Source organism: Scatophagus argus, chromosome 21, assembly GCF_020382885.2.
Source record: "Scatophagus argus isolate fScaArg1 chromosome 21, fScaArg1.pri, whole genome shotgun sequence".
NCBI classification, from domain to species: Eukaryota; Metazoa; Chordata; class Actinopteri; family Scatophagidae; genus Scatophagus; species Scatophagus argus.
In genome coordinates, this window is record NC_058513.1 from 7,105,298 (window position 1) to 7,227,193 (window position 121,896).

The window sequence follows — 121,896 nt, forward strand, 5'->3', positions numbered from 1 at the left end:
AGGTACACCTGTCAATAAGCAGCTGCAGCTCTAGTGGTCATTGGGCTAATTGAGTAGTGTTAAAACTTCATTTAACACAATCTGCATAGTCTGAAATTTCTGCATATTTCGGCCCGTCTTAATTAACACGGGTGGACAGCATTAAGTTCCTGGGCATCCACATCTCCTCTGACCTCTCCTGGTCAGTGAACACCTCACACCTGGTGAAAAAGGCCCAACAGCGGCTTTTCTTTCTCAGGAAGTTGAAACGGACTGGACTGTCTACTCAGCTGCTCGTGAACTTTTACAGAGCCACAATAGAAAGCATCCTGTGTCTCAGTGTGACTGTGTGGTATGGCAGTTGCACAGCGCAGGACAGGAAAGATTTAGCCCGGGTAGTGAGGACAGCACAGGGGATTGTGGGCTGCAGTCTACCAGATCTGGACTCAGTTTACACTGCCCGAGTCCAGAAGAAGGCAAGACGCATTGCCACAGACCCCACCCACCCGGGCAACAAACTGTTTGTACCGCTTCCATCAGGAAAGCGGTACAGGAACATTAAAACCAGCACCAACAGACTCAGGGACAGCTTCTTCCCCAGAGCTGTTAAAGCAATAACCCCCCTACAGTGAAACACTCACGTCCCACCCCCATACAGGACTTCACACATACACCCTCCCCCGTCTATCTGCATACACACACACAGCATACACATAGTCTGGCACTAAGTGCACTTTGTTTTTATCTACCTCATTTTGTATTATCTACCTCATTTTGTATTTTGTATTTTATATTTTTATATATATATATTTTTTTTTTCTTAAGTGTGCAATTTTAATTTTCTCCTATTTATAAGTGTGTTTTTAAGCTGAGAATCTGCACACAATTTCGTTATGCTTGCATAATGACAATAAAGACTCTTGAATCTACAGCTGGGCCATGGAGAGAGTCTGAGCTCCTGTTGGCTACTGAAACAACTAACATTCTTAATTAATGTAAGACAACAAACAAATACAGTGCATGTTCATATGAAGTAGGACTCTGCACGTGCAGCAGTGAAAACAGGCAGGCAGGGCGGACTGAGCACTTAAATTGCTTAACTGTGGAGCTCAGACTTCTGTAGAGGAACAGATGTGATCTGGAGGGATGAGACCGCCATCTAGAGGTCAAACTAAGGAGCATCAACTACTCTAAGGAAACTTCATCACTGTCATGACCAATGGTGGAAAACAAAGTTAGGTCCTCATACTAGTCAAAATAACTTTATCACACTGTACAAACACTTGGTTAACAGTTTCTTGCTATCACATTATTGTGACTTCAGTGCACAGAACATACGGCTACATGTACCTTCTGGAATATTATGTATTAAGAATTACATTGATATGTATGTTGAATAAGGTATTCTAGGACTGTAATATTTTCGTAAAGGAGTATTTGCAGAGGTGTGGTAATGTCACTGTGTCACAGGCAGGTCAAAGATTCTTCAGTGGACAGGGCGTCCCTCTCAGGCTTTTTTCCTGTCCACGTCACCCACTGAGCCGACCTGTTCACGGGTCCCGGGCTGAGCCGCAGATACAGCAGCAGGACTGAGGAGTCATATCTCACTCATTACTGTTTGTCCTTCCCTACAACAGAAAGAAAAAACAAACAAACTTAAAGTCACCCTGCAAGGATGTCAAGTCAGAACTAGAAATACTGCCTTAAGGTTGTAAACCTCCGCCAACCTCAAGTTGCAATTTACATCCATGTCTGCTGTCTGTCTTCAAATTAGTCACACTTATGTACTTCAAATCCTGAATCATGAATGCTTCACATACATCTTTACATACTTCTGGATCAAAATACACTATATCGTCAAAAATATTGGGACATGCTTCTTTATTACTGAATTCAAGTGTATTATGCACAAATGTCCAAAATCTTGTGGAAAGCCTTCCCAGACTTCCCAGAAGAGTGAAAACTGTTATAGCTGCAAAGCTGTCTATGTATTTATAATGTTATTAAAGTCCCTGTTGGTGTCTCAGTACTCCATATAGCATACTGCCCAATCAAAACTGTCCTCAGTAATCACCTCCCCATGCTTCACTCACATCTGTGGTAATCTTACCTTTAGCGGGGACAAACTTAAGTGAGTGGCTGAAAATTCAAAACCGTGAGACTCCTTCTTCTGGGCCGTCGTTTACAAACTCATGGCCCAACCCATTGCCACACTTGCCACAAAGAACCTGTACACATGAGACACAATCACATCAGCTTCCTGTGTCACATCCTGAGAGGACAGATGTTTGAACTGTGCGAAAGATGCAGCAGCAGTAAAACAAATGAGGCTCTGGACCTTGTAGGCAGTGAGAGTCTCCATCATCTTGGTGACACTGTCTTCTCTGATGGTGTCAGTGAAAGCAGGCCAAGGGGATGAGTTGGGGAACTTGGACCGACTGGAGAAGAGTGGATGGTTACACTGGGAGCACACATAAATACCTGCAGGGGGACAGCTACTTTTAAAAATATTGCTTTACTTCGTACCTAGGCTAGCACAAGCATTTTTCAATATGAAACAAAACTGTTATTATTATTTCCTGCTCCCGTGTGAAGTGATCCTGGAGGTTTAAGCAGGAGCTCCGCCCACTGCTGTTATCGGTCTCAACACTAGATGTCAGTGTTTGCCAACAGGACAACTTATATTGGACCAAAGTTCAGGCAAATATTCAGCGGAAAGCTGACCCTAAAACAGATTTATATTGTGTTATGCCTAGGATTTTGGATTTTAAAATTAATATATACTGTTTGGGACATAACTTCATTCACGTTAATTTCACAAAAACCCAAAGTGAGATGAGAGTTGATGTGAAAATTCAAATATCTCTAAAAAACTCTAAAAAAGTACCTGTGTGACCCCAACAGATCCTGGACTGCTGCATGCAAACACCTAAAACCACAGAGATGCTGTAGTCTGATGTGATGCCAGCTTGTATCTAGTGATACAATCTGATTTACTTGTTACGTGATACAGAAGACATACAATAGACACGGTTCACTGCAGCTCATAAAAATGAAACAGTAGTGTTTGATTTTAGTCTCAGCTTCAAAGTAGTATGCAAAACAAGATAGGTATACTCTTATATAGTATGCATAAAAACATAAAAAAGTCTCTTTTTATCAAGATATAAGGTACACCTGTCAATAAGCAGCTGCAGCTCTAGTGGTCATTGGGCTAATTGAGTAGTGTTAAAACTTCATTTAACACAATCTGCATAGTCTGAAATTTCTGCATATTTCGGCCCGTCTTAATTAACACTGTATAATTACTATGTGAGGCTTTCTCAGTGAGGATTTAGAACACTATTGTATATAACATTAACAACACATAAAATGTCAAAATTGCAGATCCGTATACTGTGCAGACATACAAACATATCCCCAACAGGTAATCATCCAAGAGCAACAGATTATAAAATGAGTAAACTGTACACACACTGGACATTAATAATAAGGCCTATCTGTTCATTCAGGCAGTGATGGATGGGAGTTATTATCTCTCACCCCAAATGAAGCCTGCACACAACTCTTCCCCGTTCTTCATAATGTCAGTTCTAGGGCTTCGAGTGTGTTTTATGTAGGCCAACATGGAGGGTAAATTCTTGCATCTTTCTTTCTTTCTTGTGACAGAATATATTTAGATAGCTAATTTGAAAAATATCCTGCATGTCATAATAATATTTTTACTTATTTATCTATCTGGACATTAATGAAGACAGTGTGAAAAAGCGCCAAAGACCAATTAGTAACAATTTGGATTCTTCTGCACTCGATTATAACGTGACTACTTCAGTTTTGCATGTATGCTCACCGGAATGGAAAGTAACGCTGTTAAACCCTCGGGCTCAACTTTAGCTTTTTCACTGTGTTTTGTGCAATTAGACAATATTTACACGGAGTTGTGTGGGTGAGTTTGTGTGTGCATCTGTTGGGGCTGCAGGACTCTTAATCTGGATTATCATGCAGCGCGCGGCCATGCTTTTCATAATCAGTTTGGTGAGCTGTGATTCCCGGCAGCGCATGACACATCTGGATACAGGCAGTCGTTTAAGGGGAGGTGTGTGTGTGTGTGTGTGTGTGTGTGACTGCGTGTGAGAGAGAGAGAGAGAGAGAGAGAGGGAGAGGGAGAGAGGGAGAGAGAGACGACGCTGAGACTCCGCGGTCCTTGCGCTCATCAGTGGAGAGGTAACTAGCAGAAGATTAATACTGAGCGGCGGGTATAGACACATTTCCATGCACAGAACTATTTTGGGGGTAAGTATAGATTCTTCATCTCCATTTATGTTGCGAAATTCTCTTTCTTTAAAGCATAGCCATCGCTGAATACATTTGCAAAAGTAAGAGGGGGAGTCTGCAAGAAGATCACAGGTCTGGTGCGCATAAAAGACATTTTATCTCTCAGGGCGCAGCGACAGCGGTTTGCCACATTTTCTCAGTCACGTTAACTCCTGCTTCATGTCTGCATGCCACACTTGTCTCGTGGATATGATTCGTCCTGCAGCAGAAGGAGTTCAGCTCTGACTGGAGGTGTTGCACTGAATTTCGTGAACTGACATTTTTTATTATTATTTGTTTTGCACACAAGTTGGGCCCCACATGTTGTGGCCTACTGTGTGTATTTCTGTTTTATAATATGACCTTATTGTGTTGGGCTTGGGCTACATATTTTGTAGTCATTTAGTTGTGACGGCAGAAATTTGTTATTTTATTTAAAAGGGAAGCTCTTAGCAGTTACTATTTATAATCATCATATATGAGGATAAAGGCTCCTGCACGCTGTGATTTACAGTAGCGCCATCATTTCTGTCCAAAGGTATCAGGTATTTTCATCAGATCATATTAATATACAGTAAAGTATAGGAGCTCATTCACATTAGTAACATAAGTGTCACTGCCTCACTTGGTCTGGTGTGACCAATAAATCTTTCGATGGCTAATGCGAGATAACATAAGTCACATGCTAGTATACTTTTATTACACTTTTTCTACTGGTCTTTGTGTTTCAGTATTGACCATCAAACAGTATATATGCATATATAGTATGCATAAAAACATAAAGAAGTAGGTGAAGGTGTTTTACTCTCATATCCACAGCAGTTATAATGACGACTGAAGCTGCGTCTGTTCCTCTGCTAACGTACTGCCAAGCTACGCACAAGCGTCAGTAGTACTTTCATCATGGCGTGACATGATTATAAGATTATGCTAAGTATGAGCTCGTCACGGTCGGCACGGTGGTGCAGTGGTTAGCGCTGTCGCCTCATAGCAACAGGGTTGCACGTTCGAATCTGGACTTTAGCTTTTTCACTGTGAAGACTGTACTGGAATAAGAAATGTCTGCAGACTGCATACTCAGTACTTTAAAATAGGGCTGAACAAGGGACTGAATTATTTTACAGCCCACATGCCAAGTGATTACTGTGAGAAATCAAAATCTGCTCTCAAACTCAAGCATCTAAATTTGTGTCCTCGCTTATTTATTCGGATTTTAAAGGGACACTTAAGGACTGTGACGTTACTAATAACTACAATCAACACTAGGTCACGGAGATGAGCTAGCTTGGAAACACACCCCACCAAATGTTACTTTAGCCCATAATCCAGCTGTGTGATTTGTCAGATTTCACAGTAAAACCCTGCATTAATGTTAATCTGAGATTGTTACTGTCCGTGAATGATCAGAGGGTGGCACACAAACACACACACACCCCTACACACACAGTCAGAGTCACAGACATGCTGTCAGGCTTATCTGTCAGATTGATCGACACATTGCAGTGCACACACAGCAGATGTGTGCTGTGTTTCGTGCTACAGCTGTCACATGATCACTCTGTATGTCACACACAACCTTATGGAACAGTTAACAACTCCTTACATTTCTTTTATAGGAGTTTATCACTTAGCATCACTCTTGTTAGGGACCTCAAATGTATGGCTGGCCCCATTACAACAAGCAAATACAGATTAAAAAATATTTATATGTAGCATATTAACAGGATTATTCTCCTTGGTTTTCTTCAGCCGTTCATGTTTGTTCAGCTTTGTGTGATCTCTGGGGTTGTCACCCCTAAGTTCTTCCAGCACCACAGCTAAACCAAAACCCAAAGGGTGGTGTTTGGGAGAGTGAACAGAGATCACACAAACACTTTGCCATAATCTGTGGATTTTTGGAGGCGATATCTTTAATATGATATTTCTCTTAAGAAAACACTTTTTAAAAAGGACTATTAATTTCTTCATACCAGCACAGACCTGATATATGACTACTTTATCTCATATCATATTTTTAACATTGCTAGCAATGTGGCTCATAACAATATTGCTCTGTTGATCACTTTCCATGAAATTTGCCATACTCATTCATGAATTAACATTATGTTTTAGAAATTTGCTGATTAACATATAGGGAACCCAAAGTGCTGCAGAACCTGAGCACAATCTCACAGAGATGCAAGTATCACCATAGAGTCTTAGTTTTATTTGATTATGTGTAGCCAGACCAGCATAATTTCATTTTAATTCCTCTTCACAATTTTTCTCCCAAGGTCAACAGATGAACCTTGACTTGTTGATTTGATCCCATCACTTTCAAAACACGCTGCGCTGATTTGAGTTTCAACACTGGTCTGTCCTGTTAATAGAGTGAAAAAAAAAAAAAAACATTGTTAGCTTAACGGTAGTTTAGTCTGCCTAATATGAGTGTATATGTGTGTGTGTTTTCTGGCACCATGCAGGTTCTGGTCCCTCATCTCATCCTGTGAAAAGCTATGAGGAAGGTCTAATGTCGCCCGCCTGCATGTGTGTCTGTGAGGTTTATCTCCCCACCATCCATTTTGGGTTAGAGCAGATTAGTCAGAATCCACTAGCTGCTGTGGAATTGGTTGAAATTTTGCCACACAGCGCTGTAATACAGTTATATAAATCCAGTCAGAGGTAGGGTTTAACTTGCATAAAGAGCAGGGCACTTGACCTAGAGAGGCAGCAAATGAAAGGTTCCCCACTGGGCCTTTGTACTTTTACCCGCTTGTGTCCAGTGATGCAGAGCTGCTCTTTTCTCACACAAAATGACAGATGATAATACACATTGCCACTCTGTTCTGTGCCGGGTTTTGTGAGAGTCATTTTGACAAGTCAGTAAGTCAGTAGGTGGTGACTGTATAATGTGTTATGTGGAAAACATGTTCTACGAACACACTACCCACATGGAGGAAATGACAGAGAGCATCTTTGAACTGCCCCTCACTATTTATCTTAAGATTACATAACTAACTCTTTAAACAGCTCTAGAAGACTTCAGAGGAAGGGTTGCTACACTGGGTTTTTATGGCTGACAGTTAAGTCTTTAGGGGATGAGACTTTAAGACACTGTAGTTGTTTTCTCGCTGGAATGACTTCAGAATGTTACTTCAGAGAAGTGAATTTGCAGATTGCAATTTTGGCAAAGCCAAAAATCCTCTCTCTGTTTTGTACTGAAAGGCAACATCTATACTCAAATTATATTTTTCCATTACAGGTTCGTGCACAGAAAGTCCCTGCACATAATTTAAATGAATTCCTTATAGATATTCAATCAGAACTAAAAGACATCAGATGCAAGCCTGAACTGCCCTAGTTTGTGCAATATTTGGGGGAGACAGACTGTCTTGTCTATTTTTGCATGCCTCAATAACTCAGTCAGTATGTGGAACAACAGCTTTGGGAGAGGTGCATACTTGATCTGATTCGGCCTCCCTAGTCTTCATAATGTGGATTTCCAAAACTCTTCACAGCTAAACTACATGACGTCCACACACTAATGCATAGTTGGTGCTGGTGAGCAGTTTTTGTCGAAATGCATGAGTATGGAAAAGATGCCTTTCTTCTCTCTCTGTGGCTCATTCCCTGACTTCTTTTATTTATTCTGCCTCCAAGGCTTAATAATGCAGCTGACCATGTTCTTCACTCATTCTGTTTGACTGACTTTTAGGTGCCTTGGCTATGCAATGTAAAGTCAAGAAATGGCAGACAGTGGAACAAATGGGGAAAGAACAAGCGGGGATAAAGGAAGTGGCAGGCCTCTCCAGCAGTCCCACAGTCCAGCTTTTGGCATGTCCCCAGTCAGCACCCCATCCCTTGGGACCAAGAGGCATCTCCCTCGAGGGATTGTGATCCAGCTGACTGGTACAGAGGGAGAGTGGGACAGTCTGGATGACACTGAGCTCATCTTCTCTCTTGACCACGATGAAGACTGCCCCTCTATATCCCTCTCCAAGGAGAGGCAGCTTTCTGTTGAGGATGACAAGTGTTTGCAGTCCCAAGCTTTCCATGTTCCTCTTTCTCCCTCGTCTCCTGGCTCTCTGGGAAACTGCTCTATTGTTGGGCCCAGCTTCCTCTCCCCAGGCCCTTCCTCACCTACCCATCGACCCCTTGCAAGCCTGGTCAAGTCTCTCTCCACTGAGCTGGAGCTCAAGGAAGGTTCCTCCCTCAGACCTAAGCCCCTTCTCAGCCTTGTAAAGTCAATCTCCACAGAGATCTCCCGCTCAGAGCCTGAAGTGTCGCAGTCAAAATCAGACTCTCGCCTCAACCTCCACCTATGGAAGCAGCTTACCCAATCAAAAACCCGCAGCAATGGGGACTCTCGCACTGCACCCCCTTCTCCTAGCTCACTCTCTCCTAGTGGGGAGGGTCTGAAAGGGGGTTTCTTCAAAATGGAGTTGGAAGACACCAAGAGGAAGCTCTCAGAGGCTGTACATGAGCCTTTGAGCAGCATGTTCAGCAAAATCATGAGAGAGGAGACAGCAGGCAGCCCCAAGCACCATAATAAGACCCAGTGGGGTCATCAGGTCAGCTCCAGAGGTTGTGAAGGTAGCACAGACACGGTTCTTTCAGAGTCTCCTGTGAGGAACACTAAGAAAATAGATGCTGATGTTTTACCTGTGTTTGACTGGCCTTCTGTTAGATATCTGAGAAGAAGCCACCGTAGTCCCTGCCCTGTGCATCACCAAAAACAGTACAGAGATGAGGAGCTGGAAGTGTGTACAGATGGTGACTTGATGCAAGTATTAGCAATTGAAAATCACGGGTCATTGAGGAGATCACCTGCTGGTCCCCAGGCCCTTGCACCAGCCTTGGTTAGGACTTCTCCTCCTTCTCGGCCCCCTCATCCTCTACCGTGCATGAGTTTATTCTGTGTGGCAGTGTTGTCCTATGGCTATTTCATCCTACCTCTCAGTCCGTACTTCTCTGGCCTGGCTCTGGGGTTGGCATTGGGCTTCTTACTAGGATTGTTGCTCATCAGGATGGGTTCCTCGAGGTCGCGCTGCTCAGATATGCCATACAGACCACCACAGACTCTGCTGGGAGCGGGGATTCTGACAGGTATCACTGTCACCACTGAGCCTGACACCCTCAAGGTAAATGGTTGAGTCATAAAGGAGGAAATTTTATTTTCTATTTTCAGCCGCCTCAGTCTCACTCTAATACTCCCACATTTCTCAACATGTCTTCGAATTACTTCTTTTTCCGCTCAACCCTTGTCTCCTAAGAAAAACCTTGCCATTTTGGGAATTATGCGTGGGGTTCTTGCAGACAGATCAATATTACTCAGGCTTCTGTCAGTGAAATAGGTCAGCAACACGTGGTGTTCACACCTTTTGGTGGGTGCTTAAGCATCAGAGCATCCATGTGATTGGCACCTATGGTTGCATAGTTACACTATGTTGCCAAAAGTATTCACTCACCCATCCAAATAATTGAATTCAGAAGTTCCAATCACTTCCATGGCCACAGATGTACAAAATCAAGCACCTAGGCATGTAGACTGCTTCTACAAACATTTGTGAAATTTCCTTGTTACAAAATATTCCACAGTCAGCTGTCAGTGGTATTATAACAGTGGAAGTGAAGCGATTGGGAATGACAGCAACTCAGCCAAGAAGTGACAGTCCATGTAAAATGATAAAGCGGGGTCAGCAGATGCTGAGGTGCATAGTGTGGAGAGGTCGCCAACTTTCTTCAGAGACAATTGCTACAGACCTCTAAATTTCATGCTTTCAGATTAGTTCAAGAATAGTGCATAGAGAGCTTCATTGAATGGGTTTCCATGGCCAAGCAGCTGCATCCAAGCCATACATCACCAATTGCAATGCAAAGCGTCAGATGCAGTGGTGTAAAGCACGTCACCACTGGACTCTAGTGCAGTGGAAACGCGTTCTCTGGAGTGATGAATCACACCTCTCCATCTGGCAATCTGATGGATGAATCTGGGTTTGCCAGGAGAACGGTACTTGTCTGACTGCATTGTGCCAAGTGTGAAGTTTGGTGGAGGAGAGAATATGGTGTGGTGTTGTTTTTCAGGAGCTGGGTTTGGCCCCTTAGTTCCAGTGAAAGGAACTCGGAATACTTCAGCATAACAAAACATTTTGGACCATTCTATCCTCTCAACTTTGTGGGAACAGTTTGGGGTTGGCCCCTTCCTGTTCCAACATGACTGCGCACCAGTGCACAAAGCAAGGTCTGTAAAGACATGGATGAGAGGTGTTGGTGTGGAAGAACTTGACTGGACAGAGTGCTGATTTCAACCCAATAGAACACGTTTGGGATGAATTAGAGCGAAGACTGCGAGCCAGGCCTTCTCGTCCAACATCAGTGTCTGACCTCACAAATGCGCTTCTGGAAGAATGGTCAAAAAATCCCTAAACCTCACTGCTAAACCTTGTGGAAAGCCTTCCCAGAAGAGCTTAAGCTGTTATAGCTGCAAAGGGTGGGCTAACTTCATATTAAACCCTATGGATTAAGAATGGGATGTCATTTAAGTTCATATGCATGTAAAGGCAGATGAGCAAATACTTTAGACAATATAGTGTATATGGTCATTGTAAAAAAAGTGGTCATTGTTGGATTCTGCAAATAACAACTTCTGTGTGAATACCCTTTAGCAACAGCTTTTCTCCATTTCAGTGATGCTTAAACTGAAATTTAATATCTTTCTGACAGTCTCATCATATCACAACTGTAGACTATAGGTACTCCTCAGAAAATCCTTACTCTGTGAAAGTGATTGATTTCTGAGCAAACTTTCAAAAGCATGTTTAAAAGCTACTTCAAACACATTAACAAGAGTACCTCTAATTAGTTTTCAGTCATGCTAACTGAACAACTAGAGCAGCGTCAAGTCGGTGAGTCATTTCAGCATGTCTAATGATTATTTCCTTCACAGATTAAACCTTCTGAAAGTGGCATGGAACTACACAAGGCGTCCAGAATGCAATTACTGTAAAGCCTTCGATAAGGAAAACTGCCTGAGCTGCAGTGGTAATTAATGTTATCCTCCTGGCTGAGTTTGACACAGAGCACCTGGAGAGGACAGCTACCATCCAGACACTGTCAGTTTCAGAGGCAATTAGTGGTAGATACAGGCAGGGGAAAGCTGCAATTTGTCAGGACATGAGGCAGAAGAGTAGTGGTGATGGTGATGGTTGGAAATAAGTGGGTTTGCCATCTTAGTGTTGAGGTAATTCCCTTGTTTGGTCATTAGCTGCTCAGTTCCAGTCTGAGAGCTGCTACAATGCCATAGTCAGAGAAGCAAGTTTTGTGAGGTCAAAGGTCTTTGAGTAGTACAAAACGCTCTCTCTCTTGAAGAGAAGATGCTCACACTGCCATTAGAGCCAGAAGACAGTTAGCTTAGCATACTGCTAAGTATTGAAACAGGAATAAGATGTAACACATTATATCTTGTATTCTTTGGAAAAAATGAGTCTTGTCAGTGGAGACGCCATGCAGTCATTGCCCAAAAAAGTTGGTTTCCAAAAATGGTAAGCAGTGGCCATTACAGTGACCCTGAATGTATGATGTATATGAGATGCCATGGTTGATTGCCCTGACTTAATTTTACTTGGATTGATTTACTCTAATCCCAACCCTGCGTCTTACTCTAACCATCTATAACCTAAAGCCTCTGATTAGTATTGTTTGTTGACAGTAGTATGAAGCTAGGAATGACATACCTGGAAAGCCAAATCCAAGGCACAATGTCCCTTAAACTAAAAGCTGTTTTTGTTATATTCAGTGCATATCTTCTAGTACATTACATTATTATGAGAGAGTACTCCTCTAAATCCTCAGCTCATAGACTTGTTTTCTGTACTGTATTTGCGTATGTGTTAAAACTTACTTATGTTCAAACCTACTGAGGTGAATATATCTTGTTAGTTGAGACTAACTTCCCCAAAGATATAATTATATTTACTTTTGCTGTACGCTTCATTTTTAGGCTGATTACAAACATGGCAATCTGAATTCTAGATTGTTTGTGAATCACTTAAACTATGCAGTGTTGATTGAAATTAACACTCACTTTCTACCTTTTCAGGGCTGGATGAATGAGATACATGATTACGACCCAGAAACCTACCATCCAGCTCTGACTCACTCTGTGTTTGCCACCCTGGAGGGCTCCTGCCTTCGTCTGGACTCCCCTCGTAACAACATTAGTCGGAGAGCCACATATGATGAGAGAGTCCTTGAGGCCACCTTTGTCAAGTCACGCTCCTTTCAGCTTGCAAGGAGCAAAGTATGATGATTGCCTAAGAGACTTTGTTAACAGGATTTTTGTTCTATGCTAGAGACTTGTATATATACATATATATATACATACTTATATATATTTATACAAAGGAACATCCAGACCTAATAGTTGCCTCTTTTGTTGCTTTGACATAACAAAACTCTACTGTTCCCCAAAGGTATTCCTGCTGCCATCTGTGTTGGCTCGGAAGAGAATGTGGAACCCAAAGTATCCCATCTGCATCCAACTGGCGGTGGGAGCAAACTCCCAAGGGGATGATAGAGGAAGGTCAGAAGATAGTTGGGGAGAGGAGCCAGGAGAAGAAACAAAACAAGCAGAAAGTCCACAACAGAGGTCCTCCAAAGACGTCCATGACCATCTCACCACGCTCTACCTCTTCGGCCGCACAGGACGAGAGAAAGAAGAGTGGTTTCGTCACTTCCTGTTTGCATCCATGGATACAGAGAGGGAAAAAGAGGGAGAAAAACAGAGGCCTGGCAGATGTGCTTCCAGATTGGGTATGAGAAATGGTAATAATGCATTAGAGAGGCAAAGGCTTTCAGATAAGGCATCTATACAAAAGCTATATGTGTGGATTATGGATTACATGCTCCACTTCTTTGCATTTCAAAGCCAATCCCTTTCAAGGGATCACACAGATCTCACAGTTGACAGGGCAAAGACATTTACTAGAGGCACCGGCTTTGTTTTTGAGAAAATTACAATATGTTTGCTCTTTGCAAATATCTGTCATAGTTCCCTTTTCTCAAGAAAGCCACCATTGCTCTACTAACCAGGCAAGTGTTTCCTGTTTCTGCCAGGTGATGCAGCAGTGGTACAAAGCATTAGCCCCTCAGGCAATGCACCAAGCAGCAGAGTCTCCAGCACACTGGGGAGCATTGACGATGACGCCCCTTCCATACCTCACCCCTGCATCTCTCATGCAGCTCATGTCAGCAAGGCCTCCAGTAGCAGCAGGGGCCTTTCCATATTAGACTACCCACACTACATGGCTCGTCTCCTGGCCACCGAGGAATTGACCCCCCTCTCCAGTCCTGGAGCCAGCAGCACAGACACAAGCCCCACTATCAAAGGAAATGTGAGTCATGCTTGCAGATAAAATTAAGTGATGCAAAAGAGGTGAGGGTGTAGAAACAGTCAAGAGCAAGACTTCTTACATGTCATATAGCAGAGAGTAAAGTGACCTCCTGGTAAAGGTAAAGTAAGTGAATACATTAGAGTAAACTGATAAAAAGATATTCTTTCCTCTTTTTTTAAGAAAAAGTGGAATTTCACTGTATTAATGAAATTATTCTACACCTCTTCCACTGTTTTTAGCTCTGAATTGTGCTAAACCTGCATGTTTCTCGCTCAGCCCTTAATCTGTTGTCTATTTTTACAGTGTACCTGTGATTTAGCATATCACCCTGAGACAAGCCAAACTGCATGGGCTAATGCTCTGATTGGTCGAATCTTCTGGGACTTCCTGAGAGAGAAGCACTGGGCCAACATGGTTTCCCACAAGATCCAGAAGAAGCTCAGCAAAATCAGAGTGCGAGCGGTTTTATTAAAAGTTAATTTAAACACACAGAAAAGGTCAACTACTACTAAGGTGTGATACATTTTGTATTATATTCCTTGCAGCTGCCTTACTTTATGAATGAGCTGACTCTGACTGAGTTGGACATGGGCTGCTCTATGCCTCAAATCACCACTACCTCCAGACCTGAAGTCAACCCCAGAGGTGAGTACAGACTGGATATCAAACACTCCAAAACACATACACACACAGTAACACATGAGTGAGAAGATGACCTGTTGCACATGTGATCACAGTTGAGTACCATGGAGCATCAGATCAGATGCTATTATCCTCTTGTAATCTCACAGAGCAGAAGACCCATTGTGCCTGGCCTAAAACCTTTAAAGAATATTGGCTTGTGTGTGTTTATGTGTGTGTGTGTTGTAAAATCAGGGAGTCTGGCGGACAACACTCCTAATGATAAAGTGGTATTTAAGTGTGTCAGTGTGTGTGATCTCTTCATGTTTTTTTCCCTAACTCCACCCGCTTAGCTGTTACACAACTTCCTGTTAATAAATGATCCTGTTTTCAGCTTTTATCTCTTTTTCCTGCTCCACATGTCCACATGTGTCAGCTCTTAATCTGTTGTAATTTATTATAAATTTAATTTCAAGGCTCGATAATCACAGCAAAAGCTGTTTAATCTGCCCACCACGCAGTGTGTGTCCAGATTAGACTATGTGTATGAGCTTTGTCTTAATTTTGGTGCTCTGGCATTGATCTGCTGTCCCCTTCAGGCCTATGGGTGGAGCTGCAGCTGGCCTACACCGGTGCCCTGCAGATGACCCTGCAGACCAAGTTCAATCTGTCCAAGCTGGGGAAAGAGGGGGGTCAGGATACAGACTGTCCAGCTGAAACTCGCAACCCACGGTCAGTACTACACACAGGGGTATACACACTCAACTGACGACTATCGTGCGCTTTTCTGAATGGTTTAAATAAGCACTTGTAGCATTTTGTTGGCCTAACTCTTAAGAGTGTTTTTTAAAAATCTGTGGATAAAAAATAAGATGAATGTAACACTAGTGTTTGTAGCAACAGTCACTACTAGTACCAGTATCAATGGTTTTCTTTCACCACCAATAAGGATAAGCTATGTAATTTCATATTGATACATACTGTAATATTTACTGAAACTGAAAGGTGGTTAATGGGTAGAAGTAAAATATTTGCTGGATTAGCTGAATTCATGATTTAGTGTTTCACTTCCATAAAGCCATGGGATTTCATGAAGGTGAGAGAGAATTTTAAAAAATATATTTTTTATATTTTTCGACAGTGAAAATCGAAGCAGCACAGGCAGATAAAACCATGCGTACAATCCCCATAATGCAATATAGTTTAATTAGATCTTCCCCGCCTGAAAGTATGCTCAGCTTTATTTTCTGTGTTTATAGGCTGAGTAGTAACCCCAGTGATGAACAGTATGCTGTATGTATGTATGTATGTATGTTGTCTTTAGGTATATTTCACCATATTACCAAGGTTTTGTAGCAGGAATGACAGCCCAAATAACAGTAAACCCTGTATTTTCATCTGTATCATTTCTATTGCAGGCACACACAAACATACACCTACACATCTCTCCTTCTATGCTCTGATCCCTCTAGTCTTTGATCCGCAGAGCAGAGCTTAACATTACATCGATTGGACCTGCTTGTCACAGGCCCACCGTGGTATGGATAACAATCCAGGCGAAGATTAAGCTGCCAAAAAAATTAGTCCAACAACGGGAGAGTACTTTTAAAGGTGTTGTCCAAATGCTCCTGGAGCTGAAAATTGCTCCATCCATATGTTCATTTTGCCATCTATCTTCCTATTCCTGAAGGCCCATCTTCAGTGTGCTGGCAGACAGCGATGAGGAGTCCTCCAGTGCTGGTTCATCTGATGAGGAAGAGCTGCTAGTGTCTGAGCCTCAGGGTCCAGTGGGAGAGAAGGGATCTACACCAGCTACTGATGGGTAAATCTGAGACATAAAAGACAGATAAATCATATGATGTTGGGAAAAAAAAAAAAAAAAAGACTGTTTACTGTTTTAAAGTAGGTTATGTTCATTTATGGAATTACAAAGGAAAACTGCCACTTTTGTAAGATAATTAAGCCGAAAAATTTTTGCAGAAAGTTACTTAAAAGGCGAGAAAGTGTAACCAACACTATGAAGTGTTACTTTTACCCTTCTGGGTGGGTGGGGAATGCTCAATTTCTGAAAGCAGAAAATAAACTGCACTGGCATCACACTCCAGATGGCTGTTGCTTTCATTTCATTTACATCTCAGGCTCTCATCTCTTCTCAGAGTTTGACTTCAGCATCGGAATACTAAATCTGCTCACGTCGTGCTGGGGAATTTCTCCTCCCCTCTAATCCTCTCTTACAGGACAGGAGGTGGAAAGACTGGGAGGAAGATTTTGAGATTTGTGGACAAAATCACTAAATCCAAGTATTTCCAGAAGGCGGCAGAGAACGAGTTCATTAAGAAGAAGTTTGAGGAGATGTCCAATACACCCCTTCTTCTCACTGTTGAGGTTCAAGAGCTATCAGGGACTCTGGTTGTCAACATCCCACCACCTCCTACAGACAGGATATGGTAGTTTACTTCCCTATTTCAGACTATCTGCATTTTTCTAAGTTACTGCATGTCATAAAAAAGCTGCAGCTTCAAACACATTGCTGAGTTCACAATGTTCAGCTGCAGCATGTTGTGTTTGTGACTTTCTGTGGTGTGACTCACTCTTCATGCTTCGCCTCCTGCCAAAAGAACATTTATTTATTTAATTGTTTTAGTTGAATACATTGACAAAGTATGAGACTGAAGCGAGGCTTAAAAAAGAAATAAAAACAATTTGACAAAGATGTGAAAGATTTGATCTCCTCTGCAGGTACAGCTTCTGTGTGCCCCCCAAGCTGGATCTTCATGTTCGTCCCAAACTCGGGGAGAGGGAGGTGACTTTTTGTCACGTGACCGAGTGGATTGAAAAGAAACTGCAGGATGAGTTCCAGGTTAAAACAAACAAACAAACAAACAACTACTATATATAATACTTACATCTTCTCAGCTTTGCTCCCTTCTCTCACAATCATGTTTTTTTCTTTCTGCAGAAAGTGTTTGTACTGCCAAACATGGATGACATCTATTTACCCCTGATGCACTCTGGGGTGGACAGTCCTGAAGCATCGCAGCATCTGTCCTCTCAGTCTCAACGGTCCCAAAGCTCCTCTACAGAGTCCATAGAGAGGATCCCACCAGAGATTTCTGGGGCAGAGTCTGACTAGTGCCTCGCTGTTGATGATCAAATAGAGCTGAACCTTCAAAACTGATTCAGTACATTGTATATTCACAGAGGGAGAAGGGGAAAAAGAATGAGAACCGAACCAAACAGAACATCAAATTACTTTTGCCTCTATAGACTTCAGTAGCTCTTAGACAGACTTACTAACCCTCGTGTTTACATCTGAACCAGGAGTTTCTAAGGGTCTGATGTTTAGCGCTGTAGATGTTGTGGAGAGTCTGGGGTTTGTTTGCACCATCTAAAAGAGAATAACTAAAAGAATAACTGTACAAACAACAGCAAGTGATACCTTTTGCAAATGTTTACATGCAAATGATCCCTATGAGATTATAGACATATATATATGTTTATTTGCTGCTTTTATGTTTACAGCTCAGTGTCACTTTGGATATAAAATGGGCATAAAATAAAAGCTTGAAAGCATAACTGGCATACCTGGCAGTTTGGCAGTTTCCTCCACATGACAGAATAACAAGACACAAATAACACATTCATTCCAGAAATCTTACATTTCCCTATGAGCTCAGCATGTTTGTGAGTCTTTTCTTGCACACACTCAAATCATTCTGTGTGTGGAAATTCGATTGACCTCCCTCTCAATATCAGTGTCTCAAAAAGTGGATTAAACACATTATTACTGTGTATTAATACTTAATTCATACCTAAGATGTCTGAAACCTATAGCTTTTTTAATAAAACATCAAATTTGCATATAATTACCTGAGTCAATTACAGGAGTTCAGTGTAGACTTATCATTACACATTTCCTGTAATGATTTTCTGTCATACTGAGTCAGTGTGCATAAATTGAATAACTTCTGTAATTTATTATACTAGACTAGACTAGACTTTAATAATTGAATAATCAGTGTGCAAAGGGTATTTAATTTATTTGCATTTACTTAGCCTGACAGAGCAGGTTCAGTTTAAATTTGTCCCCTTTACATTCACCTTATGCACAAAATGTTTTTGAAATTTTACATGAAATGAAAATATCTTAAATGTTTTTCTGTTTTGAGTAAACAAGCATATTGTTGTTTGCTCATTTTCTATCTGATCCCAAAGTCAACAATCTGTGTCTCTTTGTTCATTAGTCATTAATTCTTATTAAAATTATCCCACTAAAAATAGCCTTATGAAATTATATAAGAAGTAACTTTATAGCTGACAACATTACATTTATTAAAAACAAAAGGGCAATAGAGAATTCTTGAAAACAAATCAGCCATTAATTTATTTCACTATATGTTTTGCAGATGAAAAAATTAATCTGCATCCACTTTCTTTGCAAAGTTTTAAAGTAAGGAAAGCATAGGATGGTGCTAATGTTCTTTGATGACATCATCCCATAGCTTCATTTAACAGGAGTAATGAAATGAATTGCAAGTCGGGTGAAAATGTACCACTTTGTGCTTGAAAAAAACTCTTTCATGGCCCAGTGGTCTAATGTAAGTGGCTCTATCCAAATACAAGAGTCTGAATTTAAAATCTATGAAAAGAGGATACATTTTGTAGCTGCCTGAGCTTGTCTTGAAAATGGATCAATTTTTGCATGGACTCAAACACAGGAACAAATTGATGAAAAAACAGTAGCAGAAAACAAAGGTAGCAAATGCTCTTTGACTTGTTGAGAACAATAAATAAATAAATGACATACAAGTCAAGATGGAAAGCCAAGATGTGGAAAAGCAGCCTGCACAAAATTCACAGCCACAGAAAAAAATCCTGATGCATAAAATGAAATCACACGGGAAAGAAGTGTGATTAATGTGTGGGAGGGCGAGTGCATGTGTGTGTGTGTGTGTGTGTGTGTGTGTGTGTGTGTGTGAGGCTGTGTGCACATGTCACTGTGTGGGGTACTGTTGAGTTATTTGTTGTATGGTTCATTAGACAAGCCCCAGGACTGAAACTGAAACTCATGAGATGCAAATTCGTTGCTGCAGTGAATGTAATTATTCCACGGTGGATATGTGTTACAAAGTCATTAATTTTACATCTTTCTAACATCTTTCTCTTGCTAGTTAGACAAGCCAACTTCAAGTTCTACATGTCGTGAGTGCCTGAATTTGAAAATGAAGAAAAACCTTGATTAATCTTTCTTCCCTCCGTCTTAAGATTTTTTTCCCCCCAGGTTTTTTTGGTCTTTACACAAACATGAATACTGCTAAACCTGAATGTTTCAAAATGCAGTGTGTGTGTGTGTGTGTGTGTGTGTGTGTGTGTGTGTGTGTACAGATCACTTACAATCAACCCTCTGGGGTGAAATATGGTAGGATGCCTTGCATTTAAAGTGATTTTCAATCCAGTTTTGTTGATTGGGCTGTGATGAAAACCTAAACTGGCTGGGCTTTGCTTCAGAATAATGCTGTATGAATAAAGTTACGGAAGACTTTACAGAATCGTCCTTCAAGTTGCATAACATAAAATTGTTGAAAATGTGCTCTGATCATACACCATGTAGGATCTACAGGCAGGCAACAGGGGGCAGCATCTGTTCGCCATTTAGCAGTCAGCGTTCCTCCTATCTGGCAGCAGACTTACCATCTCACTCTCATCCTCAAAGGAAATGTTATTTTTTTCCTCTCCCCATCCATGACTCTCATCCATACATGTACACTAAAAGCATCATTGTTCACTGTCATTTTTCCTTGCCTTAAAGAAATTTTAAAGAAAGTGACAGGAAAAATGGAATCCAAATGTCAGCTGAAGCAATCTAAGTTAGACAAATCAATTATCAAACAATCAATTATCTTCTTTTTCTTAAGTTTCACTCTTTTTAGGAGTGAATTCCTGCTTTGTGTTGTACTATCCCTTTCCTAGAGAAATGCAGTCATTAGGAGCAAAAATAGTGAATTTCAGAACAAATGGACTGACATTGGGAGTCCTGCTTGAAGTGTCATATTACATTTAGTTGAACTTCAGAACGGATTTTTCACAAAAAAATCTTTAGGATGGGACCTGTTATATGCAGGAAGAAAAATCATAGTGACAAATCACCCTTTTAACGTACATATTAGCATGTAAGTATAATTTTAAGAAAATAATTAAGATTTAATACCTGTAGTTCAATAATTTACTAGTTGTTTCTGTTTGTGGCAGTTTCTACTGTATGTACACAATGCATCCTTGTGCATTATGAATGTGGTCTGAGCAATATGTTCTTATCATTATCAAGATATCAGCTCAGTGTTGAATGTGAGTTCAGTCTCACTATATGCCTTCACATATTTCATTCATGAGCTTGATGACAAAATAATTTTAATAACTGTGTATTTATTAGCCTTATCTAACCTGCTGAGGCTGTTTAAAAAAAATATAGCAAAATGTGGACAAAGTTGTTGCCTTATTTGCCTTTGTCTCTCCATCTTAGAGCACTCCGCACTTTATTTTGTTGCTTCAGTTTCAGGGTCCTGGTATTGTGCGTGCTGGCTCACTGCAATGCTGTCATGGATTGTGTACCACTAAGCAATTGTGCAAATTGAACTCTAAAATTGTTGTATCAGTATTCCAGTTATAAATAGGTTGAATATTGTTTGTTGCCCAGAAGAGCCCTTTTCCTGTTAAAAAAAAATAATAATGTTGTTCCTTTAAGGAAGCACGTCTTATATTTTCCCAGTAAATCCTTATCAGGTAACTAGCAAATAAATGGTTGACTACTTGTGTTGCAGGGATCTTACGTGTTTTCAGCTCTTTTATATCCTTTTCTTTTTTGGGGGGGCTTATTGGAAGAATTACATAAACTAAATATTTTGTGAATGTGGATATTATCTGCTTCTATTTCCATTAGATGTTGTTTTAACAAAGAAGTACCAGTTTCACTATAGATATAAATAGCAGGAAAGTTTCTACTCCTCCTCACATCTTCCTTTAACATGACTGACTCACCAATAGAGCATATTGTGACACTTCCTGAAGTTTCTTGTAAATAACACACACACACACACACACACACACACATACAGTAATAACATTATAAAACTGGTTTGGTGATTGTAAAGTGTGTGCCAGTAGTTTGACCAGAGGGCTTCTTTTCCCATCAGCAGCACTTTTCTGACTAATTATTAACTTCAAGTTTCCTTGTCTCTGTCTGTAAACACAATAGCTACCTTACTGACTGAATTTCCCTTTACTATGTGTCAAACAAATGATGACAGAAGTGTCACATTTGTTACATTTTATTTTTATCTTTTACTGAGCAAACAGATTACAATATAATGGAGAGTTTGTCTGACTAAATCATCAGTCAAGTTAAAATGTAAAACGGATTTCATACTGCAGTGATACATCACCCAGTTTGGTTTAAGGTCATTTGGTTGGTGACAGTTTGTGACAATTTATCACTTTTACAGAGACACTTTTGATAAGCACTCAAACAAGCCCTCGATATGGTGGCTGGTGTGTGTGTTTGATCACTGCTTATCACTGAACAAAGAAACCCCAAAACATTGAATGTCAGACTGAAATGTTTTCTTTTTGTCAAATATAATCAGATGTCCCCGAGACTACACTTTATGTTTACTGACTAATTATGACCCAGGTTTCATTTACACATTAAGTATTCATGTGCTGGGTGTGTATGTGTCTGTTGTTACTTAATCTTCCATCATTGCACAAGTTTAAAAACAACTGAACAGGAAACGGCTCACCTTTCAGCTGAGGTTTTATTGTTTGACTTTTGAAATCACAAAAATGCCTTTAATGTCATTGCATTTCCAGGAAATGTTGTGAATTCTGCCTTTGAATAATGTGTTTGTGTTGAATATTTAAAAAAAAGGGATAGAAGGTTGTACTCGGGTACATTTACATCGCTAATATGCTGTTGAGGTTTAGCAGGTATAATGTTTTTAATTTAGCATCTGCGCATGCTCACATTTTTCAATTAGCTCTAACCACAAAGCAGACAGGTGGACAGATTGTAATTGTTTTGCTCATTTTTGGTAATAAAGCATAGTGTTGTATTCATTTACAACACTGCAATTAATCCTGTGGGAGTCTATGTAATGGTTACTTTTCTCAAAAGCAGTTTATATGTATATTACAATCCAGTAGTCCAGTAGTTGCTGAGATATTTCAGTTTCAGTGTGAACAAAAGAGGTGGACAAACCGGTAGACCAGTGGACTCATGCTGTCATCCTTTGACCCAAAAAATAAAAAAACAATTTGAACAAAAGCTCCACTCACAAATCTCACACAAAAGCTTGACTCATGAAAATACACACTCATATTTTTGACTTTTTTGAGAGTGTGTGTGTGTGTGTGTGTGTGCTGTCAAATGGCACAAGGATATGCTGCCCAGAACCCTCCAAAACGCTTCTGATGGTAATTCACAAAGACGCAGCAACATTATGGATGCATGAAGAACCACTATACTTGCCCATCAGCCCTGATTGATGCGAATGCTTTGTGAAAGTAGAGCATGGCTCCAGCTCAGTCACAAAACTTCAGCCTCCCAGCAACAAAGTGCAACGAGAATTTAAAAATTTACTTAGTGTGTTTTTTTTCCTGATGATTACACCAGCAATGGAGAATGTGGAGTTCTTTCAAGTTCACTGGTTTTTCAGGGTAGGAAGTCAAATGTAAAGTGAGCAGGCAGATCACTGACCTCTCCCAAGGAATTTCAGACAGAGTTCAGTGAAGCATCAAGTACATACAGTATGTCCAGCTTGTAAATATCTTGTTGCTATTGTACTGTATGTTGATTTCAAATAATAACGTATTATTAATTATTATTATTGAAGTTAATGGTTTAAAAGCCCACAGATGTATTATTTAGGAACTGTATGAAAATGATTGGGGTGGGGGGCTCCCCAGTGTCATCAATAATTTTCTTAGTCTTTGCCTTTGATTTATTGCAACACTGTCCTCCAATATCTTAAATTTATATAACAGAAATGAGTTGGTACAATTTGTTTCATTATAAATAACCTAAAATGCAAAGTATACACATGTATGGTTATGTCGCCATGCTTAGTTTAATATTCACATTGATATTCTAACAGAAAGGAATTTGAATTAGTTCTGATGATGCGTAGGCCTGTACAGCATCAGATTAGATAACTGTCGGCCATATCTAAACTGATTGCAAGATGAACTTGTAAAGAGAAGGCCAGTATCATCATTTCCCATTCCTTGAGAATGACACAGAAGCATTTTCTGATCTGAAGGTGGGTGTGTGTGCACGTACAAATGCAGTACGCATATCAAAATGACAATGCTAGGTCAAAACATTTTCACATTTAGACATACCAATAGAATTTGATCAATGATCAGCATCAGCTTATACCTACGGATTCTCTCTAGAGATGAACGGACAAGCCCATTACAGTTTCATAAGTCATCACCTTAGAGTCTGGTCTGACATGAATAGGGAGTCTTATGTCATTAGTTTTATATAATGGCCATGAGAACATAGTGCCAGTTCCTGCCTGTAATTCTTTCCACTTGTTTCCTTCTTAGCTCCTCTCTGCTGCTGTTGTCCTTTGTGTAACTCAATTATACCGCATTGCTGCACACGTGTGATCGCTTGACACATTCACACACAACATATTACATGTGGGTGTGTGCACATACAAATGCAGTACGCATATCAAAATGACGATGCTATGTCAAAACATTTTCACATTTAGACTTTAAAATAGGGGCGGCATAGTGGTGCAGTGGTTAGCACTGTCCTCTTAGCAAGAGGGTTCCAGGTTCGAATCCCGGTCTGGGCCCTTCTATGTGGAGTTTGCATGTTCTCCTTGTGCCTGCGTGGGTTTTCTCCGGGTACTCCGGCTTCCTCCCACAATACCAAAAACATGCACATTAGGTTAATTGGCTACTCTACATTGCCCCTAGGTGTGAGTGTGAGAGTGTGTGGTTGTCTGTCTTTGTGTGTTGGCCCTGCGATTGACTGGTGACCAGTCCAGGGTGTACCCCGCCTCTCGCCCGTAGTCAGCTGGGATAGGCCCCAGTTCCCCCGCGACCCTGACGGATAAGTGGTATAGAAAATGGATGGATGGACTTTCCAATAGAATTTGATCAATGATCAGCATCAGCTTATACCTATGTCCTGATGGGAACTCCAATAAAAGAAAAGGTCATTTATTTTGACCCGTAAACCCTAATTGAAAATAGTAACACCATGTTAAGCTTAGTGATTCTCTCTAGAGATGAACGGACAAGCCCATTACAGTTTCATAAGTCATCACCTTAGAGTCTGGTCTGACATGAATAGGGAGTCTTATGTCATTAGTTTTATATAATGGCCATGAGAACATAGTGCCAGTTCCTGCCTGTAATTCTTTCCACTTGTTTCCTTCTTAGCTCCTCTCTGCTGCTGTTGTCCTTTGTGTAACTCAATTATACCACATTGCTGCACACATGTGATCGCTTGACACATTCACACACAACATATTACATGTGGGTGTGTGCACATACAAATGCAGTACGCATATCAAAATGACGACGCTATGTCAAAACATTTTCACATTTAGACTTTCCAGCAGAGCATGCCAGAACTTTGTGTCTTTGCTTTGATTCTTATCCTTATTATCTCAGTACATTTGGTTCCATAAACACACAAAAAATGAAATGTCATGCCAGAGGTGCAGAAAACACCAACTGTAACTGTGGTGTCAGCATCTTTTAGGGTGCATTTCACTGTTACTCTAAGGGTCTCTTAAAACTGTTTTGGTCTTTCTGTCTGGCAACCATTTGAAGCAGAAATACCTGAAAAGATATATCCAAATATCTGCTCTTCAGTATTCATTACACACTTATGAATCTTGCTACTTGCTCAAATTTGGGCTCTTTTCTGTCTTCACTGATGCTGAATGGATAGTTAGCCTGACATTCTCTGCTGGTTGCCAGGTTCAGAGTGGAGGATGCAGCCTGTCAGTGGATTGTTGTGTGATTTCAAGAAGGGGATATAACCTTGCTTGTCATTCACTTAACTTGCCAATGAACTTCCTAACTGGTAGATGTTGTTGCTATTATTCTAATTAGTTTGTTTGTTTATTATTGAGTTTTATTGAAAAGCGCTCTGTAACTTTAGTGAGAGGTGCAGATATTCGGGAAACATTCTGTTTCTACTATCTCTACTAATGAATGAGGGAATATTGCTGCAAATTAGATTTTATTAACCTGTTTGTTTGAAACTTACAATGAACTTGCACGAATGTGCATGTGATTTAGAATAAGATAAGAATTCAGTACATATTGTACATAAAGCTGCAAGCACATATTCATACCATGAGCAGCAATACAAAAATAGAAGGTAGTCAACTCTTCAGGTGTGCTGACAGTTTGTTAACCACACCCGTCAGATTTCAAAAGATCATTGGAAAGTCGTTTAAGAGGCTGTCATGCAGGCATTCACCGTGTTCACTGGTGTATACTCTGCTGTTGTTAGGCTGACCTGTTGGAAGCCATATATTAACTTTCATTAGAAGAAACTATGTGTTAACTGTGTTAAAAACTGTGATAAGAGAAAAGAGGGATACATAATATAAAATTAAAATATTAAACTCTTCAATTGCAACCATCTATCTGTTTCATGAAACATATACGTTGTCTCATGTGTGTATCATGGACAGTACATGTATTTCACAATCAGATTTCGCCATCATTTAGAACCATGTAATCTTCAATATTATGAAACACAAATATTAAAAATAGCTCAGACATGGTTTTCCTGTTTGACAGGGGAAATTACCTGGAAAAAAAATGCCACACATACACTGTCAATCATACCAGGGCTATTTTTTCTGTTTGCGATGTCTTCTAGGATTCTATTCACCTGTGTTTAAGTATATTTATGTGCAGTACATAAGATAGGCCAAAATTCTCTTTTAAGATGACCTAACATTATGTTCAGAATGTGAATGTGAAGAAATAACAGTAGTGAAGTTATGCCAAAGAAGTATTGTAGACCCCCCTCCTGCTCACACAGTGCACCCATGACTGTACTCCTGGACACAAAGAGAACTCTGCATGCAGACGACACCACCATCCCTGGCCAGATTACAAACAACAATAAGAGTTCATATCAAGAGGACGTCCACAATCCTGAGGAGTGGTGCACAGACACCAGCCTGCTGCTCAACTTCAATAAGAGCCCAGAAGAGCCCAGACCAGGATTCAAACCTGGAACCCTCTTGCTGTGAGGCAACAGTGCTAACCACTGCACTTATCTCAAAATCCATTTTGTTTATGTATGAAGTGAATTAGCTAGCTAGAAACATTCAGAGATAAATCCTGCACTTCTTTCTTATTGATGGCAAATTATTATACTATATTCCTCATATTTCATTTTTATAACTTATGTTTTAGGTTTTATTTAGTTTTATCATTTAGTTTTATTGTAAAGCACTTTGTTACTCGAACTGAATTAAAAAAAAAAAAAAGACAAAAAGGAAAAAAGAAATGTAGCCAGAGGTGCAGACACTTGTAAAAACATGGTGCTTTTGCCTCTGTACTAATGAATGAGGGACATTTCACTACTTTGTCACAAATCTGATTTTATTAACCTGTGCATGTGAAACCCACACAAAGGCTTGCACACCTTGCTCTTACATGTTAAAATTCAGTACATAGCATGCATAAGGCTGCAACCACATATTCATATAATAAGCGGTTGTCAAGGTAAGGTTGTCATTAAATACAATCATGCTGCAGAATAAGCCATTCCTTTCTGTCTGCTGTTAGCTTGTTTACCACATCCCTCAGATTTCACTGTGCTGATTTGAAAGTCAGTTAAGACGCCTTCGCACAGGCATGAGTCTGTGTATGCTTTTCAACTTCAGAAAGAAAGAAATTAGTTGAATACAATATACAAGCAGGTAAAATAGTAAGAAGTTAAATAAATGGCGCATATTAATTAAGTGATATGTTTTTCTTCTGTCATCATTCAACAGGTTGAAGTTACAGCTGTGCCCTGATCTCTATGAGGATACATTTGAGGAAAGAGGAATACGTAAAATACAATGTAAATATTTAACCTCTTCAACTCCAACAATCCAACACTCCAACACCTTAAGTGGCTTTAAAACTAGAAAAAAAACCCATTGTTTTACCACTGCATGAAAATGTCACCTATACATTTTCTTCTACCTGCTCCCTTGAATGCTTCACTGAAGCTACAGTCTTACGCTGAGTGAAATATTCGTACCTAGGACGCTTTGTTCCATTTGATCAACTGCAATAGTTCTAGACATTTTTTCAGACATAGACATTTTATGGAATTCATTGTACAGTTTTCTTTTATGCACAGTGCTGCACAAGCCTCATTTGACTGACCCATAGACCCATGAAAAGATCTGTGAAGTTGAATAGTTTAAACTTACATGAGTTCATAATAAATCAAAAACATTGTAGTAAACAAGAGAGTATGATTAAGAATTTATTTTCAAAGCCATTCCCTAGCGACTGTGGACTGACTCTGGCTGAATCTGAAGCCGGGTCTTAGTGGACAGGGCTGCCTTGCGAGTCATGGTGGTGCAGCGGGTCAGGATCTCCTCAGTTTTGGGTCTGGGTGGCACTCTGGGAGTGACTGAGGCCGTCTCACTGCTGTCAGAGGTGAAAGATTCAGAGCCCTCGGAATTTGTACTGGAGGTGCGGCTACAGAGACTGGGATCAGGGCTTCTGCGCCCACTCTTGTTGACACTGGGCTGGCGACGCAGTTGCTGCGCTTCCTCTTTGAAATTTGAGGATGAGTCACTGTTTGAGGAGAGGCCAGAGAAGCTGGACTCTCTGCTTGTGTTGATCATGCTGTGTGCATGGCTGTCTGAAGTTGAGGCACCCCTCTCCATCTGCGTTCGCAACCAGCCGTCAGAGAGAACATCCAGAGATTGGGCCTTGTGGAGACGCCCTGGCGCAGGTCTGGGCTGATCTGCAGAATCCAGTTGCAGGTTTATTTCTTCATTGATGTTGGATTGATAAGAAGCCTGAGGTTCTCTGGTGGTTGCCAGGTTCAGAGTGGAGCTATGCAGGTTTCTCTGCAGGCTGTAAAAGCCTGTCCGTGGGTTATTGTATGGCTGCAGGTACATAGAGGGGATGTAACCTGTCTTTCCATTGAATCTGAAGAGAGGATTGCAAAAAAGAAAGGATTTTATTTCAACCTGTGAATCATAATTCAACATGGTAACAGAAATGACATTTCATTATGTGTGGGGAAATCTGATGCTGTCTGATGTGGTCTATACCTCAACTTTTATTTTGACTACCTTAACTATCTTTCAAATTCTAGATAGGCACTGATAAGTGTGTGATATGTTTGCATTAAAGATACTGAAAGGTCACTGATGATGAATGTCACTACAACCTTTTTTGTGTTCATGTTCCCTATAATCTCTATTGTTTGGAGTGTAGATAGTAAATATTGGGATACCTGATGAGCCACCAGCCATTGTCAGACTTTCTCAGCACCTCAACCACAGAGCCAATGGGCACAGAAACCTCGTCATCCTTGTTAGTCAAGTAATTCTTCACGGCACAGTACAGGGTACCTAAAGATAGCAAGAAAATAAGCTCAAGCAAAGAAGCAGGTACTGCTGTACAGCTAAAATCTGTTTTGAAATGTGGTAAAATGAGGACACAGATTGTTTTTCTAAAAATTTCAGTTTTGGTCAAAGGGAAAGGTCAGTGGTTAAATAGTGCTCCCTAGTGGTGGTAGTTTCTTTCTAGGATACAAGTGTGTCCTGCGACTACAAAGAAGTATCACACCTCCTAGCTGGAATCCAGAGTCATCATCTCCTTCTGCATCCCATAACTCCAGGTAAGGAGCAGGAAACCAAGCCAAGCACTTATTCTCGTTTTCCACCAGCCACCACCCTGGAAAGGAAATAAAACATTTCAGCATAACAGAAATGAGTCAGGTAGACAGGGAGGTCAGGGTTCAGAGACGGTGGTTTGTCACATTAAGATCAAATGCTATATGAGAACTACAGCACTGACCTGCAGGGTCTTTGATCAGGACATCCAGTTTCTCATCCACAGCCACCTTGAATGGACGATTCTTGGTGTCTTTTGTCTCATAAGGAGCCACACAGCGGTAAGTCCTGGTGACAAAAGGGTGGGTGACGCTGCTTGCATGCTGACGAGCCGCACCACCTCCTCCTCCTCCACTGCCATCGGGCAGATCATCAGACAGCAGGATCACGATGCTGTGTGAGAGAGAGAGGCTACATTGAAAACAGAGCTCCTATCAAACCTCCAGCGTAATCCGAGCTAAACGCTGATGACAAACCCACCTGTTCTTGGTGAAGTCTGACTGCAGGTCATGGTCTTTGGGCATGAAGAACTGTGTGACCTCTGAGCTCTGAGTCACAGTTATGTCGCATTTCAGCAGTTTGTCGCAATAGTTTTCCAGGAACTTCATGCGTTGGACAGATCGCTTGGATCCTTTCTGCTGGAGGCTGTTCTTCCTGGCCTTCCCTGGACAGAGGAGAGGATATGGTTCTGAGATTAATACTGCATTCACTGAGAAAGCGAGGAGCAGATGAACACTAAATGCTCCAATGCCCCATTTTTTTTTTCACAAAATGCATGATGTATTTACAACACCAATACAACAAAAAGATGTATTAAGGATACGACCTATTTCATCTTTAGACATCCTCAAGGTGGAATGAGGCAGGCTAAATGAACCAGGTTTATTTTATTTTGCCCTTCCTTGCATTACTGGCTGCTTATACCGCGATGTGTCACGGCTGGGAGAGAGTTTAAATAGACTGTAATCAATGAGATGTAACAAACAGATGAAATAATCTTACCTCTAAATTTGGGGATCACTCTGTCATTTCTCCGGAAAGGGTTCATATGAGGGAATCTCTTTTTCAGCTGGCTCTGTTTAAGAAAAAAAATATGTTGTTTTTTAAACATTATTACTACAACGTAAATAGCACACTGAATACATTAAAAGCATTTTTTTTTTTACTTACATGAAATTTCCTGAAATTCTGAAAGGACCTGTAGATAATCACCTCAGTCTGGTCAGACCACAACACAGATATCATGAACATCTGGAGAGAGAGAGAGAGAAAAGGGATCAGACACAGAGACATCATCGAATACAGTAGTGTTATTTAACAGCAATAACAATAATAAAAAAATAAAAAGTAAGCCTCAGGTCTTAAATCACCTTGAGTTTTGGTGTGTCCCTGAGAACGGCTCCAATGATGCGAACACTGATTACAAAGCGCTGTTCCCCGACCATGGTTACGCTTCTCTGTGCTCCTGCTCGCTGGATGAAAAGCTGCTGCGTTGACTTCAGTCTCAGGATGAGCTCCTACTGCCGCTCTGCCGCGGTCATGCTGCAGCTCATTTAAATACAGGTATCGCAGTACAGGGAGGGAGGGAGAGGGAGGGAGGGAGGGGCGCCGGAGTTGTGAGTGAAGCCATCTGAAGGCTGAAAAGGATGCACGTATCCAAAGGTGTGGCCAGCAGCAGCAGTCACTCAGGTGAGGCTGGATATTCCATCACACTGGTTAGCGTCACAGAAATTATTCAGGGGAATGCAGACGAACTGGATGCAATTAATTTCAGGAAAACATAGCCTACAGACATGTGTCCATAGAAAAAAATGTCCAAAAAAATGCTTTTAGCATGAAGAACTCACTTTCTGTTGGCGTGCTTGTTAATCAGTGTAGACTTTTACGACAATAGATAAGAATAATGTTTTCACCATGTATAATAATTTCTATGTTGAGGGGCCAGACGCATTGCCACAGATCCCACCCACCCGGGCAACGAACTGTTTGTACCGCTTCCATCAGGAAAGCGTTTCAGGAACATTAAAACCAGCACCAACAGACTCAGGGACAGCTTCTGTAAAAGCAACAGCCCACCTGCAGTGAAACACTCACATTCCACCCCCTACAGGAATTTCACACATGTACCCCCCACCCAGCCACACTCACAGCATACCATAGACTGGCACCTTAGTGCACCTTATCTTTTCTTGCCTGGAGTTTTACATCTTCATATTTTTCTTAAATGTTCATTTTAAATATTTTGTGCTATTTATTTAAATCGAGAATCACTCCAAATTTTCGTTATGCTCGCATAATGACAATAAAGGCTCTTGAATCTTGAATCTTGTTGGAAAACCTAGGGCTTTATTAGATTTATTTTATTGCCTTAAACCCATTAAGAGCAAATAATCAGTACATTTAAAGAAATTAGTATGTAGGGCCAGTGGTAGTACCTTTAAAGTGATGATAGCCATAGAGTACTTGTAGAGTACTCGTACTCTACTGGTGTCTACATACTCTACTGGTATTTGATACCTTTTTTGCACTTGGTTTGTGTCCATGGTGTGAATGGAAGCATTCTGGAAAATGGCTGCACTAAACTGTCAACTCAAATACACCAATCTCAACTTCACTCCACCACAGACTCTATGGATTATAGCTGCTGTGGACGTGGCCCAGTCACGGTATTGTATTGCACGTGTGTCTTAAATTTCAGGAATTACTCCATAGCCCTTATCATAATTAAAGGAGCTGGAATAAGGATATTGACTTTGTCGTGGTATTTCCTCGCTCTGACCGGACTCTGTTTATTTTTGTCAAGATTTCATTGCATATCAGCTGCTCCGCTCCTGTTTTCCTCATTCGCTTCCCAGCATCTCCTGCATACTCAACTCCTGTAATTAAAACCATGTGGCACGTGCAGTCACTTGACACTCGTCATCTGGCAGCAATATACCTTATCAGGAGAAGCTGTGGAGAGCTGTGTGTGAATGTGTGTCACTGAACCTGCCTGAACAGGTAAGAACGTGCATGTGTGTGTTTGGGGGAAGGGAGCAGGTGTTTCTTCAAAGTGAGGATTGCATGAGAGGGCAGGAGTTAGACGGGGTTATCCTGACCATTTATTAGATGGACGGGGGTGTGGAGTCCCTGTCTGAAGTGATGCCAGCATTCTATCACACACACACACACACCTTTTGTATGTGAAAGGTCAGGACTGTCCAGCTTTGCACACAACCTGAGAAGATGTCAACACCTGAGAGTAAGAAAGAGCAGGCAAAGGCACAGAGTGTGTGCAGAAATGTGTACAAATAAAAAAAAAACACACATAACACACACTCATGCACGCAGTGGCACAAGGGGGAAATGAAATGTAAAAAATACATGAACTCTTTGGCGTGAGTTGTACACATTCCTGGCAGGATGTTTTAGCCTTTGATGTCTGTGACTATACCCAAGTGGTAGATCATGTCTCAGAATGTGAGTTCAGACTAGTGCAGCAATGTCAGTCTTATGCACACCAACTAACTGCTATCTTTTGATATGCTCCATTATTAACTGGTGCTGGAACTAGTGTTAGCAGGCAATTTGATTGCAGGATTTGGCTGCAAAAGTGTGCATTTTGGGAATTAACTGTTGGGTTTTCTGCACTACCAGTAAATTGTCTATGATTTGCCAGTTTCAAACAATTCTTTGCACAAGGTGAGGCACCAAACAGTAACCACAACAGAGGTGTGTCCACTCAGCAACTTTCAGTTCAGTTTATTTACATAGCACCAAGTCACAACAAAAGTTTTCTAATGACACTTTCCAATTAGAGCAGGTATAGACGAAACTCTGTAATTAAATTTTGTGATACAGAGAGCCCAACATTTCCCCCATGAGCAAGCACTTGGCAACAGTGGGAGGAAAAATTGCCTGTAAGTGTAATTTAAACATGCAATTTATTAATCAGACTATATAATTTTAAATCATATCACAATAGACTACCACATAATTAGTAAATAAACCAAAGTCTAAAGTCTAGTTTATCATGACAAACTTAACTCATCATCAATAACAAGTGGCAGAAAATCTAATCATTCTCTTTATTAGTTCATGGGGACATAATTTAAACGCATAACGACTATTAATTTAATTATATGATCTTTTAAAACACATAGGTCTACTTTTATGGACTGTGGAAAAGATTGATTTTGGGGTGTGATGGGCAGTGATTCATTGGTAAAGCCACAAGGTCATGACAACAATGTTTCCTCAGAACAATGAACAATAGTGGATAGTTTAGTTGATGTTGAAACAGACATTTCTTTCTTCTTAAACTCCCATAACACAATGCATCCATGGTACTTGTGCCTGTCACGTCATTTTATTTTTGTTGATTTGAAACATCTAACTGATCAATTCCTTTAAATAAGCATGAGCATATTATTTCTCCAAAACTGTCCCACGACGGCTGAGAGCCCCATTCACGAAAACATTCATACGACTGTAAAAAATCATTTTCTTTTACTTTGACTGTCAAGATGTTTTTTGTCTTCTGTCTTCTGTATTTTGTACATGTGCATTCTTCAGGGCACTTCCAGAGAAGACGCATGTGGGCTCATAGATTATCTGTGCCAGTAATTATACAGTTGAGCTTAATAACTTCTTCCTACCTTAAAAATTACAAACATCTGAGCCAGGATTTTCCACATAGCACTACACAGCAGCATTATGTTTGCTTTACAGGGACTTCACAATCGCTTCTTTGTTTGAGTTGACAATGGAAATGTCAAAGAAATTGTCCAGGTGCATGGCTCATTCATTTCCCTCTATCTTGACTGAACATTTCTGGGAATATGACTGTTAACTTCTTGTAAAATCCTTTGAATGAAAAAGAAAAAATGAAAATGAAAACAAACTTTAAACATCTGCCCTGACGGACTTCACATATTCATGAGTGTGAACAGATAGTCAAATGTTACAGATTAAGTGTCCTGACCTTTGTTCTTTTAAGCTTGAACGAGATTCTAATTGCAAACAACTAGTCGTCCCTGTCGCTTTGTGATGATTAAGGAAGTCATTTGTGTTGTGCACGTTGTTTACAGTAGGGAAAAGAAAACCCACAAAACACACAGGTGAGGACGTGACAGAAAGCACAGTTTACTGCTTCTGGCACAGCCTCCGACAAAACACCACCACTTCTTGTGAAGGTAAGACTTTTTTTAACAGGCCAAGTAAATATTGATCAGATAAGATGTATGTATATCCAGATCACGGCTATCTGCTGTGATAAGTGTTACTGATTAATAGAAAGTCCTGAACTTGAACTTGACAGTTGTTAACTGATGCCAAGTATTTGGTAAATAAACATTTTTATGGTCCATTTTTTTTGTTAATAGCGAGACTTCTTTAGCTACGACCTTATTGGTAATGTGGCTGAAGGTTGTCCACAGGTTTTCACAGAAGTAGGGGGAGTCAGTGATAAAAGGGTGAGCAGCCACTGAGCAGTTTATGAACCTCTCACAAAGAGACGGAAGCTGTGCCGCCTTAAACAAACCACCAGTTGTAATTCCCCGGTCACTGATGGTAAATATTGTGTTTAGTTGGTGCAATCACACGTGCACAACAACACCCAAGGCAAAATTTACCTGAAATCTGTTGCACCCCTGATGAGCATGAGTCACCCAAAATATAAAAGGCAGTGCTAGAATTACATGTGTGATTCACAATTCCTGAAAATGGTGAAAAAAAGTCAGAATTTCTGTGTTATTCTATTAAGTCCTGGTTTTACTGTTGGCATATTTCCATCCTCTGGTATGTTTCCTCAGGTGTGACAGCCTTGAGATTCTGACTTGTTGTGATCAGTTTTTGGCCTTTTAGCCTTCATTTCAGATAGGACAGCTTAGAGAGAGAAAGAGAACAAAAAGAAGGGACAGGAAACTGAGAAGTGAAAAGACTGATGACATGCAGCAAAATAAGAAAGCAACCCACCCCCCTACAGGACTTCACACATACACCCTCCCCCGTCTAGCCGCATACACACAAACAGCATACCCTAGACTGGCACTAAGTGCACTTTATTTACCTCACGTGTATTTTGTGCTTGTATTTTTATATTGTTTTTTCTTAAGTGTGCAATTTTAATTTTCTGCTGCTATTTATAGGTGTGCTTTTAAGCCGAGAATCTGCACAAAATTTCGTTATGCTTGCATAATGACAATAAAGACTCTTGAATCTTGAATCTTGAATCTTGAAGAGACTTGAAATCAAGCCCAGGCCGCTTGAGTGCTCTGCTTCTGTACTGGAGCCGCACTATGTATTAGATGAGCTATATTTTCTTCATTACACATCTGAACATTTTCTTTGTGCATGTATGTGCTGTGTAACCTGTTACTCGTCTTCTTTCTTTTGTGCAGGACATTATGGCCATTTAAAATAATAAGCTCCTCTGTAATGACTACATATTATGTACATTATCCATCACTGACTACACCTTAATTCAATTTAGCAGAGCGTCAGGAGTAGCTCTAATCTGTTCGTTCTGACAAACTTTCCATCTCTGCAGGTGTTATTGTGACCTTTCATTTTTGCTGCCACTTCTTAGGCCTTCAGTTTGTTTTGACAAATCTGTTTAAACAGATGAGGCTTCTCACAATACGAACATGTGACATTTTCCCTCTCTGAGGCGATGTGCAAAATAAAATGAATCATTGCTTATGTTGTGTTGCATAGTAACATAAATTCACCATGAAACAAGGAAGACAATGGTGTTTGACAAACTGACTCTCAAATGTACTTCCTTCCGATAAGTGGGTTTTACCCACTCTTGAGACACTTAAAGGGAAATCCATCCATCCATTTTCTATACCACTTATCCGTCAGGGTCGCGGGGGAGCTGGAGCCTATCACAGCTGACTGGACTGGTCGCCAGTCAATCGCAGGGCCAACACACAAAGACAGACAACCACACACTCTCACACTCACACCTAGGAGCAATTTAGAGTAGTCAATTAACCTAATGTGCATGTTTTTGGTATTGTGGGAGGAGAGGGAGGGAGAAAACCCACGCAGGCACAGGGAGAACATGCAAACTCCACATAGAAGGGCCCAGACCGGGATTCGAACCTGGAACCCTCTTGCTATGAGGCGACAGCGCTAACCACTGCACCACCGTGCCGCCCTTAAAGGGACATTTCAACCCAAAATCAAAAATACATATTTTCTCTCTTACCTGTAGTGCTATTCATCCATCTGGATTGTTTCAGTGTGAGTTGCCAAGTTTTGAAGTTATTGGCTGTAGAGAACAAATGTAATGGAAGTCGATGGCACTTCACAAAGGGCTGAATAAGACCAAATGGGGAGCATGCATTACAAAAAGTAGTGGTTCTACTTTCTTACCTTTTTCTTTCTTAGTTGACCAAAAACATTTGGTGATGCTTCTCTCAGGTTCCGAACAGCTGGAGCAGCCTTCCAGAGAACCTGATTGAAGCTTAAAATATTGATATTTTTAAATGTAAACTGAAATCTATTCAGTCTGGATTTTATGTTTAATAATTTTATGGCCTTGATATTTATACTTGTTTTTACCTATGTCAAAATTTTGCTGGTAGACAGTACTATTTATTTGATATTATTTCAATTTTTACACACAGTTAATTCATTACACATATCACATCTAATATTCATATGTTAGGCTGCTATCTTTTTATTCTCCCAACCACTCATCTTTTATTATTGTTTTTGTCTCTAAATGCTTTTTATCTTCTTCTAATATTTGACTTCCTGACAATAAAAACCTTGACTGACAAGATATAAATTAATAAATTTGGATTGGTTGGTTGATTAATATTTCAGTGTGGAGCAAATTAATCAATGACTTGTACTCTGTGACCCACAAAAGCCAAATACTAGTTGTCTGAGGCATTGTGCTCCAGCATTTCAGGCATACTTTTCTAACTAGAAGACATCTTCCTTCATCTTTGTCTATTGTTAATGACACTTGTTGAGGCAAGGAAGACGCAGCACACATGCCAAGATCAGCACTATGAAATAAAGCTGGTTTATGAGCTGACATGACTCTGGTTGTGCAAGATGCATTTTTTTCATTCTCACAGGAAGCTAAGGATCATCCACTGTACTGTAACCACAAAGTGGCGCATGCACAAAGTGCACAGTGTCACTTGTGGTTGTCATTGTCAGTTGTCATTGTACGGGAGCTAAATATATTGCTAGATACATGACCTGTTAATTGTGCAGGTATTGGGTAATACACCTGGTGCACTCTTTCATCATAGATAATTTTACCTCTTTAAGCTTAGCTGCCACTCTTAATCTCAGTCACTTAAAATAAGTGCAGTGGCAAGATAAGCCCCTGAACAAATCCCGTGTTTTGTGTATTAATACTAGCTGATGACACCGATACCATTCCAAAATGTGTGCTTTATGTCACTGTCATCTGTGTATTGTATTACTAAGCCACTGCAAGTCAGCTTATATTTACAACTCCAGCAACACTGTTGCCAGGTGTACCTGCTTTTCACCACTTCCTCTTGCCTACTGTGGTATTTATCCATTTAGCCTGTTTTGTGAGTTGAGGCTGTAGAGATGTCTGCCTTCTGGAACCAGATGGCGTTTGTGGCAATCAAAGTGGCAGTAAAATTATTATACATTTATAAATCTCTACAGTTGATACTTGGCAACTCACAACAAAACAGTCTAAATGGATAAATATCAGTAACAGGAATATCGGGTAAGAGGAAAAATATGTATTTTTGGTTTGGGGGTGAACTATCTAACCTGTACTTGAAAGGGAAAATTAAGAAACTAACAACACAGCATTTCTCTGCTGCCACCCTTGGGAATACTGTGTAGTTGACAATGTGATAACAACAAACTACTTCTCACCCAGCCGGTCTTTCTCGCTGGATTCTCAACCAAATCGTCTTCTGCACAGTTATTACAAGCTGTAACTAACCCCATTCCAGTTTCACTTGTCTGACTCTTGTTGCAACATACCAGGTCTGCAGGTAATGTAATACACAATACAAACACACACACACACACAAATGTATTAGTACATTTACTTCAAGAAAGGATCTGCATACTTCTTCTACTACTGTGTTTTACCTTTGTGTTTAAACTCCTGTTCCTTTTGGAGTGTTCAGTAATTGCGCAGGTTTTGGCTAATGCACCTAATGATTCATCACATTATTCCCAGGTGGACCGGTTTTTCACAGTGGTCTGACTAAGCCAAACCCACAAAGTCAAGTCAAACAATATAGATAAGTTTAGTCTGTAATCTCCTGGCCACTGTACTCTACAAAGGATATACCTCTGCTACAGTTACAGACTCTGCCATCCAGCAATTTGATTGCGAACCTATTAAAAATTTATTTTTATGAATCCTGTAAGCTATCTAAACATCCACTAGAAGGGCTGGCACAAAATTACTCTACCTCTAGTGCCACCATGAGGTTTGGAATGTCACTGTAGCAGAAACACAGTGACGCTACATGCTTTATTTGCCTAAGCATAATTGCTGTAAAGATTTAATAATGTAGGAAATCTAGTTAATTTCTGTAATACACAGCACCTTTATGAGGTTTTAGTGTATGCTTCTATGCATATCCCATTTGCAGCAGACCCATAATCTAATGCTAAAAAACCACAACACTGTATTATGAGTTTGAACACAGCAGAGGGCAGTGCAGGCTAAGAAGTGATTATTCAAACATTCAACCAGTAGGCACATTATAATTTCTATAATTTCTCCTTAAAGCAACATTTGGGGAAGTATTTTATCAGTGTTGACAAAGATTTCAAATGGAGGCGTATACAATTCACTTTGTTTTAGTTGTAAAAATAAGACGTTGACTTGTAAGGTGTGCTATGGAAATACTGAAAACACAACACGTTATATTGGTCAAAGAAGCAAGACACAGTAAAAGATGTTTTGATATGATTTTTAAAATGCCATTCTTTACAGTCACACCATCAATCAAACCCAGGCTTATTCTCAAACACACTTCTGATCTCTTATAATACAACTCTGATTAGCTTTAGAGACATGGCACCATCACACAGAAAGGGAACATGATTAGGAAGTGTTTTCAAAGACAATTTAACAAAAATATTTCCTTTACTGAAGATAGATTCTTTTCTTCCCATATACTAAGGATAGAATAAAATTCTGTCTCTGAAAACCAAAGGTTTTATGTTTGGAGAGTGCTATGTTGAAAGTGTTGCATAGTCGAGGAGACATAAATGTAGGGATGTTAGGGGTGTCTTAATTTAAAATGACATGAGGGAGTAAAAAGCTCTAATGCAGAATGCAGGGTGAAAATACTCTCTTTTTGAATACTTTAATGTGATTGGTTTGACTCTAAACCTCCCACACAGTCAGACCCTTGAAAACAAGTCAAAAAGCTTGACCCGCCACCTTGATGCGGGCGTGTTAGGGTGTGTGAGCATTAAATCCTGACTGCAAGCATTAGTAACATAAAGTCCATCTTTGTGCAAAATGTAACTCAACGGAACAAGATCCACAGCAATCACATGTGATAATAATCTCCAAAGCATTTGTATGAACACAGGGTAAAAGCTCGTTTTGTGTCGCTCACATTTCAACCTTTAAAAGTGCCACTCTGTGTCCATCATTTAGACTAAAATAACAAAATATCCTCTTGACAGGCAAACCAGCTTAGCTTTTAAAAAAATACAGTCATTCTAGCTTATGGGCTGATTAAAGCTCCAATCAATCATGAACCCAAACTTCACTCTTGCTTTTTCTTCCACACAGACTTGGCAATTTTCTTCTTTAGAAACTGTGTTTATAAGAGTAGACTCCTTGGAGGAATCCTTGTCCAAGACACAGCGAAATGTGTTTGTATTTTGTTCACTCTGCATCGGCTGGATGAAAGCTGGAAAGGTTTCTAGTCGCAAGACAAGAAGGGGAATTCCCATCTCTGCTTATAAAAAGTGTCTGGAGATGCTGTGCCAAGCGTTTTTAAAAACCAGAAGTTAACACAAATGAATAAAGGGGTACACTATGCGAGCCACACCCAGTCTCTGCTGCTGGTTCTAACTTTACAAGCTCCAGCTCGACTGCACTTTCTGCTCATCTCGTCCATACATACATTCATTTGTCCTATATACTGGTCAATCAGCTGTCTGTCCACTTATCGGGAGCACATAAGAGTTTGCTCTTCTCCAAAGCCCGAATTCTCATCCCTAGTCGTTCACTTTTTCCTTCTCAGTAGCATCCGCAGACCTCCGCTTTGCTTTAAGTCTCTGTCCATCCACAAAAAAAAAGATCCACGATGCTGGCTGATGTCACCGAAACTCATAGATGGCTGCGCTGTGCTCGGGAACGTGGGTGAGGTTTAGAGACTGGTACCTGCAGTGTAACAACACAGTATATGTTAGAATACATATATGTTGGAAGTACATAACTTATGTTAGAAAGAATACAGGTGTACAGGGCAACCTTGTCATAAAGTCATTGTGTTTAATCAGACGAAATATTAATCCAAAACAACATAAACATTCATGTATAGGCATGTTTGCTTATTCATCTATCCTGATAAGCCATGCTTCAACTTCTCATGTGCTAAAATAAACCTGATTTCAGATAATCCCATGTGTTTTTAAGTGGCTTAAGATTTTTAATGAAATCATATCATTTAACTTTAACTTTTTTTGTTTTGTTTTGTTTTTGTTTGTTTGTTCTCCAGCCAGTAAAGGAATGCTTAAGCCATTGGTTTATCTGAAAAATACAATTACAAAAAGGAGATACATGATTTAGGTGAATTATATAAAATCCAGTTTGTCATAAACAACCCCAAAATGAAAGGATTTATGAGAATAAAAAAGATGGATGTTGACATCTGAAAGCCAACAGTTAAATATACTTGAGGAACATTTGAGTAGAAACCGCAGTCTGGAGTGATACTCATTTTCTGTTTGTGTGGTCAGGGTTCACACCAGAGGTGGTAAAAGGCAGCCAAGAGAGTCGATCCTATAAATATCCTACTTGTAAATTCATAACAACAATTGTGAAGCTGATTCTGTTATTGTTTTTTCACAATAACCCTAAATGCCAACTTCACAGTACGTATGACAGAACCGCTGGATGTTACTCATTTTCCACTTTTGAAAAATGGCACAAGGCTGAGATTTTCTGTGATCGGAGAGGAAAACAAAACTGTTTCCAAGAGAAGGGAGCACTGAATGGAATGAAATCAGAGGGCGTTTGTAACAATAGTTAAAACATTGTGTGCAGAGGGGGCTGGCAGAAAGAAATGCCAAAGAATGTCAAATAAAAATGAAAACACTAAAGATAGATAACACACAGGCCTTGGCTTGGCTTGACAGGCATTACTACCATGTTAATCAAATACAAATAAACTGTGGAATTGATTGTTGTGCTCCATAAAAGATTACACAGCCTGAGCTGACCATAAAAAAAAAGAACACAATAAAAGACACATTCGTGTGCTAATAATGTGAGCTGCTCCAATGGAGAAATTAAGGACGAAAAGCACTTTGAAAGAAGCTGCAGAAAGCTGGAAATGTTCTCTCTTATTGCCTTTCCTACCCAGTACTTCAGACTGGTCTGGGATTTGATCCAGTAACCTTTCACTGACAAGTCTGCTGAAATGACTCAACTTCCGCTCACATAGAAAGTAGAGTTGTGCTGCATTACCATTCAGAGCTCCTGTGGTAGTAGTAGCCCTCGATTGTTGCTGTGGATTTCTGGAAGCAGATGTAGTAGAATCCAGCAAAGGATGCACCGCTGATGTCTTTGATTGTGTGGTCAGGAACCAGAAACTGCTCCTGAGGGGGGTGGACATGGTGGGTGAGAAACAACAGCAGCTGCAGTTCAGAGGTGACTTACTACAACATGTGGTCAGGCTCAATTTAGGAAGGACCTCACCTTCCACCTCATGAAAATATAGTCAGAATTCTTCAGATCCTCATAGTCAAAATCATCGGAGTTGAATGTCTTTGCGTACTGATAGAAGGCCTGGAACTTGCCCTTGACACAAAAAGCAAAAGGATTATGTCACGGTAAAGCATACCGCAGTAGAGCACCCACATAGATTACGAATGAAAAAGCTTACCCAGTGCTTACGATCCACATCTTCATCTGCGTCCCACTTCCGAGTGAGAAATGGCCGCTTCCTGCTGATGATCTCTCCAGCGAAGAACGTGGTCAGAGTTGGGTATTCCTGCAAGAGTGAACGCAACAGAGAAACAGTGATATTTTGTTTGTTCCGCAGCCTACGTGATACATGCTGCTTTCTGATATTGTAACTACTAATACTGATATTCACAGCTTATTTTTAATCACTGTAGTCACATTGTGGGAAACTGTAAATTATGGTATAGAGGTTTTGTCCTGTTGGAATACATGTACACAACAATGTATTCCCCACTGAGTTACTTCTGAAATAACTGAGAATACCAACAGTTTGACTTTGAAATCTACCCCGCAGTCTAATGTAATTTTATCTAATCTCATATCAGGCACATTTTTATGTTACGATGTATGATCTGATCTCATATGATACATGATAAGTTACTGCCTGATACTGAGTCAGATGCACACTTACTTTATAACTACACATCTATAACTTGATTTTTGTTTTCAGTCAGTTTTAAGTACTCACCTCAGTTAGTCCTTTTATCTTCAGGTAGCCGCACAAGTAGGAATCCTCCATGGTGACATGCTTTAAAAAAAACAAAACAAAACACACGTTTCTTCTATATTCAAGTGATAATAAGTGTGAATGTTGTGATATGCTTCTATGAAATGAATACCTAATAGTGTCACACAAAACAATATTAAACGCGCAGGCAACATTAAATAAAATCTGTCTTTATAATTGAAATGGGTGCTAGTAAACAGTCTCAGGCACTGCTACATCCACAGCTAGCTATTCGAGTTACTGAGCGACAGGCCAGGGCTCATTGATTTTCCAGCTGTCAATCATCACACCGCCCGTTTGACAGATCACCAAGCTGCCCCTGACAGCTCGCCTGAATGGTGAAATATCCGCTTCATAGTCCCACCTGCAAAACAACTTCCACGTCGTAAGAGTTTCCTTTGCTCTTCTGGTGGCCCCTGAACTTGGAACCGCTGTACAGCAGCGAGGTGACAACACCAGGCTGTTGGGTGTTTATCGGAGGCGGTGGGATAAGCGAGGCCGAGGATACGAAGGCCGCGGCAGGGGAGTCGCTGAGGTATCCAGCGGGGACAGGCATGGCTCCCACTTCGCTGGCAGAGCACCAACTGCGGGCCACTGCCGTCTGGGCGCTGGACTCTGTCGGCTTATACGAAGAGATGGGAGAGGACTGGAGAGGTCCACCAACATTCAGCCCCCCCCGATTCCTCCACGATTTAGTTTACCGGGCACCAAGCAAGCTCTCAGAAAAGTAAGTGCACTTCGACGCGGCGCAGTAGGCAGTAGAATCCGCCCTTCTCATTGGTCAATTGCGTTTACATCGCTAAGATCTTCAACGCTCATTGGCTGTACTTGCGGAAGGCTTTATTGAAACAGTTGGGTGTAGTTTCTTCCTGTTGTGTAAAGCTGCGTAGAAGCACTTACAGAACTACATTTCCCTACTATTAAAGTCTTTGCGAGGCTATCTGTTTAGCACAGAAGGTCACACGCGTGATTTTGAATGCAGAAGCTGCCATATGAAAGCCACAGCTGAAGAAGGAATATGATATAATTAGTTCGTACAGTATAAACGAGACTTAATGCAGATACGAATGATAATACCAGATTCTATAGAAATTATACACTGAATTAAGTAATGAACCGAGGCAAACAGGTAGCCTAGCTGAAACAAGTAGCTAGCTTTTCGGCTAGGTTTTCTTCCCAATAATACGTCCTCTCATAGCTGGCGGTATGTTTCGAAGCATTGTGAGACTTCAGAGTCTCTTTGGAAATGCCTTTGCACTCACAAAAGTGTGCCCAAGAAGCCAGCGCTTTCAGTGTACTTTGTACTCCACAGCCGCAGCAGGTAAGATGATAAATGTGGATAAAAATCGTGTAGTGCAGCAATACACTGGTATGACTTGACATTGCAAGTGTGGACTGACGTGGTGTTTTCTGCTGTTTTCAGAAAGAAAAAAATTTTATCAAGATGTTAGTATATCCCAAGGTGAAGGTAAGTGTCAAATATCATTTGTATTATGCCCGGATGTGGCAGTTATGTGACTGAGGATGATGAGTTAATTTTAAGGGTAATACAGCTCCCCAATATGGAAAGTGTCCCTCCTAGCTGTCTTTGTTGGTAGCAATTGCACATTTGAGTTTTTGATGTAGAGATAATGGCTTAACTAGCTTCTTCCTCTCCATATTTGTATGATTTTTATAACAATAATATTTCCCAATGTTTATATAGGTGGCTTATATGAGATAAACCTAGACAGAAGGAAGCTGAAAACTCCTGCAGGAAAGCTCTTCACAGTACCAAACGAAGCACTTGCCATCGCCGTGGCCACCGAGTGGGATGCTCAGAAGGACACACTCAAGTTCTACACGATGCACATGGTATGGTCTTTGACAGGGATTTGGGGGGGGCAGTTAAATTTCTTATCCTTTTGCTTGATATGTGAAATACCGATATAATTTGAAAATAATCATTTAATTTAAAAAAAATGTGAAACACTCTCCATACTATAAAAAATACGTTTTCATTTCAGCATGCATGATGTTAACTGAAATGATTATTTGTATTTGTGAGACAGAAATATATATAAGTTATGCTATTTAAAATTGTGAACTGAAGTATTGCTAGTAATATTTTTTGCAATGAAGCCCTTGTCATGTTTTTATTCTACAAATTCCATTAGTAAAGGAGAGCTGATTAAAAATATGAAAAGGTAACTGACTGACTGACTGAGTTTGACAGTATGGACACACTCTTCTTGCAGACTACGCTCTGCTACACAGCTCTGGACAATCCCACCCAACGCAACAAGGACCAAATGATCAAGGCTGCCCTGAAGTTCCTCGAGACTGATACTGTTTGGTATAATACTTATATACTCATTGACTTCAACCTGTTTTTAAATTACCCATTTTGAAACATGACTTTGTTCTTGCTGTGAATAATGGCAATGACTTATTCACTGTTCTGGACATCCATATACAGCCTGATCAGTACACCTTTACATCAGTGTAACAGTTGTATTATAGATCAGTGCAGTTAATGATAGAGCTCAACACAGTAAGACAATGACAGTATAGATATTAAATGTCCATTTTCTCAGTTTAAAAAGTGTTGAAGTTAAATATTTGTTAATGATAAAGACACTCAACATAATAGGATGTATTTAACAGATTATTTGTAACATAATTTTATTCTCAGCTTGATTGCTGCAGAAAAAAGTCCTGTCAACTCTTGTAGAAGCGTGTTGACTTTGATGTTGGTTATTTGCATGGATATTTGGGTATTTTTTTCACATTGCTGAAAGAAAACTCACTTGTGGCTTTAAATGTTTATGTTTTTTGTAGTTACAGAGTAGATGAGCCTTATGGCTTGGTTGAGCTGCAGAAGAATGAATGGGACCCTGTGCTGCATTGGATTGAAAACAGGTAATTACAGCATTAGCTTTTGTCGTCGTCATGCCACATTAGCTGACATTAAAGCCCTCCAAATGATGAAACAGCCCATGTAATTTAACCTACTGTATTAAGCTCTTTCTTCATTGTATTAATCTCCCACAACTCAAATCCAGATATAATGTCACTATTGGCTCCTCGTCAAGCATTTTGGGTCCAGAGATTCCAGAAGCAACCAAAGACACTTTTCGGCAACACCTGAATTCTTACAGCTTCTGGTCCCTGACAGGTAAAACATCTTCAGACTGATCCAAGATAAGCAGTCCTAACAGTTACGTGAGGCAGAGCTCTACATTAATGTGGTTGTATCCTATACAGGGCTTGAATATGTGATTACACAGCTTAAGTCTGTTGTGCTGTCATTGGGGATGATTGACAGACATCTGAGTGTGGAACAGGCTGTGCTGCTGTCCAGGCTGGAGGAGGAATACCAGGTAAGGGAGTAGCACAATGCTTTTTCATCACTCTTTTTAGTTGGTGTCATGTAACATATTTATTTTTTATAACCATCAACAAATAAGATGCTTGGTGGCCTTATTATTATTGTATGCTTGTATTTCTTTTAAGCACATTTCCCAGAAATCCTGGTACTTCTCTTGCAGTGGATCTCTTCTTCAGTCAAATGTTTTAACTGAGTATAAAACATATTGGAAACTTTTTGTTTTGTTTTTTTTTTTTTTCCTCTCACTGTGCCTCCCATCTGCAAGTGTTTCAAAATCAAAACAATTGCATCATTTATGCTGGAACAACAGCACCCTCTCCTGTTTTTAGTATATTTCCCATGGAACCTGACTCGATAGCACACAATGTACAATTGAGTGTATTGGCTGACTTTGCTCTTCTGAGTTTTACTGGTTCACAGAAATTCAACAAAAGATCTCTTTGCAACTGCCCCAGCCAGGGGCTTTATGTTTTCAGATTGTCCATAAATCCCACTCTTGTAAATGCAAGAAATGTTTTATGGGGATTTCATCAAATTTAGCACAAACATTCAATTGGACCCAAGGATGAACTCATTAGATTTTGGTGGACAAAAGTCACTGTGACCTCCCCAAAAACACGTTTTCAACCATAACTCAAGAATTCATGAACTAATTATGACAAAATGTCTCCCAAATCTCTAATAGGATCAAATTAAACGATTACAGTTTCTGATTAAAAGTTCAAAGGTCAACTTCAGTGTGACGTTATGTTCAGCAAAAACATTTTGCTGTCCAACACCATAACATTTGATCCAGTACTGAAAAAAGTGACACTAATCTTGGGTGTCCATCTTGAAAATTTGCTGACTATAGTGATCTTCTTTTCAGCAACATCCATATTTGAACCTTCATAGTCCACCACAAGCGCACTGGTTTGATGATATTGAGCTTCAGGTGATTATTGTTGCACCGTGTGACAAAGTTCCTATCAGTAACTACATTTATTATATGAGTCTGGCCAGACAGATGCACAGAGACATACAACCATGAAGAAGTAATTTTAGCTTAGATCTTGAACTACAGCCTGTAGTGTTATGAGTGCACCAACTGGGAATCACAATGGTTGACCTGCTACTCTTCTGCAGACTTCTTCTTATTCTCTGTTTATTCCTTGTATATGTTTTTTTTCCTCCTGCACAGATTCAGCGCTGGGGAAATGTGGAGTGGGCCCATGACTACGACATGTATGAGCTGAGGGCACGAACTGCTGCTGGAGCTCTTTTTGTTCACCTCTCATCTGAGAGTTCAAATGTGAAACACAAACTTTTACAGGACTGAGAAGCATAAGCTCGGACATAAAACTCTCAGTGAGCACATAGCAAATTTGCCCCCAAACTGAGATGCACCTCAAGCACCTCTCTTTATCCATGTTTTGACATCATGCAGACAAACACAACACATATGTTCTACTTGGCAGTGTCAGCTGCTGGGTCTGTGATCTGTTATTGAGTCCGCTCACTCTAATAAAACATTGGCTGCGTTTTTGCTGTGTTTATATGTGTCAGCTGCCAAGTGTGACACCCTCCACCGAGTTTCCAGGCAGTTCTCAGTCATCCGTGACATTTTGGACACTGTGTGTGGTTTCAGGCCAATGGTGACTAATGTTGTTGTCCTTTTCGTGGTAGAATGTTGTTAATTCTGCTCCTACTTTGTCTGTGTGCAGTATTCTAATACTGAAAATCACATATGCTACACAAACAACATTGCTTATATTCATTGTGATGTGTGTAGTGTTGGACTTTTGTCAAGTGCATATGCAAAATATTAATCAGCAATAGTTGAACCTACTGCATTCAAATTATTTCCTGTGGTAATGAGGTAACATTGAATGCTAAACTCAGAAAGCCTATTTATCAGTATCATCTCTGCTCCACAGTTCTGTTTCTACAAAAAGTTAAATTTTAGATGAAAAGTTGACTTCATCCTTATCCAGTAGTAATTTCCATACTGCAAGTTTAAGTTTTATTGCTTTTACAATTGAAATGAATCAGAATAATTAAAATAATGGAATTCATGTTTGTCTGTTCTCTTTCCATCTGATGTAAGCATTATAAGCTATGAAAGCTTATTATGAATGAAAACCCAAAGAAGCTTAACCTTTTTATGTTATAATTAATTAAAATATGCACGTAGTGTTTTTCTGCACCAGCAGACATTAGATTACCAGAGCCATTTGAGTTTTATCGATGCAACCTTTGGTGTCTTTTATTTACGATCGCCCAACTCCCATGACGGATGTTCTAGTTGTCCAATCACACTAAAGGTCAGGATTTCTTGACCAATTACGTTGCTCTGTGAGCGGGACTTGGTGGACGTTTCCTCATGTATCATCATCATCCCATGGACTGACTTGTTTGTTATCCAGCAAGATGGAGTTCCTTTTGGGAAATCCTTACAGTACCCCGGTGGGGCATTGCATTGGTACGTAACCAGCATTTTAGGAAACTGCATCGAGTGAAGAGACATGTATTTGTCGTGAAAATGTATCTATTTTGTACGATAGTCATTTACAGGCTTGCTACCTTTAGCATGCTAGCGTCTCTGAATGAGTTCTCTACAGCTGGAAAGCCAACCTTAGCCACCTAGCTAACTATTAACGGTAAACATCTGTTGTCATTGTCGTAGCAATATTGTTAACAAACTGAAGTTATGTCTTTGGTCATTGTCAGTGTCTTAGGTTAGTGCTAAAACGTTAAAGAATACAGTTTCTCTATCTTTAAGGATGACTAATAGCCAAGTCAGCTAACAGTCAGCTAGCCACCAGTCGTCGTCATGTAATTGGTCTGTTTTTTTCTGAGAGTTTCTTTAAGTTATTTACTTAACTAACCACTTGTTTTCCAGAGAGAGCCACTGATGGCTCTCTACAAAGTGAAGACTGGACCCTCAACATGGAAATATGTGACATCATCAATGAAACAGAGGATGGGTGAGTACCCAAGGAAAATCAATTAACATCCATATGTATTATTTATTCTCTGTGTTAAATACATTGGTTTATTTCTGTTATCCTTGTTCCTGTGCTGATTACACAATGCTTTGCCGCACCCAAGGATATGCTGTTATGATCAGTCTTATTTCTCCTTTCTTTATCTGTGTCATACTAAGAAAAGAAGCCTAGCCCTGGTTGTTTGAGGTGGATTTATGCAAGGCCTCGTTGCTTATCTCATCCCTCCATTAACCTTGTAGTGTATGTTTACGCTGGTGTGTGAAGTCCAGGTCTTGTTTGATTAGTAAGTTGTAAACTAGCTCAGACGGGTCTGACCTAGTGTACTGTATATCTGCAATCTATAAAAGGAGTTCTGACTCTGATTTTCGCTTCTCTCTTGGGAGTGAAAGGGGTGTCGGGCAACCACTGCTGTGAGGCTGAATTCATTTGTTAGTAGTGGTCAAAGAATTCAGATGTTAATTATTAATACACTAGAGTTACATTGTCAATACAGAGATTGTGAAAAGTCAGAAAATCATTGACATGTGCCTGCAACCGGTAGTCCCAATTTTTGCAGTTGTGTCCATCAACCTGTCAGTGTCATTCTAAAAGTCCCTTGTCTTTAAGTTTTTGGTTACTGTATTGTTTCTGTTCGGAGTGACCTACCTGTCCATCTAAGACCCATTGCATACTGTACTGTGCTGTCCTTTTTGTTTAATGTGTGTTTTTACTTGTGTGTTTATGTGGGCACAGGCCTAAGGATGCCATTAGAGCAGTGAAGAAGAGGCTGAATGGCAACAGGAACTACAGAGAAGTGATGTTGGCTTTAACGGTGAGTTAAAACGAGGCAAGAATAGGGCAACTACACTGCATTTGTTATAATATTAAAATCATTCATGTAGTCTTATTCTCATTTTTCCCCTTACATAATATTATGCAGAATAACTCTCTTGAGGCCACTTGATTTTGCAGAGAATTTGAAATTTTCTATTTAACTTTAGCATGTCTTTGTATAGGATTTGATTTACTGTTTGCCAGACATTGTTTCTTCTCTGTATCCATCAGGTTCTGGAGACATGTGTCAAAAACTGTGGCCATCGTTTTCATGCTTTGGTCACCAGCAGGGACTTTGTTGATGGCGTGCTTGTTAAAATCATCTCCCCTAAAAACAACCCGCCTACAATCGTTCAAGATAAAGTACTCGCCCTGATTCAGGTGAGATGGCAATAAAATTTCTTGTACTTTGTGTGATAGAGAACTGGTGTTTCTAATTGAGTTAGTTGAGTTAGTTAGCAAGTTTTGCAGCATAGGTGTTTATGGGTTAGTATTAGTATTATAGTTTTTGTGACTGTGCAGCAGTTCAGAAGGTGTCCTGACATCCCCAGGCAGAGCTACAGTGACTCCAGGGCTTCAGCCAGGAGCAGCTCTAGTTACCTGTCGCAGCTCGGGTAACCTAGTTAGGCTCATGTGGGCTCCTCTTATTTCCTTGAGGGAAACCATGTGACCATAGTTTACAGCACGGGTCCAGGAGGGGAACATACATCAGCAGTGAGGGAGAGAGGAGAATATAATTGCCTCTCATTTGTCTAGTCATTAGCCAAACAAGTTTGTGAGAGGAGGGTGAGCTGGGAACACTGTGGGAAATGTACCGTACAGCACTCCTTTACAGAACAGCAGGAGTATTGTTGACATTTCATTTAGTAAGATGGGTAAAACACATTTGGGCAACAGACTGATTTTTGATTTGACCAGTTTTTTTGGTTTTAGGCTTTATGTTGTTTTTAGGCACCCTTCAACCAAAGTAAGGAAATTGTCTTGGAAATTTAAATTGTAAGCGCACAGTTCAAAGTGTATAATGCTTCTGGATAAAGAACTCCATCAAACACCTTTGTTCACTTGTTTTCTAAAAGTGTGTCATGAGCTGTTGTAATGGCCCAGTTTAGCTTTAGCTGTTCTATCACTGAGAAAGAGAGAAGCCAGGAGCTTTGTGGTTTGCTGACTGAATGTATTCAAGGCGGACTAACAGAAATGATCAGAGAGCAGGCCTCTCTTAGTATTCTGACATCCTTTGCTTTGTTTGCTGTGTCAGCCATCCCTTTACCCATTGTTCTTTTGTTCAGTCTGTCTCTCTCTATTTTAACTCTTTTCTCACTCTTACATTTCCAGGCATGGGCTGATGCATTCAGGAGCAGTCCAGACCTAACGGGCGTGGTCCAAATCTATGAGGAGCTAAAGAGGAAAGGCATCGAGTTCCCCGTGTCGGACCTGGAGACCCTTTCACCTATACACACACCTCAGCGGGTAGGAGGCACCATAGTAAACAACTTAAATATGTGAAGAAGTTTCTGTGACCAAGACAGAGCATAGTGTGATTGTCTTCCTACGTAATTTGTTGTATTCTGTTATGTGTTTTATCCCTTTGTCTGTTGCTTCTAGGCAGCATCAGCCCCAGAGGGCGACTCCACCCTACACAAATATGCCACCACCACAGCTCAGCCCACACCACAAGCTGTTCCACCCGCCTACACCACCCCTCAGGTCCCTAACATTCATGCTTCTGGATCCATCAATCCTACACCTGAACAGGTACAGTGTTTCTCCAATACTAAAACTGAACAGTTGGTTCATGGCATGAACTCACCCCGTTTCAACCTGCAGTTCCCTCAAGACAGACTCCTACATTTTCAGGTTTCAATTTTAATGACTTGCTGGTCAAGTCTGCATCTTTCTAAACAAATCCAACATGAGGGAGCACTCCAGAGTTCGAATGCACTGCTGCAAACATGCTTGGTGTGACAGTGTCCTAAGACAGTGGGACCCAATCCCAGTTTTATCACACGTACCTCTACAGCCATTGGTACCCTGTCAAGTACCCCTTTACTGACATTACTTGTTCCAAATATGTTCTTTTGAATGAATGAGAAACAGATGCTATGTAAAGCAGTTCATTATATAGAAGTTTATACTGTTGTTTATGTGTTGTTTTTTTTCACACAGTTGAATCGAATTGCATTGATTTTTATACAACTATTTATTCATTACTTTTACTTAACTAGTTCAACTTCTGTGGGGATTTTACTGTACTTGCTGTACTGTAAATTTTAGGGCTTTCACTAACAATGATTTTCATTATCGATTAATCAGTTTTCATTATTCAATATATATCATAACCCTTCAGTATGTTGTCAAAAAGCTGAGAAAAATTCTTATCACAATTTCCCAGAGAAGCACTTATACTTCTTCAGAGTGCTTCTTTTGTCACACCAACGGTCCAAAAGCCAAGGACTCTTTATTTGCTATGATAAATGACAAAGAAAAGCAGCAAATCTTTACATTTTTGATGCTGGAGCTAACAAGTGGTCAACATTTTTGCTTGAGTTGAATTATTAGCTGAACTTTCCAGTGTGCCTCCCAACAAAGTACCACTGGTTCCTGAGGTTTCTTGGTCCTCAGCAGTAATGTTGGCTGCAAATTTGATCATCACCACATTTTTAATGTTGAACTAAGTGTATATTAATTTAAGTCTATGACGTACAGATTTGCCGGCTGCGCAGTGAGCTGGACATTGTTCGTGGAAACACTAAAGTTATGTCAGAGATGTTGACTGAGATGGTCCCCGGACAGGAGGATGCTTCAGACTATGAGTTGCTACAGGCAAGGAACCACATCTGTGTGTGTGTGTCTGTGTTTTTGTTTGTCTGTCTTCACTTTCTGAAACATTTGTGAATTAAAAAAAAATAAAAGAAGTATTTTTAGTTAAAAAAACAGTAATGTGACGCATCATGCATGCATTTGTGTGAATTTGTACTGCGTACGTGTTTAGGAGCTGAACAGGACTTGTAGAGCCATGCAGCAGAGGGTAGTGGAGCTCATCTCCTGTGTTTCCAATGAGGCAGTGACTGAGGAGCTGCTGCATGTCAACGATGATCTCAATAACATTTTCTTGCGCTACGAAAGGTTAGAAACACACATTCAACTGCAGGAGCAAACTTATCTTTTGGAGGAAAAAAGGAATCCAAGTTCATCTGTACCCCAACGTCACTGTATGTTTTTACAAATGTGTTCAAAAAAGTCTTCAGATACGTTTGAAGACTTTTTTTTTGTCTTTGCTTTCATGTTCTTCTTTGTTTGCCTCAGGTATGAGAGATTTAGGTCTGGGAGATCCTCAGCTCAGAGTGTCAACAATGGGGTGAGTCAACATTTAGTACCTCGGGTGGTGAAACGCTCAGTATTTCCATTATCACTCATGGTTTATCATTCTTTGTTGTCGGCACCTTTCAGTGTCAGTAATGTGGGTTTGCATGTACAGTCAGTCAGGCTTTACAGTGTCTTTCAAGTGCTATTATCTGTCAATTACCTATCAGTGATTTACCTGATGTACATGCCTAATTAAATGGAAACCCAACAAAGACACACATGCATTTTCTTTCATCATGAAATGCAAAGCAGATCTAATTTATTTACATTTTATTAATTGTGAATATTTTGTTTGTCATTGTCTTTCACCTTCGGTGATATTACAAACAGAAATGCCCTGTTGCATTTAAATCCTGTCCAGTAGGGGGAAACATTGACTGTGACGATATGTAATCTATGCAAAGCAAAGTCGTTGCAGCTTGCAAAGTGCTGGAATTGAAATTCTCTAAGATTCATCTGCTTTTGCAGCATTGTCAAAAGCTTAGTTTCAGCGTCACATAGAAGTTGCTGATTATGTATTCATACATGCTAAGTTTTTACTGTTATTCAGAATATGACAGTATTCACAATGTAATGAATGCTACTGCAATGTGGGACATGCAGAATCTTTCTCTTAATGCTCTGTCACTGAATTCTGTAAGGACCACTATTTTCCTACCAGTCGTTACTATGTACTGCCTACTGCATGAGTCGTATGAGTCAGAGCCTGTTCATTTGCATAGTCTTAGAACAGCTTGAAGGAAACTGTTTTGTAAAACTGAACAGAAGTGTTACACTGAGGATACACCTCAGTAGTAGCATGACTGCAATTTTGACAAGTGGGAAATGCCTTCAAAGGGCTTACGTCATTACATTAATCAGACTTGGTACGTGTAAATTGGAACATTCGTGGAATATTCGTTTTTCATAAGCCATGTAAGCAGGTTGGTAGGAGTACTGACTTTCAGAATATCTTGTGTTTGAAAATGTAGTCACTGTCATTCTTTACCTCTGTTTATCTGTTATCTAACACATGGGAGTCTCACTGGTTTCAGATGAGCTTCCATTTGTCCTGCTTAATCAAAGCTGTGCTTAACTACGTTTTTGTTTTGCGCTGTTTCGAATCTGTTGGCCAAAAAACAAAAAGCTACAAATATCCAAATGTAGACTGAGAGCAGTTTTTAACAGGCTGATGCACTGTACAACACACACCTACAGCTTTGTGCAGTAGAGGCCTTTTTTCACTTCATGCCTTTTGTCAGTTTCCAGTTGTCTCCACCTCATCTCAGTATTAACTGATTCACATTTTTTTAGTTACAAACCAAAATCTAAATGGACCAAAAACATTATCAGGAATCTGATGAAAAGCATGTGGCATACAGTATACTCTGTTGATGCAGTGGGCTTCTTCAGTGGGCTTCCTTTTTTATTTAGGCATGGTATATCTTCCATAGTTATCATTCCATTACATTGTGTCCCTGCACAGGCATGCTAATGGTATTCACTGTCTCTTCCTTTCTGTTCTTTTCTGTTCTTCTGTTTCTGTGGCTAGCTGAGACAGGCAAGTATGAAAATATTGTCAACCTCCCCAAAAGTTCAGTGTCACCCCACAGCGATTGTTGAAACATTGTTGAATAATATGGGCCCTGTCACCCCATATAGCATGTTTTGTCTATGCAGCCCCCAGCAGCCCATGATACTGTACAATCAACGTAGAGGTAGACTGACAGTGACGCAAGGTGCTAAAATGAATCGCTGTCGTGTTGGGTTTGCATTATCTCAAACAGTCAGGGTTTGGGATTTGCAAAATATAAACTTCAGAACCCAAAGATTCAATCTCCTCTCCTCCCTCCCTGCTGTACTTCTGCCTTCTTAAGGGGATTTCTTTTGTTTACAGTTACTATAAATGACAACACTCAAGAAATGATGGCAAGGTCATTTAACCTTTTCCTTCATATTTGTCGAACTAAAATTTGTCTCTAATATTGATCAGTATTCTTTGGACCCCCTTAAGAAACATCTTTTTGGAAAATTACTTAATTTTCTTTTCCTCAGTTCAAGACATTTTCATGCTCTCCTCAAGCTAACCAACACACACAGTGCACCACACCTTCTTTTTTATTTCAACCACAGAATTTTTTGTATTCCATATTTTTCAGAAACAGTCAAAGAACTATAGACTGTTATAACCGTTCCTTTCCTTAGCCTCCCTGAAATGGGTTTGTGTTGCTGCTCATCAGCCAGAAACCCTAAGTCCACTTCTTAGCTCCTACATGAAACAGGAGTTTCAGTGCATCTCATTGGTTCTTTTTCTCACCAGGTCCTGAGTGAGGCTACAGAAGACAACCTCATAGACCTCGGCCCAGGCTCCCCAGCGGTGGTCAGCAACATGCCGAGCGCAGCCCCTACCAGCTTGCCCGGCACCATCACAGTCCCTGCAGGAAGGCCCTCCTCCCCAGCCACCCTGGCCTCCCGCCTGGCTGGTCTTGGTACGCTTATCCCGCCTCAGGCGTGACATTCTTCTGCTGATGCAACATACTGCAACTGCCTATAATTACAGCTATCTAAAATTCGTTCTATTTATGCATGTATAACTGACAGTGGTTGTTAAGAGTTGAATTTCTGAACATATGAAAAACTTTGCAGATTGCACAAGCATGAGTGGCTTTGCTAAATTAGCCTCCAGGTTAGTTAGCTTATTGTTAATGAAGCCAAACTGTTTTGGAATAGAGACTACGGCTAAAGTCATGACATCTCAGGGGTTAGGTTTATGTCAGTTTGGCATCTTGGGAAATACACCTGTTTTCAGCTGGTGTTAGTTGGCTTAGCTTAGCATAAAGACTGGACAAAAGCGCAAATGGATACCCTGGGGCTGTCAAAAGTTCAGAACTGTGCTTTGTCCTGTTGTAACTGTGAGGTTGCTGTGCTTCCAGTCTTTACTCTTAGCAGTTAATTAACTCCTGGCTCTAGCTGCATGGTTAATGCACACCAAAGCAAATATGAAATTCCCCCAAAGTTGAACTATTGCTTTAACTGCTGCACCTGCAAACAACAGACTGCATGCTACTGATTTTTGCACCAACACTGTCTACTAGAGGACTTTAGACATGATTGTAAAGCCTCTGTTTAAAAAAAAAAAAAAAAGAAAAAAGAAAAGAAACAGGATGTTAAAAATAGACACCGTTCAGTTCAGTGTATGCAGTAGAATTCTGTTTTACTGTATAGGTTCACATGTATTTTTTTCCCCCTCCAGACATGGGTGCAGACAGTGTGAGCAGTACCTTGAGCTCCCTGTCTAGCTGTAAGCCTCCTTCTACCCAGGATGACTTTGATGTGTTTGCTCAAACCAGGACTGGAGCTCTGCCTGCACAACCACACAAGATGTAAGGAGAACTGTATTGTTGAGTCTACTACTCCATGTTCATGTTTTGGACATCAAAATGTACTGCTGTTTTAGATGCATTTCCGATCCCAGAGTCTTTTATTTTCAGTTTAGAAAAATTAGGCAAAACACGTTTCCAATGGTGTTTCTGTGTTAAAGCTCATTTTTATAAATGTTGTCCCAGCTCTACAGCAGAAGACAGAAATGCCACTAGCAGCCTTCCCCCCACTCTGGATGTCCTACAACCAGCAGCAGGAGCGGTGAGTCTCAGTGACACAGCCTTTTGTCCAGTGTGGACTATAGTTTTCATATCCATTCAAGGACCATTTTGGAGTCTGTCTTTGTATGTGTGCCGTGCACAAGCTGTAACACGGTGAAGCAGACATTTGCTCCCATGCTTTAGTCCTTGCGCTTTGTCCTGGTGGTACTAATTGCTCAATTAGTTAACAAACAAACAAAAATGGTTTAAACTTTGCTGGAAGAGTTTCTTTTGGTCTGTCTTCATGCATTCATGCATTACTAACTAGCCTGACTCATATTTTGTCTTAGTTGTTGTGTGTGTGTGGAGCTTTGTTGTTCTCTCACATAACGCTGCTGAACTGTCAAGCAGGAAAGGGAAGAGACACCTATCAGCTGTTACTATTAGCTTGTGACCAGAGTGTAACACCAAAGAGTCTTAAAACTAGATCCGTAACAAACCTGATGTGAATGTGCTCTGTGGGCTGTTGAATGGTCAGTTGAAATGACTGTGGTCACTGACTGAAGCGAACCCGCTGCACTGTCAGATATGACGTCACTTGCTGCATTAATGTTCAAAGGCTTGTGCGATGTGCTCTGTGTTCTCCTGCACCTTGACAATGACTCCTTGCCATTTTCTTAAGACGTCCATTTCTTTATTTTTTTTTCTTTCTCACAAAATACTTTATGTTGCTTTTGAGTTAACACAGAAGTTAATTTAAGTCATTTTTTTTTGTTTTTGTTGTTGTGTTTTGGGGCGTTTTTTTTTTCCCTTTTGTTTCTGTTGTCATTGCTGCCCCTCCCTCCGGCCACCTGTGGCGGTGTTGGTGCTGCCCCGTAGGGTGTCGGAGGCCAGTCCTCTGTCATGGATGACATAGAGGAGTGGCTGTGTACTGATGTGGTGAGCTCATTGTGATTTTTATTTCTGCCTGTGGTCCTTTCTCCCTTTCTCTTTACGTTTTCGCTCTGTTTTATCCCTTTGCCTAATTAAAAAAAACATTTAAAGCTGGAAAGTAACACATTCCTTTCTCATTTCCTCACTTCTCGATCAATCACATATTAATAGTTCACTTAAAGTCATTAAGGGTGTGTTGTGTGTGCAAGCTAATATGTGCTAACTTAAATAATTTTGTCATGGGTTATTATGCCAAAATTATGAAAAATGAGCATGAGGTTTTGAATGCTAGTACTATGATCAGGTTGGAGTCTGGACCTGAATCATCACAATGGATTTTCTGGGTTGTGAATCCCTCCTCTCAGCTTTGACAACCAGCGATGAAGTTCATTTTATTGATATTTTAGTCATAGCTGTCTTCTTGTATGATGTATCCTGACTTTGAGGAATTTGTTTTTGTTGCCTAAACCAAATCTTAACCAAAGCGTGTAACTTACCAAATCCTGTTAATCAGTTAAAAGCAAAATATGCTTCAATTGTCGGATGCTGTTTGACAAATTTTGTGTGAATTCGGCTGAAGTGCAAGCTTCATCCTTTTTACCTCTCTGCCCTGTGTGTGTGTGTGTGTGTGTATGTGTATAGTTCATACACACACAGACCTGCAGCTCACACAAACAGAGCGGAGGAGTGAGAGATAGCAGCGTAACCTGGGCGCTATGTTTTTATAATCGTGACTTTGTGCTGTTTTTGGCTGCAGGTTACACACCAAAGCCCACAGGCTGACACCCAGAAATGGCCCCAACACAGCAAAATATTTTTAAAAAATTAAGACAGAGGGCATAGTCTCTGTAGATACACACCACCCTTTACCCTGCATGTTATTCTATTAACTTTTAATGGGATGAAAGAGGAAATCAGTGTGTAATTTTGCAATAAAGCATTGCAAGATTTTATGCTCATTTTACACAAACTGCTGAGATTGGGTTGCATTATTAAGTGCTGATGTCCAGATGTTTTGGATGGGAGAACAATTGGTGGATTTATTTTGACATTCAGAAAATTTGTTGATAAAACCTAACTTGGTGAGTGAGTGTGTGACGGGTGTTGTGGGTGGATTCGTTTTAATGAGCGGTTCTAGGGCACATGCACTTGGTTTGTGATGCTTTGCACTGGATTGAATTTTGCAGCATCAATTCCCAGGTGTGACAGTGTTCTCTTTGGTTTTTCAACAGAAAGGAGATGAGGGTGAGGAAGGCGTGACAAGTGAAGGTAGGACAATTTTAAATTTCCTTTTGTATTTTCCAGCTACATTTAGATCACATATCCTCTCAAATTCACATTCTGCCTTAATTTGATCCAATGCTTTCAGAGTTTGATAAGTTCCTGGAGGAGAGAGCCAAAGCTGCAGAGATGGTGCCCAGCCTATCGTCACTCCCCAGTGGTGAACCGGGCGCAGCGCAGGGGACCCCAAGCCGCAAAAAGCCAGACAGGCCGGAGGACGCTTTGCTCGCCATGTAGACCTCTCACCTTTGCCCTTCAAACTCCCAGCCTAAGACCGGACCAGCTGAGCACCATCACCCAAGGACAGACTGACCCGACACTAAAATACACTCACTTCTGTTCTGATTCTTCACAACACTAATCAGTTTCGCACTACAGAGATTTGTACAAGCTCTCCTTGTAAAAAAAGGAATTATTCACGTTCTCCATTAATTTCTCACAAGAAATGGAAAACCAAACAAATGTCTCCTTATGATAAGGCTATCAGACGATGGATCTCACCCACATGATGTGTGTGAGGGACTGTGAGGCAGCCTGCTTTTACCTCCTCCGTTATGCTGAAGAATCTCCCTCCAACTGCTGTGGACTGCAAAGCTTCATGTTGCAGCTAATCCTAAAAAAAAAAATACCATGTAGAGTTTTGTAACAGAGCTATCCTGCCGTTCTTGTTATTAGAAGGAAATCAGTTCTTCCCCAAGCCCTTAAAGCATGCTTTAACACCACCAAACTTGGTCATTTAAGTTTTTGCAATTTAAAGAAATTAACCAACAGAAAAGATTAGGATTGTTATTGCAGAAATGCCCATTGTGGGCAGAAGAGCATACCTGCCAGGATATTGTTTTGGTGTTTATATCAGTCCCTTTGCAAGTCAGTCTGAGTTGAACTGTAAATCTGTAAATGACAAATGTCAAGTTTATTAGTCGTGTGTATATTTAAGCTACATATATATATGAAAGAGATATTGATTCAGTGTAGATTTTTGAAAAGGGTTTTATCTTCCAGCTGCTCTGACGATAGGGATGTACCTCACTGGGGGTTTCTAGCAAGAAAAGGGAATAGATATACATCTGATTATTCAGAAAAACAAAACTCATTTAAAGAGAATAAGAAGGGAGTTCAGTTTTTGTGACTGGCGTAATTGTGCACCGCACCAACAAATGTGTTCTCAGACCTCCACATGTTGGAGGTTTCTCTTTGACAGATCTAACAGAATCCCAGTCAGATCTCCGAGACGGTCTCACTGGTAGCTGAAGAGATTCATGCTGTCATTTGGTGAGTTTTTACTCACCAATTGTAGGTTTTATTTTTAATTTCATGTGATCTTGTTTTTTGATTTGATTGTGCCGTGTGATTCCTGTTCTGAAATTGAGTTCAGAGGACCAAATTCGCTCTTTCTTCTGGATGATTGGCTTGCTCACATGTAGTCCGGTCCTCCGCAATCTGCTGGGATGTAATGAGAATTCGATATCGCACCACAGAAGCTGTTTGCGCGTTATCGCCGTGTGTTTCTCCATTTATTTCTTTGTGCTGACATCTTAAAAGGCCTGACCTTTCAACGTGACATTTGTTTTCAGAAATGAGTCGGCCGCAGACGTACTGCTGCAAATGAGACATTTTACTCTTTTGACAATAACAAATGCAACGTCTTACACAATCACAACAAGCTTAAAACAAGCGCGCACTTCGACAGTCGTATTACCTTTCAACTTGTACTGTAAATCACTAAACACTTAACCTGATGTAATTAATTAACTGTTAGGGAAATATTTGAATATAGAAATAATTTATTCAGCACTATTTTTTTTTCGGAACAGTATTTTAAATCATTTAATTGTATGAAATGAAAATGGGAAATGAACTATGTTTAGGGACAACTGGTGAAATTGTCATAGTGGTTTGTCCTTTTAGTGTTAATGGCTTTTGTTTGTGGAGTATAGATTTTCTTTTTATGCATTGCTGCTGGCTAATGTATTCTGTTTGTCATGGTTATCTGGATATTCTCGTCAGCTGAACGTCCATACAGTAAAAATATGGACATAGTTTCTAATAACAGACCATCACTGATTCATATCTGTAAGAGAATCACACCAGTTCTCATGAAGGATAGATATTTTTAATAGATTCACCCACATTTAATTTTACACATTAACACATGGCAAAAGCAAACAGAATTAACTTGCTTTGGATACATTTGACAAAGCGTCAGTGTTGCACATTTTGAAAGGGAAAGCTCCTTCTTCTTTTGTTTTTTTTTTGTTAAGTGTTCAACTTGTGTGTGTGTGTGTCAGCTGTTCTGTAACTCAGAAACATTTTATCGCAGTTTATTGGAGGAGGAGGGACAAAACATGAAGCCTTCAAATGTGTGTTTAATTGAATCCATGTTGTTACTATCCTGTTTGATACCGCCCAGGATCAACCTGGTTTATATCGATGTGAGCTCCGTCAGTGATTGTAGAGTCATCTCAGACCTGTGTTTTCAGAAGAACAATACGTTTCTTTGTGCGTCTCCGGATGACATGAAAAGAGATTCTGATAAGGGAGACTGTGATGTGTGACTGCTGCTTTCCCACTTTCCTCATCTCTGGTTTTTCTTTGTGTTGTTTGACTTGTGCATGGACTCTAATAAAACATAAGCGGTGTGTCTGCATCCTTGTTTTTTTTTTGTCTTTATTATTTGTTTGTTTTTTTTCTGCAAAGCTGCCACCAGTCCAGTCCTCTCTTTGGCATACAGTTCTTTGCCCAGATCTCTCTTCAGATGGTAATAACTGAAGCTGACCTGTAGTAAACCCTTTCCATTTACCTTATGCCCCCCCTCCTCTCTGGAGGCCCGTGGGCCCCAAACCAGGGGCTTCCCCATTGGTCGTCAGGAATCGCCTCATCCCACAACATGGCCCCTCACATTCTGCCTCAGTCACTGGAGCGTTTTTCCCGGTCAAAAATAAAGAGGGGTGTGTCTGTCGGACAGTAGACTGGAATGGACCGGCACACAGGAACCCTGTTTGACTCAACGTGCTGTTTTTAAATGAGCAAACCTACCTCATAATCTCTCTAAAGTCATGTTGTGCACCAAAAGAGCTGGTGGATTACTTTACAAGGTAAACGCTTTATGTTTTCCAGTTCACCACTGAGGAAAATTTTAATTCAAACCAAATTATCCTTTTTGAGAAATGTCTTGTGTTTATTCAGTATGTATTTTGGAAAAGAAAGAAATAAAAATTGGTGTTAGTCAAGGAAAACATGTTTAACGGCAGCTGAGGTACCATAAGCTGCATCTTGTGTAATATTAACATTTGTATAAAAATGTGCAACTTCAGCTGATACCATAAGGTTTGATAGTGAGGCAGTGATGTAGACGATACATTTAACACCGAACCCTTCGAGTAAGAATAGAGACAAGTCATAATTTGGAAAACATCACACTAGCCCTAACTGTGGAGAATTTCCAATGCTAACATCTGTTGCAGAAGGTGGAGCGTATGGAGATGTTCGACTATGGAGAACTGATTCGCTCAGGGGAAGAAATACTGACTGACGCCCCACTCTGCCGGTGTCTTTGATTCCCCTCTACACAAGCAGTTAGTTAGCACACCCTGCTGGTTGGACTGCAGAACCTGATGGCTCTAATGTCAGAGGTCAAACTGAGTGGAAAAGGATCATCCAATCATCAACTTGGAGCATCAATAAAAATGAACTTCTCACCTAATAAAAAGCATAAAACTGCAGTCAAAAAAAACCCCACAGGGCTCTCCACTTCTGGATTAACCAGCTCCCAGAGGAGAGAGGACATGCTGCCCAGAGCTGTGGTGCATTGTAGTTGCATTGCATGTTATGCTAAAACAGTGCAGTGGATCTGCTTTGCAAAACAGAACTTGGTCATATAACAACTCACTACTGTCAATTGATATAAAAATTATATTTATATAATTATATATAAAAATTATTGTTGTAATTTGAGGGAATATTTACACATGTAAACAGCTGCGGTCAGAACACATTAGATTTTATCTACTGTAAGGAAATACAAGAGCATGTTTTTGTATTTGTTGTTTATTCTTTGCTCCGTTTACTGTACATCTAGTATACTGTATATCAGTGGTGGAAAGTAAGGAAGTTCGTTTCCTCAAGCACTACATATTAGTACAGTTTTGAGGTACTTACACTTTATTTCAGTATTTATTTTCTTTTTACTTCACTACATTTATTTGACAACTTCAGTCACCTGCTATTTTGCCGATTCAGTTCAATGATTCAAAGTGTAATATGATGTATTGTTATATTATTAATCAAATTTCATGGGCAAATTCACAAGCTATCCAACAGTATATAAAGTAACCAACACCTTTACTGACTATAACATTCAAGTAGTGTACACAATAATGCATCAACAATGATAACAATGTAATGATGCTAACAATAATGTGATATATTGTTTTAAAATCAGCCATTCTGCATGATTAGTTATTTTGCTTACTTTACAGAGCACTTTTACGCTGTTACTTCAGGAAAAAGACTGTGGTACTTTTTCCACCACTGTCATTTTGAAGATTGAAATATTTTATTGGGACTTTGTCAATTTTGTTCAGTGTGGCAATACTTCAGCTGATTTTATTCCGGTTTCAGCTACAGCTGATATCAAACTGTCAAGGGTCAAAGGGTCAAACTGTGACCCTCTGGTATAAGAAATGCTTAATACTTTTCCTGACATGTTACCACAGGTGAAGCGTTTATCAAAGGAGATCTGACAACTCCAAACAGATTTCTGAGTTGTATTTTCATTTGAATGTCAAGCCCTTTCCTTTATTAAATTGCCTATTTTCCATTTTCTTATTTTCTTTCTAGAAAAAAAACCCTTCTGGTCACCTCCAGTCAACCACTTCTGTTGTACTCCTAGCAGGGACAGTCGAAATGTAAACATGTCTCCCAACCGCCATTGATTGACATGCTGTGTTGATTTTCTCATTACTAACACACAGACTTAAAGCCATGTAAAAATAATAGCATATTCTAACCTTAAAGTGCATACTGGCCATACCTGTGGCAGCTCTGCATGTGCAATAAAATGGCAAAGGGCAGAGGTGTGTGTGTGAGTGTGTGTGTGTCCTCAGGCTATTTTCACTGATCTTCATTAGCTTGTAGCTCGTACAGACATCAGTATCTTTTCCACTGAAGACATGGTCCCCTGTGAGAGGAAAACACTGCACTCGTATTTATCTTTGTCCCCATACTCCTCACCACAGCCTCGGTGAAATCCAATCGCTAAACAAGCACTCAGGATTAAATGACCTATTTGTGTTTATGATTTAATTTATATTAACGTTGCAGATCAGTGGTTTCCCAATTTCTTCTGCCTGCTAACCTGCTGTTTCTTGCCCCTGAGCTGCTCATTTTACCTGGCAGTATGCACATAATAAAGTCACATATAAATTCCCACACTCTTACAAATGAGAAATAGCACCAAGTAATTATAAACAACCAGCTCAAGAGATTCAAAAGATTAACTAGGAATGGATCAAAAAGGGTGCATTTAGAGTAGTTACTTAATAGAGGCCACTCCCTGGGACACCATGCCAGTAGCTACAGCTTCATATATTCACTGACAGCATAATATGTGCACTGACTTTTCAGGCCTTACTGGTGCTTTGCTTTCTCTTTAGCTGCCTCAGAAGACCCCCGTAGCCTCGGAGCACTTTATGCTAAGTTAATTTACCCAAATATATCCGCGGCGTCATGGCAGCAGCAGCCCCTGCTATTCAACATCAACAACTTTGTTAATGGAAACTTGCTGATCCATAAACGTTTGTGCCGCCACAGACGTTCGCTGGGGGGCAGTTCACATATGAATGTTAAAAACCCACAGATCGATGAGGGGCATTTGCAAAAGGAGGCACAAGGTGTGTTATAATTGTATCATAGTGTGTGTGTGCGTGTGTGTGTTTGTTGGGGGAGGTGCTGCTGTTAAGGCTTACACAGGGGCCTCCGTATTTAAATAGGGTCACATCTCGGCCTCACCTTGCAAGTGTTATGCTATATTAAATGCCACTCATGTTAAGTGTGTTGAAACCCTCCTCTCATGACATAATATAAAGGTTAAATTGAAAAATGTCCCTTCAACAATACAGGAACACACCATGATTGATCTCCCTTGTACAGGCAAGAAATGTTAGCCAGACCTCTGTTTCATTAGGCCTCTTTTAAGTGTGTGGATACAATATGTTATAATGAGGAGTGGCTGGATTAGAATTTAAGTGTCAGTCAATCAGGATTTCAAAAGGTCAATGAAAAAATTTGCAAAATGTGGGCAGAAGGTAAATCTGAGTGATTCAGTCAGAACAGGCCCAGACTTCTTGTAGTAGGGAAAATACAAATCAGATCTACACTACATGCTAATTCTAACCAATTTCTGTATGGGTTCACAATTGGAAGGTGACCACATGAAATATATTCAAACTAAGCAGTATGTATACTAATTACAACAGATTTTTTATTGTGCTGTTGAAAGATACTATTCTCCCACAATGCAAAGTACAATGAAAATGAAGGAGTATATAATATAATATAATAAATGGTGAGTGGTTCTGAAAAATCATAGAAAACCAATCTTAAAGAAGACATTAATTGTGCTGCAAGTCTATGCTCCATGAATATATGCAGTATTTACTATATAATCATCATTATACTGTTATCTGGTAGATGACAGGAAATGGCGCAACACGTGCGCTGTGCAAAGGAAAAGTATGACTTTAAATTGACACTGCCAATTAAACATATCACTGAGCAAAACATTTGTACCAAAATTCAACGGCTAATTTTTGTTTTCTGAGGTGATCCTGCTCCCATCCACAGCTAGTTTTTATTATTGTCATCTATGAACAGCTGCTACATGGCATTGTAGGAGAATTGTACAGTTTCCTTTTAGTATGAAAATGGATGGATAGTATGAATTTTATTCAGTATGTTAACTGCTTAAACTGTACACTTTCGTGGTTTGTATGTTGTGCATACTGCAAGGAATTAGTGTTATGGGTCTGGGACACGCAGACAGTGAAGCAGTATTCACAGGACCCCGAAACTCCCCCATCATTAATTTTAATACATCTGTGTTGTTCCTACCGTGACCTGTCATAATGTCCTTGGTGGAAAAAGGTCTGTTGAAAGGGGTGGAACAAACGCCATAAACATTATAAGTTTGAACTGATTTGATGATTTTTCAACTGAAAAATAGAAGTATGTCAAGCTAAACTGAAGCAGATAATCAGCTTTTTTCCTGCTGACATTGTTTACAATTTTCCAAAAAGTTCAAATGTCACTTCCCTTCACTGTGAAACATGTTTTCTTTATTGTTACTTCACTTGGATGTTTGAGTTTCACTGTACAGAATGATGTAAGTGCAGAGTTTGACATCAGAAAGTTGTCTACAGTGTAATTTCTCCACACTCACTCATATGAATGTAATGATTTTATGGTTTGAAATCCAACGGTGGTTCAATATGTGACTCTGTGGACACTTGAAACCTCCAGCACACAAACGTGCACTGAAAACAGATTTTTCTGTCAAGTTTGTTGTCAGCAGTTAAACTTTTGAAATGAAAATATTTGCATATTCCTAAATTCTGGTTTTTCCAATAAGAGAGAAGAACTATGTCATCTCAGACTGAATTTTAATGGCTTAATTAGATTTTTCTTTGTGCCAGACATATATCAGACAAAAAAGAGCATTTTTATATGTCTTTAGTGGATGTGTACAAGGTTTTGACCACTTTATATTTGCCCTGACACTCACTAAAATAAGGTAGGAGAAATAAAATGACCAAATCTACAATTACTCAGAAATCAATCTGAGGAATGACATTAATCATAATTAGGTTTAACTGATTGTAATGTCTGCTTAAAAGAAATGACAGGCGACAAGGAAGAGCCACAATATTCTGAATAAATGCAATTTGTTTTACCTAATCTGGGATTTAAAACACGACATAGCTCCTGTGTATACACATACAGAGAACACTGTAAACCTATGTCAGCACTTACACTGCACACACTGTATAACGACAATATGAATGTGTCATTGTTCACATTTTATGTTTTGGATGACTTCTTAGACAGCAGGATGCTCTCTTTTAAGGGATTCTTCTCCATCAAAAATCTGTCATATAATACTGTACCTTGTTACTCTTATCCTCATTTACACTTTCAAGTCAGTGAAGTTCCTCTTGTGGAGTTTCTCCTCTGTCTTTTGATGTCCTCAGTACTTCCCAGTTTTGGACAGGGATGACCGTGAAGGAACAAGTTCAGTCCCTGCTTGCTCCTCTTACAGAGTCCAGAAGTGCAGGTTCAGATGTTGGGGCTCCAGAATATGTATGGGTGGCCCAGTGGACCCAATGTGCACAGAGCCATGGGATGATCTGAGGCCAGGCGGGGGCGGATCTGGGGTGGACAGGATGTAGTCAATGCTAAACTTGATCTCAGACTCCGGTTTCCCCTGCTGGGTGGGGCTCGGGATGAGGTGGTTTTGTTGGGGGGCCAGCCTCGGCCTTTCAGGGTTCAAAGGGCAGAGGGTGGAGTCGGGTTCAGGGTGGCGAGCTGCAGGCACGTGCTGATTACTGTGGCCCTCCAAAGAGTGGAAGGGGGTTTCTCCTGAGTCACGGAAGCCAATTTTCAGGTTCCTCCTACGCCTGCGACGCCGAAAGTTACCGTTTTCAAACAGGTCGAGCATGGATTCACAGCCGGTGGCAAAAGTCCAATAGTTTCCCTTTCCCTTCTCATTGCCCTCTGTTCGGGGAACCTGTGGGAAATATGACAAATACTTCATAATGAAAATATGACTCAAACAATGATAATTAGAGGAAGATTTTTTTTCTACTAAGAAGATAAAAGGGGGCATAATAAAAATCAAGAATAAAACCAAAGAGTTAAATTCCCTTACACAGGCAGAAAAGCACATAATGTATGATTAATCTGACATGATGTGCTGTAGTGTACCTTGATGAAGCAGCTGTTGAGAGACAGGTTGTGTCTGATGGAGTTCTGCCAGGCTCTCTGGTTGGAGCGGTAGTATGGAAATCTCTTCATGATGAACTCGTAGATGCCCGACAGAGTGACCCGCTGCTCGGGGCTCTGCTGGATGGCCATGGCTATCAAAGCTATGTAGCTGACACACAGACACATGCTTCAGTCAGGTGACACAATGTGGAAAAAAGAGAGTATGATGATATATGATAAAACCTGAAGGCTCCTAACTGTGTATGTGCGTAAATGGAAACCATTCCAAATCTACCAGTTATTTTCCTTGTATATTTTGTCTATCTCTGATTTTATTAAAGCCCAGCACAGAAAAGTAATGAAGTGGTAACTCTTTCCATCTTTCTACTACAGCAAGCTAAACTTCACAATTTGATGATGATTAGAAATATAAAAATGACCACATATTGTTATTGCAGCAACTTAAAAAAATTTATGTTGTATATTTTTTGAAAAAAGACAGAGACAGATGAAGACATGTAGTTTGATATGTTACATAGTGATGTTACAGTACATCAGACCTGTTATGGACAAACTCTTCAATAATGTTTTTACAGCTGTGGTCTCCGAATCTGAAGAGACGTTAACATGTCATGTTTTAGCAAAGACCTTTGTCATCAGTTCAGCATGATGTTTATAAGAAATTCAGATCAAATTAAGGAAGTGTCAAACTAAAACAGTGTTTAGTACATTTTTTGACCTGCTAAAGACAATCAAGCAGAACATTAGAATTAACGTAAGTACAGAAGGAACGAAAAGTTTTGAATATCATTTTTATTTTAAACTAGGTATGTGTATACATCATCTTATACTAATACTACTGTGACAAAAGGTCTATGAAATAATAATAATAATAAGAAGAAGAAGAAGAAGAAGAAGAAAATGATGCAGTTAAAAAAATCTCTGTTAAAGTTAATTTATCACTTTGGAAAAGAAAAATAAAAGTTTGGAAATTATATACATAAAAGTATGTGACACACTGGTAGATGGAGGAAATTGCCCATACCTGTATGCCGGTCTACACATTTTCTTCTCTTCGTCTGTGCTAGAGGAAGGGTATCCGTCTCCATCGTAGTTAAAGCAGTTGAAGGGGTAGTGAGAATTATCAAACATATCTACACCTGGAGGAGTCAGATGTGTGGCCCAAAGTGCTTGGCTCCTCTGACTGTCCTGGCCAAAGCCCAGCAGAAACAGCCTGTCCTGCTGCTCTGCTCTGCCACCATGCTCTGCTCAGCCAGCTGACACTCACTCTGAGCTCTGCTGATGACGGCTCCCCCCCACCCCACCCCCCGTCCCAGCTGCTCTCCAGGAACGACTGCAGGTCTCAAGACTCAGGACCACCTCTCTGAGGTCTTTGAGTGAACACAATGAACACATTAAATCAACAAAGCATAGCCCTTAAAAAGCAGATAATCATTCAGAAAATAAGTTAAATATTGCCTAGGACATTTATAAAACATTTTAAATACTCTAGCTGTGTAGTTTATGGGAGTGCATTCCTTTTTCATCTCAATAGTCTATTTTTGCGATTGAAACTTACTTCTGTAAAGTTACAACCACTCCTACAGCTGATTGGATAGATTTGGTGCAGTGGAAGGAGGTTATCCCTCTGAAGTGTAGAATAAAAAAGGAAATACTGAAGTGCACAACCAGTGGGCTTTGGGTCCCCAAAAATTACTTTCAGCTACATGCAGTAGCTGCGAGCCTAAGCAGGATACTTTGTTCCTTTTTAGATTTGTATTTTAAAACAGCATGGAACAACCCTGCGCTGTGTGGTCTGTGGGCTTTTTAGACCAACTCCCATTAAAGTTGCTGCACTCGTGGTGGAATCAAAAAATCGATGCAGCAGAACCAGAGATATCGTCATTTTCATTCCATTCATTCTTCTTCCTTGTCAACACCCGGAGCCTACATTACCCACAATGCAACCTGAACATGGACACTTTGGGTGTGTCATGTGAGTCAGAGATAAGGAACAGGTTATAGAAGTCTGATAAACTCACTTAACTCCACACCAATAAATTAAATAAAAGCTTTGGTCTTCAGCCCCAGTTGACGGTGACTCAAGTGACAGCACAACATGCTTCACACATGCAGTACTAATCCCCAAGACTCTGACATGCCAGAGGAGAGCCCTTGAACTTGGATTCAAGTGGACTGAGCTGCTCTGGTCCAGGCAGTCTCACAGTAGCAGCCTGGTCAGCTGAGCCTGAAGTGTATGTGCTGGAGAAACTGTGCCTCTCCCCCACCTCCAGCAGGATTCTGGGTGGTCTGCTAAACTTGTAGACCGCCTTCATGTTTTATTTTGTTTCTTTTTATAGCCTAATCTCTCTAACTGTACTTAAAACAGCTAACCCCAAACCAACAAACAAGATCCTTTGCATCTTTGTTTTCTTTTTCTGTCTGTTAACTCTTTGGAGTGTGTGTGTGTGTGTGTGTCCATTCTGGCAGACGTTTAGTCAACAACAGGAAGTTTTGTAGATGCTATCTATAATGCTCTATAATGGCCATAAATTGTTTCCGTGTCTGTTAAACAGGGGGATGTGTATTTCGAAGGGCTCTTAACGGGGCAATTGGAGGTCTCCCGTGAGGCGACAGAGGCCGGGAAAACAGCCTGAGGTCTGCAGGCCTCTGTGTGTGGCCCCGCTGGTGCAGGAGAGGCCCACAGGCACTGTATCAGCCTGCCCGGAGACATTAAAGCAATGCTGTCTTTATTTCTGATAGGCTAATGAAGCAGCTAAAAGGTCAACGCTGTAGTCGATTATAGGAGCAGGCCAGCATTTTGTGGCATGAAAAGGAAATCACAGGACTTCTTCTCTTTACACACAAAATTGTGGGTTTGGCAAGTTAAAGAGGATTTTCACTTTCATTTTTGTTTTATTTTTAAATAGTACAAAAATATATATGTATAAAAAAGACTATTTTTAATGTCTAAAAAAGTGTGATGTTAGATTGTTTTGTGAAATGTCTTAGTTGCAGCATATTATGTGTTCTGCTTGTGTGTGTGTGTGTGTGTGTGGGTTTTTATATGGGGCTTAGGCTTTTAATATGATAAATATTATATGACATGGCTTTTCAATTTCCTCCAGGGATCAGTAAAGTATTCTGATTCGAATTCATACTTCATTACAATTCAGAGAGACATGCACACAACCAAATTTATTTAACGGCTCTATCTACTATTTACTAATTTATTCACTTTACAATTTAACATTTTACACACAAAAATATGATGAGCCTTTAAAATGTGATGTGTTAGATTAGTTTTCTCTATTGACTTCTTTTATTTTTCATACTTCTTCTTCTTCAAGCGCTTATTGCTGATGATACTTACGTGCTTTGTGTAACATTTTCACTGCAGGACGTTAACTTGTTATGGTGTATTTTGACAAATTCTCGCTTTTAGTTAAACTAAAAGATCAGAATTTTCTGTTCACTGGTGAGTTCTTTGTTACTTTGTTCATTTATTCCTCTTTTTCCTCCTCTTATTCAACTCAAAGCAGCAAAAGCAACATAAATGACTCTGCGAAACCAATATGTACCAAAGTGAGCTCATCATTAAACTGTGAGATTTCGTCTGGGCCAAAACCGACTGATTCACCCAAAGCTGTGAGTAGACCAAGAGAGACAAGTGGTGCAGAGGAGAGGAGGAGGTCACCGTATCAGGTTGGTTTGAACTGAGATCTGATAAGTACCTCATGGTTCACTCCCATGACGAGGCTTCCTCTGGCGTCCTGTCTGCGGCCGGCCACACTGATTACAGCCCTTAGTTCTCCTCTGGTCACTCTTTGGCCCTCTGATGGTTGTCTCAGACTCTGCTTCCTCCGTTCATTGCTCTGTCTGCTTTTGTGTGTGTGTGTCTGCGTGTACATCCATTTATGTAAACCAACCAAGTAGCTTTTCCGGGGGCTGTTCTGCAAGGAAAGGTTATCAAAACACAACAGTGTACTGGGAACTGTAAACATGCTTATGCACAGAACTGGGGCTGAGGGCCATTTTCCTTTTCACTGTATCTGCAGCCATCCTCACTGCCACCATTCACTGTAAAAATTACACCAGGCTCCAAAGAGCTACAGATAAGAGCAGATAAGACCTCCAGAACAGGCCGGTGCTCACCTGAGTGTTCCACCCCTGAGGAGCTAAAACCTGTATTTGTGCAGCATTTTTCACAACACAGTGACTTATGTGGATTCAACATCAGCACAAAAAAGTGTCCTGTAAAACTGTAAAAAAAAAAAAAAAAAAAGTATTTAGAAATTAACTTATAAGCAATCAAAAAAATTGGTCAAACCTGCTTATGTGTAGGATTTGGCTTTAAACAAGTTTTACAAAACAAAGTTACACCTTCAGTACAACTCCAAAATCTGATTTCCTGTTATTGCTGGTTGACATGAATTCAGAGTTTGTTTGTTTTTTTTACATGTTTATCAACGTTTCTGAACATGACATAGCCACTGATTTGGATTTCACTTTCTTTGTTTTTTCTTCGGCAGGTTATAACTTACATTTCAATAATTAAAGACGTTATCAATTTACACAGAGCAGGGATAGTTGCTTCCTTGTTTCCATTCTTTATGCTGAACACACTCAGATTCCAGTCTCAAAAGATGTGAGTAAAATCCATTATATTACACCTGTTTCATGAGGCCATTTTCAAGTGCATCACTTACAATCAGTGTTTTATTCATTATCATTTATACTTTTTTAAATTTGCAGTTTATATGATGTGTGCTGTGATAGTATGTCTTTCATATGTTGTCTTCAGTGACTTTAATGCAGTTTTAGAAAGTAAGTACATTTAGTAAAGTAAAGAAAAGAAGATGTCAGTATTCCAGTTTCACTACTCTACTACATTTCAGAAAGGAATGTTGTACTTTTTACAGCTTTGCATTTAATTAATGGCTGTAGTGAGTTTGTAGATTAAGATTTTACAAATAAAATCATTTGATCATTAAAATGTGCTCCACCTCCTCCAGCTCCCTGCGCATTAAATCATCGGCACTGATGCGTCAGCAATTTGATATGTATAATAATACCGCTGTCTGGCTCATTCTGCCCGACAAGTACTTTTAACTCTTTATTTCCATCTTTTTGTAGTTTCCGTATTTAATACGTATTTTTACAGAGTGGCATTGACTTAACTTGTCTGTTTAGCCAGTTACAATCAGTGACCAGTTTAAACATTATATCATATAAATAAAATACTATCAGTCCACTGTAACTTGTTTCCAGGTTTATTTTGATTATTATCATTATTGTCCTAATTTTTTGCTTTAGTCCTGATGGTTTTCACTGTATCAAAGGGCCTATTGTGATTATTAGCACTAAGAACATTAGTTCTCTACTGATTTTACTTGTCAGAGTCAATTTACGGAGCGGATAATAACTACTTAGCCTGTAGAAACAAGGAAGTGAACTTTTTTAAGTTGGAATGGTGGAAACATGTTCACATTTTAGTGCTGCACTGCACAGCCACAAACTTTAGAGTCACAAATTCTTCTGGAGATTTTCTATGTGCACTTTTCACCTTAATATTACAATTTTAGGAAATATTTTAATCCTTTACATAAGTAAAAGTAGTAATACTTCACTGCAGAAGAAACAAGCAATAGTCCTGAAATGAAAATGTTACTTAAATACTATGAAGTATGATCAGGAAAGCATTAAAGCATTAAAAGTACTCAATGTAGAAAAAGTCCACTGTGACTGTTGCACTGTTTTACATCCTGACATGTTTTTTTATGACTTAAATTATTATCAGAATAGTTCATTCATTTTCTGTCTAATCATGTCAGCTGAACATCTTCATGTTTTACAAATTTGGAAAGTAACTGTGGAAGAAGCTTAAAGCAACATGAAAAGAAGATACAAATGCACACTCACAAATCACAATAATATTCTGCTTATTTTGTTTTATTGCACTTTTACCATAATGCAAAGAAATAGAAAAAAAATCCACAGAAACAATGGGCTGAATAAAAAAAAGAAGCATTTTCACTTTAAGAACACATCATCTAAAGGTTCTCCATGGATGCACCCATACGTCCATACACACTGTACTGACCTGACACAGGACTATGGAAACTGAGAATAAAACCCTTATGAAACAGATGGAGTCAGCACACACATATATGTCGACCTCTGAATCGTATCTATAGCTCTTACCTGGGAGGAGTTTAAACCTTTCCGCTATGAACCAGACATTCAAGTATTTCTATCATTGCACAGGCACTAGATTTTCCTACTGTATATATTAACTTTCAGCCAGTGACTGAATTGTTGACACCAACAGTTAAGCTATAAGCTGTTGGTTAAGAATGAAATATACATCCTGAAAAATAATCTCTCCACAACAGCAACATCTGGACATCAAATATATTACAAAGAAAAACAATAATATAAAACTATTAGTGTCACATTTGGCATTTGGTACCATAAACCTAACCTCATATCTGTTGCACTGAAAGAAATAAGAACAGTAGTTGGATTAAATGTTGTAAACACAGGCAGAGACTTGCTCATTTGAATCTAACCAACATTTGTGGCAGCTATAAACCAATTTTAAAGCGAGCTTGATGCTTGGAATGGGATGAAATAGGGAGAGGGTTCACTTTACTGAGAGGCAGCTCCTGTTGCATGTGCTCAGTTCGCCCTCTCTTGGACAAATGAGGAAGTACACCACTGTGATGTAAATTCAGTGGTTCATTTGAACAGAAAAGTGATGTTACTGATTAGTATTCATTTCAAGCAATAAATAATGAATTTTAATAAATACTCTCTCAAGTGCAAGTAACATTTATGGGCAAAATGAATGGACAAATCCAGGAGTAAACCTGCACTCCAGTCAAACATCTCCATCCTGAATAGCAATGACAGACGCTGAATCAGCTCAGCAGAAATAAAATAAGAAAGACACTATGCAATAAAACATTTTTCAACAACTCAATAAAACATCCTTTTGATAATTAAGACAACAGGAACCTCAACCTCAGCATCCTCCTCCACCGTGAATGTAAATACCAACTTGCGAATACCAACAATACGTATAAACACATAATTCAGGTTGTGAGGAGAGGGGAGGGGTACAGGGGTCAGTAATTTCTTTACAAGTCCCTCAGAATTCACTGAATTCAAAAAAAGGGTCCTGAACAAGACAGAGAGAAAGCGTCTCTTGCAAGACTTTCATGGTTTGGTAGTGCTGCGGTGGGTGGGTGGTTGTTTGGGTCAGCTAGAGTCATGGCTGGATAATTTAAGGAGTCTGGGTGGTGTGCGTGTGTGTGTGTTTGTGTGTGTGGGGTCGAGGGGTGGGGTGGGGTGGGGTGGGGCGGGGTGTGGAGGGGTGTTCAGTTTCATTTGTGACCCAGGTCCCAGATCTATCCAAAAGTCTTGGACATCAAACATCAGTACAGGGTCCAGTCATTGCACTGCTAAGTAGTCCTGTGCAGCTGCCCTGTCCACTTCCACACAGCTTATATTAATTTCAGGCAGGTGGGCTTCCCTGTGAATTCAGCAACAAAAAACATCACACCCTCTGACGAACACAGACTGAGCTCATCTGTGTTACAGGATGCCGGTTCAGTTTTGAGAGAAAGACTTGATCTCCTGTCTCCAAAGATTTAGTCCTGTCCAGCTGCCAGCGTCCCCAGATAGCTACCTCCGTCGTGGGCTGGTGTGGCCATGGTCTGTCCCCTGGTGCTCCTGGAGGTCGTCCTCAACGACGTAAATGTATCCCTCCTTTTCAATGCATTCTGACAAAACTTTCAGAACCTGGTGACAATGAAGTGTCAAAAGACAAGAAAAAAAGGTTCAACTGGTGAAGGGGAAAAGCTGTCCATATTCCTTGTGGCTCTGCAGCTACAGCTATCCTGGTGGCAAAATCTGCCAACCAGCACTTTAAACTTTGTTATATTTTGTTTGTTTAAACTGTACAAAAACAGAGGTGGAAAAAATATATATAAATATAAATATATGATTAAAATATTATATTATAAATATATAATATAATATCTTTGAGATGTTAGCTGTTTCCCCCTGTTTCCAGCTTTTATGCTAAGCTAAGCTAACCATTGCCTGGCTCCAACTTATTATCTAAGAGACACACATGGGAGAGATACTGATTTTCTCATATATCTCTCTGCAAGAAAGCAAATACAAATAATTCCAAAATGTTGGGATTATTCCTTTAAAGATCTAGAACTAAACAAGGCACACTTTATAGGACAAGTAGATGAGTAGAGTGATGGTAGAAAGTTTGAAAACCCTTAGAAAAAATTTCAAATGTGATCAGATTTTCATATAAAGAGCTGAAAATACTAGTGGCACTATATGCAGCACTGACCTGGCGTAGTCGTCTGTCCATGGCATCCAGGTGAGGCTGGATGAGGATGGGACTGAGGCGGTCCCTCACCAGGGACTCCGCCATGAGCACAGACAGCTTGTATTCTTCCTTAGCCAGCAGCTGCAGACGCAGGTGGGTCGACTTCCTTACCCTGGACAAAGAGAGCAGCCGGAGGAAAAGAGTGAGTGTGGCTTTGTGCTCAGTTATACTCACAAAAAAGAAAAAGAAAAAAGACTTCCAAGTTACATAAACACACCAGCAAAGAAGTCTTACCTGCAGCACTGGGTCAATGGCACGAGGATGGACAGCTCGTCATGGGAGTGCTTTCCAAAGCTAAGATTTAAGAGAACAGCAGGAATGGCTTCAAAAGTGGTGACTGGTATTTCATTTCTTTTTGATTAGAGTGACAGCTGAGCAGTAGGTTAAACACTTCTGTTCTCTTGCACACTTGGACTGACAAACTGACTACTTAACATGCTTACCATTGTACCACAAACTCCAATCAGATTTCAAAATTCTCAGTATTAAACACTTATCGACTGTACAGGAGCTCCTTATGATGACACACACAGTTCATGGATTATATGCTGTACTGCATTAAAACCTAATGATGTTTTTCCATCCCTTTGCATCTTTAACTTTAACAGATTAAGCTTTATGAGTTTTGACATTATCAATACTCCTGAAGAATGGCAATAATCAGACTTTATTTCAAGAAGTACTTCATCATTTTGGGCTTGGTTTTTAGCTTTAATTATTATTTCAAATATACACCTGCACTTTATGTACTTGTTTTTGTAACTCTCTCAATTGTTATCAGCATTATTACACTATTATTTAAATACAACTCATCCAACAAGTGGAATTCTGAAAGTTAAACAGTTCGGCAATCTGTGAATTTCAACTTGATAAAGTACAACACAGTGGCTTACCCTCTGCCATTGTCAAGGTGGATGATAAACGTCTCATTTCCAAACTTTTCAAATGTCTCATAATGGTGGCGATCCATGTTTCCTGTGTTGGAACACAAATTAACAATTAAGCCAAGTGCAACAGTGAGTGAAACAGTGCTTAGACCACAATTGAACAGTGAAACACCAGTTCCTAATATTTGTTTAGGCGTATCAGCACCACAAATTGCATGTTGTTGTTTGTGTTGTGTCAGACATGTCAACTCACCCATGAGGAAGTCAAAGATGGTCATGTCCATGATGTCCAGCAGCCGTGTCCCACTGTCATAAGGTGGAGTTTGTTTGACTTCCTCGCAGTAGTCCGGATCCACCTCCCACCTTAAGAATTTCAAATATCACATAATCATGCAACTGCTTTGCAAGAACATAACCTTGAGATGATTTTGGGAAATGTGGATACAGTTTTATATCGCAACAAGAATTCAACATCTCCTTCCATGGCATGTGCAGTTTGTTCCATCTGTTTGAATGTGAGTCAGCTTTGAGACATGGTTTACTTGGTATTGCCCCTGATAACTGACAGTAAGTGTCATAACTCTGCTCTGATTGCTGGACCTACAGTACTCTTCAGTTAATCCCTCGGTGAGTGCAGCCCTCTATGAGTGCAGTATTGATTTCTTACTCTGCCTTCTTGCGTTTGTGGTACGAGCGTCTCCACGGGTTCCTCCAGGTCTTGCGTTTGGCAAGGGCCAGGTCTGGGAGGAAGGCTGCCAAGGATCCTTCTATCTGGTCTGGTTTACCGCACAGAGCATGCTCAGTTGAGCAGTAGTATGAACACTCTCCGTAGAAACACACGTTGTTGGCTGAGAAGTGGAAAAAGGACACTTCTCTGTTAAGCTGCTAAACTGCTAAAAAGTGACTGTTAGACACACCGTATAGACAAAAGTATTGGGACATCTGACATTACAGCAAAGGGGACTTTAATGACATTCTAAATGCATAGACTGCTTTACAGCTATAATAGCTTCCACTCCACTGGAAAGGCTTTCCACAAGATTTTGGACCTTTTCTGTGAGGGTTTTTGCCCATTCATTAAATAGAGCATTTCAATTCAATAATAAAGAATTTTGTCTCAATACTTTTGTCTATATAGTGTATATTCCATTATAATAGTCCTGTTTGAAATTCACACCACATATGTTTAAAGTACAGTTTTCACAAGAATCAAATGACCTGGGGACATTCAACGAGTTGTATTAATTGCTGAGGCTGTCAGAAAGTTTTATCCAGTGAAATTTTCCTTGTGTATAATATGTAAAATAAAGGTAGCATTGCAAATTAACCGTCATGCTTTGGCACAAGCTAAAGTCCCCTGAAAACACTAATCCCATGCAAATGAGCACCCCAGTAATTCAGGGCACAGTACAAGCTTTACTCTACATTATGTAGAAGGAAACTTTTCATTTTTGCTTGGCCTTAACTTTTGCATGAAAAAAATGTTGAAAACTGCAGTGATGATGTTTTATTCCTTCAGAGATCGCCACATAAGCTTGATTCACGGTTGTACAACAGTATGTGTTCAGCAGTTTAGATTTGAAATTTGTGCAACATTTCTGTTAATTCTATGGATGTACTAAAACCATCCTTCAGTTGTTTCTTTTTTTTCCTCTCTCTGCCCTTTTCAGCGTGTACCTGGTGAAATGAAGAAGGTTCTCCAAAGCTTTTTGTCTCGTGTGACATCTCGGATCTCCTTCGTCATGTTGACAAGTCTGCCGGCCACAGGAGGAACACGACGAAAATCCAGGACTCTGCAAGATAGAGATATGAACAAAGGGGTTACATTTTGCCTTCAAAATACAGGAGACACTTTAAAACTGTGAGGCGTGCCTCCCCTGGGGGAGGGAGAGAAGTGGAGGGGGGGTGTCACAGAGGGAGAAATATGAATCAAAGGTACTGCATGACATAAATGGGACAGATGCACATGCTCTGAAAACACTGGGTATATAATCTTTGTAGCCAACAACACGGACAGCAGCTGCAGGAGTGGCTGCGACACACAACTCATGAAAGCAACACTTTAACCAAATTGCTGCAATTTGTGTCAAAAAGCGCACTCCTTCTCAGAGTTATAATTCAGTTTAATCTGAACACACAGACATGACACACATATTTTGAATTCCAGGGCGACTTGCACTTTCTCCAGACATCGTCATTACTGTACATCACAAATAAATGTCCTTAAATTTGCCTAAAAATCATAGAAAAAAATGTGCTCCTTCAGAACCTGCCTGAGAATTGTCACATTTTTTAGATGTCTTCACTATAAAAGTAATTCAGTGTACATTATAAAGATCAACCAGAACATTAAAACCACTGACAGGTGAAGTGAATAACATATAACATTAGTCATCTGTTCACAGTACGACCTCAAATTCTTGCAATCGTGGATGTTCTTTGAATTTGGATCAGCGTCGACAAAATCGTGAAACCGTTGTTTCAAAATGACAAACTGTACCAAAATCGTGGTAGGTACAACAACTGAAGTACAGGAGATGTAAAAATAAAAGGCCAGTAGAGTACTCAAGTATTTTCAAGCATTGTCTGAAATGTTTGCTATGTTTCAGATATTTGGAGAATATTTTTAAATATTTAAATATATATATATTTATATATTTAAATATATTTAAATATTTTTTATATATATTTTTAAATTTTCACCTAAAGAACCAGTGAACAACTGCCTGTAGAAAAAAAAACATCCACCCCAGATGGGACTCGAACCCACAATCCCTGGCTTAGGAGGCCAGTGCCTTATCCATTAGGCCACTGGGGCACACAGCACTACAGCCTGTACTTATGTCATGTAATATCACTGCCAACAGGGGGCACTGTGACATCAGTTATAACCTGACAGTTGAACCACACGGTGGTAAACCCCCCTGTAATTTTATGTGGCTATCATTCTACATCAAACCCATTTTTAACTACCACACAGTTTTCTGTTGTAATAAATTTCTAAATATAGAGCACCTGTATCTCTATGTCAACTTGTAAGGGCTTCGTCTCTTTGTATCTTTGCTTCATTTAACAGGATACTTGCATTTGTGTCTATCTATGTCAGACGGAGAAAGTCAGGTTTAATAATGCTGTCATTTACTGAAAGACGGCATGGCTGTCTTCCTGTGTGCGTGCCACATGCCTATTTTATGCATGCCTAGCCCCTGTTGTCGATACCACCCAGGCTGTGCAACATCGGCACAGGCTTTTTAAAAATTGATACCCCTGACAACACCTAATGGCCAAGGCCTGAGGGAAGAGAGACACAGGAAGAGAGAGGAGAAAAAAAGGGGGGAAAAAAGGGAAAAAGAGAGCTGTTAACAGAGAGCTCGTCACACAAATGATGCCATCAAGTAGCGTGTTGGAGGTGGAGGAGTGAGACAGGCGCACACAGTCATGTCTCCTTCCTCGGACACAGGATGAAGCACCACACAGCACCGTCTGGCCTGCTGGGCCCGGGCCTGTTGCCATGTCAAAGAGAACAGCTAGAGCTGAGTTCAGTTCCGTTCATCACTCATGTTTCTTTAATTCCATCCTTTTCCCTTCGATAAACCTAATTCCCACAGAGGTCATTTTAAAGCGGTGTTATAGACAGGGTAGGACTGACAGTCCAGCTAACAGCTGTGCATGAACAACAGAATGGGAATCATCTTTTCATATATTCCAGCTGAAAAAAAGGCACCACTGGGTCTCATTAATTTGGAACTATATGGTTTAATATCTTAAGGTCATATCGGTCGTACTTCTTTCTATCTGCTGGCTGCTCTGCTCTCTTTTCCCCACCTAATGCAGCACTGCCAAGCGCACTTCCCATTTAAATCCAATCACATAATTAATGATGCTTATAGCTGTGTAGCCTATATTAGAAAAGACAAGTGACTCTGTGTGTGTGTGTGTGTGCACGCCTATGTGAATGCTTTTAAAGGAGCCTGTGTGTGCCTGTGGGCCCCCTGGGAGGCAGTGTAGCCTAGTCTCTGCACCACCAGCAGCAGCAGCAGCAGCAGCAGCTCCGTAGCCAGGCTCTAATTTAGAACAGACAAAATAAGGAAAAAAATAAAGTGCTGCTTTTGGCAGACCCTGCCTGACTTATATTTAGAATGGGCACAGGGCCTTTCATGCCTTTGGTTTCCTCCTCTTCCCCTTAACCCACACATATGCCGGGAGTATGTGAGTGTTTCATGTGTGTGATTGTGCAGGACCAGATGTGTAGCAGACTGGTGAAGAAAGCTGCTGCTAATGCAATTGCTGCTGAACTGTGTCATCGTGCCTGAAGAAAAAGCAGATTCACCATCGGTTTCACCCTCAGTGGCCCCGTTGTGTGTTTGTATGTGAGTGGACGTGTGCGTGCGTGCGTGCGTGCGTGCGTGCCTGTGTGTGTGTGACCTCAGTATCATCTTGTGTCAGCTGCTTTACCAGTCTACAACACAATCCTTCTGCTCATTGTAACATGCAGCCACAGTGACGTCAGCTGGAGTTTAACAGCAACGCCGCCACATTGCTTTCTCTGGTCCATCAGACAGTCTCATGAGGTTTTCTCTTTTCATTAAAGTCTCTCGAGCAGGCCGGCCATAAAGTGTTAACCTTGTAAAGGCAGTGAAGTCAGAGAGCGTGGTGGTTAGCTAAGCAAGGAGGCTGCAGTCATTGTTCAGTCAGATGCTAGCTGCGGGAGGGCAGCATTCATTCTCCATGACTCATGGCCTCTCTGAGCTCACAGCCCCTACTGTACAGGACTGGCTTACACCGCTCACTGTGTTTGGAAAAAGACTAGTTTCTAAGAGGAATGGAATGGTGAAAGAGAGAAGGATATATACATATAAACCAAGAGAAAATCTGGAATACATGTAGTGTGTTCACGCACGGAAGAAAAATGGGTGTTGTTCCATTTAGACACATGGCGATGATTGAGTCTAAACATTGTTCTGCATGGTATAAAGCTTTACTGTTAAAATAGAAATGACCTGTTCCAGCCCTTCAGGTATGGTGTTTTACAGCTTTTTGCTCCCCCAGGTACTTCATGAACTGACACAAGGAGAGGCAAACTAAGAGTAAGGTACATAGTACATACACACAGTGGCCCCCAGGCATAGGTGTCGTGCTGCCAAAGCACACCTGAATGTTGCTCCACCAATTCTTTTTTTTTTTTTCAAATAAGCACTATCTGGTTGACATTCATTTACATATATATTTTTTAAGCTTTTGAAGATCTAAGCAGGAGAATAAACCAATAAAAACCAATGAAATGGTCAAAACTGTCATTCAAGGTGTGTTGATTGGTCAACCCATGGACTGAGGAACATGCAAGAAAACATTCCATCTGAAAACATGCTGGCAGCTCCTGGTAGCCTTTGAGCAACATGGTCAATTTAAGTATTTTTACTCCCGTATATAGCTAGCTAACGTTAACTAGTAGAGACGACTTCTTTCATCGTTCAGTCTTTGGACAGTTCGTACTGCATCTGCAGTACCTGCAGGAAATGAAAGCTCTGGGTTGAGTTATGGTACTGTCCTTTGTGAACCCAACTGTTATAGAGCAATGCTGGGTTATGTTATGTTTCACCTACAAAATGTTGAAAAAATATCAGCAAAATAACAATTTTTGAAAACTAAGTAGTCTAGCTTACATGATTCACTGATGTTTGTTTCATATCATTAAGCAAAGCTGCTGGCTGATGTTTCAGCGGTTTTACTTGCTCATACAAAAACATTACTGGGTTCAGCTGGTGGTGCCCTAAGCCACTGGCTAGCTTGCCTATGCTTAAAGCATAAAGCTGAAAAGTCTGCTGTGGTTTCAAATAGCAGAGAAGATAGATGTACATGTGTCACACACAAAACACACACACACACACACCCCTGTGACTGGCTAATGCTGATTTACCTGTCCAAATGAAAGGCAGCAATCTCAGCGTTGTGTCTTTCAAAGTCAGAGAAATAGAAGAAGTCGGGTGGGGTCTCCTGCTCCCGGGTCTGCCTGCAGCGACACAAGGAAAAATGATTACAGGTCAGGTATAGCTGTCATGCAAAGTCAAGGTTTTGACAGTCAGCCACGTACAAAAGGCTCAGCGCTAACCAGACAATGCAGCATTGTGAAACTAGACCTGCAACTAACCTTTGCTTTGTCAGTTTAATGGTTTGGTCTGTAGAATGTCTGTTGCAAGTCCAAGTCCATTACTAGATCCCAGAGGTCTCTTTGTATTTCCGCTTACCAAACGACAAGTGATAAATCAATAAATCTTCTGTTTCTATCAGTTGCTTTGTAAACTGATTATATACACACCAGTATAGTTGGGTGTGGATTCCACAAAACAATGCAGGTATGCTAAGTGACGTACTAACAGGAATTCAATATCACAGTGTTTGCTGAGTATATTCCACACTAACATCACTGCATTGGATTCAGAACAATCCATGTGTTAGTCCGACATCTTCAACACAACTTCACATTTCATTCTCACAAAGATGTCTCACTCCAGAGGGGCCCAGTCAGTGATAAAACACTTTGGCTTTACACTCGTGCACCTAATACTGCCAACAGCATTTGTGGGCAATAACCAAGGCACAATAAACTAGTGTCCTTGCCTCACAAAAAGACCCTCATCAGAGCTGCTGTGGGTGTTTTGTGGGGCAACAAGAAGCAGGGACAATTGAAGGTCAAAGACTTCCTCCTGAAGCATCGACTTCTGTTCTCGATCTGTAACTATTTCTGTCCAGCTCTGATCCTTCCCCCAAAAAACTGCTTTCCACACACATTCTGCCTTAAAGCTCTTACTGGAGGGAAAAGAGGCTCTTAAAGGCTTAAATCCCAGAGCTGATGGAACACGGGCCAGGACGGGGCAGGACAGACGCGACTGGGGTAAAAAGGTGAAAGGAAGTAGAGGTGAAAAGACTCTATGAGAAGGTGCCAGGTATGGAAAATATGTTAATGTCTTTGAAAAATACAAGTGGAGCAGCACGGTCCACTATCAAATGGCAACGATTCTCCAGAAGAGCTGCATGTTTTAGTTATTTTTCCTTTATGCCCACTGCCTTCTCTTTGCTTTTTTTTTTTTTTTTATTGACAACAGGAAATACTTTCCGGGACGGCAGCTGAGTGTAATAATTTGGACTGCAGCCTCTGCCATTTCTGCTTCAGCTAGTTGATGGACGATGAGAAGAATGGAAACTATCTTGGCAACTTTCTCTCCTTCTCTCTCTCTATTCCCTCCGGATGCCTCTCTCTGTTTATTTAGCTAAAAAATCCTCTATCCCACCTCCTCTGCTTCTCCACTCTTCCTCGCACAAAACTGTTTTCTCTGCTCTTTGTTTCTCTCTGCATCCACAGCTTAATGCTTTATATCTGTCTGCCTCTCCCTCTCTCTCTCTCTCTCTCTCTCTCTTCCATCCACCAGTCCCTTCCTCAGCTGGCTGGCTGATTGTAACTCCACAGCTGCGTGGCTGACATATGCACCAGTCATTAACTAACCCAACATGAAGCCCAGAATCACACTCATCCACTAAAAATTCCTCAATTTCCTCTTCTCTTTATCGCTCTCATTCTGTCTTTTCTCATCTTTCTCCATCCTCTGTCTCCATGCAAGCGTTTGACAGACAGCCACATGCAGATGGGTGGCAGAGTTTGAAAAAATAAACAGGAAAACAAACTATCTGTCTATTTTGTGCTAAAACAGATTTGAATGCCATTTTGAGGTCACCAGAAGGATATTTAGCTCTTTTGCAAGGGAGATCGCTATGATCAACATCAAAAATCAAACATACGCAGTATGTCACGATAACCTATTCCCCGTTTAAACATTTCTCAATCCCAGTGTCCTCACTCTCATCACCTCTCTCCTTCTCATCCCTCACTTCTCTGCCAGTAAAGGCCAAGCACCGTGTGTTGATTGTATCGCTCTCTTCTTCTGGATAGCCTTGCTTCAGGGACATGACTGTGGCTCTACATCAAGGAAAAATGATACTGACTTTGAAAGCAGAGAGCGGTGTCTATTTACACCCGTGATGCTTAGCCCCACAACAGGACAATATCATTCAATCCAGCATATGAGGTGACTACAACTGTTTTATCGATGGAGACAGTTGTGCTAAGTCAGGTTGTGGATTTATTTCCCGCCAGATGTCAGGAAGTCTTGCACGAGAAACTCAGTGATGTTTTTTGGAAGCTATATCACATGAAGTTTGATTTAAGAAGTGTCAAGTGGCAGGATGATATGACTGGCAGAACAGCATGAGAGGTTGAAGACAACATGTTTAAGAAGCACGTGTGCTAACATGATCCTGTACTTCAAAGCAAAGATAACCTATTCACAAGATAAAAAACTTACTGTTGCACTGAGGTACCTCAGACAAAATATCTGACAGTACTGCTCTTGTCAGTATTTCATGACAGTGCTGACTATATAGGAGTGATAGAGATTTCTTGGAGGATAGGTTTGAGCAAACAGTGCAACGATTCATGGTCACTGAGCCTTAAAGAAATCCACAAGCATACTTCACATAGTCCTGCTACATTGCTGTCTCTATAGGGGAAGATGCCACAATAAGCTGCTTTATTAGTAAGCTCCAATGTGGTCGACGAGGTGCACATGTTTTGTGTCACTGCTTTAGCTATCAGTAAGTGAATGCTGTTATGAGTGGAAAGCATGTGAATACAAGCATGTGTTTGCATTTGAAACTCATTTTCTCTGCCTGTGGCCTGGCTTGAGATGTGGCTGCACCGATGTTCTCCTCTCAATGACTGCCAGCCAGGAAGCAGGAAGACTGGATAATTACCGTGATCCACATCCAATTCAAATGTCAATAAAGTTATTTAGAGCATGGCATGATCACCCCCACCCCCACTGACCGGGAGAGAGGGCAACTGAAGAGAGAGGAAGAAGTACAGAAAGGAGAAGAGATTAATTGTGACAAAAGCAGCAGAGTTAAATGGAGAGAATAACTGGAGACTGTGTAGAGGACAAACTACAGTAGATGTCTCTTCGTGTTCTTTGAACTAACAAATATGCAGCTGTTACACGTTATGTAACATTATTTTTGAATCCTCTTACAACAGCACCTGTGTTCAGGCAAGTCTCAGTGTGTTCTGATCAAGCAAACCATTAGGGGGCATGTTGTCTCGAGGTAACTGTGCCGTCAACGTGGGGCAGAGGAAACATACATAAATGCATGACCACGTAATAAAGTCTATAAATGTTTGAGTACACAGTATGCACTGAGCTCAGAGAAAACAGAGAGCAGGGCAGAGATGTTGGCTGTTCAAAAGCCACTCGTTCCTTTCATTTTCAACTGCCTGGTTGGGTTTAACCTTTAAAATATTTACAAATCCACAGAGGATTTATGCTGAATGATAAGTAGGTATCTTACAACAAGCTGCCAGAAGAAGCATACATTTCTTCTCTTTCACTACAAGTCATAGTAGAACTGCCAAATGTGTCTCTGTAAGGTCAGCAGAAACAGTATTTTTTTAAAGTACGATTTGATCACTATAGCCATCTGTCGACATTAGATCCTTTATCATCGGGAGCAGGTGAGACGTACTGAGCTGAGCATGCCCAGTGTGACCCTGGCCTTGCTGTAAACACATAGTTTACACTGGGTGGTCAGACAGTTTCTTGGCTCTGCTCCCTGTTCAGGAGGGGCCCTGGCAGCCGGTGGGGCAGCAGAGGTCTAGCAGCAAACACACATCAGCGCGTGAATGTAAAGGTGGACGAGAGCACTGCATCTGGAAAATCTACCTGGACACAGCTGACCTCCGCAACACAGGAGGAGAGAGAAAGGAAGAAGGGAAAATAAGGAGGCATTTCCCCCTGCCCTGCTATTGACATCAAGTTGGAAAAAATGTATTTTGCTCCAAGCTGCAAATATAAATACATTCGCCATATTCACTCAGTCCAAATAAAATTCTTGTGTTGCTCCCTTTCCTGCCTTCAGCGATCAGTTGTAAGTGAAATGCATACTCCTACACAGCACGGCTGAACACTAGCTGTCTCGTCCCTTTGGTATAAAATCATCACAGACAGAACAGGATAATAAACCTGTAGCATGAATCTACGATGTGCAGATGGCTGATACATTCTTGGTATCAAAGTTCAGTTACTCAAGGATTGTTCTTCCACAAAACTGTGAGAGACTTTCAAGAGGCAAGTTTTAAAACAAAGAATGGTCAAAACTGAAGCCGTAGAGGTAGAGATCCGTCGACTTTTAATCACTTATGTAGGGAAAACACCAAACACGCGTGATCCTACATTTCCCATAACGCAGTCTTGTCATATTATACATATTTAATACAAAATTTGTAATTATGCTATGTACAAAATGCTCCTTTAGTTGAGCACTTACGGGTGCTCACACCTCAAAACCATGTTTCCATTTTCAAGGCTTCAGTCTTGCATCCCAGTGGCTACAATTTATTCATTATGAAGAATCCAAAAGCTGTGACAGCTCAGCATTATGCATGAAGCATTTCTCTGTGAGTCCCCACCACAACTGAATGCACAGTGAACTTTATTTTATTCCTCTTTTCAGATCTTTCATGGTCCAACCTGCACACTTTTAAACAATCCTTTGCTCGTGCTTCAGTATCCATCCCCAGTATTCAGTTTTATGTGAAACTGAGCTGAATTATGGAAACAAAGCATCATCAAAATGTCGTTTCCTTTGACTTTCGAATGACATCCAAGATGATGTGTCATAGGGGATGTTTTATGTAGTTTCAAAGTCAAACTGCCAATCGATCACCATAAGCCTGTAGCGACAGTCGTAGGCCACAGCGTGGAGGGGAAGCAAAGCTGAGGAGTATAAAGATATGCTGTAAAATATTAAAGTACAAGGGCATCTTCCAGCCCCAGTGGGTTCCCACCAAAGGGCTGACTCCACATACTTGTCACACATCATCCGTCAAGCCCACGGGCATGACTAACTGAGCACACGCTTGCACGCACACAAAAGTTACACACTTGTACGTACACATTGATGTTCCCATGCACAAATATAGGATCACATTGTACATTCACACACACACACACACACATACAAAGAGTTGTATTAAACCTCAAGAGGGGGGTGTTGAGCTGCGAGGAGGCAGGTAAGCTTTAAACGCATGAGAGGGTAAGATAGCGAATCCCATCTAAGGGTCAACAAAGAAAAAAATACCATCACCACCACAGGGAGACTGGAGATGAGAGGAGGCGGTGCATTGTTTTATCTCAGGCATAACGCATGTGAAGGTTGACCTTTTGAGCAATGACATTTGATAAATTGAGAAAAAAGCCTTTCGCCAGCAAATGAGACAGGCATACTTGTGCGTTTGCTTGTGATGCTACCTGTTACTGCTTACCGGTGCTGCTGTTATGACCATCCACTGCAATCTTATGTAAAGATTTGGTGCACAAATGGGATGCTGTGACAGGTTATTTTGTATGAGTGAGAGCTCTGCAGGTGGCACTCAGAGATGACATTTTGTGTTTGACAGTGGAAAACAAAGAGACAGAAAGAAAGGAAAAAGGAAAATAAGGAGAGACAGAAATAAAAAGGAAGAAAGAAAGAAAGAAGAGGGGGGCAGAGCAAAGGAAGGAAGAAACAATGACAGAGGCTGAGACAAAAGCAGAAAGAAGAAACCGATGAGGAAAAAAGAAAGAGGCAAGGAAGGAAAAAATGAAAAAGAACAGAAGAAAGGAGTAGAAGAAAGAAAGAAATGAGAAAGGAAAGAAGGAAGGAAAGACAGATAGAGACTTAAAGTGAAGAAGAATAACAAAAGGAAGGAAGAAAGGACAACACAAGAGAGAAAGAAAGGTAAATAAGCCTTTTCATATCAGCAAGTTGTTTCTTTAAATTTGTGTTGTCTGCTGTCACATGATCAAACTGTTTCATTTACTCATTTAATTGATTACTACAGTAATTCTTCATTAAAATGATGGCTGAATGTTGCTTCATAGAGGGGTTTTATTTCCCCCACACTGACAACTAGAACATTTGAAAGAAAAACCCTGAACACCGGAAATGAAAACAGTCCAATATGACGACACACACCTGATTTCAGTCTCACAATATCAGCGCTGACCTTCAAAACCCCACAAAGTCAAAACGTAGTGTGTACGGACATAATGAGCCGGCTAGTAAAAATGTTACTCAAGGATTTTTAACTAGCACACCAAGAGCTCTCCAAACAACCTTCACACAGTGATCCAGGTGTGTGTGTGAGTGTGTGTGTGTGTGTGTGTGTGAGTGTGTGTGTGTGTGTGTGTGTGTGTGTGTGCCATCTCTTTCCTGTGTGGTTTGGGTTGTCATAGCTCCCCAGGCACTGCAATACTCTTCATCCTCCTCCTCCTCCTCCTTTACTCCCTTACCCCTTCAGAACCCGGGCCTGACATACAGAGAGACAGCTGTTTCCTTCCAGCAAAGCACTCTCTCCCTATCCCCCTCTCTTGCTCTCTCTCTTTGACACATTGACACACACACACACACACACACACACACACACACACACACACAGGTAGGTGCATGCACACACGCATTTCAGAGAAGCAGATTAGGATAGACACATAGAAAAAGCAGAAGACAGCCACAAATAGGCATATATAGGCTAAACAGAAAAAAAGAGGAAAATATAGAAAGCCAGTGTAGTGACAACTAGGATCACACACACAAACACACACACACGCGCAGTTACAGCCTGCTTAGAAATGAACTATCTTCGAGGCGGAAACAGCCGTGTATCCATATTAAATGCACCCTTTCTAAGACCAATTCATAGACATAACGATGATTCACTTACATCACAACACATACAAAGATAATGTCAGTTTAATGAATTATGCAATAGAAATGATTTTGAAAGACACTACATCCTGTTTCAAGTTTAGCCTCTGAGTCCTCAGGGGCTAGAACCATGTGAATGCTACAATTCTGAATAAATAACCAACTCCTTCAGAACACAACCTTGTTTTTTTTGTTTGTTTGTTTGTTTCTGATTTGGAGCCACTTCAAAGAAGCCTGTGCGTTAGCAAAGAATAGTCCTAAATGAAAATCACTGAGCAAAACAGAGCTATTAGGGGTTTAGCGCATGGCAAGACACCATGAAAAGTGTTAGCTGTGAGCAGGAAGAGGAGGAGGAGGAGGGAGACACAGGAAGAAGGATGTTCAGTTAGATTGTTACTGAGAGGCTTTTTAGATGATGGCAAGAGACAAGGGACCGAAAGGTGAAATGCGTGTGCCATTAGTTTAAGTGTGCAAGGATTCTCTTTGCATTAATCGTTTATGGAGTGGCATGCATATAAACATGCAAACGCACACAGTAATATCCCAGGGGTCACAATGCTCCACCCAGCCTCCTGTTTCCTCTCCTGCTGCCTGCTGCGCTCTTGTCATGTCAGTCCGCAAATATCCTGAACAGATCGTAAAGATGAAGCCATCATTTCGACATAATCTGACACATATACCACAATATGTGACAGCAGGGTGTGTCCTCCCAACTGTTCACTTCCTAAAACAACACCACCTCTCATCTCTGCACTTCTGTCTTCCTTACTGTAAAAAAAAACATCAACCATACTACCTCTGACTGTCAGCTCAGCTTCTCTCTCCATCTGGATCCACCATTCAGAGACAAAAGAATCAATGGTGCATTTTTATTTATTTATTTTTTTTATTATTAGTTTTTTTTTGGTGTTGTGTTTTTTGTGGTTTGTCTGGGCGAACATGCAGAGCACAGCATCTCCAGAAGAGAACCAGCAAGACACTTCCATCCAGGAATCATCCTTCCAGCACTGGAATATTCCAAGAAATATCCAATCACTTTTTATTGCGTTTCAAATGCATCAAAGCCAGCAGGAAATCAGGAAGGGCTCCAAGTTAATTAAATTGCCTTGGATTAAAAATTCAACTGAATGCAATTACAGCAAAACGCCTGATGCCATTCCTTCCACCTCCATAGAAGGTGGAGTGGAGTGGAAGGCTTAGACATAATGGGACAGGGATGGATAGAATCCTCAGAGTTACATGTGAATGGGTAGAAATGGATGAAGGGCTTAAAAGATAGATAGATACATAGACAGACAGATAGATAGATAGATAGTTTTCTACAGGAGGAAAAAAACCCAATTTTCATGCAGCAAACCAAAGAAAGCAAAGAAATGAAACATGAAAGCACAACAAAACGTGCTTTAAACAGAATCTTCTAACAAAAATGTAAACATGCATCACTGAATTCCCATATAAGCCATACAAGAAGACGACTGAACTGTTTTTCTAATCTCCATTTCTAAAGCAGAGGTGGATTACACATGCATGTGTCTCGGTGAGTAGGAAGGGGAGATGATGAATTTCCCCGTATGGCATAAAAGATGATCCTTAATCTGCACCATTCATTCAGTTTTCAAACAACATCAGTGAAGCAGTGCCACCATCAGTCGGCTTGCACAGAGCTGCTCAGGAGCACTGCATGCGGGGCTGCATATTGGCCAAATAATCACATTATGCTACACAATTCCATGGACTATAAACGCATCGCGAGCTGAAATGTGCCACTGAAGTATGCATTGTGATGCATGGGTACAAATTTAAAGGGTTTTACAGTACAGGCGAACCACTAGCTTTTTTCACTGAAATTCCTTTTAAAGAAACAGCTACTACTTCACCGCTTTTGATTTAAAATTTACAAACAATGATTTATATAAGGTTAGCCCTAGCATCCATCCAAAATAGAGTCTAGAGTCATGCTAACAGTTTAGTGAAGCTGTACTTGAGCTATATGCTAACATTTGCTTGCTCACAAGTTCAGAACAATAATGCTATAAAGGAAGTATAAGGTTTAATATGTTCAATGTCATCATAGTTACTAATTTATATAAGCATTGAATTATCACATTTTTTTATGGAGTAAGTAAGACCTTTCTATAATGCAGAATGGCTAAACAAGCTTTTGTCTGATGCAGAAACAATTTGACTGGTTGAATTTAACCTCAACAGTGGAGAGGAATCAGCTCGAGCATTACTCTCTTGATGAATGCTTGTCATTTCTGATCAGAGTTACCTATTTGCCATTCAAGCTTGCCAGCTAGCAATCTGTGGTTTAGCCCATTTAGGTTTAACTCAATCACTGTGATCATACCTGCTGCCCACTGCCTCTGAGCATTGTTCGATTAACTTAAAGTCTGACCTGCTGCTGCAACAAAAAATGTCATACTTTTCAGCGGTACATAACAAAAACAGTATCAAACAGCAGCATTACACAATATGCAATCACAGTTTGAAACAGATAAAGAATGTGTCATCAATTTCACTTATCCATATCTGTAATTGCTGCATATTTGACTTCATTGGAAGTGGTTCAAGTGCCAGTTTGTAAAAATAGCCTCCATTCAGAGTGAGAATCTCCACTGGGTGATTAGGGGACAGGCCCGGCTGAGACTGATTGCTGTGGCCTTTCCAGAGCTATTCTGGCTCTGCTGAGTGTGTGCCTTCCACTCAACATTGATCTATCGACCCACAGTCCAGTAAAACCTCGCTCAGACCAAAAGGTGAATCTCATTTCTAAACACACACACACACGCACACACACACACACAGAGACTAACAAGCATGTTGATTTTTGATGACAAGATTGATGCAGCCTCTCTGAATTCTCCTTGCGTCAACAATAGCCAGTCGCTCCTCCTCTTCAGTGAGCGTGATTGAGTGTGCATGTTTGTGTGTGTGTGTATGTGTGTGTCTATATGTGTGGTCGTGAGCCATTGAACAGCCTTTGTAGGCTTTGTGACGGTGTTGCAATCACCGCAGTGTAATTGGAATTGAGCAGCTCATCCATGTAACTGCAGGTAGGGTTAGGAAAACGATTGCTATTGTCTGCTATAATGAGATACAGGTTAAGCCGCAGGGTTAAAAGTTAGTTATAGAAGACATCACCATATTCATGGAAAAAATCACTGCAAGCCACTAAAAGAAAAACCCAAGGATTTCATATACTTATTTGATGTAAAATTTGATACAAGATGCTTACGTTATTTGATGTTTGATATATTCCATCAAAATTCTGTCTAAATATCTCCTTTTAAATACACTTATCACAACATTTTGAGATGCACAGGGATGCAAGAGGGATTTCCATTAAGAAGCAACATCCTGAAAAGCGGGGAAGTTTTCCTTACTTTGTGTAACTGACTTTCTCTGTTCAATACTCAACTGCAATTTTCTCCATCATCTGCGAGCTCTCTCACCCACCGTGAGCTTTCTTCTCCAGTGTGTAGCAACAAAAGCTGACGGCCCCAGCCTCTAGGTAACCACAAACAGGGATGCTCCTTTACGGCTCTGTCATGGCCGTTCTTTCTCTTTATGTGTGCAGTTCACCCCCTCTCCCCCTCTATTCCCCTGCAGGGCAGTCAACTGTGCGGAAGGAAAGCATACTTTTACAGCTCAGTATTTACAGTGCACACGTGTCAGGAGCACAGGTCTTCACTGTACACTGTGTTGGTCAGGTCACATTTATTTCCTCATGTGACATGATGTTTGTTTGTTTGGTTGGGGTGCTTTGTGTGCATAAACGCACAAAGATGTCAAAGTTCATTGCAGGCAGTTTGACAGGATAAGTGCTCAAAGAATGTGTTTGAGGTCAGATTTATTTACTTCTCATTCCTCCTCATTCTAATTTAATTACTTAAGCAAGGAAAGTGTGGGTGGAGGTCTTCCGACCTGTATTTCACTACAGCTTTCCATCACTCAGTATTGGCTAGGTCACGATCTCTTTTGAGCAAACCAATCAAATCCCAAGGACTGACGAGGACCAAGATTTAATAGGTCATTTTTTGATACAGCAAAAAGAAAAAAAAGAGATAACACATCCTTTACATTTGTTTCATTTCACATCTTTCTTGTTGGATCTACCAACCATCGCTCATACTGCCTACATGCCTTCATTCTACGTTGGTTAGCATGCCATGAATGAAAGTCTATATGAAAGGTAAGAAAATATGGAGCTGCATTTGGCATCAAGTAAAAATGCCAAATATTTGATGGTTCTGGCCTGTCAAATGTAATAATTTGTTGCATTATATTATAGTAAACCAAATATCTTTTAGTTTGGGACAAAACAAGGCATCTGATGACATTGCCTTTGATATTTTATTTTATCACAGACTTTCTCTATGACTCTGGGTTCACATAAAATATAATATCATGAAAAAAAAAAAAAAAACAGAAACAGGAGAAACCAAGCTGTCTGAGATGAAACCGAAACCTTATTTTCCTTTTTTCTCTCCTCCCTGAACAACGTTTACTGCTAATTATCAGCTGCTCTGCCCTCCTCAGCTTCTGCTCTCAGCACTCAAGGCACGTAGCACACATCCATCCGCTCACTTCTCAGGCCATTCTTCTCTGGTCCTATCTCCTTCTCCCTCTGCACACACAGCCTTCATCTGCCTGCTGTAACCAAAACAGCCCAGGAGGACACCGAGGTGAAGCCGGGCCTGATGGGACAGCGGAGGTTCTGGCACTTTTCATTATTCATGGCCGCCCTCCTTCTCGCTGCACTTTCCCCTCTTCCTTCCCTCAATCCCCTCATCCGCCCTTTTGCTCTCACAGCGTGCAATGGATTTATTAGAAGGTATTACCAAGAAGGCCCGTTGTTACCGTGCTTACATCCTGACAGACACAATGCAGGAGGGAGAGAGAGAGGAGGGGAAAAAATGTTTGGAGAGGAGATGAATCAGACATGTGAGGAAGAAACATACAAGGTTACACAACAGCAACACTCATGACAGGAAGATAAGTAAGTTCTTTAAAATACATTTTTTATAATATGTGCCTGCAACAAGACACAGCTATATTTTAATGATGTTGTGTGGCTTTGCTGAACCTGTGTTTTAGCTGTGAGTATACCAGCCTCCTCCTTCCCTGCTGACACTGAATTCATCCTCCCATTAAACCTTCAGTGCATGTGTCTCTCAAGATAGGAGTGAATGGTGGAGCCCCTGACTACACACAGACACACACACACTTCCATGATACATACGTTGCTGACAGAGCTGACTTTTCTAAATCTAGCCAGAACATTAATGATGACCCAGTCAGAATGTCTCCATGCCAGAGACTGTTCAATCCAGATTATGCCTCTCTGTTTGACACAGCTTAATGGCACAAACACACACAGCGGACGGGCACCAGCAATATTAGTCTTCCTTTGAGAGAGTCGCCCAGTCACACACAAGCGCGCTCATAGAACACACACACACACACACACACTTTCCCTGAGGCAGCAGAGACACGGATGTGCTAGTGCATTTGCATTTACTGTATGTTTCTGTTTGCTCATTTATGTGTATTCAAGTACACATTAGTGACTCAAACACACACATCATGCTTTATCATACCATTTGTGGTATCAGAAACAGAGCCTGAAAGCTGTGGCAAAGACACAGGCCTTTCCTAAGCTTATCAAATGCCTCGCAGAGCTGATCGACTACAGCTTACTGTACCAGCAGCAGAAGCTGTGAGAGGCTACACTACTGAGAAGAAAGCCGCAGCTCTCAGAAACATCACACAGGCCAGCGTCATCCAAACCCCAGAAGAACCTCTCCATCGTGCAGCTCATTGTGCAGTGAACTTATCAGGCCATTCCTGAATAGGATGAGCTAATAGAATTATGAGAAGGGAGTGAAAGGAGAAGAGAATGGCGGCGATGTTTCTGTTGAGAGCGGATTCATTGCCACAGGAGGCGAGACGGTCTCATGAACATGTGTTGTAGCCATTGTGTAGACTCCGGTCAATACGGCCAGGGCTGACACTAAATGAACTCCCAGGCACAGAGTAAGAGCACAGAGGAGAGACCACCATCCACATCTGTGACTGGGAGCAGGCAAGAGATGTGAACTGCAGGCAATGTTATTTCCAGCGAGATTTAGATGCTGAGTGAGCAGGTGAAAAAGTACAATTTCAAATTGTGCAAAGACACACACACACAAGCACATACACAGTCTACCAGCTGTCTTCCCCACATATACATCATTGCACAGTGATGCTTGTGAAGAGTGTGTGTTTCCCCAGGAGAGAGGCTGAGGCCAGAGCAAGTCTGACTATCTGGAAACAGCTGGACAAGGCCGATGACCGATGGTATACGGCACAGAGCTTCACACTGGGGTCAATCAGCTCAGCAGCGTGACACAATGTGGTTAATAGTTTATAATGCTCTGGGGTCCTGTCTCACATTATTAACTTTGTCATAAAGCATTTAAGGTCATTTAAAAAGCATTTCCACAGCATATATTGCTTCAAAATGCCTGTTTGTTAAATGGGCTTTTGTTCAAAATACTCATAATCTCAACATAAAAAATTCTAATGAAATAACGGGTTTAGGGTGCAAAAAATTGCTTAGTTAATATGTTATTATTATCATGTGAACTTTCGTATAAAATGAGAATTCACAAGTATGGCTCATCTCAAAATGACTCCTGGCATGAAAATTAGGCTCAAAATCTAAAAGGAAAAATTCTCTTCACAGCAGGTTTGGACATGTTTACTGAGTCCAGCTTCCCGTCTGCGAAGTGCTCACTCGCTGCTATTTAGAAGGCAGCTTTGTGCTTTGCTCTCCCTTCTCAGCATCAATTTATTGGGCAAATAAGGCAAATTATAGCATCTCAATTAGGGACAGCATGTTCTCCACTGCAGCCATCATTTGTAACTGATGAGATGGGGAAATTTTCACATACAAATTAAGTCTAGCGGAAATAGAATTTATTTGCTATTACTTTTGAGATTTGAATTGAAATATAGTCACTTCTTTTGAATTGAGTCCTTTAACACTAAAGTCTTTCTGTTGTAAAAAAGCCCCTTGGTAGTTTATATGTACTTCTATATGTGTGTGTGTGTGTGTGCAGGCAGGGACACTGGCTGCCTTTATATCGCTCAGGCTGACACACAAACCGCTCCACTGGGCACAGACTCCCATTGTGAACTGGACGGATAACAGCATGTCTGCATTTTGAGTACATGATCAGGTTTTATATGACACACCGATGCGTTTGGGGACATGCACATGGCAAATTGGAAATTTGGTTATCTAGACATTTAAAGGAGCCAGAGCTTCTCTGGAGGCAGAGTTAATCTCATTGGCTGAGACTAACCTCAGTGTGCAGAGCCAAATTCGTTGAGTTGATAAATTACAGCACAGAAAGAACTCTAATCAAACTAGAAAATAAAAATAGAAGTAGTAATGACTTTTTTTTCATTAATTCATGAAATCGTATTCATGCAGGGTTGCAACTAATTACTATTTTCTTTTATTATGGTCTATAAAACATCAAAATATCTGTCACGAATATTTGTCAATCACAAAAATAACAAGAATCACAAGAATAAATTTACTACAAAATAAGAAAATTCATAAATTCTCATCTTGCTTTGTTGTTAGTAAAATGACTTAAACGATCATCTACAGTGACTGACAGAAATGTCATGTGGCTGGCTGTCATAGGCTAAGTTGAATTATAGTGTAACTAGTTTAATTCACCTCAGCAAATTGTCTGCCCTTGGAGATTCAGTTTAGCAAGACCAAATTACAATAATGGTACATCTCAGTAAAGCCGACACCATCACGGCCAAAACCAGGGGATTTTGTGAACTGCGGCCACTAATACACATGCACTCAAAAAGTAGCCGCTTCTCTTCTAAAACAGAATGAAATATTGTATTTCCACAAGACATCATGGAATCTACTTACTGTAACATGTGTCTTTTCTTTCAGACTCTTAACATAATGCATGTACATTTTATTCTTTCTCCAGCTTTGTAATGTTACATCATTAGAACAGGTTGTATGACTAGCTGCCACACCAAGTGTGTCTCCAGGCCGCTTCAAGCACCTCTGCTGCTGAAACATCTAGTCGCAACAGAAAGACAGCACCACAGCAAAGAGCAGTACAGTGACCCATCTGACTTCAGGGGGCGACTAGAGGGCAGGGATGCCAGCAAAGAGCCTGTAACCTCCCTACTAATCATCCAGATACACAGATGAGAGAGTGTGCCATGATTGAAAAATGTACGTGTGAGCCTTTCTGTGTGCTCCAAATGGCTCGGCCACATGGAGATGCCATCAGATTGCCTCTGATTGGGGCTGAAGTCATCCCTCTCCTCTTCTTGTCTTTCATGTTGGCTACATTAGTGACAGGAGAATAATCAAAGCTGCCATTAATGCCTGGCCATTTCCTCTGCTCTTGTCATGTAGGCCCACAGGGCAGGAGTACGCTTACACTGGACTGAAGTACAGTGTGTGTGAGTGTGTGTGTGAGGGGGCTAAAACCCATATAGCTAATGGATTTTCCTCATTTCCTGTGGCTTTGGACTTGAAAGAAAGAAAAAAAGATTCTGTTGATGGAAAGAGTAGTGATTTGTTAAGACTGCTAATTTAGAGAGTAAAGTGGCTATCTTTTAATCACCATAAACTTGAGGCAGAAATGTTTAATGCAGCAGCTCATCTTAGACCATGGCTGAATGTTTTTAATGTGGGAGCTCAAGTGCAAATACAGAAAGGTGCTGTATGGCTGCAGCATAATTAAACCTTCTCTTAACACGTGTGTATCATTGATGGATACGTATAAAGTAACAGAGGTAAACATTTTGTATTTGCCTGGACTGAATCCAACTTTCTCAGGTCATTGTTTTTTTTCCCCTGTTATTCAGTATAAAAGAAAACAAAACTGACGAAAACATTTTGATGATTGTGCTCATTTGCTTTCTTTTTGAGAGTTAGGAGGCAAGAAAGAAAAAAACAAAGGCAAGAAAATGTATAAATATATTTCCCAAAATGTCAAACACTTCTTTTAAAATGATTGTTTAACACCATTGGCATGATTACAGATAACACTGATATTTTATACAAATACAGCTGTGCAGTATATTTTCAGTTGTGACAACGCAGCCACAAGCTGTTTCCAACGCAAACTGGAGCATTTTTAACAAAACACTCACTAACCTGATGATGGTAAGTGTAATATGTCAAGCACACGACTATAGTTAACCTATATATTAATGTCATTAGGCTTGGATGAAAGCACTTTTCCCCGTATCTGCCTGAAGTGCTTCGTCTCATTGAGAAGGGCTGACAATGAGGACAGAGAGGAGCTAAATTAGACGTGAGAAGATAAACCATTCATACTTCCGTTAGCAACGTCCCATTAAATCCAGTTCAAGTGGCCCACTCTGCCAGGCAGCGCTTCATCCTGTCTGCCTCCCACGTCGTCGCTATCCCTCTCGCCCTCCCTCTCTCCATCCCTGAGTCATACAGCACACTGTAAACTACCAAGATGCTTTTTTACTCCTAATCTTGAGGCTTTCTTTTAACTGTGTCTCAACTTGTGAGATTTACTTTAATCGACCCTGTCTTAAAATTACCCACCAACCACTGCTGCCAGTCTCTAACATAAACCAGTGTCTTGAGTAATTAGCAATGCAAACACCCCAGATTCTTTCATGTCTGAACTGAAATTTATTGCAGAGACAATTAGTCTTATTATACTGTTTGCTGCTTGCATGAGAAGACTGTGGCATGCCACTGTAACAGGATCCAACTTGTGCGAGCTTCTGTGTGTCTCCACTTTTGAGTCACGTTATTGCAAAAGCACAAACACGGCGATTGTGCAAAAATGTGCACTGATGTGATTTGGCAACATGCTCTGGTTGGCGAGGGATTTATGACACACAAATCTCTGTGGATCACAGTTCACGCCTCATAGCTAAAGTAATACGCAGATGATGAGAACAGAGGAGAGGAGCATTTAAGCTGGTGTTCTTGTGTCGTTTCTAGAGAGAACCGCTGAGGGGCAGCGGGGGACTCGAGAGTATCTGAGAGAGAGAAGTGACTGATGAGAGAGAAACCCCAAAAAGTGGGTTAGCAGAGAGACGCAGTTAAAAAAAAAGGATGATAAAAGCTGGGTTGTGAAATAAAAAAAAAAAGAAAACATGAATCAGAATGACACAAATCAAGGGATTTGGGATTTAATGCAATATAGGGGAGGAAAGGCATGAAGGTCTGGTGAGCTGTGAGTGACTGTAGCCAGGGCCTGTGGTGTCCTAAAATCCCAGGGCCGTGTCTGGTAAATTGGTGGGTGGGGTACACAGTGGCTGTTGATAAGCAGATAGAAAATAGGGCTTGGTGCCTATAAATACATTATAAATACACATAGGGAAACCCTGGAGCCAATGGGACTAGCTTGGCAAGGATGCGGAGGGAGGAAGGAGAGGCTCCAAGCTGGAGATGGAGAGCACTCCTGCAGAAATATTTAAGGGAAAACAGAGAGGGATGACAGAAGAAGGATGAATGGAGGCAGAAATAAACCATAAGAGGAAGAAGGAGAAACTGAATGGAGAAACAAAAACACCAAGAGCCCAAATCAGATGGGATGAGGAGGGTTTCCGGGAGATTTAACTACAAAACATACAGGCAATAAACTTTATCAGGTTTCACTAACATCATGAGTCAATACTTCTGTTATGTAACAGCAGTAAACGAAGTGAAAAGGCATCTTACTCCTCCAACCTCTTTTTATGTCACCACCATCATAACCCCACAAATGCAAGGAAAACCCAATGGGTGGATGCTGCTGGAAAGTACAATCCAAAACTGACCTTGTTAAGCATTTATAAGGACTGTCTGGGAGGTTTTATGAGCAGGGGAAAACAAGTTTTGCAAGAGGAGGAGCAATAAAGGACAGATTCAGATTTTCCAGGGATGTGAGGGCCGCGAGTGTAAGAAGAAGAAAGAAACTCACAAGAGAGGAGGGAAAGGGAGAGCACAGAGTGAGTCTGTTTCTCCCAGCTGAATCACTCATATCATATCAGGAGAAAATGAGAGGACTGAGGTGTTGTTGGAGGGAGCGAGAGCGGCGCTCTCCTCTCGCATTCTATTCTCCCAAGACCAGAGATTGAGAGGTGTGGCCGGAGGAAGAAAGAGTGATGGTTAAAAGGAGTGACGAGAAGAGAAAAGGGACAGAGAAAAAACAGGAAATGGCCTCGGGAGTGTCACAAAAGAAGCACAGATGTGAATGAGGGAGCAATGCAGCAAAAAGCAAGGAAAAGTGAGGATGAAAAGAAAGGAAGATAAAAGGTGCTGATTTAATGAAGAGGATGACTGTGGGAGATATAAAATCATTCTGACAAATTACCATACCATAGACATTAAAGGATAGGGTCGCACTTTTTTCAAAACAACACCCACATGCTCATATTTTAGTTGCTTAAAACATTCATACTTTTCACATCAGCCACGAAACGGCTGCTTTCTAACACATAGAGAGGGAAAATTGTGATACTATCCTTTACAAAAAACGGAGCAGATGAAGCAATTCATTGGCAGCGCACATCTCTTCATCTCCTACATTAGCAAAGAAACTGTGAGTAAATAGGGAGAAAAATCCAGCAGCCAACTGGCCACCGAGACAGAGACTGTCGCTTACTTCCTTATGTGCTGTCATGCATTTTCCAACAAGAGAACTGAGAGCAGAAAATCCTCGTGTAACATGCCAGCTTCTCTTCTGCCTTGAGAAAAACTGGCCTAACATGCGGCTAGCAACAGTTACTTATGAGATACACACCACGACAGATGCACACACGTTTACTTTGGGAAATAAGACAAAAACATGGTAAAAAAAGAAGTAAATTTGCCCATTTAATATGCAGTCTTTTCAAGTCTGTTGCACTTAACTGCAGCTCTTCCATTACTGTGCTGCAGAATAAAGGGGCAAATATTGGCTGAGAGTGCAAACAAACTGCTTTTAATGTCTTCTTACATGGCATGACAGATGCGAAAGCGCCTCTTCAGACTGACTTATAAATTATGAGTTGTACTCTCATATATATATGTGTATATGTGTATATATATATACACACATATACATACATATATATGCACGACATATATATATATATATATAGGCGAGGGAGTGTTTTGGATAGTGCATGCTGCATGTTTAAGTGGTCTGCCTGCTGCCTGCTTGAGTTGTTCATGAACAGTGAATTAGGGGAGGACATGTGGAATTGAAGGCGAAAGCCCCTGCCTCATTCCAGACGCTGAGCACGATTCTGCCGGATCATTACTTTGAATGACGAGACAGCCACGCCTACTCTGAAGTTAGCTCGTTCTTGGATGAGAACTGAGACTCCAAAGCTCATATTTGAATAAGCGCTGGACAAACACCATAAATGCCCTCCCACCCCAACACTGCACTGAGTTAATAGAAAACACAGCACAGCATTACAGTTGGAAGGAAAGCGCTCCCTCTCGGAGCACACTAATCCGTGCCATTTTGCCAAGCTGCTTTCTCCTCGCTGGGCCTAACAATGCTGAAGTGACTTTTCCTCCCTCCCTCCCTCTCTTTTTCTCTCTCCCTCTCTCTTTTTGCAAACAACAACAAATCATAATCCATTGGTGAGCCCGACCATATGGTCTTTTCTTTATCCTTTCTTTATCCACACCCCACTGACATTAATAATCTGTAGGACGAGGGAGATGGTATAGAGCCAAAAACACTCACATGACATTCTAATAATCTTCATTTCTGTTCGTCTGATCTTCCGTTATTATTCTAGGTGAAGCGATTGTTTTAAAGATCACTGACATGCCAATATTTTAGTGTAAGTGATTAGGAAATCGTTAAGCTCTAAGATTCAACACAATTAAGCAACATTTAAAGCTACGCTAGCTTCAAGTGTTTTTTTTTTTTAATTTACAAACAGTAAAATAAATGGCTTTAATATTTAAGGTGTTTCTCCTTAATGGTTACTATTATTTGCTATTGCATCTCGTGCAAACAGAGCACCTACAAACCATAATGACACTGAATTGTTATATTTGGTTAAAATTAAAGCGTACAAGTAAAAAACAGGCAACTCAATCTTAGTATATTATTATGGCACTTAAGCAGCACATCCCAAGTAAGAGAAATTACATGCTGTCACCAATAATAAATGATGCTCATTTCCACAGAGTAGTGAGACTGGATGGTATGGCACAGCACATGCAACCTTTTCCACCCTGTTTCACATGAGGCAGCCATTCATGTTGGGACTTGGACGTTATGGATGGTTTTTTAATCTTCCCATCTGAGGTTGGTTGCATCACTTGTTTTGACTGTCTAACATCCTTATTTTCCTCTGCCAGTGATGTCAGTGGTGGAGCTTGTTTTTTTGTTTTTTTTTCGGGGGGGAAGGTCTATGCAGATATTGAACTGTAAGAGCAGACAACTTTAATCAAGCTCTTACAGTATGTAGTAGTGTGACACAGATGTTGTTTAATCCAGAACTATACCACTGCCAGAACGCTGACAGCTGTGGTTCACTCAAGCTCTTTTCCCACCCTAACCTTAGTCGCTGCTCTGCTGTTTGCTAATTACGTATCACAACATGCCCTCATAATGCCACGCTCCAGAACGCCTCCCTCAGAGAGTCGCTCTTCAGGGGAAAGAGAAAACCTAATTAGACCAAGTGTCCATCTGCTGAAAGAAAGAGGTGGAGGGTGAGAAGAAGAAATGAGGTAAATGCAGTAAAAAAATGTTACGCCCAAAAGACCTTGTGGGGCTATAATTAAACCTGACAATCAGGAATGTTGGAGAGCGATGGGTGAACATGGTATTTTACCTCCTGCTTCATTACAGTCTAATGATCCCCCTAAGGTGTTTTCCCTGACACTAACTACAGCTTATAAAAGGGATCAGTTTCTGCCGCCGGGACAGCATGAAGAGACGGGAGGCTTTAATGGCAAGTGAAGGTGTGGACAGAAAGCAAGGAGGAAGATCACAGGAGAAACCTTGAGTTCTGCAGACCAGAATGAAACGCTGCTACACTATAAAATTCTGGATGCTTCTATAAAACCAGAGCTGTCTCGCCCCATGGCAGCAGAACAGATACTCTGTGTTTTATATGAACCACAGAGCCCGGCTGTTCCTTCAGGCCATGTCAGCTCTTAGATCAAAAACCAAGCTTTCCTTTCTCTTTTTTGTTTTTTGTTTTTTTGTAGGTATGTTAGCTCCATTCACAACACCTCTCTTTAAATCAGTGCACATTCTCCCTCTCTAATTAATGAGACTAACAGCACTTTCACCCAAAACACATTTGGAATGGTTTCATCAAACTCTGGGAACATTTACAACTTTACTTGGCCAGAACATTCAGGATCAAATAACTGACCCAAGACAGGTGGAAATGCTTCTTCCAAGAGACGTGTGTTGTTGTTCCTTAGAAGTGAAAATGTTTCTAGGCCAACTGCAGGAAACAACCCAAAGACACAAGGTTTGAATTGCACACAAAGACGGATGTTGACATTCGATAGCCAGAGCAAAACAAACTGCAGCCAGGATTGATGCTCACACCCCGTTATTTCTTCATATGCTCTTAAGTGATATAAACAGCACAGAAAGTAAACGAGTTCATATTCTGGCAAAAGTTAAAGGGATACAAGTTAGATTTATTTAGATTAACCCTGTTGCCAAATTCTCTAACATGATGACAGGTTTCCAAAACTTTCTCCAGTAAACGAAATGTGAGTCAGTGTGACTATTGTTTATAAGATCTGGTTTTTCTGTAACCATGCAGCCCAAATAAACCAAATAGAAAAATGCATTCAAAAATAAAGTTAACATGAATCGGCCCTGCAAGAAGCAGCTTATGTTGTGATCACACCATTGAAAGTGTAAAGAACAACAATCAAAGCTTTACAGATTTTTTTTAATAAGGGCTCATTTTTAGCCTCATGAATATTCAGCTTGTAATCTGAATGATTAAAAATGCTTGTGTTTCCACTTAACTCCAGAATGTGATACCAAATACGGTACACACACCGCTGTCCTTCCCTCTCTCTTTGTTCACTGATTCATGGAAATACATAAAAGGCTCATTTCCAGTCATGAAACAGCCTCTGTGCCTCTGCTTTCAGCATCTGGTTCTCAATAAGAAAAGCAGAGTGCTGGGGCTGGGCCCAGGCCAGATGAATCGATGTCTGCTGCGATTGTCACATCAGCTGTTGAGGTGTACTGTGTCCAGACAGTGTGTAGAGCGTGCCTTTGAGCGACAGCTCCTTCAAAGCAAAGAGACAAGATGACAGATGGCATCAAAGACTGCATTCCCACAGAAACACAAAGCTGGATCAGGTTTTCTGAAATGTTTAGGGTGAGTAATTAAGTTCTTTTTATTATTTCTAAGAAACAATGAGAGAGTTTATCAGGGATGAACTGCGAATGTGGTGAGCCAGGAACAAGTTGCCTCTAAGACTGCACAGAAATGGCAGAACACACACACACACACATGTTCACTAACACACACACACACACACACAGATGGCAGAGGAATTTAGCCGAGGCTTTGATATGCAGATTGGATGCTGGCTTGTCATTTCTGCTGGCTGCAACACTATGTTATCATTCCTTCAGCGCAACATTAGGGCTGATAACATTTACCTGAAGGGGGCAGTTGACTGATAATATCGTCAAGTCATTTCTTCTCCTGGAAGGCCTGAGCCAGGGCTGCGTGGAATTTGCCATAACAGTATGACTACAGAGTGGAGCTCATATGCACAGGCTTGTAGCAGTATGAACATACACACCCGTACACACAGATCAACAGATCAGCACACAGAGACAAAGAAATATGACTTTCTGTCTCCTCAGCAACTACAGCATGAACACACATGCACACACACACGCACCTCAGTTTGCAGCGATCACGGTGCACAGGAGGCCGTGAGGAGACTGGATGCTGATATGTAGAAAAAGTGTAGAGAAAATGTGCAAAATAGAGGAAACGGAGTGGATGTTAGCATTTAAGAGACGTGTCAAAGTTAACGATTATGCTAATCAGCTACAGAGATTAAAACTGGCACTGTGTGGTAGAATACATTACTGGAGAAAACATTGCTGGCTTAATAATATCTACATTTTACATAAATCATGATGGCTGATTACTGCAGATGGCAGAATGCCAACAGCACATTAACAGATTATTACAGTGAGCTACTTGCTCATGTGCAGCTTTTTCCCCATCCCCACTAGACCATAGATTAGTTGCATAAGCTTCTGTTATTGAGTGCTCATGGCATGTTTTTCTGAAACACAGTGGGCTACAGGTCTTCACTGCTTATTCTATCACCACACTAACTTCAACATCATATTAAGAAATTATTATCACAGTACTCCACTTTACCATTTATCTTTAATTGCTGTTTCATATCTGCACCTGCTTGGTAAATTGGTCCTCAACCGCTTTTACAGCAGAACATAAAATTCACTTAACTTGAAAAGCTATGAGTTATTTTTGTCCTATAAAAAATATGTTCCACATACGGGGAAAATGGTTTATCTGGTAGCGTTTAAGAGTCAGAGATATGGGCTAAAAAGTCCAGTCTTTTGACTAGTGTGCACTGGAGCACATAAAGCCATCCATAAAGCTCCTTTCTGTTTTCATAGAAAAGGTGCACAACCCTCTTTTGGGTGTTTGACCCTCTGGCAGAATAAGAAGAAATGATTTATTGGAACCTGACCGCTGAATAACACAGCTTGCGTCAATGTCCTCAGGCACTGCTTTGTCCAGTATTGATCATTTCAGCTGTGCTATTTTCTATCAAAAATGAACAGAATAAAAATGAGGAGGTTCATCTTTCAGCACATTCTGAACCATGTAATTCTGCAAGAGTGACAGCCTCTAACTCTGTCTTGTCCCGTAAATGTCATCAGCAAGTCATTTTTAACATCATCCAGCATGATGTGCTAAAGCAGACATTCTGGTTTGTTGTTTTCTTTTTTTTTTTTTTTTTTACTAATTCATCAGGGAAGAATGCAGGTGGATTAGCCTGGTATCCAGTATCAGTAAAACCCATTAGTAGTACCTTTTATTAATCAGTTCCTCCATGTCTCCACATGTGCAAAGAACTGATATGTATAGGGGAAAGCACAGTGTGGCTATGCTCTACATGATCCCGGTGCTCCAGTGGCCTATAGTGTGTCACAGTCTTTGAAGGGAAGACAGTAAGAGGGCCAGTTAACTAAGCCTGAGGTCTCCATTTGATCACATATACCACTCCGGTGCACTCTGAAAAATATGTTCAGCTACTGTAAATTTCATTTCCAATACATGTGATGACTAGTGAGTCTGCATGTGTGTTTGTGTGCGTGCATTTGTGTACTGTACTTATTTCTTTGAAACCAAACAAACACTTATTTCAGTTGCTTTTTTTTGCCATAAAAGCTTTAATTTCTACTTCAGCACAAACTGCACAGCACACAATAATACCCCGATGAAACAATTATAACAAAGGAGGAACAGTCAAAACATTAAGCAGGGAGCAGTGCAGAGTCTTAAGTGCTGCTAAATCACACATCTCACAGTGGCTGTAATTTTGGATTAATTATTCAACTGTTTTCTCTAGCAACAGAAGCCATGGTACAGCAGAAAGGAGCAGAACGGATATATTTCCTGAGGCCAGCCAGTGCGTTCACAAGCGATTATAACATTCCGTTATTATTCATGATCCCAGAGTGTTCTCCTTAGGATGTGAGGCATGTGGACGCCATATTGCATTTACAGTCCAGGTAGACTCATATTCTGATGATGAAAAAACTTGAATGTGATAGCTGGGAGATATATAAGTGCAGTTAATTTTTTTTTCATTATATCCTGAATATGATGTTAATTTATACATATGGGAATAATTGTGATTGCAATTTAAGTTTTTATACATAGGAAAACTGCTGATATCAGATATAACCTACTTGAATTAAAAGCATGTAATGCATGCAAATACATTCACAGTGGATGTCACTGATGTGCTACCTACTGTATGCACAAAGCTTGTACAGTATTAATTAGCATGTGTACTATATAGAACCAGTTACTCATGTGATAATGTTTAAATGCTTCAAGTCATGGTTCAATGCAGCTGCCAAAGTGTGTGTTGCATTCCCAGATATGCGGGCCACCAGTTTGAGGGTTAACATGGCATCAGTCCCCCCCTCCCACCCGCTTCTCGCATTGCCACTGTGCTGCTGTGAGTTTCCTCTATTTCCAAACAGAGCTGCACTCATCATCTGTGCTCTGAATGACTTGTCCTGAGGCAGTTCATCCCTTTATTTCCTGACTCAAAGTCAGAGCACAGGCACAGAAGACCTTGTGTATACAATGTGACGCAGTAAATGAGCACACATGCTGACGAGCAAACAACCACACTGATGAAACTATGTGGTAAAAATGAGGAGAAGTCAGTTTGTTCGAAAAGCTTTTCTTCAGCAACATACAGGAACAATCGTTGAACTATCCTGTTTTTTCTTTTTTTTTTTTTTTTTTTTAAATCAGTCTCTTAGTAGTTAGTCTTTGCCTTTTTCAAGGACAACTCTGGGCAGCTGTAAGCAAAGATAATAAAGGTTTTTGATGAGACATGTCCTCCCCATCTTCAAACAAAGCTCCCACAATCTTATTCTTTCACCTCCTACGGCTGATGCATTTTGATGATACAACATCAACTCTGATATGCAGCCAATTTTCCACTAATATTTCACATTTAACACAGACATTTCCTCCAGACTGTTATTTGTGCTGCTGTCAATATGTTATTGACACAAACGAGGTGGCATTATGTGGTTCCCGTCTCTCGTCTCCCCCGACACGTCAATCAAAAAATTACTCATGGACCCTACTCAGCACAGATATAAATTGCTCAGTGGGGAGGAGCAGCGGAAAAGAGCAGATATCTCTTCTAGGAATACTCTGATTGATTTGTGTGCGACTGAGCCAACAGTCGTCTGATTGACAAGTGATACAATTAAGTGGGAACGAGAAGGAGCGGAAGACCATCATTATATCAATCATCCGTCCTTCCCCCCGCCTTCCTTCGTCGATCATCTGCGCTCAAGATCTAATGAGCTTTGTGTGCTCATTAAAAGCCAAAAGACAAATTTCACTTAGAATCACAGTCTCCCCAGTTCACACCAACAAGAGAAACACAACAACAGAGAGACAAAAGGAAGAGGGAGAGACAGAAAAATCACAAATAATAAAAGACAGTTTTTGTTTTCACTGTCACTGTTCTCTATCCAAATACCCATGTTCAAAATACTGTAAAGCCCAACACCAATGATGGGACTCACACACACCCTGCAGCACAGGTCTATTTCAGGATGCAAAGGTACTTGTAAAAAAGGTCCCTGGTGGTCTTTAAGGTATTACACGCATGCCTTTTTATTAAAAGGTACACAGACATATCTGACACCAAAAGACACATTATATGCATTAGTATTATTTGAACCTAAAGGTAAGCTTTTGAAGGTATAAAATGTTTCATTGCTAGAGCAGGCTTCCCATAGGTACTGTACCTCTTCAAAGAGTAATTTTTTTTCCACGGCATTACTGACTGCTGCGTTTGACTACCAGTCCAGTCTGTAGCTGTAGTCATTTCCTCATAGCGTAGCTGCCGGTCAGAACGGTCCTAATCAACATAGCATTAAGTTAGCTACTGTGGGTTTTGATTGAACAGTACTTATAGAATGGTCAATCAAAAATCTAAGAGAAAAAAGTGAACATTGTCCACTCACAACAACAAGAGCCTTATGAGCTGAGGACGTTACTGTGCCCAGTTCCATCTGGAAACACAACAGTTGTCCTAACCAAGTGATTTGCGGAGGTTGTTGGATCATATACTGCCTGACAGAAAAGGAAAAACATGACCATTTTCTGAGTGCTCTACTGTCCCTTGAGGTTCTAATTTGGTCCCTTTTTTATTTAGCATATATATTAATGACTAACTATCTGTCTGTCCAGAAGTTAATATCTGAATGTATGCAGATGATACAGTTATTTATGCTGCACATGCGAATTTTAAATGGCAACCTGCATCTTAACTTACAGCAGATATGGTCAAAGGCTTCAATTTTATCCAAAACTTTTACAGAAAGATCTTACAGAAAAAAGAACAGAGGGTGCAACACATTCATTGTCAATTATTCAGAAGTGACTGTCAGTTTTCTAATCATTTTTGGTGTGAATAATACAGAAACGAGGACTACATTTGTGTTTGTTTTGTTTCTTTTGAAAGTATAAATATCAAATTAATTATATTGTGTTGTTTGCAAGGTTAATCTAAATGTATGTAACAAAGCTACATTCACATAGTTATATTACTGTTTTTGTTTAAGGAACTCCAGGCTTGTTGTTGTTCTCCATTTCGGAAACTTATACCCTTCAACTTTAGACTTTGTTTGTGTTGCATATGTTGTATTACATATTTGTGCAACTGGGACTAATTTGTTATCTCAAAGTGCATTTTTTTCTATTTGAAACTCAAATTTCAGGTGAGGTCTGTGTACCTTATCCTCTGGAGGTCTGAATGCTGTACATTTTGAGAGATAATAATGAAAAATGCACATGCTTCTAAGTTCATATGTTAGGCAGACCCTCCCAATGTAAAGTGTCTGTTTAAGGGAACAAAAGCAGAAATTATACAAATGTCGCAATTCAGGGTTATTTCAGTCCTGGCCACAGGCATTACAGGATGCAGAGGATGACGAAGATGATAATTGAGCTTAGTCATCAACCTCAGCTTTATTCAGGTTACAGTGAGGCTGTTATGACAGAGAGTACAACTATGACGTTTTCATCTGTCTGCACAGGGCTGGGCATCTGCTTGGACTGTCAGCCTCATCCCTTGAAGCCTTTCTGATCTCACAAGGGCTGTAGTCTTAACAAATACTCCAAAACAATCATCAACTTAGATTAGACTAGTTAAGTGTGTTTTTTTTTCTATGTCTGGAAAACTGGACTGCAGACTGCAGTTCAGTGGGCTGATTTGTCTAGTATTCTAGAAGCTAATTAAATCTCTGTCATTTAAACTAAGGTGTATTTCATTTGGCCTACACGTAAAAAGGAACGACCACAAAATCGAGGAAGTGACCAAAGTATGTGATCAGTCTCTCTGAACAAAAAAAAAGAGAATACGAGAGAGATCGATATGGCAAGCCTGTTAATGGATTTCTTCATCTGCACCGTTCGTTAAAGAACGTGAGAGAGGAGAAGAAAAAAAAACCAAAAGAGTTGTAGTGAAAGGAAAGAAGGATGAACAGAATACTAAGAATGAGAAAGAGACAGAGGGGCTGATAAACAGAGAGAGCAAAGCAGCGAGAGTGCAGGTTTCCTCAGATATGGATGGTTGGAGGGTCGATGGTTACCGCATGCATGCCTGCCTGGCTGCCTTCGCTGCCTGATTTCCTGGCACACATTTGCATTAGAGTTGAGAGGAGCCGAGCAGAAGAGCACAGCCAGAGAAGTCTTTGATCTCTCAGCCTCTGTCTCTTTGATGCACCATGTGGAAACACACCAGCAGATTTGGGAACTGGGAAATGATGTTGGGTGTTAAGTGGGTGTGTGTGTGTGTGGATGTTGCTGTGTGTGAATGTGTGATCTCTGCAAGGGAAATGATGTACATCGTAGGGATGACTGTGCAAATCTGTCAAGACCTTGATTGCAGTCCAAATGAGCACACACGTACACACATGCCAGCATGGGTTGCCCTATTTTGTTAAAGTCAAGTGCATTCAAGCAGGAGGGAATGAAAAAGCCCCTCCCCGCCCTACCCACTTCACTTCAGGATTATCAAAAATCACGGTGGCTCTGACATCCACAACTGTCAAGCAACAGATTTACACCCAACCCCATCACCCCATGCTTTTCTCGGAAAATGTCATTTCACATTCCCGTCTGGGTTAAAATCCGAGTCAGTGCACCAAGATAATCTGTGGATTTTGACACTGTGTGTGTATTGACAAGACTCTGTGCCCACCATCTCCTCTTCTGTCTCTCTTCCTTACCCCCCCCCCCCCCCCATCTCCTCTAGTCCTTGCCCCCTCACCTCTCCTTCTTCTTCTCTTGCACTCCACATCTCTCATCTTCCCTCCCATCCCTCCTCTCACCTCATTCTCATCTCTCTTCTTCCCGGCCTGTCAGGATGATTTCAGGCTTGTTGCGTCTGGCCTGACTTAGTGTGGTACGATTGAAGCAGTAATTACAACAGTCTCTGAATAGCTTTTCCACCCACGGAAAACGTCGCTACTTATCATCCACAGGCTTAACCCTGCTCTTCACGCTGACATGTAGGGGCCAGACAATGGTTTTCTGTGTTGAAAATCATTAACCCAAAATTAAATTACAATCACCATAACAAAGGGCAGGTGACATTTAAATCCACCAGTCGAGGGGGGGATTAGGAGCAAAGAGCACTTCTCCTGGGATGTGTTATCATCTAAATATGACAGTGTGGATAAAGGAAATGTGAATTAATCAAATGTTACACAGTATCTACCAGTGGGGCAGATTTCAGTATCTCTCCTCCAAGTTAAGCCAAAGTATATTAGAAGGTGTTTAGATGTACGCTTCAAAAGGAAACGAAAATGTTGCTTTCGCTCCTCTTCACCTCTTTGCGTGAGATATTAATGATATGCTGTAGTTCACTGCTTGAATGGTCTAATATCACAAGTGGAGTAGAAGGGGATGAGGCGAGATCACAAAGCTCCCTGCAATTGTGTTGCACACTGTTACAGAAAACCAGCTAAGAAAAATATAGGCAAACTTGCAGCCTTTCAGTTTGCAACAGTGATACCTGAGCAGCTGCTTTCTTTACCTTAAGCTGTTAAATTGAACACCACAATAGATAACACATAGACAAAACTGATATTTTGATCTTTTCTGCGGTATTTTTTTTCAGAAGCCAATATGGGAAAAATTCATCTCTTTAAAGTCAAGCTAGTGAGGCCGGATCTTAGTTTAGTGTGTTAGCAAGCAGATATCTGCTAATTAGCACTAAATGAAAAATAAAGGTTGATCAATGTCATTAGTTATCATTAGGTTATTAGGTATTCAGTCATGAACAAAAATAAAAGACAAAGTATTGCCTCGCGCATTATATGAAAAGTCAGCAGATCATCAAAGTTACTACGTTTCATCCTGAGGGGGACATAAATGTGTGTACCAAATAGGTTGGTTATCCAGCCTCAAGGGAATCAAAATTATTAGGATTCCTCCACTCATCCTCAGCAAAGGCAGTGGATCAACCAAAAGACCAGCACCGCCATCCCTGGAGCTGCACCGACAGCACAGACAGTGACATTTAGCTCACTGGATATTTGATGTTTGATTTGATATTATGAAAACAGAGAAAAATGATCTGATGAATAAGTCATTAAAATGATTTGACCAGTGTTGCCTGAGGGCTGAAAACCCCCAACATGGCCACTGAAGGATGTGTCACCTGACAGCCCTATGAGGTGAAATGCATTTCTGACACAGCAGAATTATATCAGCCTTCAATCGAATATCAAGGTTGTGCTGAAAGAGAAGCAATTTGATATAACCAGAGAAGAAAATGACAAAATGAGATTGATGTTGTGAGGAGACTGAGTAGGTGGAGGGATGTGAAAAGGAAGTCAGTCAAGGCAGAAAAGCCGCATAGTTGATGTTTTATGCTGAAATGGCAATCAAGCTTTAAAAAATGTGAAAGAGATTCCTTTTTTTAAAGAGAGTGGGCCCGACGCTGAACAGTAAATGACAGGAAACAAGAGGTCAGTTAAGCCCGCAGAGACAACAGGGAAAGTCTATTTTTAAGTACATACACAAACACATAAAAGGCGGCAATGAAAGATAAATAACTTACTTCATGGGTTTAAAGAGAGCCTGGCCATAGTTCTGGAAGGTCATGATGAGCTTGAGCTGAGTGCCTCCAGACTTCATTGCTGCAAAAGTAAAACAGACAACACTGCTATTGACAACACAGTCACTTAAGGCAACTATAAATATCTGAGCAAAGAAATTAGCTGTAGTAATGGTCTAAGAGACTTTTGTGCTTTGCCACAGTGACCCACCATTGTTAAGTTATAGTTACCTAAAGCGGGTGGCCAACTTGACTAGCGCAACTTATTAGTTAGTGGTGTTCACTAATTAGCCTTGCTGTCTAAATGTCTATTACAGATAACACAACAAAATGAGCAACTGCCTTCATTTTTTTTAAAAAATATATAACTTATAAGTTTGCAATTCAGCTAGTTTGCATTTGACTGTACTTCAGCCTGCCACTTTTTTCATTTTCAAAGCACTGCTCTGAGGAAAAAAAAAAAAAAATCAGAAAAACTCCATCCTACAACAAATTAATAATTGTTTCCAAAATGAAAAGCAACTATTGATTATGAAATATCAGAAAACAGAGAGCACTTTTAAATTATTTATTTGGTCCAACCAGCTGTCCAAATCTAAAAATGTAATTACATCTGACAAGCTGAAACAAGTCAAGTCAGTTGTTAAAATTAAACAGTTAAATGTTTGCGTGGTGTTCTCTTGACAGGAAACAGGAATGTTCTCTTAAGTTGTGGAGTTCAAGTAGTTCATGTGTTCTCACACATACAAAGAAACCATGCTAAAAGCAAAGCACAAAGTATAGGGATGGGAACTGAAAATTGCTTCCAAACTGTCAGATTGCTGTTGTGCAACGCAAAACACTGACGTCAATCTCGTGTGTCTGTGCTGATGACATATTCTCTTATTTGATTCATTTTAGATGATGACAGACAGACTGTTGCTACAGCTAGCTCTCACAATGCAAAGATCTTATCGTTCCCCATTCCCAATCAAAAAATAGTGTAGTCACCAGGCTGCATGGCTTCACATCGCAGCCTGCATGTGAACCAACCTGAACCAACAGTTTCCACTGCCACGTTGTGTATGTAAGCTTACACGTGTGTATAGCTCTGTGTTTGTGAGTCTTTGTGTGTGAGAGTGTGTGCGTGTATTTGTGCTTTGAGTGCTGATGTCACAGTGTTTGTCTGATGAGAAAGGAGAGCGAGGGGGTGAAGGACAGCCAGCGCTCGCCCGACGCTCTCTGTTCCGCCGTTGTTTACTCTCTCTGTGTATTCTCTGGAGGGTCTGTTTTTCTCTCTCTCCCTCTTCTCTCTCTCTCTCTCTCTCTGTGTGTTTCTATTCATCCTCCTACCCTTCATGTTTTCTCTCCTTTTGAACATGATAATGCAGTCTAAAGGCCCTCATGGGACTGCGCTCAGTGCTGGTGTGAGGACTATACAGGACCAAAGTACAAGGAAATTCTGGAAAAAAGAATAACAGAACAGCTACTGTGCCTGTTCCTTTTTTTAAAAAAAGAAAAAAGATCTAATCGATTGAAGGCAGTGTTTTGGTGGCCTGTTGCCAAAGAACATACTTCTTAATCAATGCACTCATTTATTTTTACATATGGGAATCATGGGGACAAGCAAAACGTTTACAGAGAAGCGATCAATGCTGATCTGGCCTCACCTGCTGCTGCTGCTGTGTGAATTTGTGCATTTTGTACATAAATCTGACTGTAATTATGAGGAACTCATCCATGCAGAGTGACTCTATACAAGAACTAAGAATATAACCTTTCATTTCTACCTCCACTCACAGTACGCAAACTGTATTTGCTGAGACTCCATATTGCGAAAATGTTTACTTCTGTCTCTTCTTGAGCTTTGCACTGCGGCCATCAGGCTTTCAGTTTTGCATGCAATAACACTGATCGCGATGAACGGTGCTCAAAAGAGGTTACAATGTATAATACATCCAAGCACTCCTATCTTTAAGTTTAGATAATAACTAACTGCTATTGGCTTCTATTGGTATTCTGCCCCAGGCCTGTGTAGACGCTCTGTAATTACTGAACCACCATGTATTTAGCTGGCTAGAGACACTGAGAACAGGTTCCTCTACCCACCCAGCCGGAGAAACGAAAAGCAAGAAAAAGGGTGAAATTTTTCAGAAAATTAGAGAACAGCTGGAGTGGAAAGACTGAAGAATGAGCAAAATTCTTCTTTTAGTGACCCGGCAGGGATGCTACTTTTATAAACTGTTAATCTTACTCACAGATAAGTATTTAATCTTTGCTACAGGCCAGTTATGGTTTTGTCATTGGCAGACAAACCTGAAATCTGCAATCACTTATTACAGCGAGCACAAGAAAGGAGACCTTTGGTTGACTAGTGCTCATGGAATGTGGGAGCTGGACTGAGCCAAAAAGAAAGACAATCCCCCCCCCCAAGAAAGAAAAAAAAAACGCTTAATATAACTGACCCAGCCTGAATTATCGCCTCCATCAGGTATCTACTTGCACTTGCAGCGAAGGCTTTGCGGGTTTCCGTAAAAGGCTAGATTTACTGTGCATTTGCCAGTCAAACAAAAAAAGCCACAGCATTTGATTTGAATCAAACCGGAATGTGGAGGTGTGCGTGTGGACCGCTTGTTTTCTCAGGCTTGATGTATTCTGCTGTGATGATTTGTGGGGATTCATGGCAGAAGACTGTACTGTTTTATCATTCCTTCTGCTTTATAAGGCAGGAGTGCGCAGGCTGATGAGATTCAGCAGTGTCGCACGATAGCGGCTGGCTACCGCACCTTTTTGCGTACTTGTGTGTTTTTTCAAGTCGTCGGTTCCTGTGGTTGCGAGGAACACATTCGTCTATCAGTTTTGCAGCACCTTTTCTCACTCTTAAACAGAAGACTCACTTACATTAGAGGCACACACTCTCCTTTGGCTTATTGTTACAAATGACACGGTGTTGCCAGATTGGGCTGTTTGACTGGCAGATAAAATTTGTTTTGAGTGGCTTACAATAACGATTTGCGTAATTTGAGTGCTTTTTCCTGATAAAAATTTGCAGATACAGTCTAGTCTGCTCCTTCTTCTCTTAAGGTATTATAATTAAGACCGACAGGACTTGCAGACTGCTATCTAATAAAACCAAATGTCACTTTAGTTTAACTTTCCCTTTTATTGTTATAAGTTACAAGGTCATAGTTCTGTGACAGAAGCCTCGTAAAAGATTAAGTCTGCTCATACATGGTAATATAACTGGTCATATAAAATATAACGTTATTCGACTCAGTCAATTTGAATTTCTGTAACTGTTTTTGCTGCAAGTATTAAGACTAAAAAAATAGTTTTGTTTTTGTTTTTTCGGTTATATTCAATCGCAGGACACAAAGTATATTCAAGGGGCCTTTTTCTTTTCCAGTACTACAGGACAAATCCAGTAATCTTGATCATCAGTATGTTATGTTGTTAGGATCAAATTTTCACAGTTGTCATACAAAATCTGTATGTGTAAGTGTGGCACCTGACGATACAGCTGGTACTGTTTCTCACACAGGAGACTCTTTACACTTTCTCCTCCGCACGGCACACACAAACACTTAGCCAAAATGACACAAGCACAACCTATATCAGTGTCCATCAGTAGACAAATGGCCCGGAAAAGTGTCCTCGGTCAAAACACCTGACTCCCTGCTAGCCTGATTATTATGGGCTGCCAATGATGTGTTGATACTAGAAAGTAAGTAAACTATTCCAAGTCCAGCTAGTGTCATATGCCAACAAATACTGTATGTCATGATGACTTATGAGAGCCTAAAAGAAGTACAAACAGTTTTTCTGCAAACAGGAGGGCTTCAGTGCAGAGATGGAGGGTCAGAGGCTGATTCTGAACAGCCCTCCTGTTTGCTGTTGCCATCCCTCTTCTTCCCCCTCACTCACCGACGCTGGTGATCTTCTGGCTGACCAGGTCCTTCAGGAGAGCGTCGATGACCGGGTTGTGTCTGGAGTATAGCTCGTATCGATTAATCCCAATGTGGAAGCGGAGCCAGTTGGGATAGGAATCAGCTGTCAGCTCTCCGTTTGGGCTGAACTCATCCATGTTCCCTTCAGTATTCCTGAGTGAGGGGAGGAAGAGGAGGGGGGAAGAGGTGAAAGATGACTGTCAGGTTTTAATATTAAGAGTAGCAGGTGTGCAGAAAACCATGTCATTGCACTTCATTAAACGATAAGCCTTTGAATGTTATCTTTGGGGAAATTAAATGATGTTTATTTACAGTTTTTTAATACTTTACCATGCCTGATCCTCTGCTGCTTTGGGGTCAAATCTGATGTCCGTGTTGACGTTGAAGAGAGTGTCCTCGTCTGTCAGAGGTGGCACGGTTCTTTTATATAAGGGGTGGTCATACAGAGCCGACAACCTTGAACCCTTAACCGGCATGTTCTTGGTCACCGTGGAGTCCTGGATTAACTGCCTCTTCCTGTCATTACGTTGACCGTGATCCTCCAGCCTCCTGAACGCCTGCGTTTTGTCGCCTGCGACCGGGATCCTTTCCAGAGAGTGGGAGGAAACGTTTGAGCTGGGCTCGTTGCTGAAGTCCTGCAGGATCCGCAGGGTGTGCTTGTTAGGCCAGCCCTGCTTCCCCCAGCTCTGAGGCTCCTCGCTCGGCGTGTGGGAGCAGGAACAGCCGCTGTTGCCGTGCCTCTCCAGCTTCGGTAACAAGTCTATCATTATGTGCATCGAGCATGCAATAAGGAACACCATGAGGATCAAAAAACGAAATTTGCGCAGGAGGATCATCTTCATGGTCTCCCTTTTGAGCAAATGTGAATATTTACTGCAAATGATCAGCACGCAGATGAACAAGCTGACTACATCGCTGATGATGTTTATTAGACTGGACGCCAATCTAATGAAGTATACATTAAACACGTAGGACCCATCTTCACTTGCCGTCTTGAGTAAAGGATTCAGTGTTCAGCCTTTTGTATTTTCAACATCCGAGTCCTTCTACCACCGCGGGTGTCCAGGCGAGATTTCACAAGCGCAAAATCATCCGCAAGCGTCCAGGTACAGCAGGTCGAGTCGGCTCAGACCAGCGGTCGATTTGCGCAAGCCACATCTTCGTCACGCTGCCGCTCTCCCGTCTCCTGTTACCATCAAATATTTCAGGCAGCAGACGAGTGAGTAGGATCCAGAAGCAGCTGTGACACGCGGAGGGGAACGATCCGTTTAACGTGCGTGTCCAAGAGGTTCGAGGGCGCACGTAGGTCTCACCATCCAGCCTCGATCATGTGCGGGGCAGAGCAGCCGCGGATCACCTGGGACTTCAGCCCGGAAAAAAAATGTACAGGAAGTACAGATCTTCAGGTTTAAGTGTGTTCATTCTTTAAGAAAAGTCCCCGAAAAGTAGTTGACGCGTGTGTTCTCGTCCAGCTCAGCGATCCAGGGCGCGTAATTCTGTCACACTGTGTCCCGTGTAGTCACCCGAGGCGAGCCAACGGAATAAATCGCAGGTTACAGGAAACAAGAATCTTCCCACAGGACCAGGCTACCTCTAGGAGTACAGCCGGATAAGAGAATGCACCCCTTGTAGCATGTGTGAATCAGGGTGGGTGCGTTAAATATGATGATGAAGCCAAGACTAGATCCAGCCTTTGCGCAGCGTCACTGTGCGCAGATTGGCTGAGGAGAGAGAGAGAGAGAGAGAAACACTGCGACCATGTGAAGCATATAACTGCTCGTCTGTATTCCACTTGGAATAAATCCTCCCTGCACGTCCCGGCTGTGCAAGAAGGGGGCGTCTATCCACTGGCCAATATCCAGCCTGGGCTCTCACATAGCAGCAAAGCGGGTATTTTTTTCTGAAATCCATCTGCTGGAATCCCTCAGAAATGTCTCCTTCGAGACGGCAGTCAATCCATAGATGATACATTAGACAGGCCTATTAGATCGCTCATCAGTCTGAGGATTCTACTTCCATCCTGCACTGCTGCCATTCAGCCGCAATCACATCTCCAATAATGTTGAAAGGCGGCATGAAATGAAAACCACAAAGCACATTTCACTATTATTTAAAAAAAAAAAAACGACCTATGCGCTAGAAATAAACTGACTCCTCGTTTTTGTGCTGCTCTGACCTCTAACCTGCGTAACACATGCATGAGCCACCAACATTCAGTCTACAGTGCACTAATGTTTTTTTTTTTACGGCTAATTGGCACAGCATTATGGCTGCATTCATGCTTCCTGGGCTGTAAATAGACAAGAGACAGGGTGATAAACTGCTTGCATTTCATAGTATGGTATACATGCATGAGTAACTGATCATGCTGTCTGTGATTACCTCCCTAGATTAGTTTATAATTAAAAAGAGCCCAGAGAGAGAGGGGGAGGGTGGAAGATGGCAGTTGTACTAACACAAACTAGATTCATAAGAGAGAAGAGTGGAGATGGCTTAAGATAGGCTCTGTGAGAGGATTTACCCAGTGGAACTAAACATTAGTTGTGAATGCTAATGAAGCTGATATAGAGGCAAAATTAAAACAGCAGCATAAAGATCTCTGTTAATCTGAAGCTCACAAATAAATTGTGTGTGTGTGTGTGTGTGTGTGTGTTGGTACAATGAGTAAAGTGGTTTATTCCAGAAAAAAAGCATCAGGTGGCAGGCCACTAGCAATGAATTTAGAAAACCACAGCATTGTTTATTGTGTTAGACAGCGAGAAAAGACTATTCCCCCACATCCCACTGCGTAATGAAGGGTTTACATACATGAGATAGGCTGACCGCTGACAATTTTGGGCCTTTTAATAGTGACTAATTCCCAGCAAAGCAAAGAAAAAAAAAAACAAAACAAAAAAGGTCCATCAGATCACCTCCTCTGGTGTTTGATGTCAGTGATAGCGTGAGTACGGAAGACAAAGTGACTTGTCCAAATCTCACGGCAGCCATTGTAACCCGTGGCCCACTTGCCTGAGGTGAAACAAGCACAGATGAATGTGTATTGATGTCAGTCAGGCATGGATCACAGCAGTCGATGGGTCGTCTTGTGTGATCGTAGCTGAGCCTTTTCATAAAGAATCAGCAGACGGACTTCTTGATTCTCTCACTCACTCGCTGTCGGGCTGATACGTCAAAATATTTTTTTTTAATACTTTCATTTTATGTGCCGTCAAATGACATTAGTGCTTCAGATGTGGTAATAGAAGTGGACTGCTGTGAGAGGATAATTTGCAACTCCAAATTAATAATCTCTCTCTATTAATGGGCAAAAATGCAAGCTATCATGACAGTGCAAGAAAACAACAAATACACAGACAAAAGGATCCAACTATCGTATTTCCAGTGTGTCAGTGTCCAGTGTGCATTTCACCCTTTGTCTGCAACATTCACATTTTCTGGCACTAAGCTTTCTGACAGAGCTCCTTCTATTCACAATCTCTGACATAACAGGGTGATTGAGAAACACAGTCCTCCGATATCGCCATTGACAACACTATTAAAAGCAGTCAGACCTTGCACAGACAAGATCAGGAGGTGGAGGAGAAAGAAGAGGAAGGCAGGGCATCCTAACAGATAGCTGACTACAGCACAGGTCATAAATACACGCAAGATATATGTCCTCTACACCTCACGGTGTCTCTCAGCGAGATAGCACCGGGGATAGCAAGATAGCACTATCTGTGTCCCTATCTGCATTATCACAGTGAAGAAGGGTGAGGTTTGCCACTGTACAAAGTCTGCCACGTTGGTTCAGGTAAGAGGTGACTCAAGTCAAAATGAAAAATTACACTTTTATTTC

The 121,896-nt window shown here is 40.7% G+C and overlaps 7 protein-coding genes, 1 non-coding gene and 1 pseudogene across 11 annotated transcripts; 3 read left to right on the forward strand and 6 right to left on the reverse strand.

Annotated features, from left to right (window-relative positions):
• Positions 1-1,225: 1,225 nt before the first annotated feature.
• On the reverse strand, positions 1,226-4,816 carry LOC124053091 (annotated as a pseudogene).
• Positions 4,817-8,011: 3,195 nt separating this feature from the next.
• On the forward strand, positions 8,012-17,865 carry tex2l (testis expressed 2, like). 2 transcript variants are annotated; one of them, XM_046378192.1, is made up of 11 exons: positions 8,012-9,413; positions 12,371-12,571; positions 12,744-13,095; positions 13,387-13,664; positions 13,968-14,117; positions 14,210-14,309; positions 14,885-15,017; positions 15,976-16,107; positions 16,523-16,732; positions 17,025-17,145; positions 17,245-17,865. In XM_046378192.1, the coding sequence occupies exons 1-11, from the start codon at positions 8,019-8,021 to the stop codon at positions 17,416-17,418; spliced, it is 3,246 nt and encodes a 1,081-aa protein (XP_046234148.1). In that variant the 5' UTR covers positions 8,012-8,018; the 3' UTR covers positions 17,419-17,865. The 2 variants fall into 2 exon arrangements, with proteins under 2 accessions (XP_046234148.1, XP_046234149.1); XM_046378193.1 differs by having other exon boundaries at positions 12,744-13,083.
• Positions 17,866-26,921: 9,056 nt separating this feature from the next.
• LOC124053194 (NADPH oxidase organizer 1-like) lies at positions 26,922-30,756 on the reverse strand. Its single transcript, XM_046378204.1, has 8 exons — positions 30,556-30,756; positions 30,356-30,436; positions 30,188-30,260; positions 29,666-29,849; positions 29,370-29,578; positions 29,139-29,246; positions 28,804-28,921; positions 26,922-28,493 (listed from the first exon to the last, which is right to left on the reverse strand). The coding sequence occupies exons 1-8, from the start codon at positions 30,628-30,630 to the stop codon at positions 27,836-27,838; spliced, it is 1,506 nt and encodes a 501-aa protein (XP_046234160.1). The 5' UTR covers positions 30,631-30,756; the 3' UTR covers positions 26,922-27,835.
• Positions 30,757-39,095: 8,339 nt separating this feature from the next.
• Positions 39,096-43,614, reverse strand: LOC124052403 (glucose-induced degradation protein 4 homolog). The gene is made up of 6 exons (XM_046376606.1): positions 43,223-43,614; positions 42,820-42,879; positions 42,271-42,378; positions 42,084-42,185; positions 41,853-41,983; positions 39,096-40,544 (listed from the first exon to the last, which is right to left on the reverse strand). Exons 1-6 carry the CDS (start codon positions 43,412-43,414, stop codon positions 40,481-40,483), a joined length of 657 nt encoding a protein of 218 aa, XP_046232562.1. The 5' UTR covers positions 43,415-43,614; the 3' UTR covers positions 39,096-40,480.
• Positions 43,615-43,759: 145 nt separating this feature from the next.
• On the forward strand, positions 43,760-48,282 carry atpaf2 (ATP synthase mitochondrial F1 complex assembly factor 2). Of its 2 annotated transcripts, XM_046376604.1 has the most exons (9): positions 43,760-44,179; positions 44,282-44,326; positions 44,564-44,712; positions 45,096-45,193; positions 45,679-45,759; positions 45,903-46,015; positions 46,105-46,220; positions 47,097-47,162; positions 47,409-48,282. In XM_046376604.1, exons 1-9 carry the CDS (start codon positions 44,065-44,067, stop codon positions 47,544-47,546), a joined length of 921 nt encoding a protein of 306 aa, XP_046232560.1. In that variant the 5' UTR covers positions 43,760-44,064; the 3' UTR covers positions 47,547-48,282. The 2 variants fall into 2 exon arrangements, with proteins under 2 accessions (XP_046232560.1, XP_046232561.1); XM_046376605.1 differs by lacking the exon at positions 47,097-47,162 and having other exon boundaries at positions 43,769-44,179.
• A 267-nt stretch (positions 48,283-48,549) lies between these two features.
• tom1l2 (target of myb1 like 2 membrane trafficking protein) lies at positions 48,550-61,812 on the forward strand. Of its 2 annotated transcripts, XM_046376602.1 has the most exons (15): positions 48,550-48,689; positions 49,110-49,194; positions 49,948-50,026; positions 50,260-50,409; positions 51,361-51,495; positions 51,631-51,780; positions 52,732-52,848; positions 53,018-53,151; positions 53,332-53,383; positions 55,691-55,859; positions 56,624-56,753; positions 56,937-57,012; positions 57,831-57,890; positions 59,117-59,153; positions 59,254-61,812. In XM_046376602.1, exons 1-15 carry the CDS (start codon positions 48,638-48,640, stop codon positions 59,400-59,402), a joined length of 1,575 nt encoding a protein of 524 aa, XP_046232558.1. In that variant the 5' UTR covers positions 48,550-48,637; the 3' UTR covers positions 59,403-61,812. The 2 variants fall into 2 exon arrangements, with proteins under 2 accessions (XP_046232558.1, XP_046232559.1); XM_046376603.1 differs by lacking the exon at positions 57,831-57,890.
• A 3,524-nt stretch (positions 61,813-65,336) lies between these two features.
• Positions 65,337-69,424, reverse strand: foxl3 (forkhead box L3). Its single transcript, XM_046378255.1, has 3 exons — positions 69,190-69,424; positions 68,145-68,313; positions 65,337-67,947 (listed from the first exon to the last, which is right to left on the reverse strand). Exons 1-3 carry the CDS (start codon positions 69,294-69,296, stop codon positions 67,474-67,476), a joined length of 750 nt encoding a protein of 249 aa, XP_046234211.1. The 5' UTR covers positions 69,297-69,424; the 3' UTR covers positions 65,337-67,473.
• Positions 69,425-74,962: 5,538 nt separating this feature from the next.
• On the reverse strand, positions 74,963-119,744 carry fam20cb (FAM20C golgi associated secretory pathway kinase b). Its single transcript, XM_046376883.1, has 11 exons — positions 118,389-119,744; positions 118,036-118,211; positions 114,136-114,214; positions 83,365-83,457; positions 79,125-79,240; positions 78,115-78,295; positions 77,701-77,810; positions 77,454-77,535; positions 76,795-76,854; positions 76,522-76,672; positions 74,963-75,950 (listed from the first exon to the last, which is right to left on the reverse strand). The coding sequence occupies exons 1-11, from the start codon at positions 118,898-118,900 to the stop codon at positions 75,834-75,836; spliced, it is 1,677 nt and encodes a 558-aa protein (XP_046232839.1). The 5' UTR covers positions 118,901-119,744; the 3' UTR covers positions 74,963-75,833.
• Positions 80,193-80,265, reverse strand: trnar-ccu. The gene has a single exon. It is a non-coding gene; the product is annotated as a tRNA-Arg (tRNA).
• Positions 119,745-121,896: the final 2,152 nt, after the last annotated feature.

Excerpts from the sequence above, each read along its gene's own strand:
- tex2l (XM_046378192.1), top strand. The coding sequence starts at position 8,019 with ATGGCAGACAGTGGAACAAATGGGGAAAGAACAAGCGGGGATAAAGGA. Across the intron at positions 12,572-12,743 it reads TTCAGCTTGCAAGGAGCAAA|GTATTCCTGCTGCCATCTGT; the intron begins GTATGATGATTG and ends TGTTCCCCAAAG. Across the intron at positions 16,108-16,522 it reads TCTACACCAGCTACTGATGG|GACAGGAGGTGGAAAGACTG; the intron begins GTAAATCTGAGA and ends CCTCTCTTACAG.
- LOC124053194 (XM_046378204.1), bottom strand. The coding sequence starts at position 30,630 with ATGGTCGGGGAACAGCGCTTTGTAATCAGTGTTCGCATCATTGGAGCC. Across the intron at positions 30,261-30,355 it reads AGAATTTCAGGAAATTTCAT|AGCCAGCTGAAAAAGAGATT; the intron begins GTAAGTAAAAAA and ends TTTCTTAAACAG. Across the intron at positions 28,922-29,138 it reads CTCTGGATTCCAGCTAGGAG|GTACCCTGTACTGTGCCGTG; the intron begins GTGTGATACTTC and ends TGCTATCTTTAG.
- LOC124052403 (XM_046376606.1), bottom strand. The coding sequence starts at position 43,414 with ATGCCTGTCCCCGCTGGATACCTCAGCGACTCCCCTGCCGCGGCCTTC. Across the intron at positions 42,186-42,270 it reads ATGTGGATCGTAAGCACTGG|GGCAAGTTCCAGGCCTTCTA; the intron begins GTAAGCTTTTTC and ends TTTTGTGTCAAG. Across the intron at positions 40,545-41,852 it reads TACCACAGGAGCTCTGAATG|GTACCAGTCTCTAAACCTCA; the intron begins GTAATGCAGCAC and ends GTTACACTGCAG.
- atpaf2 (XM_046376604.1), top strand. The coding sequence starts at position 44,065 with ATGTTTCGAAGCATTGTGAGACTTCAGAGTCTCTTTGGAAATGCCTTT. Across the intron at positions 44,713-45,095 it reads AGTTCTACACGATGCACATG|ACTACGCTCTGCTACACAGC; the intron begins GTATGGTCTTTG and ends CTCTTCTTGCAG. Across the intron at positions 47,163-47,408 it reads TTGATGATATTGAGCTTCAG|ATTCAGCGCTGGGGAAATGT; the intron begins GTGATTATTGTT and ends CCTCCTGCACAG.
- tom1l2 (XM_046376602.1), top strand. The coding sequence starts at position 48,638 with ATGGAGTTCCTTTTGGGAAATCCTTACAGTACCCCGGTGGGGCATTGC. Across the intron at positions 49,195-49,947 it reads ATCAATGAAACAGAGGATGG|GCCTAAGGATGCCATTAGAG; the intron begins GTGAGTACCCAA and ends ATGTGGGCACAG. Across the intron at positions 59,154-59,253 it reads GGAAGGCGTGACAAGTGAAG|AGTTTGATAAGTTCCTGGAG; the intron begins GTAGGACAATTT and ends CAATGCTTTCAG.
- foxl3 (XM_046378255.1), bottom strand. The coding sequence starts at position 69,296 with ATGTTTGATAATTCTCACTACCCCTTCAACTGCTTTAACTACGATGGA. Across the intron at positions 68,314-69,189 it reads ATGTGTAGACCGGCATACAG|CTACATAGCTTTGATAGCCA; the intron begins GTATGGGCAATT and ends TCTGTGTGTCAG. Across the intron at positions 67,948-68,144 it reads TCAACAGCTGCTTCATCAAG|GTTCCCCGAACAGAGGGCAA; the intron begins GTACACTACAGC and ends TATTTCCCACAG.
- fam20cb (XM_046376883.1), bottom strand. The coding sequence starts at position 118,900 with ATGAAGATGATCCTCCTGCGCAAATTTCGTTTTTTGATCCTCATGGTG. Across the intron at positions 78,296-79,124 it reads AACCTTCTTCATTTCACCAG|CCAACAACGTGTGTTTCTAC; the intron begins GTACACGCTGAA and ends TCCACTTCTCAG. Across the intron at positions 76,673-76,794 it reads CCATTGACCCAGTGCTGCAG|GGTAAGGAAGTCGACCCACC; the intron begins GTAAGACTTCTT and ends CTCTTTGTCCAG.